The sequence below is a fragment of the Panthera tigris genome, chromosome X (assembly GCF_018350195.1).
Source record: "Panthera tigris isolate Pti1 chromosome X, P.tigris_Pti1_mat1.1, whole genome shotgun sequence".
Lineage (NCBI taxonomy): Eukaryota > Metazoa > Chordata > Mammalia > Carnivora > Felidae > Panthera > Panthera tigris.
Genome location: NC_056677.1, coordinates 97,601,952 through 97,710,072, shown reverse-complemented (window position 1 = coordinate 97,710,072; position 108,121 = coordinate 97,601,952). Strand labels below are relative to the sequence as shown.

Below are 108,121 nucleotides of genomic sequence, written 5' to 3'. Positions count from 1 at the left end.
GCTGAAATCAAGAGTTGGAGGCTCAACCGACTGAGCCACCCAGGTGCCCCGAACATCATTCCTTTTTAAGGCAGAATAATATTCCATTGTATGGACGTACCACATGTCATTTCTCCAACCATTCATTGATGGACATTTGGATTGTTTCCACGTGTTGGTTATTACGATTCGTGCTGCTGTGTGCTTTCGCATACAAGTTTCTGGGTAGACCTATGTTTTCATTTCTTTTGCAATATCTAAGAATGGAATTGCTGGGTCATAGGGTGATTCCATGCTTAACATTTTAGGAACTGCCAGCTTGCTTTCCAAAGCGGCTGCACCCTTTATACGTTACAGCCAGCCGTGAAGGAGGGTTCCAACTTCTCCCCTTTCTTGCTAACACTTGTTACTGTATGTCTTTTTTATTGTAGGTCTCCTCATGGGTGTGGGAGTAGGTGTTTCTTGTGGTTTTGACCGACATTTCTCTGAAGCCTAGTGATCTTGAGCATCTTTTCACAAACTTATTGGCCACCTGTCTTTCTTCTTTGGAGAAGTGCCTATTCAGACCATTTGCCCTTTTTTTAACTTTTATTTTTTTTGTATTGAGATACAATTGACATATGACCTCCCTATATGCCAGTACTGTCCTAAGCATTTTGCAAATTTCAACATATTTAATCTTCATAGTGGTTCCACAAAATACTCTTATTATCATTATCTGAATTTTATAGGGAAAGAAGAAACCAAGGCAGAAGGAGGTGAGGCATTTTGCCTAAGATCACATAGCTAGTAAGAAGCATACCCAGATTTAAACCTAAGGGGGTCTGGCTCCAGAGGCCATGCATTTTTATACCAACCCACATGAACTGGAACGTTCTAACCAGCTCAAAGTAAGGGCCTTAAAAAGTTTTAAAGGGGCACCAGGCTCACTCAGTCTAGAACATGCAACTCTTTTATAAATTTTTTTTAAGTTTATTTATTTATTTTGAGAGCGACAGAGACAGTGTGAGTGGGGGAGGGGCAGAGAGAGAGAGAGAGAGAGAGAGAGAACCCCAAGCAGATTCTACACTGCCAGCACAGAGCCTCATACGGGGCTCGAACTCAGTTAACTGTGAGATCATGACCTGCCCGGAAATGACGAAGAGTCCGACGCTTAACCAACTGAGCCACCCCAGGCGCCCCCAGCATGCTACTCTCAATCTCAGGGTCATGACTTCAAGCCCCACATTAGGCATGAAACTTACTTAAAAATTGAAAAAAAAAGTAAAGTTTTAAACATAGAAAAAAGTTCACTTGCTATACATGGAGCATCTGCTTTGAAAGGCAAACAAGATTTAAACAATGTATTCATTGCCCTCATGTCATAAATTTGGCACCTCCGGTTTACCACATGATGTGCTGGAGGAAGCAATAAAGATTGGGAATTTTATCTGTGCTCACGCCTTTAATCATGAGCAGTTCATGAGCTATTTAGAAGGGATTGATCTCATCAAGGGCGTTTGGACTAAGAGTTCCCAAATCCAATTTGTGAGACCTCCAGCGATTCGCAAGATTATATTTTCTTTTGGATGTGACAAGACGTCTAAACACGTTGGACTTGAGACTGCGGGGGACAAAAGCTCTGTTGATTTGCCCAAGGAAACGAAGACTCCAACTGGAAGCCACGCATTTTCCATTTACCGAGCTATCTTGAGTTCAATGCATTCATGGGTTTTGAAGAATGCTACCGTCTATTTGGTGGGAAGTCGGTCAGTTTGTGCGAGGATTTTCTTCCCTGGATGCAGGAGGAGGGGTGCAGAGGAGAGTTTAGACCATAAGATCCTGAGAGCCAAGGACAGGAGAGGGGAGCCGGGAAGAGGGAGGCGGGAGGAGGGAGGCGGGAGGAGGGAGTCTCTTACCTTAGGTTAGACGCGTGCACGCGTGTGCACAGAGCTAGGAATCTGCAAGCCAAAAAGCCCAGAGCAATAACAGCGAGATCGAAGCCAACTTCCAGGCCTGGGCCATGCTTGGCAGGCACCACACATGCTTGATTGCCCCGCATTTTGTGTAGCAGCCTTGATATGATGCAGAGGACCCAGCTGAATTTAAGACACAGAGGCGGGATAGTCAGAGGAGGTTGAAAGGTTTCGTTTTCTCTAGTTATTACGGTTTTAGTAGATATAACCCGCGGATCACACAATTGATCGAGTTTATACGTTTTGACAAGTACCCAACAGTCCTCAATTTTCATAAACAAACAAAATATCATTTAAAAGACATGTTTTATCATTGCCTTGAGAGGACGTTAGGTTGTCCTTTATTTATTCATCCCCTGCCCGTCGCTAAATTATCAAAGCCGCTACTAGGGTGTGTGAACATTCAGCTCAGTGAACTTGGTCCACCAGGAATTTGCAAGTAAACCTTATCCCAGCTTCTCCAGTTGGAGAGCCAGTCTCTAGACGAGGTCTCCCTGATGCAGCTGAAAGCGTGTTCTCTTTCTTGAAACTGCTAAATTGAAGCCCCCGAGAGTCTGTCTTTGGAGTCAGCATGAGACGCGCCCGGACTGAATAGCTCCTGCTCTTCGGGTTCATTTTGTTAAATATCAGTGTTCTACTCTTATCGAACCAAATGAAATTGACCAGTGACCAACAATAGGCCTATAAACGTGCACCTTTTTTTAATGTTTATTTATTTTTGAGACAGAGAGAGAGAGAGAGAGAGAGGGAGGCAGAGTGTCAGTGGGGGAGGGGCAGAGAGAGAGAAAGAGACACAGAATCCGACGCAGGCTCCGGATCCTGAGCTGTCAGCACAGAGCCTGACTCGGGGCTCAACTCACCAACCGTGAGATCATGACCTGAGCTGAAGTCGGATGTTTAACCGACTGAGCCCCCCCGGGCGCCCCATAAATATGCACTTTTGAATAAACACAGTTGATCCAACTTTTTCTGGATGCTTTTTTTAATTTTTTTTTTTTTTTGAGAGAGAGAGAGAGAGACAGAGAGCATGGGAGGGGCAGAGAGAGGGAGACAGAGGATCCAAAGTGGGCTCCAAACTGTCAGCAGAGAGCCTGATGCAGGGCTGGAGCTCACAAACTGTGAGATCATGACCTGAGCGGAAGTCAGACGGTTAACCGTCTGAGCCGCTCAGGCACCTCCCGGATGCTTTTGTAATACTGTCTTTACAGTCTATATCAATGGCCAACAAGCCATATTTCACTATTACTACCCATTTATGTGGCATGCACGTCTCTGTATCTTTTACTATGTGACCTACGACAGAAAAGATGTGGATGCCCCCGCCGTAAGCAAACTTTACTGAAATTTCAGTTTTCTTGTCTAGATTTGTGATCAGAACTACGTGGGAAATCATTTAAACCTGTAACATCTGATAAGGGGCTTAGAGCGCTAGTATTTTCTCTGTCTTGTTTATTGAGGGCTAATCCATTTATTTTGGAAAGCAATGGAGGAAGGTGGTTGGTAGATATTCTGTTATGAAAACTGAGAAGCTTAACCTCTGGGCTCACCTAAATGGAAGGTCGTAGGACCTCTGGAGGTGGGCCATGAAACTACTTACAGTGAAGCCTAGATCTTCCGTAGGAGGCAACTTTGGGTATTTGCCAGCATGTCAAAAAAGTGCTTTATTGAGTCCCTGAGTTTCACAATATGAAGCATGGAATTAACCAAGAACCTCAATACTATTCCAGCTCTGGAAAGACCACATAGGCGCCCTTTGAGGAGTGGGGGCGGGGCACACCATATGAAAATGAGCTTCTCCAAAGCGTGTTTGTTTCTTCTGACCAGATCTCACCTGCCCTTGAGGCGTGATTATTTCAGCCTTACTTTAGAGATCTCTCCCAAGTTCCCATATCCCATGTCTCCGCAGGGACAACCAAAGGTTCTTAATTCCAGAAACTATGCCCTCCCCCTCCCAGATACACACCCATGATCACCTACAGTTTTTAAAATGTTGTTATTTATTTTTGAGACAGAGAGAGCATGAGCAGGAGAGAGAGAGGGAGACACAGAATCCGAAGCAGGCTCCAGGAGCCGAGCTGTCAGCGCAGAGCCCGACGCTGGGTTTGAACTTACAGACTGTGAGATCATGACCTGAGCTGAAGTCGGTTGCTTAACCGACTTAGCCACCCAGGCGCCCCCTAATCACCTACAGTTTTTGATTCCAGCTCAAGACAATGGACTCCCACCACTGGAATCCACTCCTGAGCCTTTGTTGACCACTTTGTTGTCATTTCTCAGCCCATCTCTGGTTACTGGTCTTTGAATCTTAGACCTCATCCTGATAAGATGAGAATTTCTTTTGCGAGAATGTAAGTTCTGTAATAGTACTTGGTCATGCTGTATCCCTGGTGTTATGCTTCATAGACCTTTATTGAATACACATATAAGTGAATTCGTTCCACTGGCTTGACCACTCCTTCAAACCCTGGCTGCGTCCTTGACTTGAAGCCTTAGCTGGAGATTGGCGCTATGAGATGTCTGATTTTTTTTTAACGTTTATTCATTTTTGAGACAGAGAGAGACAGAGCATGAATGGGGGAGGGGCAGAGAGAGAGGGAGACACAGAATCGGAAGCAGGCTCCAGGCTCCGAGCCATCAGCCCAGAGCCCGACGCGGGGCTCGAACTCACGGACCGCGAGATCGTGACCTGAGTTGAAGTCGGACGCTTAACCGACTGAGCCACCCAGGCGCCCCTACAATTTTATCTTAATTGCCTCTAATAGGAGTAAAATACCACGACTGATTACTTTTTGTGATATCTCTTGACAAGTGATGATAGAATCATGGCACTGGCTTACTAAAGGTTCCCAGGTCTATTCACCGTGGTGGGGAGAATATCTGTCCAGGCGATTGAGATGCAGATTCAAATTATTGGAGCAGAAATTTAAAAAGGAGAGGGCAGACTCTTCGCAAGAACTTTCTGTCCTACTATGATATTTGAAATAATTACTAGAAAAGATGAGGTCAGAGGGGTTCCCGGGCCACCAAGAGAACTCACAGGATGGTAGTACCCTGGTGAATTTCCTAAGACCCGCGGTTTGTTCTTCACCTTTGCAACTCAGAACACGTCAGCCTCTGGATAAACACAATGTGCTACATACATGCCAAGAATGGAATATTATTCAGTCTTGAAAAGGAAGGAAATTCTGACACATGCTACAACATGGATAAACCTTCAGGACATTATGCTGAGTGAAATAAGTCAGTTACCAAAGGACCATAGCTGTATGATTCCACTTACGTGAGGTCCTAGAGTAGACACATTCATAGAGACGGAAAGTGTAATGGTCGTTGTCAAAGGCTGGGGGCAAAAGGCATGGGGAGTTATTATTTAAAAGGTATGGAGTATCAGTTTTGGAAAACGAGAGACGTTCTTGAGGTGGAGGGTGGTGATGGTTGCACAACAGTGTGGACATACTGCTAGTGAACTGTACACTTAAAAATTGGTTAAAATGGTAAATTTTATGTTAGGTATTTTTTCTATGACTAAGTAATAATAATAATAATTCAAAAAAATTTTTAAATGTTTTTTAAATTTATTTTTGAAGGAGAGAGAGAGACAGAGCATGAGTGGGGGAGGAGCAGAGAGAGAGGGAGACACAGAATCCGAAGCAGGCTCCGGGCTCCAAGCTGTCGGCACAGAGTCCGACGCGGGGCTCGAACTCACGAACCGTGAGATCATGACCTGAGCCGAAGTCGGACGCTTAACCGACTGAGCCACCCACGCGCCCCTAATAATAATAGTTTTAAAACAAACAAAAATAAAACACTTCAATCTAGGAAAACAAGTTCATGATAGCCAAGTTCACATTAATTAAAGCAGAGTGCCAAATTTACCAATTTACAAAGAAATGCAGAACACTGAGGGAAAAATCATAAAGGGAAATACTGATAGATTTTGACCGTATACATATTTTTTAAGTTCTTTACACAAAAATCCGTCATAAAATTGACAAAGGATTAGTATCCATACTATATAAAGAGCTCGTATGAATTAATAGGAAAATAAGTGTTTCAATATAAAAGTGACAAGGTGCCTGAACAGGAAATTCATAAAAGAAAAAATACACTTGGGTGGTAACTGAACATTTTAATCCTTCTTTCTCTTGTTAGTGGAATGTTGGAGCCTAAGTGAGAGCTTGAGAGCTCATCCCGATCGCTTGAAATCAGGCATGGTGAGAGTATTTCCACTCTGGAAATCTGCAATATTAGAGTTTGTTTTCCCTTGGAGAACAGGTTGTTAAACATTTACCAGCCACCACTGTGCATATTCAATTATTCTCTCTCACCTGGTTCCTTTCCAATTATGTTTAAACATTCTTGAGTCTTCTCTGCCATCTTTAAAGAAACCTCAACCCGGGGCGCCCGGGTGGCTCAGTTGGTTAAGCATCCGACTCTTGGTTTTGGCTCAGGTCATGATCTCACGGTTCGTGAGTTGGAGCCCCTCATCGGGCTCTGTGCTGCCAGTGAGGAGCCTGCTTGGGACTCTCTCTCTCCTTCTCTCTCTCTCCCCCTCTTTCTCTCTCTCTGTCTCTCTCTCTCTCTCAAAATAAACTTAAAAAAGAAACCCAACAACCCATTCTTCATCCTTCTCTAACTACCATGCCATCTCTGTGTTCTTTCACAGACGAACTTCTCCAAAGAGTTAACTAGACTCTCTGAATCCATTTACTCATTTCCTAATCATTCTTCAACACACATAAGCCATTTTTTGCCATCACCACTCCTCTGAAACAGCTCTTGCCCAGCTCAATGACCTCCGTGAATCCTACATGCTATGAAGAGTTTTCCCTTACCTTCCTTGACCTCTTGGCAGTATTCAATTCTCTTGACCGTTACCTTCTTGAGACCTTGTCCTTGGGCCTCAGTGATACAGGATCCTGGTTCTCCTCCAACCTCTCTAGCTCCTCCTTTCCAGTTTCCTTCTCAGGTTCTTCTTCCCATTCCCCACCTCTACATGTTGGTGTTTTCCAGAGATTACTCTTGAGTCCTCTTCTCTTCTCTATTTTCTCCTTAGGTAATGTTATCCATTCCCATAACTTTAAACATGACCTATATGCAAATGACTTCGAGATTTATATCTCCAGGCCTGGCCTCTCTTCTATGAGTTCCAATCGCCTACTTGACAATGACTCCCCTTCAGTGTCTCAAAAGCACCTCAGACTCAACGTCTCCCAACCTGGAGCCAAAGGCTTTCTCTCCTTTCCTCAAACCAGAGGTTCTCCAGTGTGCCCCTTCTCAATAAAACGTACCACGATATAAGCCAGAAACTTAGGAGCCAACTTTTGCATCTCTGTCTTTCTCCTCTCCCACGACATTAAGACTGGCTTGTCTGTACCTTCTAGGTATTTCGCAGGTACGTTCTCTTCTCTCCGGGTCCACTTCCACCACCCTAGTACACGCCTCCATGATCCTTCAGCGGGACTACTGCGATCGCCTCCTAACTGGTCTTCCTGCCGCCATTTTCTTCCCCTCAATGTGCTCTCCGTGATGAAGCCAAGGGAACTTCTCAAAATGCCAAGTCTGATCATGCCACACTCCTGCCTTAAACCTCTCAGTGGCTTCCCATTGCTTAGAACTAAAAAATAAATAAATAAACAACTTGCAACAGCCTAGGGCCTTGAAATATCTGGCTCTTCTGCCCGACTCCGGCTTCATTCCATACCATTCCAGTCCCTCTGTACTCGAGGCACACCAGCTTTCTTTCTGTTTTTTTTTTAAATTTTTTTTAATGTTTATTTATTTTTGAGACACAGAGAGACAGAGCATGAATGGGGGAGGGGCAGAGAGAGAGGGAGACACAGAATCGGAAGCAGGCTCCAGGCTCTGAGCCGTCAGCCCAGAGCCCGATGCGGGGCTCGAACTCACGGACCGTGAGATCGTGACCTGAGCTGAAGTCGGACGCTTAACCGACTGAGCCACCCAGGCGCCCCTTTCTTTCCATTTCTTGAATAGAACCATCACACACGCTCCTTCCTTTGCCTGGAATGCTCTTATCCCTCCTGTCCTCCCTGCACCTTGCTGACTCCTATCTATCTAATCTTTAATCTCCATTCAAATGTCACTTCTTCCAGGAAGCCCCCTTCCTATACTGACATGCTAGACTAAGTCCCGTCTGTATCCCCCCCCAACCCCACCTCACCATTATAGTTTCTCAGGGTACAAAGATTGCTCTTATTACAGTTTTATTTTTGCATTCGCGTGTGTGATTATTTGATTCTTGTCTGTTTTCCCCACTAGACCATAAACTCCGTGAAGGCAAGGACCCAGTCTGGTTTTGCTCGCCATTGGTCTCCAGTATCTAGTCTAAGACTTGGCACACAGTAGGTACACAATTAGTATTTGTGGCATTAATGAATCACTTAGTGACCCTTGTGTAGGGAATTCATAAAAGTAGGCCAGTGAGTATTTCTCCTTTTATTAAGGCTTCCAGGAAGTTAAGAATCACATTTAAGGCTTAATCACAGCAATCATCTCAACCCACTATAAATAGCATATTTGAATTATCTCTTTTAATCCTGATGTGCTATTCCTAGTTTATTGACCCATAAAATCTGTTTTGGAATAAGATGCTGTGTGTGTGTGTGTGTGTGTGTGTGTGTGCGTGTTCACACATACATGTGCACATGTATATGGATACAAAGATAAATCAGTACCTAAATTCAAAGTATTGAGAGCTTGAAACAAATGAAGACCTCACCTTTTTTTTTTTTAAGACATCATCCTTTTTAAACATTTTTTACAAACATTTTTATTTATTTTTGAGAGAGAAAGAGCAGGAGAGGGGCAGAGAGAGGAGGAGAGACAATGCCAAGCAGGCTCTGCACTGTGAGCGCAGAGCCCTGTGCGGGGCTCAAACTCACGAACCGCGAGATCATGACCTGAACCGAAATCAAGAGTCGGCCACTTAACCGACTGAGCCACCCAGGCGCCCTATTTCTTTCTTCTTCTTCTTCTTCTTCTTCTTCTTCTTCTTCTTCTTCTTCTTCTTCTTCTTCCTCTTCTTCTTCTTCTTCTTCTTCTTCTTCTTCTTCTTCCTCTTCTTCTTCTTCTTCTTCTTCTTCTTCTTCTTCTTCTTCTTTCAAACTCTACACCCAACGTGGGGCTCAAACTCACGACCCTGAGGTTAAGAGTTGCACGTTCTACTGATTGAGCCAGGCAGGGATCCTTCTGTCTCATATTTCAATCCTTTCAGAGTGCCTGTGGTTCATCTTTGGACTGTAAGGACACTGGTAGAGACCTTATTTCCCTAGATTTGGTACCATGTCTAGGGGCTGTTAATATCATTCAACTCCTAGAGCTTACTGTATTTTTACTTTTTAAAGTTTTTCTTTAAGATTTTATTTTTAAGTAATCTGTATACCCAACGTGCGGCTTGAACTCACAACCCCAAGACCAAGAGTCCACTGACTGAGCTGGCCAGGCGCTCCTTGTCTTTTTAAACTGTTTTTTATCTTGCCAAATGTAGCACACATCCAGAAGACTTCCTAAAGAGTATACAGCAAAAATCAATATTTATAAAGCAAACAAGCACTTGTGTGACCATCACAGGCTAAGAAATAAAACATTGGTATTTATCGTCTATGGTGCATGTCGGATCCTGCCTTAAGACACATTTGGTACTTACTCCTTGGCTTTTAAGTGCGTATATAGCTAATCTCCCCAGTTAGTTCCCTGAGAACAGAAATCACACCTTATATTTCTTTTTTTATTAAAAAATTTTTTTAATGTTTTTATTTATTTTTGAGACAGAGCATGAGTGGGGGGGGGGGCCGAGAGCGAGGGAGACACAGAATCGGAAGCAGGCTCCAGGCTCCCAGCGGTCAGCCCAGAGCCCGACGCGGGGCTCGAGCTCATGAACCCGTGAGATCATGACTCAAGGCGAAATCAAGAGAGAGTCAGACACCCAACCGACTGAGCCACGCAGGCCTCCCTATTTATTTATTTTTTTATGTGATCTCTACACCCAATGTGGGGCTCAAACTCATGACCCTGAGATCAAGAGTCACATGCTCTTCTGACTGAGCCAGCTGGGCGCCCCCCTTACATTTCTTTATACCTCCCGCAGTGCCTAGTGCAGTGAGGGCCACAGGTACAGTAGGTGTGCCATGCACTTTCTATGGTTATGCATCTTAGATTAACCCCGTGACTCTGGGAAGACCGCTGAAGACTCATTTCGACAAAGAAGAATTGTCCGAGGAAATACGAAATCGTTTCATTTGTCTAAGTCCGTGTGTGCAGATCAGGCTATAAGGAGAAGTAGCAGATCATGATGTGGGCGGGAAGCCTTCTCCGGAATTCTGGCTCTTGCCTAACGTGGGGAGCCGGCTTGGAACTATTCGAGTGGCCTCGTAACTGGCCTGCCTGCCTCTAGTCCTGCCCTCATTCAACCAGTTCTTCGTGTGGTGTGGACGCAGATCTCGCTGCGTCAGGCCGCTGCTCAACAGCCGCCCCCTCAAGTGGTTCTCTAGCTGGGGATGTACCTCCCAGCCACCTGGGAAGCTCACGAGAAACCTGTTCTTCTCCCGAACAGAGTCCCATTCGGCAGGTCCGGGGTGAAGCCCGGGCCTCTGTATCCACCTGAAGCCGTGTGGCTGATTCTGACACAGGAGGACGTTCAGGTACCATCCACGAAGAAACACGGTCTCAAAGGCTAATCTTTTAGTCCTTACAGGTTGGAACTTCAGCACCCTCAGCGTGGCACACAGAGCCCTTAATGGGTGGCTCCTTTTATTTGAAACCATTTTTTAAATTTTTTAAGGTTTTATTTTATTTTTTGAGAGACAGAGTGCAAGCGGGGGGGGGTGGGCAGAGAGAGAGGGAGACACAGAGTCCCAGGCAAGCTCCAGGCTCTGAGCTGTCAGCGCAGAGCCCAACGCGGGGCTTGAGCCCATGACCTGAGCCGGTCGGACGCTCAGCCGACCGAGAATGGGTGGCCCCGAATGCTGACTCTGTTCCCTCCGTGCAAACTCCACTCTCATGTCACTGACGCCATCGTTTCTTGCTGTTAACGGTGTTCTGATTTCCAAGTCCTTAACTGCATTCGTCACTCCCTGCTCCAATGTTTCCCCCAAGCTGGCACCAGAGTGACCTTCCAAAATCCACAGACCCATTCATATCATTCCCTTGCTCAAAACCATTCAGTGGCTCTTCATTCTCTGAGGGACAGTTTCTTTAACTGGCTCAGATGGCACAGCATTTGGACGCCCTGGTGTCCTTTCCAGAATGCCACGAAATAATTGATATATTAAATCGCGCCATATGAAACGAAACACTTTTCAGAAGAATACTTCTGCTAGCAGAAAATACGTCTACCTTATGTGTGCGCAATATGAAATCATAGCGGCAAGCACAGATGTCCGTGAAAAAAATAAACTGTTGAATTAAGCATGATCAATACTGAGATCGTCTGTTTAATATTCATTTGCTTCTCGTTCATTCATTTCGCCGCCTGCTAGCGGATAAGCAAGAGCATCTGTCAAAGATTTAGGAAAAAATTATGGTTAAAAAAAAAAAGGTAAAATAGAGCAATTTCTAGCCATTATCTGATTTTATTTTTTCCCCACTGTGAGCATCTGATCCATTTGCGATGGGCATGTTTCCAAACTGAGCAGGCATTGTCCTTTCAGGTGCTTCTCTTCACCTCTCTGGGTCTCTATCTCCCCAAGGTCTGGCTCCTGGCTGATGATACCATTTTTCACCTCCCTGGTTGTCAGGGTATCTGGCAACTGGCCTGGGAGCTCCCTCGGGTCGTCACGGTGGGGATTCTCGCCACCCATTTTTTTTCTCTGGCACTTAGCACAGTGGCTGATGTGCAACGGGGGCTTGTGCGGATTTGTGGAACGAGTGAGTAAAATTGCAAAGGAAGCAAAGTTTATTTTTAGAACCTTCCAGCTCCCTGCACGTTTCTTGGCACCCGTTCCCCAACCCAATGCACTCGGTACCCTTATGCTGTCCATGTAGACCCGTCCCTCCGGTTCTCACACTTTCGCATTGAGTTCAAACACAGATTGCTGGGGCCCAGCCCTCTCTAGGTTCAGATTCAGTGGGTCTTGGGTGGGGACTGAGAATTTGCATTTCTACTAACTTCCCAGGTGACGCTGCTAGACAAAGAGCACATTTTGAGAACCGCTGGCATAAATGAATGTACAACCCGGGGCAGCAGGTAATAAGGCACAAAGGACTCCTTAGTTCATCCTGGCTGAACCCCTTAACTGAGTCTCTGATTCTATCAGCACTATCTGGATTTGTTTACTCCCAGATCACTTTCCCTCTGCTTTGCCTTGTCCTCCCCCTCCAACTTTCCGATCTTTTCGGATTGTCCTCGAGCTTCTTCGCTCTCGCCCGACGTGGCTATCCTTCTCTTTCTGCTTCCATAAAGCCACCATTTCAGGACGAAGGCTTTCCTGAGCTCTCAGCTCCATTTCATTGCCCTCTTTCCCCTCCCCCATTCAGTCTTAGCACCCCCGCCCCCACCCCAGCAGTCTGAGTGATCTTTCTAAAGCTTGGCTCCAATTAGGGTCCACTCCTAGCTAGCAGGGGTAGCCACTTCCCCTCCCCGGGAGTCTGGTTCCACAAACAACTTTAGCATGCTAATGACAGTCACCTGCTGGCCCTGGGAAGTCGCTGCGCGCTCCAGCTTCCTCGCGGACAGTGGAAACACTGAAAACACCACATTTAAATGCTTCCGTTCATTCATTCACTCAACAAACATTGATTGAGCACCTGCCAGACGCTGTGCTGGGCCCAAGGATCCTGCCAGGGCACAGGGACCACGAGCAAGTGTTCACGGAGGTGCCCGAGAGTCCACAACGCCCCTTCACGAAGGGGATCTTTTGCTCTGCTCACCCATGGGGACAGACATTCCAGGCCCTCTTGCCTCAGCCTTCCTGCCCGCCCTGTGCCTGGGCAGGTGACCCAGGGCCAAAGATTGGGTGACGCCAACCCAGTGAGCTCCCAAACCTCTTGGCTGAAATGAGCATTATGAGCCACACCTCTCAGTTATCCGCCCGCTGTACCGGGTGAGGCAAGGTACGTACAACTGAGAACATTGTGAGTGGAGGCCTCTCTGCACACACACACACACACACACACACACACACACACGGACACATACTGAAACACAGACACATAGCTGACCCACGCGCTGACACGGACACAGGCACACCTGCTCCCACGTAGACACCAACCCACATCCCACGGAAACGGGGATGCCCCGGCCCCAGCGAGGGCTTGCAGCCGCGGGTGGCCGATCTTAGAGGGAACAAAGGGCCGCAGGACACTCGAATGACACACTTGGTTCCAATTTGCGAGGTCCAGCGTTTTGGAGGAGGAGGCCTCCGAGGTTCTGAGGGTCCCTAGGGACCGACGGGCCGAGTGGGTCACGTGGGCAGGGCGCCAAGGATTTTGAGCTAAGGTAGCCCCCGGAGGGGCTGAAATGGACCGAGCTGTGGCCAGCGGGGAGCGCTGGGGCGGGAGGGCAGTGGGCCGGGGAGCAGGAAGGATTCCTGGGGAGCCCCGCTCCACCCGGCCCTCCTCCCGGCCCGCGACGCTCTGGGTATCAGCTCTCACCCTGGCTTCCAGACGCGCGCCTCTCGTCCCGCCACCACCCAAGACCCATGTCCAGATCCTTTAGTGACCTCGGGCCCTTCTCCCTCCCAGACGCCCAGCCGGGAAGCGGCGGGTCACCTCGGACTCCCCGCCCCCATCCGGTCTGGGCCCTGCCTTGCGGCGGTTCCTCATGTACAGCGCTGGTCCCTCGTGTTGCTGCCACCCCAACCCAGGGCCTGGCGCCACCCCCAGGCCCTGCCCCAGCCCTCCCCCCGCCCCCCCTCCCCAACGGCGGGACTGGGAGACAAAAGCCGCCCCTCTTCCTAGCCATCACCATTCGCCCTGAGGCCTCGCGCTGTCTGCCTAAGTCCCCCCTACTGGTCCCCGATTGTGCCCGGCTCTTCTCCTTTGGCCTCTCCTGGGTCTCTGGCGCAATGATGGGCGCACAGTGGGCGCCCCCAATACTTGGCTCGTCGCGACTGTCCCGACTGCTACCCTCTCATTGTGTGTCTTTCTTCTGTACCCGCCCCTCCCCCATCCAAAATCCCCTGCCCTCCTGTTCAGGAAACGTTTAATTGGGCACTTCCTGGATGCCCTACCCAGAACTAGGCACTGGGGATGCATTTTGCCGAGTCCCGGTTCACACTGCGCATGGAGAGAGCTCCCCGAGTCAGAGTGAGAAGCACTGTCCCGGCAGGTGGAAGCAAGTGCCAGGGAGACACTTCATGTGGCCACCCCATTTCTCTGCCTTCCCTCCTTCTCCCCAGGCCTGGGCTTCTGTATCGGGTCCCCTCTCCTTCTCTCTCCCTGGTTCCTGTTTTTCTTCTTTCCTCCCTCCTGCCTCCCCCTCCGCCGCTCCCGCCTTTGGGCCGCTCTCGGGCCATCTCCTCCGCCCCATCCGGGGCCACCTCGCTGTCCCGGCCTTTGCCCATGGCCCGGCCTACCCCTGCGGTCCCGGGTTCCACTCGAGGGTCTGGGTGCCTCTCCGAGACCAGGGCACCAGCCCTATTGAGGAGCGGAGCAGGGTGTCCGGCCGCTGGAGCCTCGGGCACGCCAAGTGGGCCAGGGTTCGCTAGTCCCAGGGAGCTAGGAAGGAGCCGCTCCCGGGAGAGGGGCGGGGGGCTTCAGGGCCGGAGAGGTGGAGGGGTGCCGCGGGCAAGGGAGAGGACCCGCGGCGGCGGTTGGCCGGGAGGAAGAGGAAAGCAGGCTGGCACAGCCTCCGCCTTCGGAGGTTCTCACTGCGCACAGCCGGCCGCCTTCTCCCGGGCTGAGCGAAGGTGAAGGGGAAATCCGGGCGGGACAGAGCCACCGGAGGCCGCCCCGCGTCACTCCCACTCTCCCGTTCGACCGAGCTGGGGGGTCTTCGCTCCCAAGCTCCTCCTCTGAGACTCCCCGGCGGCCCCGACACTAGAAGGGGGTGGTGGTCTGAGCCCCCGCTCACTCGCTGAGCGCCTAGGGCTTGGTAGGGAGAGGAGGCGTGGGGTCCGTCTGTATTAAGTACCCCACAGTGGTGAGCTTGCCTCCACGAAATTATAGTCCACAGCATCCGAGGCTCGGAAACCCCAGGGCAGAAGGGGACCTCGAGTCCGCTGGTCCCAGACTCCGCACGTCACAGCTCAGTTGCGGGGCCGCAGTGCGGCTTCCCCCAACTGCCCCCTTTCTAAGCTCCACGGTGGAGCGGCAGGTGCCGCAGCTGCCCCCCCCCCCCCGACTCCGGCCCCAGCCGCACTCCCGGGCCACTGGGGGTGGGGTGGGCGGGGGGAGGAGGTGTGCTGGAGCCTCGAGTCCCCAGCCGCAGGCGCTCCCTCCGGAGCACCCGGAGATCTCGGAGGACAAGAAGAGGGGGTACGGGGGACGGGGAGGAGTGGAGGGGGGCGACTGCAGAGCTCAGCCGCCGAGCTGTGCGCGGGAGGGGGAGGGGCGGGGGTTCCCTCCCAGCCTCTGGGGTCTGGGGACTCGGGGATGTAAGGCGAGAGCAGGGGGGTGTGACAATTCAGCAGAGGTCGGGACGTACCACGGAGCCCAGTGGCGGGGGGGGGGGCAGAGGACGTGGTCACCGAGGGGAGCCCCCGCCCCCCTTCGCAAAGGCCTACAGCCGAGGTTACAGGGAGAATTGGAACGGGGCTCGCCGCAGGGGGAAGCGGCACGTGAAATCCGCCCCCTCCCCGTACCCCACTTCCGAAGGGGTGGGCCAGCGAGGGGAGGCTGGGGTTGGAGCAGCGGCGCGGGGGCCCCTCCCTTGCACCTCCCCCCACCGGACTTGGTCGCGCCCGAAGTGTAACACTTTCTCTTTGTCGGTAGAGCTCCGCTGTTTCTTGTGCTGTAGCTCCGGTGGCGGCGGCACCCGTGGCAGCCCTGGCGGACGCAGGAGCGATGGCAGCGACCGATATAGCTCGCCAGGTGGTGAGTGCGGGGCTGGGGTGCCGGGAGCCTGGGAAGGGCGGAGGAGACCCGGCCGCCGCCGCCGCCGCTGCGGCGCGGAGGGCAGCGGGCAGCATCCAGGAGCCGAGGCGCGGCGGGACTTCTGCTCCCGGGGTCAGCGGCTCACTCTCCCGGCCGCTCCCCGGGAACGGTGGCGGCGGGCGGGTGGGGGCCCCGGCGGAGGCTGCGGGCCGGCGGCCGAACTTGCATTGCCCGAGAGCCGCAGCGAGCGCCGCCGCCTCCCTCGCTGCAGCTGCCGCCGCGCCGCTGGGCGTTGCCGAATGAATGGCCGCGCCAGCCGCCGAGCCCCCGGGGTCCCCGGCCCCCCCGCCCCCCCTCCCCTCCCCCCGGGCCTTGCTTCCTCCTGGCGCCGGGCCGCGCCCCGGAGCCCAGACGCCGGCCGGGACCCGGGCCTCCCCTGCAAGAGGGGCGCGGGGCTGGGGTGAGCCTGGGGCAGGAGGCGGTGAGCGGTGAGGGGGGCGGGGAGGTGACTGGCGGGGGGTAGGGTTTCTCCATGTGCATTACATATGTGACTGCGGCTGTGTGTGTGTATCACCGTGTGCGTGTGAGTGCACGCGCGCGCACTCGTGCCTCCCCAGCGGGCGGCGGCGCCCGGGTTGTCTGTGACCCTAGATGAGTCCGCCTGTTTCTCTGCGTGCGCTCACCCCCGTGGTGTGTGTGCGTGTGTCCCGACTCCTCTGTGCTGTTTGCCTCTGGGTCCCATTTGTGTGTGTCGGGGGTGGGGGCGGGGGTGCAGTTCGCTGGCCTGTAGGTGGCTGGCTGCGTATTTTGGCATGTTTCTGGCTACCTGACCCGGGTTTTGCGGGCCACTGGGTGTCTGTCTGGATTCCGTGTTCGGTGTATTTGGGCTGGTATGCCAAAACCTGTGGAGCCGGCTTCTTTCTGCGGGGACTCGGGAAAATAAGTGTGAGGCTTGTAAAAGCGATGCCGTCTCTCTTTTTGTTGGCAGCAGACTCTGGAAAAAAAAAAAATGTTCTTTTAAAGAACTGAAGTTTTCCAGCCTGGGATGTTCAGAGAAATCATACTGAAGTGACCTGAGGCTCCATGATTGTTTGTTTGGTTTTTATTTATTTATTTTATTTTGTGTTTTCAGACCACAGGCGTGGTTGTACAGGGAGGGGATGATTCCATTTGGGGCAACAATCTAGCCTTTCTTTTCATCCATGGGTGTCTGAGATTTTAAGAAGCCCACAGTTACCTACACTCTTTGGTGAGGAAGGAGAGTGAAGGAGAGGTAGGTGAAATTCCAGAACATCAAATGCTCCTTGATGGAAATCTCCGAACCACACACACACACACACACACACACACACACGCACGCAAGTTTTTAAACCCTGTGGCTTACTTCTTCAGGGAAATAATCCATGCACTGCAATTCCAGTGCAAAAAGAAGGGAAAAAAAAGCCTCTAGGTATCTGGTGCCATTGAAATTGATTTGTTTTCAAAATCTGTTTCCAGAATCTGATAGCATTTTCTCTACAGGATATATATGAATTCATGACACCCTCTGGTCCCTGTTTGGAAGGGCAGGGTGATTTCATTTGGACCTCCCCAACCCCTGTAGACCTCAACCCAGCTCTTTGTTGATGTGCAAGGACCAATAGATAGGAGACAGTGCTCTGTGATCATGGAATTTGAGAGAATTCTCTTCGCTCTAAGATTAGCACTGTAATATTTATTGCTGTGGCATCTTGAGGGTTCTCAGAGAGCTTTTCTGCTCCCTGTTACCTGCATTTTAGAGATGGCATGGCCGAAGTCGAGGGATTATTCTCCTGGATTACACTTTGCTCCATTTTTAGTGACCAAAGAGGACGCTAATGAGTTTTCTTGTCAGCTAATTAATTTGCATCGACCTGTCCATACTCTGCCGCCAGTCCCCCTTGCCTGGATTAGGATTGCAGGGCAGATGTTGTAAAGGGGAACAACAGTCCAGAAGGTTGTGCTTCACCTCAGGCACAATTTGGGCCACCCGGAGGTCCCCTTTGTTCTGCGGAGGGGAGTTGGGGGTGGTTTAGGGCCATTTGGTTTGCTTCGCATGGTCCCCGTTTGCTCTGGCTGGCCTTGCCCATACTGCCTGGTGAAGAACTTAATTGTACGCCAGATTCTGAAGCTGAAAAAGCAGCCCAAGCACTTGAAACCTTGTTATCGGGATAAACGGGTTTCTGGGAAAACTGACGTCACTCTCCCTGCCCCCCTCCCCCAGGCTGTAAAGCTCTTGTTTATGTGTCATTTGTCTCTCTGCTCTTTGTGTCTGCAAGAAGTTGTAATACGCCTGGGGAAGATGGAATTAACTCAGGAGACCTTGGACGGCTGATGGCTGTTTGTTTCTTCCAAGGAATATGCATGCAGGGTTTGGAAAGAGAAGTCTGGAGAATAAACCTAGCTCAGGAGTTCTTTTGAATGAGCTCCGGGACATGGTGCCACACATGCATTGCTCTGGGGCGTGTGTGTGTGTGTGTGTGTGTGTGGTTGAGGGTCACCATGGCTAGTAAGGCAACATCATTAGTGACTTAAAACAGGCCACAGAATTGTTGGGTAGGACCCTTCTTTGGGCATGCACAGAGCTTGGAAGTTCAGCTCTGGTGTACACAACACAACCCGATCCCATCTGAATGAACACCACAAAGATTCTGTGTGACAAAACTCTCTCTCCATTGCATCCACAGACGTTTATTTTTGACTGCTCAGTGTCCAGCACTATGGCTAGCCCTGGTCAACTATACGAAAAAAAAAAAAAAGTAGTAGACATAGTCTCTGGCTTGTAAGCTTATGGTCTAGTTGGAGAGACCAGTTGTGGCTGCTGTGAAATAGAGAACTGTAGAAGATTCTTGGGATATCCCCACTCCCAACCCCTGCCCGTGAGGTGGCTTGGGCTGCTATTAATACATACTTTTTTTGTTTAAGTTTATTTATTTACTTTGAGAGAGAGAGAGAGAGAGCGTAGGAAGGACAGAGAGAGAGAGAGAGAGAGAATCCCAAGCAGGCCCCGGACCATCAGTGCAGAGCCCGATGCAGGGCTCGAACTCACGAACTGTGAGACCGTGACCTGAGTCGAAACCAAGAGTTGGGCACTTAACCAACTGAGCCACCTGGGTGCCCCAGGATGTACTCTTTGAGGTCATATGACTTCTCCATGGTAACCAAGCAAGGCACAGCCCAGGCCTCAGGGGCGGTATCTTCTGGCTCTTTCATCGAGCTGTTTCTTTCAATGTTGTGTTTTGGGGTCCAGACTGTAAGTGCTGTCCCATAGAAAGAACGGCTCATTGATTCTGGCTTGAACCAATCCCACAATGTGGGCAATGATGCTCTCCTCCACTGGCAGCCCGGTAATGGTCTTTCTCCCTAATGAAGGATCTTGCAGGGGCTAACTTTGCCTTACCTGGGGTCGGTCTGGGGCAGCTGTCTCAGGGCAACCGCCTCCAGGCGGGGAGAAGCTGGTCTCTGCATTCTGATCTTTGCTATCAAATGGCACCTAACCCTTGATTTCCCTTGAAGCTCCAGCCTCAGCCATATCTACCACCTCACACTAAAAGTAATATTATACCCCGACCCCGGGAGAGCAAAGCCCCAGTATGTACCCATACCTCCCCTGAGGATACAGCACAGACGAAAATTTACATGGCCTCAAATAGAACAAGTTATTGAATCTAAGTCAAGGGTATATGGGTGATCATTGTACCATTTTTCTAACTCTTCTATGTGTTTGAGACTTTTCAAAAGAAAAAGGGGAGGGGACGACAATGTCTTCCCCTCCCCCCACCAAAGGCATACAGCCCTTCCCTCAGGGAGTTTACAATCTAATAATGGAGGCAGATTTAAATAGCCATGTGATTATTATTGTGGTCCATGCCGCACAAGGAGCTGCCGCCTACTGTGAGAATTCACTACAAGTGGACCTAATCCAGCCGTGAACGGGGGGCGGTGGGTGACTGGAAAGGCTTCCTGAGGGCTTCAGCTAAGAAAGGGGTAGGTGTGAAGATGCTTGAGCTCTCACCCTGCTCCCGGCCCGGGGACATTTCATTTGTTAATTCACACGCTTCTGTTCTCATTCATTCATTCCTCCAACAGAGTTGGTTGGGCACCAACTCTGCCAGGCCCTGTGCCAGGTGCTGGGGATATGGTGGTGCCGAGGCACACAGGACCGTGCCCTCCGAAAGCTTCCAGATGACAGGCAGGAATCAGTCCCATTTCTTTTCATTTCCTAAATCCCGGAAATGTTGAGTGGTAGCGGTGTTCTTATTACAAAACTGCATTACAGCTGAGCGATTTGTCTGTATAGCATAATGAGATTTTGATCTGCAGTCATGTGCATAGCATTTACCTTGTGGAGTCTCTGCTGTAAATTTTCTGTTAATTGCTGGCTTTGTTACCCAGCATGGCCCCTCCCTTTGTGTGCCGTAAGGGAACAAACCCTTAGCATTAGTCTGAGCAAAACTAATTAGGAAGATAAGCCCCCTGGAAAAAGGTATTCCAAAACTAAATAGGACTGATTTCTGGACTTGCCTGGGTTTCTGGATTATCAGAGCCGCGGTTTCGTATTAGCATGAACAATTGAGAAGGGCTTTTAAGTTGCATGTACTTTAAGACCCCATTGAAGAAAGAGAAAGAGAAGAGGAAGACAGAGAATACCATAGATAAGTATAACATGTTTCTTTCAAAGATCTCCAAATGCTTCCATCTGTATTTCATTTTTCCCAACAGCTTCCTGAACAAGTATTCCTGTTTTCTTCATTTATGGGTACGGAGAGACCAAGTGACTTAGTCCAAAGCGATATCGCTGGTCAGTGGACGAAACAATGAAACACATAACAGATGACACAGATTCATTAAAAAATAAATAAATAAATAAATAAATAAATAAGCCAAACCTGCCCTTTTCGTGATGTTTCTAAGCAATAAAAATCTTGCCATTACCCCAACTTCCCCCTCTTTTCACCGCCTCTCCCCCACCCCCGCCAGCACACTCAGGGGTCGGAGAAGAGTATACTTGGGTTCTTTGAAGACTCGGTGATGTTAAAAAGATCCTCAGCTTAAATCCCAGATAGCACAGCCACGGGTTACGTGTGGGTTTTCTTTCTTTTTCTTTCTTTCCATATTGCTTTAAATAAAAATCTTGGAGCCACCAGCCGTGTAATGATGGATTATTTTAAGTAACAACTTGGGGGGGGGGGTGCAGAATAAATTAGAAACACAGACCCTTCCTCCTCGGTTTGGCAGGAGAAGGCTTTTGCTGCTGGGATTTGAAACCGTGGGTTTCTCCGCTGCTTGCACAGAGGAAGGAGGCCACATGCTCAGGAGGGTGAGAAATAATGTTATCCTCTTGTCCTGTGTCTCCGCATTAAAGGCAGCCATCTGCTGAATTGTGCCACGTGCTCTCAGCTCGCCCTGGGCTTGGGTCATCCGTTCCACTCACTTACAGGGGACTGGGGAAGAGATTTGCAGGCCTCCGAGGGGACAGGACTCAGGGCTCCGGTTTCTCTGGCCAGGGCCCCCTCTGACCCTTCCCCCCCATTGAAGACCCTGGGGTGGGTGAGAGCGGGAGCAGAACCCCGCTTTGGCGACCCTGATGAGGTGTGAGGTAGTGTTGGGTTTCCTTTCCCAGCAGAGGCCCCCAGCTCTGAACACCGGCGCTGAGGCAGGAACTGGGTTTTTTCAGATCCACTTTAAATGAGACCAGATGGAGGCAGAGGCAAATTCAGGCTCCCTAGAGGACAGTTGGGCATTCATCCAGAGGCCTGTGAGTAAACCTTTTTTCTTTTTCTTTTTCTTTTTTTTTCTTTTCTTTTTTTTTTTTTTTTTTTAGCAGATTGGACATAACAGTGACCAGAACACCTAGAAAACTCTGTTTAAAGAGCCTGGCTTGAAGTCTGGCTCTTGGGGGAGAGGCTGACCCACCCTGAGCAGGGGTCACCCCTGGCCTGAGGTAGAGCTATTGTACTTAGAATCTGGCCAGTTGGGTTGAGTGGCCCCGGGCCGGAGGCTTAGGCCCAGTCCGAAGGGAGAGAAAGGGCAGAGGGAACCCAGAAGAGGAGGACCAGCCCCTCCATGGCTTCTGCTGCCTCAGTTGCCTTCCGTGGGTGGGAGCCGCCTTGCGGAGCCCATAGGGTTCCAGGTCGTGTTCCGTGACCCTCCTCCCTCTGGACTGTCATCAGGCCCCAGGCCCCATGCCCTCACATTTCAGCTGCGTAAAGAAGTCTGTCACTGCAGTCAGCTTTTCCATTTGAGAGTAGCAGTCCTCTCGACAGGGCCCTGGAGCCCAGCACCACTTCTCGGCCACTAAATCACTCTGTGACTCTGGACAGGTCATTTCCTCTCTCTGAGTCTCTGTTTCCCCTTTTGTAACACGAGCGGGTCGGAGGGGGTCGGAGCCCGAAGGGCGTTACCAGCTCCAACCTTGTGTGGTTCTGAGCGTTTCCTGGTCCCGCAGCTGAATTTCTTTGAGGCTCTTGCCTGCTTCTGCTTCCGACCGAGGTGGCACACTTTAACTCCGTCTCTTCCCTGCTTTGACTCCTTGAGCTGGGTGGCGAGACAGAGTTGTGGAAAAGGCAAGGCTGTGCTTTTAGCTCAGCAGGGTCTCTCTAAGTGGAATAGAAACAGCCCTTCAGACAGTCTGTCCAGGTGGGTGTGTGTTGCCATTGTTTTCTTATAGAGGTACGCGACAGCTGAATTTCTGTCTATTGAATCCCATCTTAAATGCGCTAGGAGAGCTGGCCATTTAGTGGAATCCTGCTGCGAGTCCTTTTATAGAATGAAAAGCCACTCAGGAATTGATCTGGTGTATTAAAATCCAGAGTTTCATCTACTGGATTTGCCCCAAACGGGCTGAATACTTAACCGAATTTTCTAGTTATCTGTATGTTAAAGCACCTTTTTTGGTACTTGTAGCTGAAGATTTTGCCACAAAAGCTGAGGCTGCTTTCCTGCCTAGGAAAGTATCATCATAGAATCTTTTTTAGAAAGGAATCTTTTTATTCTGGTTATAAAAGTAAACTATGCCCCCCCGCCAAAAGTAAAATATGCCTATTGTAGAAAATTTGGGAAACACAGAAAAGCAACAACCTGCATTCCCTCCACCCAAACGTAACCATTGTCACCATTCTGGTGTAAAGTTGACCTTTGAACACTGCAGGGGTTAAGGGCACTGACCCCCACACAGTCAAAACTCCACGTATAACTTTTGACTCCCCCAAAACTTAATAACTAACAGCCTATTGCTGGCTGGAAGTCTTACTACTGATAACATAAATAGTAACATTAACACCTACTTTGTATGTTGTATGTATTATATACTTATATTCTTACAATAAAGTAAACTAGAGAAAAGAAAATGTTATTAAGAAAAACATAAGGGAGGGAAAATACATTTATAGGACTACCTTGTATTTATTGAAAAAAAAAATCCACGTATAAGTGGACCCAGGCCCTTCAAACCCGTGTTGTTCAAGGGTCACCTGAATATTCTTCCAAGCTTTCAAAAATACATATACACTCCCCGCCCCCCATGATTGGAATGATTGGGGTTTTGTTTTGTTACTTGCTTGATCATATCTGGTGGTCATTTTTCCTTTTCCTTAAATATTCTTTTTAATTTTTTTTATTAAACATTTTTTTATGTTTATTTTTAAGAGACAGACAGGCAGAGAGCGGGGGAGGGGCAGAGAAAGAGGGAGACACAGAATTTGAAGCAGGTTCCAGGCTCTGGGCTGTCAGCACAGAGCCCAACATGGGGCTCAAACCCATGAACTGTGAGATCATGACCTGAGCCAAAGTCAGCTTAACTGCCTGAGCCATCCAGGCGCCCCTCTTTTTAATTTTTTTAATGTTTCTTTATTTTTGAGAGGGAGAGAGAGAGACAGAGAGACAGAATCCGAAGTGGGCTCCAGGCTCTGAGCTGTCAGCGTAGAGCCTGACGCCGGGGCTCAAACCCACGAACTGGGAGAACATGAGCTGAGCCGAAATCGGACACTTAACCGACTGAGCCACCCAGGTGCTCCCTTGTCATTAAATATTCTTAGAAGATATTTGTATCAGCTGTTTAATATTCCGTTGTGCATCACTGAACTATTCACTGATTTTGATCATCCTGAAGGTTTGCAGGGTCTATGATGGAGAAAAGGGAAGGTGTGAGAGATCAGGCCCACGAGAGAATCCTATTTCAGTGTGTCTACGACGAGGTGCAGAGAGGCCAGAGGAGCAAGTTTAGGGAAAGGCCAGTGGTCGGCAATGAGTTCCAACCTTTTGGTTTTGGTCTCATCCTTCAGAACGTCAGCTACTGACTTAGCCACGGGGCTTGAAACAGGAGGCCAGAAACTCCATTGATACTGACGCACCCTCAGTTCCCAAGGGCCTCATATACTGTTTGCTTCCTATGCCACCAAGGTTGGAAGAGGGGCGGGGCGAGGGGGGGGGGTAGAAGGGGCCAGGGGTTGCCCCCTTGGGTGCTTATGGGACTCTTTATTTTCAGAATAACAGCAGTGAGAGAAAGATGCACAGCTGGAACCGCCATAACTCGTTCTTCGTAACGCGAACCTTTGAATATTCAATTAAAAAATGAGATTGGTGTGTCCTCAGGGGAGGAGGCGGAAGAGAAAGAGAGCAGAGCTTCTGCCTGTGATATGAAATGTGGTATAACGTATTTCAAACCGCAGGTGACTGCAGATGGGGAGAAAACAGGAAATGGAATTGGGGAGGGGAGGGGAGGGGGGGCTCTCTCGATTCGAGGGAGCCCTCTTTCATTTTGCCTTTCTTTTAGCTCTTCTCAGACTCTGCATCCTAATTACCCCTGCTGCAAAGCTGAGTGAGAACTCTTTTCTTGTACTAAACATGTTTTTAAATGACACAGGTAATGTGTGAATACATTCATGCTGTAAAAGGATCAAACAATACAGAAGTACGTTGAATGCCCCCCTGAGGAAGCCCCCCCCCCGCCCCGCATTTCCACCTTGCTCCCCTGAGGTAGCCACCGTTCCTGGTTTAGTGGGTTCCTTTCTGTCCCCTTTCTATGCACTCACATACATTTATGTGCAAATACACATATATTGGGCTTTTTTTTTTTTTGCATATATGGGCTCTTACTGTGCTTATTGTACTACGAGCTTCTTTTTGCTACAATATAAATATGTCTTGGAGATGTTTGCATCAGAATATACAGACCTACCACATTCTTCTCAATGGCTGCAGAATATTCCAGACTATGCATGTATCACAATTTAGTTCAATATTTTTCTATTATCAGACATCTGTGGGTTTTCCCCCTTGTTTTTCAGTATCGTAACCGAGGCTGTGATGAATTTCCCTATACGTGGATCTTTGCACAGACACGTGAGTTTCTGTAGAATAGATTCCCAGGGGAGGTTGCAGGGGGACAGGAGACGGGCCCTTTAACATTTTGTTGACTGTGATCCTTCTAGCCTCTCAGTTCAAGCCTTGAACGTGACACCACCTGCTACTCAGGTGATAACTTGAGATATTAGCGTTGGGTTGTCATTTCCATCTTCTCTGGTGCACATTGTAATCAAGACCTCAATTCATCAGGCCACCTTAAGGAGAAAGAGGAGAGAGATGAGATAGCAGAACTTTAGTGAGGGAGGGGGAAGAAACTTCCAGAGCTGTCCTGGGGTCAGTGTACATTCAGTCCGATGTCCTTTTTTCCCTCCACATATTTAGCTCTGAACAATGAGAACTGATACTCAAGATGACCTTGACATCTTATAAGATTCATCAAAACAAGAGTGAATAGTGCTCACTAGACAGGATTTCCTAAAGCAGGAAATATATATACAAATACATTTTTGAAGGTTTCTCGACTCTAAGCCTTGAGACAAAAAGTTTGCTGCTTAGGGGTGCCCGAATGGCTCAGTCGGTTGAGCGTCTGACTCTTGGTTTCGGCTCAGGTCGTGATCTCACGGTTCATGGGATCGAGCCCCGCATCTGGCTCTGAGCTGGCGGTGCGGAGCCTGCTTGGGATACTTTCTTTCTCTCTTTCTCTGGCCCTCCCCCACTTGTGCACGTGCTCTCTTTCTCTCTCAAAATAAATAAATATTTTTAAACAGTTTGCTGCTTAAATCTTTAGCAGGAAGAACACAGTAACCAGCTCCCATGCTTCCAAGTCTCCATAACCTTCCAGTTAATTTTGGGGTATTGGATGGACACTGGGTAAAAAGATACAGAGAAAAATAGGGATTCTAAAGCCACCAGTGACCTTCATCAAATCCAGACTAATGGTTAGCTCTCTGTAATTCTTCCTCATTTCAACCTTGGTCTCTGGTGCTAGAAGACTGTTGGGTCACCTCCAACTTCTCCGATCATTTCCCCCCTCTTGGAAGAATCCTTTTCATCTTCCATTCCTTACTTATGGACATTTCCTGCATTCAGTGCCTAGCTCTTTTCTCCCTGTACTGTCTCTTAAAGAACACATCCAATTTCCTCCCACTTCTAAATTCATCCCCCAGTGCTGAATTCTCCTTGAGCCTACAATCCCATATTGCTAAGTACTTGTTAGATTTCTTCTCTTGCATATCTCACCAGAAAATCAAAACGGCCTTATTGTCCTTACCGTATAAAATGTTTTTACAAATCCAGAAGACAGAGACAGACACCTATGTTCTAAAAAATGGGCGAGGACTTGAATAGGCAACTCACATACATGTGTGCATATGCACAATGCGTGTATAGATACACAATACAGAATACACAATAAAAGGAATGTTCCCCTTCACGTGCAAACTAAATGTTGTGATACCAGTTTTCAATGATTCCATTCCCAGTGGTTAAAAAGCCTCAGAAACTTGGTGTTGGTCTAAGTGTGGGCAAACAGACACTATTGCATATTGGTGGCCGAAGTAGACCTTTGTACTATTTATTCTCTGTTGAGTGATTCCTCAGCGTGTACTGAAGTCTTTCTTTTTCAAAAAATGTTTGTAATGATTATTTACTTTTGAGGGAGAGAAAGACAGAGCCTGAGGGGAGGAGGGTAGAGAGAGAGAGGGGGACACAGAATCGGAAGCAGGCTCCAGGCTCTGAGCCGTCAGCACAGAGCTCAACTCGGGGCTCCAACCCACGACCTGTGAGATCATGACCTGAGCCGAAGTCGGACGCTTAACGGACTGAGCCACCCAGGTGCCCCTGTACTGAAGTCTTTGAAATGCGTGTGTCCTTGGACCCAGCAGGCTTCAATTCTAGGGGTTTAACTTAAGGAAATAATCAAAGATCTATGCACACCTGTAAGAATGAGAATTATTGTTCATACTGTTTAAAACTTGGAAACACACTAAACGTCTAGCAGCGGAAGATTACTTAAGAAAATATGGTGAATTCCTACAATGGAATGCTATATGGCCAACACAAATAGTGTTTTAGAAGTCTGCTTCATTTCTCAAGAAAAGGTCCATACTATATTACGCACCAGGTTTTGTAAAGGAGCATACAGAATTATCCCTATTTTGTAAGAAACAAAAGGTATACAGACCGGAGGGAAACATATGTAAATATTACCAGTGGTTATCTCTGGAGGGTGCTGTTACGGGTGACTGCTGTTTTCTCCTTTACAATTTTCCCTATGTTCTACAATTTCTACAGTGCACCTTGCGTACTTTTTAGAAAATAAAAAGCCCGGTAACACGTAATTTTTTCGTAATAGCTTATCTAAAACCAGAATCCTCAACTTCCCCACTAAGCGAGCACCCTTTCCTGGCTTCTCTCTTTTCTGTCCGTGGTGCCATCACCAATCCAAGCTCCCAGGCTTAGAACCTTGCAGCCTTAGAGCTCTGATTGTCCCTTCACCCTCTCTTCACCAATCGCTGATTGAGCGATCGCCCTTCTTTAGGACATCTCTCAAGTTTGTTCCTCCCTCCTGAGTCCCAAGTCAGATCGGCTCAGTTCAACCAGCACGTATTGGCACGGTGCCTGGATGCCTCTCTGCCAGGTCCGTGTTAGTGGAGTCCTCTGTGTTCTTGCCTCTGCTCGCTCTCTCCTCCAATCAGTCAGTCAAACACCCCCGCAGCTGGAATGATCTTTCGAAAACCTGTATCATGGCTCTCCCCGCTCAAGACACTCAAAGGGCCCCCACACCCCGTTGCCTAGGGAATAAAGCCCATACGCGCTTCCTTCTACTCTACGGCACTGTGCTAGGTGGGAGGTAACGGGGAAGGGGAGGTTCTTGTGAGTTTTTGTTGACAATGACGTAAGTCTTTAAGCATCAGGTGTGGGGCTCGCCCCATCTCTCCACTGCGTTCAGTTTGAAAAGTCCCTTTCCTCTCCTTTTGGCCCTTGGACCAGAGGCCAGAGTTGCACGGTGCTGAATTTGGACACAGGAAGAGGCAGCCAGGGGCGATAAAATACGGCTCAGGAAACCTCAGCTCTGAGTCTGTCCCAATTTCCGATACCCGCTACGGAGGAGGATCCATCGAGAAAGCATATTGGCCCTTAAGTCTCTCTCCCCTGCAGTGGCGAGGACCGAGAGCAAACGGTGGGAAACTTCCACCTTCGTTCGTCTGCTTTAAGAAAAAGGAGAAAAGGGGTGGAGGGTGAGGGGAAGCAGAAAGGGGTGTGTGTAGAACAAGCCCCGAGTGGTGTGGGCCACGCATGAAACCCAGCTGTTTACAGGCGCCCCTCTGGGGTCCAGAATACGCCAACTCAGACTGTGGCATATGGCTGTGTCAGGAATACTCCACCGGGAGTGTGGGGGGAGGGGTGAGACGCGTGAGGGTAATGAACTTGCCAGATGGCGCTCCCGGCCCTGATCCTGTCTCTCGCTCTTGGAAGACGTGCTGAGGGGGCCCAGCCCATCCCTCTCCGTGGGACCTAGGCTCAAAGCAGGTGCAGTCGACCACGAAGACGGCCTGCTAGAACAAACAGCCCGGGATGCCGGTGCGGGCCTCCTGGCACTAACCATGCCCTTCTTGGACTGCCCTTGGCGCCTTTCCGGTTTACCAAAATCTTGGTGTAAAACCATTAACGATAGGAAGCTCTGGGACTAGCAGGTGAAGGAAGCAAAGGCCCTCTGCTTTGCGGGGCTGCGACTGGCCTGGCCGACCCCTGTGGAGACCAGGGGTCCCGCGGAAGCCTGGAGGCCGCTCTCTCTGGCTGGGGGGAGACACAGGCGTTCCATGGCATCGCGTGTTATTTGGGGCAGTCCGAGTACGTGGGTGATCTCACAGTGCAAGAGAAACAGGTGCTGCTGTTGACGGAGTGCCCACCACAGGCCAGGCACCGTGTTCCGTGCTTGAGGAACATTATCCTGTGTCCTCCTCGCCCCTGTCCTATGAGCTAGGAACTACTCGTCCCCGATCTTACAGGTGGGGAGGCTCTGAGAAGTTAAGTAACTTGTCCGAGGTCAGAAGGTGAAGGAGGCAGGATTCTCACACGGAGACCTGTCAGAGGTCAAAGCCTAGTCTCTTAACCTCTACACCGAGCCACCTTTGTGGTTGCCCAAAATGCCCTCGAGACAGGACTAACTGCTTTTTTGAAGTCCTGTTGTAATGTTCGCTGAGCACAGAGGCATGGAGCAGGCGGTGTGCTTAAAGCTCGTTGGACGTTGTGGCACATTCGAGACCCCCTGTCTCCTAGGACAGACGTGGGAGGAAACGGGGTCTCCGAGAGGTGACCCAGCTTGTAAGTGGTGGAGGCAAGAGTTAACCCAAGTCCGTGAACCCCTGAACCCGCCCTCCCACCTGTCGTGAGCCCCCTCTGCAGTTTGCCGTGTCTGGAACTAGGGTGACATTCATCGCGGAGCCTGGAGGTGCCCGTACCTAAGAATCTGTGATTTCTTTCTTTTTTTTTTTTTTTTTTAATATTTATTTCTTTTTGAGAGCTCAAGCGGGGGAGGGGCAGAGAGAGGGGGGGCAGAGGATCTGAAGCGGGCTCTGCGCTGACAGAGGCCCGAACTCACAATCCGCGAGATCATGACCTGAGCTGAAGTCGGGCGCCCAACCGACTGAGCCACCCAGGTGCCCCAAGAATCTGTGATTTCTAAGCTGGTGGTGATTTCTAAGCCATTCTGCTTTGGAGCCGGGAGTAGCTATGGGAAGATAAGACACACGGGGCCTGGGCGAGCGTTACTTCCTCGCTCGGAGATCGTTTGGATGAGAAGTGAGACCCAGGTTGCTTTTAAGCACATTTTCCTTTTCTCCCCTCCCTCCCCTTCCAAATTAGGGTGAAGGCTGCCGAACTGTCCCCCTGGCTGGACATGTGGGGTTTGACAGCTTGCCCGACCAGCTGGTGAATAAGTCAGTCAGCCAGGGTTTCTGCTTCAACATCCTGTGCGTGGGTGAGTATTTCCATAGCAGGAAATTCTATTACAGAATATGGATCCTTAATGGCTGGATGTGGCTTTGCAGGTAATTAGGTTAAATACTGAGCCATTCTGATCTATTTGCAAAAGTGCTTTTCCCACTTCTTCCTCTTTTATCCCTCTGTTTGCTTTTGTAAGCAGCCGGCTTGTGATTATATTTTCCCCTGGCCAGACCAGAAGGCGTGGCCGTACCCTGGGGGAAACTGAGCGCTGTGACACCCTGTGGAAATGTGGTCAGGGTGCTGGCTGGCTCAGCTACGGCTGTCAAGTTCCTTTGGACTGAGAAAACCGGAGCCGGACAGAATTTGGGTGGCGGGGGAGGTAGTGGCTGTGGAAGGGTGCCTGCCCACCAGCTGTGGGCAGTGGGTTGGGGCTGTCTGTTCCTCTGCAGCCCTGTTGTGCTTGCCACAGTTGGACCTCAAGTTCAGGGACCATACAGCCGAGCGCCAAGTTCTTTTATTCTCTTATAGCCTGTCTCCACCTGGACCTTTAGTCTCCAGTGTGGGGACCGTGTCTTCTTAGTCACTTCGAATGTGCCAATCACAGCACAAAGAGAGCTCAGGAATGTTTCTGAAATGAATGAATGAGTTAAGCCCACAGGAACCACTCGTTATCCTTGTCAAACACTTCAGCATGGTAGCAATTTGAGTCCTTACCAGGACTCTGCGAAGTGAGCAGAGGGAGCGAGTGGCATTTGTATCTTCACGGGGCAGGTGGAGACCCAGACATTTGGGGAGGAGTAGAGAGTCAGGGGAGGCAGCCCGGAATAAGTGGTGGAGCCAGGACAAAGCCCCAGGTCTGGCCCACCCCCCTGGCCCCTCCCACTGTTGAACTACGAACTGCGGGGGGCGACATCCTTTGAGAATACAAAGGCACTTTGGAGCCGAGGAGCAACAGCTCCTTGACAGTCTCTCAGAATCTCTCCTTAAGACCTTAAAAAAATCCCAAATTTGCAAACACAATCACAGCATATAATTTTCACTCCACAGTGCAGTAAAGTGTACCTGCGTATTTTCAGCGACCTACTTCTAAACCTTAACGATTGTATAAATACCATAATAGAGTCCGTTTTCCCGCTGGTTGGAACACTCACACACTTTGGCTAATTGCTCTTTCTTATTTTTGTAGAGAGTGTATGGGGAACTCATTCTCACCGAGGCTCTGAACCACTGCTGAATTGGATATTTTACTCTTTTAATGTAGTCTAAAGTTCTGTTTTCTTTCTTGTTTTTTATTATTTATTTTGAGAGAGAGCGAGAGAGCACATGAGCACGAGTGGGGTGGGAGCAGAGAGAGAGAGAGAGAGAGAGAGAGAGAGAATATTCCAAGCAGGCTCCGTGCTGTCAGTGCAAAGCCCGACGCGGGGCTCGATCTCATGAACCGTGAGACCATGACCTGAACCGACATCAGAGTCAGACGCTAAACCCACTGAGCCACCCAGGCGCCCCTAAAGTCCTGTTTTCTGTCTAAGCTCACTCATTTTCTAGGACTTGTTATTTTTCTTTTCCTCTGCCCTTAGCACCCTTTGTCAGATCGTTTTCTGTAGGTGAGTAACTGCCCACTGGAAGATGAAGAGAGAAGAAGGCCACTTCTCAGTATGGACGACAGGCAGTCAGCTAGGCTCACTCACTAGCCGAATGACTCACTCCCACACATCAGCTTGGGAGCCCGTGAGATGGAAATGTGTGCTTTACAGAATGACGCGTCATGGGCCTTTAGAGTCCGCAGCGAGGCCATTAATTCTTCAAATGCCAGAAGCCTGCTCGTGGTTATGATGAGATGCTGTTAGGAGAAGGACACAAAATCAACAGAAGCCACGGTGATCAGCCGCGAGGTGCCATCACATCCAATATTAGCACTGCCAAACCTCTCCAGTCTTTGGCTATTGGCCAACTTATTTCGCATAATGTTTGATTACTGAAAGATTTCCGCACAGACATATTGGATTCCCTTGGCATTCCTCCCAGAGCTCCGTATGACCTGTACTGAAGTTGAGGAGATGAAAGGTGAAATGACAGGCCCGCCCTCAGCAGCCTTTCAACCGAGTGCAGTTGGGTGGGTGAGTAAAGCTTCAGGAGGGAGGCCATGTAAATCAGAACGGCTCTTCGAGGGCGAGAGGTGAAGGGCAATGGGATCTGGGGACCACGGGCTCCCCTAGGGCCCAGAGGAGGAGGCAGCCGAGCTCCAGGCAGTGGGTGGGAGAAATAGTAAACCCCTGTCCTCCAGTTCCCACCCAGGTGCTGGACGGCTGCAGCTGCTTCCGCGTGCACCTGCTGGGGAACCGCCCCAGACCCTTCAGGAGGGGAGGAGTCGGAAAGAGACCCTCGCCCCCGAAGACCCACCCCCTCTCTTTCTTTCCCTCCTTGCCAGGTCTCGGAAATAGCCCTCCGAGCCCCTCTCTTGGCGCCGCAGGCGCCTGCATTGAATGCCCCCAACCTGGCCTGGGTTAAGTTCATTCCCCGTCCCTGATCCCAAACAGCCTGTGATTCATGCATCCTGCTCTCTGTCTGTGTTCACAACCCCGTCATTGCTCGGAGAACCCACAATTTGGGCCAAGGTCACGTGTGGTTTAGAATGGCTCTAAGGCTGCAATCTCAGCTCAGCCGTGGGGCCGGGTACTGTCGCTGACTTGGTGAAGGGTCCGCAGCTTGACTGCCGAAGGTGACCTTTTCTCTCGCGGGACTTTCCGTGGCCATTCTGTCATGCTTACCGCCTGTGCATAACTATTGGGTTTACTCCCTTAATGACTGTTATAAAATGATTCTGTTGAGGCATAGACTATATGGCCCCAAAGGATTTTCTCTTCTTTTTTCATAGGGCATTTTTAAAAACGTTTATCTATTGGGGCGCCTGGGTGGCTCAGTCGGTTAAGCGTCCGACTTTGGCTCAGGTCATGATCTCGACGGTTCGTGGGTCTGAGCCCTGCTCAGGCTCTGTGCTGACAGGGCAGAGCTTGCTTCGGATCCTCTATTTCTCTCTCTGCCCCTCCCCTGCTTACGCTCTCTTCTTTCTCTCTCAAAAAATAAGTAAACATTTTTTGAAAAGTTTACTTACTTATTTTTGAGGGGTGGAGGGGCAGAGAGAGGCAGACAGAGAATCCCAAGCAGGCTCTGTGCTGTCAGTACAGAGCCCGACGCGGGACTGGAACCCACAAACCGTGAGATCATGACCTGAGCTGAAGTGGGATGCTTAACCGACTGAGCCACCCAGGCGCCCCATTTTTTTTTTTAGATACTTATTTTTATTTTGGGTTGGGGAGAGTACGAGCAGGGGAGGGGCAGAGAGACGGCGACAGAGGATCCGAAGCGGGCTCCGCACTGACAGGCTGACAGCGGCGAGCCGGATGTGGGGCTCGAACCCACGAACCACAGGATCATGACCTGAGTCCAAGTCAGACGCTCAACTGCCTGAGCCACCCAGGTGCTGCACAGTTATTATTTTCAGAGGGCGAGGCACATGCGTGTGGGCATATCATGACTCCCCTCGAGCAGATTTTCTATGGTTGACGATAATTACTGAATGGGATGAGGTTCCCCTCGCCCTCCCACTCCCCTGACCAAAAAAAAAACCCCGCATACTAGTCGCTTGGCTTTGGAAATTGCAAAGGTCCCATGATCCTAGCTAGATACGGTACAGGAGGGCATCCGAGGAGCCGCCGGAACCAGCAGTACCCATGTTCTGGGGCCCGTTGCTTTGCACTGCTGGGAAAGAGCTCCGAAGAGACACAGCCTTCCGAATGTGCCAGCAGCAGGAATGCCTGTGAGGAGTGCAAAGAGTCATAATGATAATATTTACTTTGAAGCTGCTCGGGATTCCAGGCTCAACTTGGCTGTGTTGAACTTGGAATGGAAACGCGCGAGAGAAGCAGGGTTGAGGCTCACTGGAGAGGCGGGGAGGGACAGCTAGCCTTCTGTCAAGGTCAGGGGCCGATGGCGTCACGCGTTCATCTCTGGGAAGGGCAGCCGCTCACCTGTCGAAGGCGGGCTGCGAGCCGTGGTGCGAGAGCGTGCAGCAACCCTCTCTCGGGGGAAACGCCGCTTTGGTTTGCAGCCTTTGCCCACTTCAGCTGATTTGAAGGTGCCAACGCGACGTGGTTGCACGAGGGGTTGGGACCGTCTGCAGGAAGCTGGGGGAGCAGCGCGCCCCTGTCGGCCAGGCCTCGGCAAGATCAGGAAGGAGAGAAGATCGGGAAGCTCACAGAGCCAGGCATGACCATGACCTTGTCCTTGTGCGTAGGCTCCCTAGAGTTCCTGGAGGGTGTCCTTTTGAACATCACCTCCTTGTTGAACTCCCGGACCGCTCTCTTGGTTTATTCCAGTATTTGGAGCTGGCAGGCACTTTAGCTTCATGTGACCCTGAGCTCCGTGTGAACAGGGACTGTGGCTGTCCTGTTCATCGCTGTCTCTTTGGCCCCTTAAAATTGCGCGTGGCTCCTATTAGAGGCTCCGTGAACATTGGTCCAGTGACCAAATGAACCCCACCATAGCATGCCTGCGGGACGCACGGAAGGCATGTGGGTCAGAGGTATGGGCTCCAGTGTCAGACTGACTGGATTCAGTACCGGCTCGGTTACTTACTACGTCGTGACCCTAGACCAGCTCTTTCCTCCACATTTTACAGATGAAGAAGGTGAGGTGCGGAGAGACCGAGGAGTGGGGCGAATTCACGCGGCTGGGAAGTGGCTTGGCTGACTCTTATTAAGGGCAAACGGTAGTAGCTCTCATAGGTTTATTGTGGGGAATGGATAAGAAAATAGAAGTATCCCAGCAGGTGCCTGGCACATAGTAAGTGCTCCAGAAACCATAGCTATGATCATTACTCCAACCTGCTCATTTTATAGAAAAAGAGACTGGGGCCCAGAGAGGGGAACGCCCTTGGCTGGGCATCCATCGACGACCCAGCTGGGACTCTGCATTTCATCGCTTGCAAGGACTTAATTACACAAGGTGCCAGAGGATGCAGATATTAGCGGCGGATGAGGAGAAGGGCTAAGTAGAGAGGTCGACATCGGACGATCCCAGGGGGTATAGTTTGCGACGGCGTATTTCACACTACGTGTTGTAAACTGCAACTCTTTTCTAAAAAACCTGGTGTTTCCAGAATACCGTCTACATTAAGCCAAGTGAGATGGAATCCTCCTGGCCGGTGGTGATGGCTTAAAAAGGGCTCAGAAACCCTGCCGTCTGTGCAAGGAGGGAGGAGGAGAGAGAAATGGACCCCTCGGGGCTCCCGAGGTTTCCTGCTGGAATCTGCCAAGTCCCCACCTTCCTGCAGGGGTGTGGAGGCGGCTGACCTGATCTTCCTCAATGCTGGGCCCAGGGCAGCGTGGGAGGAGACAGCATCCTAGGCTCAGGCTGGGTCTGCGCCAACCATTAAGAGAGACCCCCCCTCCCCCTGCGCCCTCCAGGCTTCACAGTGATGGGAAATGGGAACGGGGGCACTCGATAGCCGCGGCTCCGGCTCGCTTGATTTTCTGCCCTCTTCTCGTGTTGCATTTATCACGATTCCCTGGACACCCGCGGGTTCTTTTCTTCCACTCATCATTGGGCATCTAATTTCCACAGCCCTTTCGTGCTGGCAGGCATTCGGGTGGTCATTTGTCCTGCTGCTCCTCCCTGCTGCCCTGCCCTGCCCTGCCTGGCCGGCCTCCATCCGTCCAGCTGTGCAAACAGAGCAGCCGGCAGGCAGTCTGTACCTTGCTGCTGACGCCTCTGTGTGCGCCCTGGTCGGGCGCGCCCAGGAGTGCGGGAACATGCCCCATCCCCTGGTCTCTTCGAATCCTTAGGATGGGGGGTGGGGGGCCAAGGAGCCAGCTCTGGGTGCGGGGGAGTCAAGGCCCACCACTCTAGGAGCTGCGGGGCATTCAGCAAAGAGCTCACGGAAGAGAAGGGGGTGGAGGCGCGGACGCACATGGAAAATTCATCAGGCACGCACAAAGATGGGCTCAAGGGGCGCCTGGGTGGCTCAGTCGGTTGAGCGTCTGACTTTGGCTCAGGTCATGATCTCATGGTTCGGGGCTTCGAGCCCCGCTTCGGATCCTTTGTCCCCCTCTCTCTGCCCCTCCCCCGGTGGTTCTCCCTCTCCCCGGCTCCCTCCCTCCCTCTCTCTCTCAAAAATAAATACATAAACTTAAAAAAGAAAAGATGGGCTCAAATGTAGCTTGAACGGCAGCGCCCGGAGGGAAGGTGATTTAAGGGTGAGCTGTGTTCCCTCCTCAGAGGTGCCACACCCCCACCTTGGGCAGGGATGGGGGGGGGGTGATACATTCCGGTGCTTGGCCAACTCTGTCACTTCCCATTGCAAAGGCCCCACCTCACCAAATTTTTCTTGAGCCCCAAATACTTCCTGTTCCTTTAGGGAGGAAGAAAAAGGGGCCTCTTCTGGGAGAATCTTTGCGGCTAATAGGTATAGCAGACCTTGGCTGGAAACATGATCTGTGTGAGGAACCAGTTCCCTGCACCCTGGCATTCAACCACGTTAGTCAGACCTGGCTGTGGAATTGGGCTGGGGGGCTGGGGAGCCGGGCTGAGCTGAATGTTCTTCTTGTTCTCTCTCTCTCACCCAATCTCTGCACACACAGAAAGCTCTCTCATCGTTGACAGATATTTGAAAAAGCACGTCCTGCATTCAGAGCTCATTATTCACGATAGAAGGCATGTAAGATGGCCTCCTCCCAGAGGGTGGGGAGCAGACGGGCCGTTGTGCATTTATACACACTGTAGCTCCAAGCCTGGCCATGGACCGCCCCCCTTGCAGATTTGGACTGTCGGTCACAAAAGGGCGGGGGCGATTTGCCAGGCCAGGACTTGCCCAGTGCTGACCCACTGCCCCCTGGGGAGACATCGCAGGGGTGGGCGGGGGGGAAGGGGAGCAAAGGGTGAGGATACCAGAATAGCAGGGTGGTCTAGGTATTCCAGAGGCAATCCAGGGTAATTAGCTACTGACTCTTCTATTCCTGGCATTCCTGAATCGCCGGGCGTGGGGGCAGAGGCCCAAATACAGTCTGGATCCATGGAGATGATAAGGGCCTGTAGTACCCGGCCCAGCTTGTGGCCTCATGGGACATTCTTGCCCAACTGCCATGCCGCCAAGTTTCCCCCAATGTCTTCTTTCCCTGAAAACCCCTCAGCTCCTGGCAGTGGCTTGACATCCCCACCAATCCCCCAGGAATGACCTCCCGAATGCTTCGCCGGTCCCCACGGCCTTTCCCCGACTCGTCTCCCTGGTGTGAAAGTCAAGACTTGAGATTCTTGTGGTTTAATTTATTAGTATTCTGCAGCCTGTTAGTTAAACAAACACATGACGGGTTTGTTTGAAATTGAAGGAGGAGAATTTGTGGCCTGCTAAATTCCCTCCCCATTAGCTAAAAATGCACCCCCCCCTTCCTGGGGTACACGTCTGGGCATCCTCAGAAGATAATTTATTTGACAAGGGACCGCTGTCCCTTTCTTTTAAAATCGAAAATAGCCCTTTAATTTTTCTTACAAAAGCTATCCGTGTTCCACATAGACCACCCGGAAAATACACAAAAGCATTAAAAGGGAGAGATGAAAACCGAGCATGAGCCCAGCACCCAGTGGTAGCCCTTGGTAAGAGTATATTGTATTTCCTTCCGGACTTTTCCCAGGTGTAACCCTACCTCTCCGTCACTGCCTGTACGTAGTTTCTTTTTCCGACTATAAAAGCAATGCGTATTAACCTTCAAGTAACACAAAAGTAGGAAGACTAAAAGGAGAATTACCCCGATGCCACTACCCTGAGATGCCAGTACTTCCTTTACTGTCTCATCGCGTACATGTTTCCATGTCGATGAAAAGACATCCAAAACCTGATTCGGAATGCGTGCGGGGTCCCTGCGTGAACAGACCGTAATTTATCCTTTTGCTTTTCAGGAGAGACAGGGTTGGGCAAGTCGACCCTCATGGACACCCTGTTCAACACCAAGTTTGAGGGGGAGCCAGCCACCCACACGCAGCCGGGTGTCCAGCTCCGGTCCAACACCTATGACCTCCAAGAGAGCAACGTGGGGCTCAAGCTCACAATTGTGAGCACAGTGGGCTTTGGGGACCAGATCAACAAGGAAGACAGGTAAGGAAAGCCATGGGGTGTGGAGGCTGGTGGGAAGCCACGGGGAGGACCTCCCCACGGGGTCCTTCCTGGACGTCCTCCCCAAATGGCGCGCGCAGGCTGCCGATGCAAGCGTCGCCTCCCCCCGGGGTCCCTGTTTACATCAACCGTTCTACTCGGCCCGCTTTGCCAAAAGAAGGGTGTCTTTCCAGTATACGTGGGTGACGTCTCCATTCCATTGGGTAGACATGCCGGGGCACTGCCATGCCCTGACAACCTAAAACGGAATGACTTTGTCTCTGCCCTTGAGGCAGTCACAGGGAAGGCCGGTTTTGAGCAAATAAGTTCCATCGAGTGCGATATGCTTTGTAAAGGACAGGGGACAAAGAGCTGAAGGTCAAGTTACCATGCGCACATGAAGGAGAGAAGAGTCAGTTCCAGGTGGGGACGTCAGGGAGGCCTTCACGGAGGAAGTGCCCCCTGAGCTGGCCCTTGAAGGATGAACTCTTGCCAGACAGACAAGGGAAGGGAGGGAAGGGCAGTCCAGGCGGGGGGACTGTTTGTACAGAGACAAAGAAGTGTGGAAGAGGGGCGCCTGGGTGGCGCAGTCAGTTAAGCGTCCGACTTCGTGTCAGGTCATGATCTCACGGTTTGTGAGTTCGAGCCCCACATTGGGCTCTGTGCTGACCGCTCAGAGCCTGGAGCCTGCTTCCCGTTCTGTGTCTCCCTCTCTCTCTGCCCCTCCCCTGCTCATGCTCTCTGTGTCTCAAAAATAAATAAAACATTAAAAAAAAAAGTGTGGAAGAACATTCTAAGGAACTGTCACTTGCTCTGTTTGGCTAGCTCAGAGGCAGGTTTACTGTGAAGCTAATGAAACTTAAGCCTCGGGGCCCCCTCTTACACAGGCCCTTCCAAGGCCCTGTGACTGATTTTTAGTCATAATGTTGTTTTGTCTTTCTTGGAGGGCCTTTCCCAATCGTGTAAGCTTTAGGTCCCACAGTACTTGGGTCTGCTCCTGGGCTAGTGCTTGGCTTGAGCTCGAGGAAAGTAGGGGGAGATGAGCCTGAAGAGGTCAACAGGAGTCAGATCATGGAGGAATTTCTAGAATGTGCAGACGTGGAGCCATTGAGTTTTATGAAGTAGAAGGAGATAGTCCGACCTTTGAAGAGGATTCTTCGGAAGGGTATGGAGAGTAGGAAGACCAATCAGGAGACTGTTGGACCAATGAGATCAAGGCCAGAGGTGACACAGATGCCGAGATGGAAAAAAAAAAGAGGCAGATTTGGTAAATACTGAGTAGGTAGAATCACCAGGACTCGGCAGAGACCTGGCGTGGGGTTGTGAAGGCAAAAGAAGAATCTAGAATGAGGCCCAGATTTCTGGATTTGGAGAGTCTACAAGTGGTGGCAGTGTTCAGTGAAAGAATTAATATGAGACCAAGGTTCTAAAACAATCAGCTGTGTTTTAGACATGTCGAGTTTGAGCTGTCTGGGGACCGAGAGACCTGATGACCTCGAGGCGGAGGCAAGGGAACATACAGGGTTAGAGGTGAGCAGAGGGTCTGCACTGGAAATAAAGATTCGGGTTATCAAGGTATAGGGAGCTGTGTTCCAGCCACAGAGCCGCGTAAGACCATCCAGGGATCAGAATGCTGGGCTAAAGACGAACACCTTAGGATGTTGACTGAGCAAAGGGAGCAAAAGACATTCTGCAGAGAGACTGAGCGGGGGTTGTTACCAAATTTGACTATGATGTTCATATCAGCTTTATTCAGAATGGTGCGCGAGTGAGGGGTGGGGTGCCTCAGAGCTGGGGGTGTGTGGAGGGCTGGGGGTCGGGCACCATCTGGATTTAACTAGATGTCACATGGTTATCACACGTACCTGTCTTGGAAAAGGCCGTTCATCACTTTGAGAAGGGTCTGCTCGTCCTTTGAGGATTCTCTTGCTTCTTGGATGAACTGGATCCCCAGTTCTCCTATTTCTCCCTTGTTTTTAAATTTGTTTTTTCACGTTTATTCATTTTTGAGAGACAGAGACAGAGCACGAGGGGGAAGGGGCAGAGAGAGAGGGAGACACGGAATCCGAAACAGGCTCCAGGCTCTGAGCTTGTCAGCACAGAGCCCGACGCGGGGCTCGAACTCACAAACTGCGAGATTCTGACCTGAGCTGAAGTCAGACACTCAACCGACTGAGCCACCCAGGCGCCCCACTCCTATTTCTCCCTTGAAGCTCCAACAGCCATACTCGTTTCCGTCTAACGAACAAATAGATTTAGCTTCTTAGTGATTGAACCGAATTTTGGTTTCCATTTGAAATTCTAGGGGCGCCTGGGTGGCTCAGTCGGTTAAGTGTCTGACTTCGGCTCAGGTCACGATCTCACGGTCCGTGAGTTCGAGCCCCACGTCGGGCTCTGGGCTGATGGCTCAGAGCCTGGAGCCTGTTTCAGATTCTGTGTCTCCCTCTCTCTCTGCCCCTCCCCCGTTCATGCTCTGTGTCTTTCTCTGTCTCAAAAAAAAAATAAACGTTAAAAAAAAAATTTGAAATTCTAGACGGACACACCTCTGCTTTTTATAGGTTTGCTTATTGTGCTACTCTTGTTTGGTTGAGAATAAATTGGACCCTGGGGAAAAGGGGATATTTTGGGTCATCTCAGCTGCAGACTGCTCAGGATCTTTTCTATTAAATTTCTGGCAAGTCTCAGTAACACACATTCAACATATCTTTTTTTTTTTTTTAAGTTTAGTCATTATTTTGACGGAGAGAAAGAGTGCAAGTGGGGGAGGGGCAGAGAGAGTAAGCCGGGCAGAGATTCCTGAGTGGGCTCCATACCACCTACCGCCAGCACCGAGCTCGACGCGGGGCTCAAAACCACAAACTGCGAGATCATGACCTGAGTCAAAGTCAGACGCTTAACGGACTGAGCCGCCCAGGTGCCCCCATTCAGCATGTCTGACATTGGAAACAGCCTTGGTAATGATGGTTTGGGAGGACCGAACCGACTATGGCACTTTAGAGGCTAATCTATTTCCGTTACACTTGTAATATCCTCATTGTTTTTCCTGATTATAAACATGATACGTACTAATAGAAAATCAAATAATACAAACTCGAAGAAGTAGAAATGAAAAGCCTGCCAGAAAGTGGGCTGGGGCGGAGTAAGATCCGCCCAGGGATGGAGTAAGGGTGGATCCAGATCCAGGGATTTGTAATAAAAAGCGGTGTTTTCTCCATACTGACGGGGCCATTTGGGCACAGATATGTCCGTGCTTTAATAAGCAGAACACCAGGATGCCATACTCAGGGTGCATGGTCAACTACGAAGAGCAGTGATTCAGGCCACATCCTGGGGAAAGCCACTATTTAAAAGATGTAGGAGCAGGGCACCTGGGTGGCTCAGACCGTTGAGCATTTGGCTCACGTCATGATCTCATGGTTCGTGAGCTCGAGCCCCACATGGGGCCCACTGCTGTCATCGCAGAGCCCGCTTCGGATCCCCTGCCCCCCCCCCCTCCACCACTCATGCTCTCTCTCAAAAATAAATAGATTAAAAAAAAAAAAGATGTAGGAGCAAGAGGGAGATTGAGCCAGGCTAGAAAGAGGCGTGCTTAGGAACTTACGCTTTGCTCTCAGACCTGAGTTCAGATCCCAACTTGCGCTTACTAGCCCAGAGATCTTGGACAAACATTTTGTGCTGCTCTCAGCCTAATGTTGTGGCTGGTCTGGCCCCTGTGGTTCTTACGCTAACGAGATGCCTTCAGCAATAACCATCAGGAAATTTGAGGACCAAAAAGGTTTATTATTCACAGGTCCTGGTTCTGCTTTTATCTAGATGGGGGGTTTAGGCCCAGGCTTTGGTGGGCTGGCTCTAGATCGGTGAATTTAAAGCGCTGGAAGAGAAAAGCGAATGGCCCAAATGGTCACATATGGAAATCAACCAAGATTTCTGAAACAAAGGAGCCCGGTGGGGGGTGGAGGGCGGGCGCGGAGGGGTGGCTGGCTCTTTACCTTTAGGTGGCTGGCAACCCGTGTTTTTTCGAGATAATCATTCATCTCTGAAGTGGATGTCTCCAGCACTTGCATTGCAAAAAAGAAACACCAACTCTCTGGAGCTTACACTGCAAGACACTTCCATTCTTTTTTTTTTTTTTCTTTTAGTTTTTTTTTTTTTAATGTTTTTATTTATTTTTGAGACAGAGAGAGACAGCATGAGCAGGGGAGGGGCAGACACAGAAGCCGAAGCAGGCTCCAGACTCCGAGCTGTTAGCACAGAGCCCGACGCGGGGCTCGAACTCACGGAGTGTGAGATCATGACCTGAGCCGAAGTCGGGTGCTTAACCGACTCAGCCACCCAGGCGCCCCAAGACACTTCCATTCTTTAGGGCTCAGTTTTCTCACCTGTAAAGTGGGGATGACGATAATACCAGTGCCTACCCTAGAGGGTTGTGGGGAGGCACAGTTGACAGGTCTGGTGTGCAAAATGCTTAAACAGTGCCTGGCACAGTAACTCAAGAACAGAAAATATTGTTATGATCATGACTTTTATTGGTAGAAGAATCGAGGGAGAGTTGTACCATGTAGCATCTGGGGAGGGAATAATAAATGGAACTGAAAAATATCTACTGGGTTTGGCAACATGAAGGTCACTAGTACATTAAGGAATAACAATTCCAGGGAGGTTGTAGGTAGAAGTTCAATTGCCATGAGTGAATGGAAGGTAAGCAAATAAAGGCATCAGAATAGCAGAAAGAGGGACGCCTGGGTGGCTCAGTCGGTTAAGTGTCCAACTCTTGATTTCGGCTCGAGTCATGGTCTCGCGGTTCCTGAGTTGGAGGCCCGCGTTGGATCCCCTGCTTGGGATTCTCTCTCTCCGCCACCCCTGCACCTCTCTTGTGCGCTCTCTCTCTCTTTCTCAAAATAAATAAATAAAACTTTAAAAAAAGTAGCAAAACAATAGTACTGGGGCGCCTGGGTGGCTCAGTCAGTTAAGCATCCGACTTCGGCTCAGGTCGTGATCTCATGGTCCGTGAGTTCGAGCCCCGCATCGGGCTCTGTGCTGACAGCTGAGATCCAGGATCCTGTTTCAGATTCTGTGTCTCCCCCTCTCTCTGACCCTACCCTGTTCATGCTCTGTCTCTCTCTGTTTCAAAAATAAATAAACGTTAAAAAAAATAAAAAAAAAAAAAGCAATAGAACAGAAAAGTGAGACCAAAATCAAGTTCTGGTTTACATGGGAGTTTGCACATGTAAGTCAGCAGGGAATGGATGGACTATTCAGGAAATTGTGCTGGGAAAATAGGCCATCCGGGCTTCTGGGTGGCTCAGTCAGTTAAGCTTCCGACTCTTGATCTCTGCACAGGTCATGATCTCACTGTTCGTGAGTTCGAGCCCCTTGACGGGCTCTGTACTGAAGGTGCAGAACCTGCTAGGGCTCGGTCTCTTTCCCCCTCCCCCCTCAAAATAAATAATCTTTAAAAAAAAAAAAGAAAATAGGTCACCCTTTAGGAAAAAATAAAACGAGACCCTCCCACACAAACACTGGCCACAAAAATAGATTCCAGTTGGATTAAAAACAAATTCTAAAAATATAAGAGAAAATATAGGAGAATATTTTTATAGCTTTAGGGGTAGAAAATGCTTTTCTAATTGTGACACAATCCAAAAACCATATAAGAGAAGACCGACAGATTTAAACTTATTAAAATTAAAAAACCACCCTTTGTATTGAAAGATACTATAAACAAAAGTAAGAACAGACTACACACGGGGAGGAGATAATTGCAACCTATGCCACAGACAAAGGATCTTTCTTAATTGTAAAAAGTGCTTCTACAATTCAGTGAGACGCAGGTAATTGACAGAAGGGGCAACGTAAATGGCCAATTAACATATGAAATGATGCTCACCCAAGGTCACGGTGATTAGGGAAGGCAAAAGGAAACCATGAAATAGATCTTTCATCCATCAGATTTGCAAAAAATAAAAGATAAAAATGCAATGGCTGCTAACACCAGCTGATTTCATTTATGTTGCCGGGAATGTAAATTGATACAGATTTTTTTAGAGGGCACATATGGTGAGATCTGTCAAAATTTTCAATGCGAAAACCTTATGCTCCAGCAATTCCACTTTTAGGTATACAGCCTAGAGAAACGACTGCACACTTCATGACAAGTGTATTCACTGCAGCGCTGGATAGGGGAATAAAAAACTCTTTTAAACACTTTAAATTTCCACCAACAGAGCCACGAAGTGAGCCGTGGTACCGCCGCCCCAGGGCATTGTATTTGGCAGTTGAAAAGAATGTGGTAGGTCTGCGTAGACTCACAGGGACATGGCATTAAGTGAAAAGAGAAGTTACAGAATGAGACACAGATCGTGATGCCATTGGTATAAATCCACCTTTCACAATAAGACAGCAAACACATCCCCCCCCCCCCCCGCCCCGTATGAATGCACAGAAAAAAAGATCGGCAAGGAGAATCAACAAACTAGGAGAGGAGAGTGAGTACATGTATCGGTCACATAGTTAAAAATACATTTAGAACAGAGTGAAGTTTAAAAAAGGGAAGCAGATAAAGTGGGCGTACACCGCTCGTTTAAAAAGCTTTCCTGGACTGGGAGAAAGAGATAAGGCACTGTCTAGGGGGAGGCAAAGAGGTCAGGGGCGACTTCTTTTTTGTTTTTTAAAGTTTATTTTTTGCAGTCCTCTCTGCGCCCAACATGGGGCTCGAACTCACGACCCCGAGATCGAGAGTCGCATGCTCCTCCAACTGAGCCGGCTGGGCGCCCCATGGGTGATGTTTTTGAGGCAGAGAGAGAGATGATGATGATGATGATGGTGATGATGATGATGTTGAGGGCTTGAACAGGAGCAGAAGCTTTGAGGATGTGAGAGAAAGAATCCACAACACGGAGCAACTAAATCGTTCTGGGGGATCTAGCACGAGTTAGCCAACTGGCACACAGTGGGGATTCGGTACCTATTTGTCGAGTGAACGAAATCTATATTGATGGGAAACATAAAACAAAGAAAACCCTTCTGAGTGTTTACCTTTCAAGACCAAACGTATCCATCGAACGTGTCAGCTAGGATGCCGACGACGAGGGTAGACAATAGCCTACGACGTGCTGAGTGCAACGGAGATGAAGGTGTTGCTAAAAGAGTGGTTCACGGGGGCGCCTCGGTGGCTCAGTCGGTTAAGCGTCCGACTTCAGCTCAGGTCATGATCTCGCGGTCCATGAGTTCGAGCCCCGCGTCAGGCTCTGTGCTGGCTGCTAAGAGCCTGGAGCCTGTTTCGGATTCTGTGTCTCCCTCTCTCTCTGCCCCTCCCCCGTTCATGCTCTGTCTCTCTCTGTCTCAAAAATAAATAATCGTTTAAAAAAAAATTAAAAAAAAAAAAAAAGAGTGGTTCACGTCGTGAGTTATGGGGTTCGGCCCGGGCTGAAGGGCATGAGGCCAACAGGGGGCTGACAGCCAGTGAGATAACAGTGGTCAAGACCCCAGAGGACTCCATGAGGTGAAAGACCGGGTTTAGGAGGATCGGAGGGGCAAGGGGGTTGGAAAGATGTGAGCCTGTGGTCAGAGAGCGGGGTGTTAGAGGCAGGATGTCTTGGGTGAAGCTGGTCTGGCTAATGGTAAGGCATGGAGTTGGCTGCAGCAGGGGGAGGTGACAGTTGTGAAGTTCAGACAATCAAGGAATAAAGAGGCTAGAGGTTGATGGGTTGTCCGCAAGCACATTGCAGTCACCCAGAATGGGGACAAGGACTCTGGGTCAGGTGACACCAGAAGAGGGTGTCTGGGGGGCGGGGGCTGGTCGGTTAAGCGTCCGGCTCTCAGTTTCAGCTCCGGTCACGGTCTCACGGTTCGTGGGTCCGAGCCCTGCGTCGGGCTCTGTGCTGACAGCTCAGAGCCTGCTTAGGATTTTCTCTCTCTCCCTCTTTCTCTGCCCCTCCCCTGCGCGTGCTCTCTCTCTCTCTCTCTCTTAAAATAGACTTTTTTTTTTCTTTTTTAAGAGGAGGGTGGTGTGCGTGTCAAAAGGAGAAAGGGTTTTACACCGAGGTAGAGAGGAGTCCCAGTCCAGGAGTGGCACTGAGGGGCGGCACGAATGCCCACCCCGCTGACCCCAAAGCACACAGGCTGTGGGAGAACAAGCTGCCTGTGCTAGAGACGGCCACCAGGTACAGATGCCCTCAGGGTTGCGGCATCCTGGGGTGGGGGGGGGGCGCGGAATTAGGTTTCCATTAGGGCAAAGAGGTAGGCAAGTTCTCTGAAAAGGAAGATGACCTAGGCCAACACTGCTTACACTTTAATGTCACACACAAGGCCTTGAGGCTCTTGAGAAAATGCAGATTCTGGTCCTGTAGGTCTGGGTTGGGGACTGACTCTGCATTTCCAGCAAGCCTTCAGCTGATGCCCGTGCCTGCGGTCCAAGGACCTCATGCCCGAGTGGCAAAGCCGTAGGCAACTGTGTTTATCATGGCTCAGTGGTGGTGGTGGGGGGGGTAGGGTTCAAAGGGCATAGTGGGAGCGTGTTTACAGGACGAGAGCCGGGGTGGGGGTGGGGGTGGGGATGAGTCCAAGGAGGACAGAGCAGACTAGGGAGGGGGGTAGAGGGAAGAAGAGGTGCCTGCAGGGATGATGATAGACTGAATTAGCTGTTATCACTTTGGGCATTGTTCCAGTAGGCTTGACCTTGTGCCACCTTGGTTTTGCTGTCCGAGACGGTTGTGCTCAAGCACGGTGTCTGTGACCAGGCCTCGTGAGTCTCTGGCAGGGGAGGCTCGGTTGGCTGCGTCTGCACGGAGGACCGGCACACAGAGAATGCGTGTGCAATGCAGAGCAGGACACCAAAAGATGGCGCAGGATGGAATCTTCCAGACGGGCCAAGGTTTAAGGCAAGTGAGAAGAGTTATAGAGGCGGGAGATTCTGGTAGCAGTGAAGCTAGAGGGCAGTGTTTTTAACAAGGGACTGGTCGGGGTGCCTGGGTGGCTCAGTCGGTTGAGCGTCCGACTTCGGCTCAGGTCATGATCTCGCGGTCCGTGAGTTCATGCCCCGCGTCGGGCTCTGGGCTGACAGCTCAGAGCCTGGAGCCTGTTTCAGATTCTGTGTCTCCCTCTCTCTCTGAGCCTCCCCCGTTCATGCTCTGTCTCTCTCTGTCTCAAAAATAAATAAACGTTAAAAAAAATTTAAAAAAAAAAAGAAGGGACTGGTCAACAGTGTCAAGGAGGACGACCACTGAAAAGTGCTCGTTGAGAGGTAAAATCATTAGTTTTCTACACTATGTTTAAGAAACCCAAGGTCATCTGAAAAACAATTTTTTTAAGTTTATTTATTTATTTTGAGAGAGAGAGAGAGAGAGAGCGCGAGCGTGCACACAAATGGGGGAAGGGCAGAGAGAAAGAGAAACAGAATCCCAAGCAGGCTCTGAGCCATCAGCGCAGAGCCCGATGCGGGGCTCAAACTCACAAACTGTGAGTTCATGACCTGACCTGAGCTGAAGTCAGAGGCTCGACCGACTGAGCCGCCCAGTCGTCCCTCATAATCATAACTGTTTGAAAGTGAACCATTCAGTGCCATTTAATACATCCCCAGTGTCGCGCAGCCATCAGGTCTGCCTCGTTCCAAAACATTCTTATCCCCCCAGAATAACTCCCTTTCCCCTCTCCTCTTATTCCCTGGCAACTGCTATTCTGTTTTCTCTCCCTGTGACTTTGACTATTCTAGGCACGACATCTAAGTGGAATCGACAATGTTTGTCCTTTTGTGTCTGGTTTCTTTCACTTGAAGGGTGTTTTCAAGATTTGTCCCTACGGCAGCGCATATCAGTCTGTTCTTCCTTTTAGGGACTCAGTAACATCCCATTGTTTGGAGATCCAACATTTTATTCAGCCAGCCAGCGTTGATGGCCATTGGGTTGCTTTCACCTTTGGGCAGTTGTGAATAGCTCATTGTTCTTTTTCCACTCCCAGCTAGCTCCCTTGCCTTCTACCTACTGGAAATCTCCCCTGGACCATTACCTTTGTTATTCCTCTCTGGAATGCTCTTCTCCCAGATCCTTCATGGCTCTCTTATTTCCATTGGTGCTGCTCAAAGGTCACATTGCCAGGGAAGCCTTCCCGGTCACTTTTGTTTGTTTATTTATTTATTTATTTATTTATTAGCATTTATTCATTTTTGAGAGACAGAAACAGAGCACGAGAAGGGGAGAGGCAGAGAGAGAGGGAGACACAGAATCCAAAGCAGGCTCCAGGCTCCGAGCTGTCAGCACAGAGCCCGACGCGGGGCTCGAACCCACAAACTGTTAAGATCATGACCTGAGCCGAAGTCTGAAGCTTAACTGACTGAGCCAGCCAGGCGCCCCTCTCCTGGTCACTTTTTATCGCCATTATCTTATTGTCTTCACAGAACATATCACTATCTGAAAGGAGTAAGTAATAATGTCCAGGCAAGGAATTGTTTTGTGCTTTTGGCCTCCTTAGCTAGCCAGTGAGGCCTGGGGACTCATTCTCAGAATAACGGTCTTAAATGCCTAAAACACGACTCTTATACTAAAAATACAGTTCCCGAAATGTTTTCGAATTGTGACTTAGTAATCCACGTCCTTCTTTATTAGTTCCTAGAATATCTATACACAGGTCCACAACTCTCATCATTTAGAAGGTGTGTAAGTATAAAGGCTATTTTGAGATATTTGCAACAACTGCAATAGGAAATCAACATATCGGTGATTTCCATTGACTGTGAAATCACACGTGCTGCTCAAATTCCTGTAGCTCGTTACGTACCCTTGTGCCTGAAGAAATTGCTAAGCTTTCGGGAGAGCTTAGTGGCAACGAGGTGGTTCTTTTCCTACCCCAAGTTCGTGGATCCTATGAATTCTATCCATAGGCCCCTTGGAGGTCCGTGGACCCCAGATGAAGAGCCTGTGCCCTAAAACATGAGTGACGATGAGGGGTGGGTTATGTTGGCGATGGGTTTTGGAGGAGATGGAAGAGATTGTAGGGAGGCGGGGAATGACGAGCAAGAAGAAAGGTGCCCTCTCCGCCCCTCCACAGAGCTCGGGTGTGAGAGATGTAGAACTGTCCAGCTGAGGTTTATGAGGGAAGCCGCGTCTTTGAAGGGGAGTCGGGTGTCACCCAGGAGAAGGGAACGTTTGTGCAGAGACTGTCTCCGGGAGTAAGGGGTTTTGTTTATCATGGACTGGAGACCAGTGAGCACAGCAGAGTGGGGTGGAACACTTACTCTGTTCCAGATCAGCATGCTGGACACCGAGGACACACAGGTGAGTAAGACAAAGGTAGATCACCCCTTCAGGATTAGTCTAAGCCGAACGCTGTGGGTTCATTGCCTGGTTTGGCTGGTCTGATCCAGGCACCGCTTCGGGGACCCCTAAGAGCCTGACGCAGGAGCTGAAAGAGAGGCCCAGGGTATTACCAGGGACCGGGGTGGGGGGTAGAAAAAGCTCAAAATGCACTCTTTCCGCTCCTTTCATAGAACCAAAAAAATCAAGTAAAAAAAAAAAAGAAAAAGAAAAGAGTTATATAATGGAGACAAATGAGCCCATCACCCAAAAGTTAATTAGATAAGTCTAAGGGATGCACCAGCCCCCCCCACTCCTAATTCTTCAAGAACCTTCTAAGGATGTCTGCAACCAAGAGATTCTTGGATGCTGTTACCCTTCAGAATGATGTTTGGCTCAGAAGGATCAAAGGAAGAAAAAAAAGGATCTTATTTTTAGATTGTTCTCTGGAGCTCCAGAGATACCTTGCATGGATCTCTCCTCTGTATGTGGCTCTCAGAATCTAGGATTTGGTGATTCTTTTTTTTTTTTTTTAAAGCTATTTTCCCTTCTCTACCGGGGGATCTTTCAAAAAGGCTCAAGTTGGGGGCCTCCTGCAGGTGGGAAGCGTTGGCCGGTCCCCACACCCACTTTGATCACGTTTCCATCAAGCAGTGGGATCTGCAAACTCAGTTCCCTGGGGCTGGATGACAAACTTCTTCTAGCTTGAAGGGAGGAAGCCCCGGACACCGCAGACAGACCGGGAGATCAGAGAGACAGATCAGAGAGACGGGGAGATAGCAGAGGCAAAGCCGAAGCAAAGCTGACCTAGTTAGAGCAGAAAGAGGCTGCAGGGGCGGCAGGAGTGGCCTGGGAGAAAAGAGACGAGCTTCCCAGGACAGGGAGGAGCAGAGGGCTGGCTCTTGTTTAAGACGCCCTGGCAGGACTTGGGGTCATAAAGGGGATTCTGCGTGGAGACTCAGTGAGCTCTGTGTGTGTGTGTGTGTGTGTGTGTGTGTGTACGTACATGTGTGGAGGGTGTGGAGGGGAGTGTCTTTACCAAATTTTGTCCAAATGCTTAGGTTTTAAAGTCACGCTCTTGAAGGAAATGAGAACCAGAAAACTATCTGGCCCTCGGGGGAGCCTCGTAGGCAGTGCCATGAACCCAGCAAGACTGAGCAGAGCCCAGAGCCTTCTGCCAACATTCCCCGTCCTGGCCACCCCCTGGGACCCAGCTCCCATACTAGGCGCTGGGGGGAGACGGAGGAAGCAAAGACAGGGGACCCAGTCTGGAGTGCGATCAGCACCTCCCTGACCCCCAGAGATGCCCGTGAGCGCCACACTGCATCGGGGCCCCATGGGGGACAGAGACGTGCCCGTCGTGGTCTCTGCCCCTCAGAGGGACGCAGTCTATTTGAGGGAACGGTGATCCTCGTGAAGCAAGAGTAAGCGATCTGAGGTCGCAGAAGGGGTTTCTGGCAGAGGCGGGGAAGGCCGTGTGGGAGAGAAGGTGGACATTCCATGGCTCCTGAGGTCTGGGAGGGCAGGATTGGGACGAGAAGAGAGAAGTGGGGCATTCCAGAGTGAAGGTACACGGATAGGCCTAAGTTTGGCTCCTGCTCGGACCAAGGAGGTGGCCGGCCTGACGGGATCGGGGGCCCATTGAAGGGAGATGGAGAAACCTAGCAGGATGTGCAGAGTCAGATTACCGAGGGCATTTTCAACTTCTAAAAGGGACTGGATCAGGGCGCCTGGGGGGCTCAGCCGGTTGAGCGTCCGACTTCGGCTCGGGTCACGATCTCACGGTTCGTGAGTTCGAGCCCCGCGTCGGGCGCGCCGCTGTCAGCCTGGCAGCGTAGAGCCCGCTTCGGATCCTCTGTCCCCCTCCCCCGCCCCTCCCCCGCTGTGTTCTCCCCCGAATAAATAAATATTAAAAACTAAACTAAGATAAAAGGGGCTGGATCGAAAGCCCAGCTTTGGCAGCCGTCAGGCCATTTCCCTGCTCCCCCCCTTTAGCTACAAGCCTATCGTGGAATTCATCGACGCCCAGTTCGAGGCCTACCTGCAGGAAGAGCTGAAGATCCGCAGGGTCCTGCACGCCTACCATGACTCCCGAATCCACGCCTGCTTGTACTTCATTGCCCCCACGGGTCATTCCCTGAAGTCTCTGGACCTCGTGACGATGAAGAAGCTGGACAGTAAGGTGCGGGGGCAGGGGCGGGGGCAGGTGGGAAATCTAGCTTACCGGTCTCTTGTGCAACGCGGATGCCAGATTCCGGGAGAGGATTTGTGGCCTCCTTCCCCTCTCCTTCATTCCCTGTCCCTCAGACGGTGTCCCAGAAAGATGGTGTCATGGACCCAGGGCCCGTGTTGTGCGCTTCGCGATCTGTTTTGCCAGCGCTGGGCGTGGGTTTATCCTGAGCCGTCTTTCGGCCCTGATCCCTCTTGGTTAGGAGAAGGCTGGATACAGGCAAGGCGGCCGGCTGGGTCTAGGGGGCTCAGCCCTTGGCAACGGAAAGGTGTTTTTCCTTTGCTCTAGTATTCACCGGCCTGTCCTAGGGTCAAACGTGCAAAACTTGACTTTGAGAGTTACTGTTCTCTATGATCCGTCATTATTTCAACAGTGACCGCTGTTGCTTGTCAAATCCTCGTCCTATGCCACTCCCGTGCGGGGACCTCATGGAACATCTCCTTGGATTCCCACAACTCTGTAGGCAAATGCTATCATCCCCCATTTACAGAAGGGAAAACTGAGGCTCTAAGAGACTAATGACTTGCCTGTTGTCATATAGCCAGCTCCCGGCAGCATCTAGATTCGAACTCGGATCTGTGACACCAAGTTATATGATCTCCATTCCGGAGAAAGGTGGGGGGGGGGGGTCAGGCACGTCCCGCTTTAAGAGAAACTGGAAAATGTAAGTCCCACACCAGATTGGACAAGAATTCTTCATGTGAAAGGATTATTTCCTTTCCGAAAGAATCGATGCAGGATTCTTTTTTTTTTTTTTTTTTTTTTAACGTTTATTTACTTTTGAGACAGAGAGAGACAGAGCATGAACAGGGGAGGGGCAGAGAGAGAGGGAGACACAGAATCCGAAACAGGCTCCAGGCTCTGAGCTGTCAGCACAGAGCCCGACGCGGGGCTCGAACTCACGGACTGTGAGATCATGACCTGAGCCGAAGTCGGAGGCTTAACCGACCAAGCCACCCAGGCGCCCCGGTGCAGGATTCCTTAAAAAAAAAAAAAAATACATTTCCTCCCTGACATTTCATATGTGCCTGGCACTGGGACCAGTACGTGAGATGCAATATTTTATTTTCCTCCTTCCAGTAATCCAGGGTGGCAGATACTATTATTCCCATTCACTCATGAGAAAACTGAGGCACAGAGAGCCTAGTAGGTTGCTCCGGGTCAGACAGCTTGTGATAGGTCTACGATTTGGACCTAGCTCTCTCTGACTCCAAGAAATTTTCACTTTACAAAAGTCTAATTTATATGCGCTATTTACTAGCACCTCGGCGCTGAAAACCGACATTCAGCTATGATCAAAACAGGAGTAATTTTTTTCATTTTTTTGCAGCACCGAGCTCGCCAACCCGTGACTAACTGCCTGCTCTGGAAATGTCATCATGCCCTGCATGTCCTGTACAGGGCAGCAGAGAGCCACGCGCTGGTGGCCTGGTGGCTGGGTTGGGTTTAAGTAGGCAGCCTTTGGCAGGTGTGTCTATGGGGACCAGGTGAAAAGCGACAAGGGGGATCTGCTCTGTCTGCTGTCCCACCTTGGCTTTGACCTCCCCTCAACCAGCCTCCTGAATAGACTTCAAGAAAGGTGCCTGCAGGGTCCAGTCCTTTCACCTAGCACCGGAAACTGGCGGCAATCTCCAGAGGTTCTCCTAAGGCAAAGTGCCGAGCGGGCAGAGTTCATCTTCCAAGTGTAGGGCTCCTTTCGGGGCCCAAGCACCACCCACGCTGCCGCACCGGAGCCTGCTGGCAGGAACGCCTGTGGTCTCCGTGCGAGCCTGAGCTTGGGTGTGCCCTGTCTCGCGAAGGCATGTGCATTTCACGATTCTTTACTTTCCAGCAGCAGAAGCCTTGTGCCTTCTTGGAGTAATTTCAAGGAGCAGGGTTCAGGTGGATTGAACTTCGGGGTGGCCCTGGGCCCTCCCCCTGCTGTCTGAAATCAGACATGTCTACTTGCTTGCTTTATGCGGAAACTAACCGTGGAACTCGGGCAGTATAACCCTTTTTGCATGAAGACTCGATCAGACTGTAACTGAGAGGGTCTCCTTCATCCAGCCGGGTTGGTCCATAAGTTTGCTGCCAGAAGGGGGCTGGGGGTGCATCTTTACCGAGCTCTGCCCTGCCTGCCCTCCCTGCCGTCACCCGAGTGGGTGGGTCACCGTCACAGTGACTGGGGCTAGCCTGCACTGGATAGGTTGGGACAATTCACTGTTAACAAGGAGTGGCCACCTCCCCCGTCATCAACCACAGATTCTCAGCTGTCATCCTTCTGCTTTGAATCACCCGAGCAGTGGGGTCCCTCAGTGGCTCAGTCGGTTAAGTGTCCCACCTTGGCTCAGGTCATGATCTCATGGTTCATGGGTTCAAGCCCCGTGCCGGGCTCTGTGCTGACAGCTCAGAGCCGGGAGCCTGCTTCGGATTCTGTGCCTCCCTCTCTCTCTGCCCCTCCCCTGCTCGTGCTCTGTCTCTCTCTGTCTCTCAAAAATAAACGTTAAAAAAAAAAAAAGGAATCACCCAAGCAGTGCTATTGATATTAAGATATCACACAGCTCATGAGCTTGGGTCTGAGCTGGTTAAGACTATGGGTTTAGGAATAAGGTTAAACTTGGATCTGGATCCCAGTTCTGCTACTTACCTGCTCTGTTGCCTTGGACAAGTTACTTAGCCTGTCTGTGCCTCAACTTCTCATTGTAAAACGAGAGGGTTGTTGTCAGGATGAGTTGGCTTAATCCATGTAAAGCACTTAGTTCAGTACTCAGCACTTAGCAAACAGCACCCATTGTCATTTATTCTATTGTAACCTGGCTACAGAGGTGGCCAGTCCTAGACCATTGGTTTGAGCTGTTCCTTCTGACAGCTGGTGGAGGTCCTCTGTCACGCTATCAGCCACAGATCACCAGCAGTGATCCCACTTTGCTCCTTCCTTCCCTAGGTGAACATCATCCCCATCATTGCCAAATCAGATGCCATTTCTAAGAGTGAGCTAACGAAGTTCAAAATCAAAATCACCAGTGAACTTGTCAGCAACGGGGTTCAGATCTACCAGTTCCCGACAGATGACGAGTCCGTGGCAGAGATCAATGGAACCATGAACGTGAGTTCAACAGGGGTTCAACTTTCTGACCATTTGCTGTTTATTTGTATTATTATTATTTTTACAAACTAGCCATTAGACATCCCTGTCCGTTTTAGTGTCGTCAACTCTCGATCATCTGAGTCTCAGGGGTTTGTGAGGAAGGATCCAGAACCAAAACAGCTCCTCTCCCCTAGTGGTGGCTGCTTGAAAGCCTCAGAGATGTAGAGATTAATTGCCAGAGACCGAGGGAGGGAAAGGGCAACTTCAGGAAGAGTCTGGAGCCGGGAATTTGAACCTCTCCGGCCACCCTCCTCTTTGATGCCGCCTTGGTCTAAGCCAGCCCCCACGGGACCGCCAGAAAGGCAAACGGTCTTCATCTCTGACCCAAACAATGCCATGGCAACCACGGCCAAAAAGTTGGCTTGCTCCCGAGACTGCAGGATAATCCGTACTCGGAGAACGGAGCCCTCTGCCCCCAGGAGGAAAAATGACATATAGCCTCCGATTTGTCTGGTGACTAGAGAAATGTTCTTTTTAAGTTTCGGGGTTATGCTTTGCTTTATTAAGTGTGAATGAATCAAAAAAACCACCCCGACTTGCCATCTTTCCTCTCCTTTCTCATTTCCGCCCCCCGCCCCCAACTGGAGGAATGAGTAACGAGGGACGGCGGGGAGTCCTCGTGCTTCTTTACAACGTGTTGATGCTGTTGCTGTGAAATCTTCAATGTTGTGATTTCAAGGAGACAGCTAATGGCTTTCAGAAAGCCTCTGCTTTGGGAACAGATTTTTTTTTCCTCCCTGTTGAGAGGCATCAGTTTTTCCTGATGACATAATGCCTGGGTATAGCCAAACTCAGGAAAGCCTGGTAATAAAAGCCGTTTTTAGAAAACTTTCCTGCCGCCGCTGCCCCCAAGTTATCATTATGGCATCAGCTGCCCACCTCCTATGAACTGGCCAACAAATGAGCGTAGCGGGGCGGTAAATCATTGTCTCCGCCTGACTTCCTGCCCATCCGTACACCTGAGATATGTTCGTGACGAGGAGTCCCTCATCATCTCTGACAAATCTGGCCCTGAGAGCGAGGCTCTGTGGCTTGTGATGGGCGGGGTTCTATCCTCTGACCGATCTGAGCAGGAGAAAGAAGGGGGGGCGGTGAACAGACAGATGGGTGCTTATTCTCTCAAGCAGTCAGGGCGTGTTGATGGAAGCCAGGCTCTGTCATGAGAAAACCTGAAAGGGTGCCTGGCCTGCAGAACGAGGGGAGCCTAGAGAGAAGGGTCATGTGGTGTCACTGGCCCTGATGTCCGGAAACATTCAGTCACCTCAGAGCATCAGGCCCCGTAGATAATGTTCAAACTTGGGTTCCCTGCTGGGGCGCCTGGGCGGCTCAGTCGGTTAAGCGTCCGACTCGTGGTTTCGGCTCAGGTCGTGATCTATCGGTTTGAGAGCCTGCTTGGGATTCTCTCTGTCTCCCTCTTTCTCTCTGCCCCTGCTGTGTGTTCCCTCTCTCTCTCGCTCTCTCTTTTTCAAAATAAATAAAATGAACTTTAAAAATTATTATTATTTAAAAGAATTTTTTTTTTTTAATTTTTTTTTTCAACGTTTATTTATTTTTGGGACAGAGAGAGACAGGGCATGAACGGGGGAGGGGCAGAGAGAGAGGGAGACACAGAATCGGAAACAGGCTCCAGGCTCCGAGCCGTCAGCCCAGAGCCCGACGCGGGGCTCGAACTCACGGACCGCGAGATCGTGACCTGGCTGAAGTCGGACGCTTAACCGACTGCGCCACCCAGGCGCCCCTAAAAGAATTTTTTTAATGTTCATTTATTTTTGAGGGAGCGAGAGAGGGGCGGAGAGGGAGGGAGACACAGAATCCGAAGCAGGCTCCAGGCTCTGAGCTGACAGCACAGAGCCCGACGTGGGGCCCGAACTCACGAACCGGGAGATCATGACCTGAGCTGAAGTGGGATGCTCCACCCACTGAGCCACCCAGGTGCCCCTAAACTTAAAAAAATTATTTAAAAAAACCCTTGGGTTCCCTACAGCTACCTACAGGTAGCTTTCAGGCTTGCGGTTTGCTTTGCTAAGAACAAACAAGGTAAAGAGTTCCCCGCAATCTCGACGCATCCCCCAAAACGACCTCTCACTCCTTTGCGGGTCAGGAGTGACAGTCATTTGGGGCTCAGCTTCAAGGTTGGAAACTTCTCACGCTCTGAAGCCGCGGTTCTCAGCCACGCTGCTGTGGCTTCGAAGAGGTTCTGGGTCATTCCTTATAAGCGTACCAGTGTTTCACTTTGAAAAACTAAATTTGAGCGGCTTTAGGGTTATCCCTATAATAACACCACTCAGCACCCATTCCCCGACATCCCGCTATGCTTTTTTGAGCGGGAAAGCACAGGCCTGGACTTGGGCAATGCCCACGGGAGGGGGGCATGCATGTGAATGCCCCTTGTGAGGGGCAGAAAGGGTGGGGAGTGGCTGCTCTGAAATACATACACGGGATTGCTCAGCCTGTCGGCCACCGGAACAGCCATGTCGAAAGCCCCCAAGGTCTTCAGACAAGCTGTGGTGTACGGGGCCGTGTCATCAGAAACCCGGGCGTGGGTGGCAGGAGGGATGGGTGCTGGCCTTTCAATCCTGGATTTGACTCCAGCCCCATAGCCTCAGCCACCCCAGCCAGTTGTCACGGGGACTGGTTTGGAGGAAGTAGAAGAAGCCTCTTGCCTAAGTGGAGAAGAGTGTGCGGCCATCCCGCCGCTCCCCGCTAGGGATTTTCACGGCAGGAAATAAGAGTAATGAGGTCACATCCTCCGCCTTGGCTTATGGGTGGGTCTGAGAAACCACTTCAGATTGGGGGTCGGCGAGAGAAGGGCGTTGAGAGGTCTGGCTGCCCGCCGCTTTCAACCCTTGCTCTGCTAACTCTCAGGGTTGTGGACGTGAATACTAAAAATTGCGGGGCGCCTGGGCGGCTCAGTCGGTTAAGCGTCCGACTTCGGCTCCAGTCGTGATCTCGCGGTTCGTGAGTTCGAGCCCCCTGTCAGGCTCTGTGCTGACAGCTCAGAGCCTGGAGCCCGCTTTGGATTCTGTGTCTCCCCCCTCTCTCTGCCCCTTCCCCAGTCATGCTCTGTCTCTCTCTCAAAAATAAAATGAACATTAAAGAAATTGTGGTTTACGTACACAATGGAATACTACGTGGCAATGAGAAAGAATGAAATCTGGCCTTTGGTAGGAACGTGGATGGAACTGGAGGGTGTGATGCTAAGTGAAATAAGTCATACAGAGGAAGACAGATACCATATGTTTCCACTCTTATGTGGATCCTGAGAAACTTAACAGAAGACCATGGGGGAGGGGAAGGAAAAAAAAAGCTAGGGAGGGAGGGAGCCAGACCATTAGAGACTCTCAAAAACTGGGAATAAACTGAGGGTTGATGGGGGGTGGGACGGAGGGGAAAGTGGGTGATGGGCATGGAGGAGGGCACCTGTTGGGATGAGCACCGGGTGTTGTATGGAAACCAAGTCGACAATAAATTTCATATTAAAAAAAAAGAATTTTTTAAAAAAAATACTAAAAATTGCTACGTTGTTCACATTGACAGTTGTTCTCTGAATGGCTCAAACCACAGCCAGGGGCCAGGAAATAAGCCCAGCTACTTGACTCGGCTCAGTTGGCTGGCCATCTGTGAGGTCTTGGGTTTGGCTCCCCCAAAGGCACACGACCCCGGTGAGGGCACGTGGGTGACGTCACCAGTAGGGTCGCAGGGAGACCCACAGCCGGCAGCCTCTCCCTTCTCCTGAGGCGGCAGTGCCATTTCCAACGTTGGCGCGTCCTTTGGCGAGCATCACCAGTCAGAGCCTGAAATGGGAAATCTTGTCCACCCTGGGAGGGAGCCACTCCTGATCGGGTTATTATCAGACAAGGAATAAACGGTCCTGACAGTCTCCATTTCACCAGGCTGAGGCGAACGGTCATCCAGCCTCCCGAGCGTAATGGTTGTACTGGAGCAGGAATAGAACAATTCGTGCCAATTGGATCATCAAACACTTTATTTTTTTAAGTTCGGTTAGGATCCTACTTTTTTTTTTTAATTTTTAAAGTTTATTTATTTTGAGAGAGAGAGAGAGGGCACAAGCTGGGGAGGGGCAGAGAGAAGGAAAGACAGAACCTCAAGCCGGCTCTGCACCCTGAGCGCAGAGCCCGGGGTGGGCCTCGAACTCACAAACCGTGAGATCGTGACCTGAGCCGAGATCAAGAGTCGGATGCTTACCTGACTGGGCCACCCAGATGCCCCACACCAAGTACTGTAAAACATACGGAGAGGAATTTAGGGTAGACACGAGGTGAATCTGAGAACAGACTCCCAAGAGGAGGCTTGAGAGTATCTCTTGCGTTTCCTGGGACTAGGGCTTCTGACACCTGGGGGGCAAATCTGCCCGTGGTTCAGCCACCGCACCATCTTGTGGCCTTCAGAGTCTCCTCCCTGGGCCCCCACATACAAAGTGCCACCCCCGGGAGTGTGGTTGGTTGGTTTAGCGTCTCCCTGCTCTGCTAGACTTCCTCCTGGTTGTCAAAGCCACCGGGCTCTCAAGAGTGGCAGAAGGAGAGCCAGACAGAGCCCGGCCCGTGATTCCCTGCCCTTCATGGTTAACTGGCTTCCAGCGGATGCCATCTAAGCCAGGAGGCAGGGCGCAGGCTCCTGTGGGTGGCTGGGAGAGGCTGGCAGCTAAAGCGCCGTGTCCTTCCTGCCCCCCAGGAAGATTTGGGCCTGGGACTTAGGGACCTAGACAGGTCGCTTCCCCCAAATCACGAATGGGGTGTATGATAACCGCCCAGTAGTGCTGTTGAGACAAGCCAGTGAAATCTGCCTGGGGGCCCTCGGAAGTGATACCCTTGCATATACTTATCTGGACAGACTTGGATGCCAGTTGCAAAGTGTGCTGTGGGAAGTCTCAGGAGCCCTCTGAAGCTGCCTTGGCGGGGGCTGTGTCTTGGAGCCGGGACAGATAAAATGACAGCGCTGTAAGGCAGAGGGGAAGCAAGTGACCCCATCATTCTAACTAACAGTGTCTTGTGGAGATAAAAATAACAGGCCCAAGGGAATAAAAACCTGACGTTTTTTATGCCTTTATTCTCTTCTTGGTGTTTTTTTTTTTTTTTCTCCTTTCCTCTAGAACCCAGAGAAGTCCCTCCCACTTGACATGCCCTTCTCCATCACTTTCAGCTGAGAGCCGGGGGTGCGTGAGAAAGATACGAGGCGGTTCTCTTTCTCACCTCCTCCCTCGGTCTAGCCCTCAGGCATCGCCGCCCTCTGGCACTTTTGTGTCACGTGGCTGAAGCTTTGGAACCTCTTCTGTGCAAGAGAGACAGCATTTCCCCAGAAAGTGTTGGAGGGTGGATTTGAGGTTCCCAACATGTCTTGGGGCCCTGAGTGGGAATGAATTGTGCCCCGATGTCCCTCCTACAAAGCCGGGTGGCAGAAGTCAGGGAGGCTCTGGCCCTTGGGCAGGGTTTTCAGGACTTCATTGCCCCCTGAATTTTTCCAGAATTGAACTGCTTCTTATAATCTGGCCTTGCCCGGCCAAGTTCACCCCAGGGTTTAGAGTGCTCAGCCCATCTGCTGCTCGAACCCCCTACATGGGAGTGGCAGACCAGTGGTGGGCTTTGAAGCCAGATAGACCCTGGGTTCCGTCCCTGGCTCTGGTCCTTACTACGGTGTCTCTGCTGGGAACTGGGCCTCAGTTTCCTTCTCTATAAAATGGGGATAATAATACCTAACTTCACAGTGCTGTTGGAAAGATTCAATTGTTACTACCTCCTCTGTGAAGCCCGCTTAGATTTCACGAAGTCAGCTGCTCCCTCCTCTGTTCCTGAAGCTCTTGAATCTCTGTTTATAATCTAGACTTTACTGTAGTATTATTGCTGGCATGTCTTTCTCCCCTACCAGACTGTGCGCTCTCCAGGGGCAGGCTCTGAGCCTTCTCAACGTGGTACTGCTAATGCCTAGCACATAGCAGGGGCTCAGTAAATATTTGTAGAATGCATGAGGAAGCAAATGAGTCCAAATATCTGAGACTGAGGCCTATTTCTCCAAGCAGGCCAAGGAAGCTTCCCCCAGCGGACTTTTACTTGTCTGTGTAAAGCCCTTTGGGGTAAAGCCCCACCCAGGATCACCTGGTTTGTAAACACTATTTTAGTCAGTGGCTCCACTTGGCCAGTGGTCCCGGCACTTGTAACCTGGCCAGCTCCCTAGGAGACAGGGCGCTGTGTTCCCCAAGCTCCACGCTACCAGTTGGGGTCAGCTGCCTTTTCTCTGACCTACAAAACCTTCAGCAAGCGGACCTAGGTCCTCATTACCCCTGCAAGCACCACGCTCATACCCCTGGGTGTACTTTGTCTTTCTTTCCTCCCTACTATTTTCATGGCCCTGCTACTGCCATTCATGGAGTGTTTATTAAGCACCTACTATGTGCGGGCACGGGACCATACATTTGAACCTTTGGTCATATTCTGTCTTAGACGAGTCTGGGTATGAAAGTCAGGTGCCCCCAACAAGATTGTAAGCTCCTAGAGGGTGAGGGAGTGTGTCTTCTACTTCTTTTGCCTCCCTTACAGCACCTAAAACAGAACCCAGCACAGTCATGGGCATGTGGGAAAATACCTGTGGACTTGACTTCTAGGCTCAAGAGTTCAGTGTGAGCTCTTGCTCCGGGGAAGGATGAGAACAAGGAGTATACAGCTCAGTCACCGGTATGTACCGGTTTCCAGGGGCTCTCACCCTCTGGGAGGGGGCGGTGATCCTAGCCCCCTCGGTCCCCTTGAGCCTCTCTATCCACACGTAGGTGCCTCATCCCACTCCCCCATCTTCCAAAGGCTTTCCCCATCAGCACCTGTGAATTCTGAATAACAAGCTAATCGTTGTATCTGCTCATTATTCTCCTTATTTTCCACCTTCGCGTGTTCTGTAATGCATTCAGCCATGTCAATATCACCTGCTGTGAATTTCTGAACAGGAGAAGCCTGGGTGAGGCCTCTTATGCCCACACAGCTCAGAGCTTAAGAAATGCCTCTTGGGGCACCTGGGTGACTCAGTCTGTTAAGCATCCAACTTCAGCTCAGGCCATGATCTCACGTGTTCGTGAGTTCAAGCCCTGCGTCAGGCTCTGTGCTGACAGCTCAGAGCCTGGAGCCTGCTTCGGATTCCGTGTCTCCCTCTCTCTCTGCCCCTCCTCTGCTTGCACTCTGTCTCTCACTCAAAAATAAATAAATGTTTCTTAAAAATTAACAAAAAAGAAATGCCTCTTGATGACGACAGGAAGGGACACCACGGTATGAGGGCCCGAGGCCCCAGAGCCAGGCAGCAGTCGTATGGAGGGACGCTCGGTGCCTTTCCCCTGGAGCTCTGAGCTTTGGTTTGCCTTCTTTTGCAGGCGCACCTGCCGTTTGCTGTCATCGGCAGCACAGAAGAACTCAAGATAGGCAACAAGATGATGAAGGCACGGCAGTATCCTTGGGGCACGGTGCAAGGTGAGTGAGTCTCCAGGAGACGGGGACAAGGGAGCCCCTACCGTCTGCATCTTTGCTTGTCTCCAGCCTCTGTGTGACCAGTGTCTAACTCGTCCCGGGTCTCTACCCATTCGGCTTGGGCTTCAAACAGCCACAGGCAAGCTCTGGCCCCATACCTCGATTCTCTGCCATGAGCCAGCTCTCTTTGTCTCTAATGGAGAAAGCGTTCCCAAAACAAAAACAAATGTACAAGGTGAAGCAAGGTAAGGAGCGTGCCAAGGAAGCGTGTGTGTTGGCCCGAGTGTACCAGGAGATGTACCAGAATATAGCAAATGATTAACAAACAACCCAGATACCCGTCCAAAACAGATTGGATGAGCTGCAAAGCGTTCCTATCATGGGATATTAGACAGTGGTGACAACGCATGGGTTACAGTTACTTCTACATAAATGAATCTCAGAAACATAACGTGGGATTAAATAAATCATAGAAGAATACATGATGCCATTTATATGAATTCCGGAAGTAGACAAAACTAAACAAGGTAAATATATTTTTAGGAATTCATACGTAAGTGCCAAAACTATAAGGAAAAATGAAGGATGATAAAGCGCAAAGTCGGGATAGTGCTTAAGTCCCGTTTCAAGACCAGGAAGGGACACGAGGTGTGGGTACTATTTCACCTGGGGTGTACATACATTGGGATTCATTTTTACTTCTTTATTTCGGTATATATAGGATTATTTTACAATTTAAAAACTGATGTATTAGGGTGCCTGGGGTGGCTCAGTTAAGCGTCCGACTTTGGCTCAGATCATGATCTCACGGTCCGTGGGTTTGAGCCCCACGTCAGGCTCTGTGCTGATAGCCCAGAGCCTGGACCCTGCTTCAGATTCTGTGTCTCCCTCCCTCTCTCTCTCTCTGCCCTCCCCCACTTGTGCTCTGTCTCTCTCTGTCTCAAAAATAAATAAACATTTAAAAAAAAAACAAACCCAGACGTATTGTGGGGCACCTGGTTGGCTCGGCCGCTTGAGCATCCGACTCTTGATTTTGGCTCAGGTCATGATTCCAGGGTCGCGGCATCGAGCCCCGCTGAGCGTGGAGCCTGCTTAGGCTTCTGTCTCTCTCCTCCTCTGCCCCTCTCCCCCACTGGTGCTCTCTCTGTCTCTAAAAAAAGAGCCCAGATGTATGTACACTCAGGAAACTTCCTTTTGTGGTCTGCCTGACACGTTGTATGTAAGTCGTCCCTGGGGCTAGTCAGTTCTGTGGATAAAGCAAGGCCTAGGCCACTGCCATGGGTGGAAGGGGTGTCTGGTCCTCCAAGTCTTCAGCTGTAAGCTGGGTCTCTGAGCACGGGGGCACCGTGTGCCAGAGGGACGCTGATTCACAGTACACTTGTCCCTGCCACTGAGCAAACAACAGAAAGAGGGTGGGAAGTTGTCCACCCCCATACAAGGCTGGCATGCTTTAGGGCGCACCAAAGACCCTCCAGTGATAGCTGGATTTTCCGTAGATAGGACAAGACTGGTTATCAGAGCTGTGCTAGGTTGTGGTCCTTCTCTGCCATTTGGGGCTGAGATCCTCTGCTAGGAACATTTGTGAATGGTTCCTGGACTCACGGTCCTAACTGGGAATGAGTTTGTGGCCCGAGAGACGGGAACCTGAAATAAAATGAGGAGAAAGCAGCAGGCGTGGTTCCAGTGACTTCGTCCGATTTAGATCACACACACGTAACCAACAAAGGGATTTTCGAAAGTTTTTGTTAGAAGTTGGAGTTCGCTGTCGTGTTCGAGTGACCTGAGAGGTTGCCTGACTGATGTGATTTCTTTTCAGTGTTTATTTGTTTTTGAGAGAGAGAGGCAGAGAGGCAGACAGAGAGACAGAGAATCCCTAGCAGGCTCCCCGTGCTGTCAGCACAGAGCCCAATGCAGGGCTCGAGCTCACGAACTGCGAGATCATGACCTGGGCCAAAATCAAGAGTCAAATGCTTAACTGACTGGGCCACCCAGGAGCCCCTGATGTGATTTTGAATGTTAGCCTAGGTTCTATGGCAGCGAGGGGCTTTAGCCCCGAGGCAATGGGTCTTTTTTGATTTTTTTTTTAATTTTTTTTTAACATTTATTTATTTTTGAGACAGAGAGAGACAGAGCATGAACAGGGGAGGGGCAGAGAGAGAGGGAGACACAGAATCTGAAACAGGCTCCAGGCTCTGAGCTGTCAGCACAGAGCCCGACGCAGGGCTCGAACTCACGGACCATGAGATCATGACCTGAGCCGAAGTCGGATGCTTAACCAACCGAGCCACCCAGGCACCCCTTTTTTGATTTTTAAAAAAAGTTTTATTCAATCTCTGCCCCCAACATGGGGCTCAAACTCAAGACTCCGAGATCAAGAGTCACATGCTCTTTGGACTGAGCCAGCCAGGCGCCCCAAAGCAGTGGGTCGTAAGCAGAGGGGTTATGTGAGCCCATCTGAGCTCTGACAAGGTTGCTCTGATGGCCACGAGGCAGTCTGCTGCAACTGTGCCCCACCCTGTCGTCCCAGACCCCCTCCCCACGCCCACTACCCTCTCCCAGGCCCAGTAAGACAGAACCTAGGGTGAGTGTGCCTGTTGGTTGTCTCAGACACCACCGTCCCCACATGGTCAGGCCAGACACTGCCACAGCAGCCCAGCGGAGCCATGCCTGGAGGAGACACGGGTCAGAGGCTGCTCACAGCCTGGCGTTCCAACCAGAAGTCCACTTTGCTTTGCTTTGGTCTGTGTCTCCATCCTTCTTGGCCGCTGCCCCGCATGCAGACCCTTTGCCATATGCCATACTCTTTTGAGGAGGGGGCTCGTTCGTTCAGGCCGGAAAGTGGGGTCCACTTTGTCCTGGCCACGTTGCTGCTGTCAGGCCATTATCTACCCCCTAAAAAACACCTCCTTTGAAGCTACTACCTACCATCCAGATGGGCCACACCTGCGGTCCACACCCCTCCTTGTCACTGCCATCTATAGATGTCCTTCTTTAGACGTGGCACCTGCTCAGAGCCTTTGCCTGGCCTTTAGATTGCGTGCGTCTGAATCCTAACTGCAATTTACCAGCCACATAACCTTGCCTATTTCCTTGGGCTATTTCCTTATCTGCCTGATCAATTCTGATTCTTCCGTCGAGAGTTAACTTAAGAATCGCCTCTTTGGTGAAGGCTTCACTCTGCTAGGAGTTCTTAGCGCACCCCCCCCCCCGCCGCCGCCCCCTTCTTCTGGGCTTTCACTGTGCCTTGGCCATACACCTCCATGTTGGTAATTTTTTACATTGTATTATATTCGTCTCTTTGCATCTACTTTTCCACTAAACTGTAAGCTCCTTAGGGCAAGACTCCATGACTTCGTTTCTGAATTCCCAGCGCCTCATACAATACTGGGAACAGAGATGCCGCAAATATGTATTGGGACAGATGGCTGAATGTGCATTCGCCATTATCCCCAAAGTGGTGCAGAGCAAACAGTCCTGTGAGTGTCTGCTCCAAGAATTTGGGTCGGGGTGCTACGGAATGTCTTCCCAGGTATTTTTTGGCCGTCTTGCAATCTTCCCTTACTGTCATCCTTGCAACTCTTCATGGGCGTTTGCAGCGGGAAAGTGAATCAGGAGGCACATTCGCGGGCTCTGCATACGCGAGGTGGAAAGGCGATGTCGCTGTTAGGCGCCTGGCCTGTCGTTTTGTCCGTTTCCGCTGCTCCTAGCCTGCCTTTCAGTGTGCTTTCAATGCCCCCGCCCCTGCCGTGCAGTTGAGAACGAGGCCCACTGCGACTTTGTGAAGCTGCGGGAGATGCTGATTCGGGTGAACATGGAGGACCTCCGGGAGCAGACCCACAGCCGGCACTACGAGCTGTACCGCCGCTGCAAGCTGGAGGAGATGGGCTTCCAGGACACCGACCCCGACAGCAAGCCCTTCAGGTACCTCTCTGGCCAGCCCAGCCCACCCAGGGGCTGCGGAAGGCTTGCCCGGGAGAATTCACACGGGAGGCGAGACGCGGGTGCCGAGACCTTAGAGCAGCAGGGCTGTCACCTGCCCGGTCCACTCTGTCGCCCCCGCGGCTGTGGCAGAGCGGGCTTGGCGAGCGCCCGGGCCCCGGAGGCCCAGAGGACCCGGGGTGCGGCGGGCGGCGGGCAGGGGGCGGGGCGCCCAAGCTCCCTGCTGCGCGCGCACATAGGCACATGCGCACTAGCCGCGGGCAGCTCTAGCAGAGGGGACCCCTGAGCCGAGGCTCTTTTCCGCAATGTGGCAGTTTGTGCCTGTCCTCCGACCCACGTCCTTCAGCAGACTCTGACTGCCCCGCCGGGTGTCCAATCCGCTCCTTCCCCTCCTTCCCATTATCAAACCAGATGGGACCAGGTGGCCGTCATTGCACGCGTATCAGTGAACTTCAGGCCCTTCAGGCGCTGTCCCTAGTGTCTGGCGTCCAGGCGCAAGTTTGGTTTTGACCACCGGGTGTTAATAACCATTGACGTCCGTCTCAAATCAGAACTTGAGGTGCTTTCGGAGAAGAGGACCGTTTTCGAAAGCGGTTTGCTATGCCGACAGGAACCACACGCCAAGTATCATCGTCTGATCTGTATGCATGCGGCGTGACATAAGTCCCACATTTAAAAAAATTTTTTTCTTTTAATCTTCATTTATTTTGAGAGAGAGACAGCGTGTGAGCAGGGGAGGGGCAGAGAGGGAGGGAGACAAAAATGTGAAGCAGGCTCCAGGCTGTCAGCACAGAGCCTGATGCAGGGCTCGAACTCACAAACTGTGAGATCGTGACCTGAGCTGCAGTCGGACGCTCAACCGACTGAGCCACCCAGGTGCCCCAAGCCCCACGTTTTAAATTATCATGTGGTGCCCTTTATTACAGCTCAGTCCCCCTCTCAGGAAATGTCAGGCTGCAATTAGGAAGTCAGGGAGATACTTGCGGGCTAAGAAAGCTTTCAGATGGGCTCTGAGTCCCATCTTTGATTTTAACTCAACGTTAGATATTCCTACCCCACTGCCTCCTTTCCGGAAATTCTCTCTGCCCTGGCTTTTCTAGCAGCGACCTGTCTGGTTTGAGTCCTTCTCTCGCTACTCCTTCTTGGCCTCATGGCACGCTCATTTTCTTCAGCTTACTCCTTTTTTTAAAAAAAGTGTATTCATTTATTTGAGAGGGACAGAGACAGCGCAAGCTGGGGAGGGGCAGAGAGAGGAGAGAGGATCCCAAGCAGGCTCTGTGCTGTCAGTGGGACTCGAAGTCCTGGAGATGTGAGATCGTGACCTGAGCTAAAACCAAGAGCAGATGTTTAACCGACTGAGCCACCCAGGCACCCCCCGAATTATTTTAAAGTGCTTCCAAGCTCCAGGAGTTCTGCTTCCCTTACTGTTCCCTAACTTCCCCCAAATCCTCTGTCCCTACCAGCCCTTCACATTCAGATCCCATCATTTCTTTTTCTTTTTTCTCCTGTTTCCTCCATACCCCACCCACCTCCTCTCTGGCAACCACCAGTCTGTTCTCTGTATTGAAGAGTCTGGTTTTTTTGTTTGTTTGTTTGTCTTTTTTTTCTTTGTTCTATTGTTTTGTTTCTTAAATCCCACATGTGAATGAAATCTCATGGTATTTGTCTTTCTCCGACAGATTTATTTCACTTAGCGTTAACACCCTCTGGCTCCATCCATATTGCGGCAAATGGCAAGATCTCATTCTTTTTTTGTGTGTGTGGGGGGCTTTTTTTTGTGTGTGGGAGTCAGAGATCCCATCATTTATTTGGATTGTTGGGAAGTCTGTCCATCATGCAGCAGCCAGAGTGGTCTTTCTCATTTTCAAATTGCCTGAAAAAAAAACCAGTCCTCCTGCTTAAAACCCTGCAGCGGATACATGACCAAGCCTGTAACACAGCGTCCAACACCTACTCTCTCCTGTCAGACAGACTCAGGAATCTCAACGCCCTCTACTTCACAGCTTGCTTGATCCCCTCCCGCCACGTTGAACTACGCCTGGTTCCCCAAGTACATCATCCTTTCTCCACACGTGCCTTTCCACATGCCGCCCTCTTCGGAGCATGATTCCTCCTCTTCTTCACTAGGCTGACTCCTATTTCTATAAAACTGAGTCCAGGCTGGGGTCAGGGAGACTTGGCCTAGGCATCTCCCAGTAGACCATGAGTTCCTTGATGGTGGGCATAGTGGCTGTCAGCTCTAGATGTTGAGTGCCTAGTATAGTGTCACTTAGTTCTGTGTCTAGCACATGATGGAGTCTCACCAAGTGTTTGAAGTAGTTCATTAAAGGGCACCTGGTTGGCTCAGTCAGTTGACCGTCTAACTCTTGATCTAGGCTCAGGTCATGATTTCATGGTCATAGGATCAAGCCCATGTTGGGCTCGGCACTTATAGCATGGAGCATGCTTGGGATTCTCTCTCCCTCTCTCTCTGACCCTCCCCCCATCAAAAATAAATAAATAAATAAACTTGAAAAAAGAAAGAAATAGCTCATTAACTATTATAGCTAGTTAATAGCTCATTAACTATTAACTCTGAAACTGCAGTCAGTTTCAGAGCCAGGACCTGGGAGCACAATGCAGAGGAAGGATCCAGATTAAGAGATGAGAGACCCAGCTTCCAGTCCCTGCCCTTCGCCTGACTAGCCGTGTGGTCTTGAGCAAATCACCTCACCTCTCTGGTCCGGTTTCCTTGCCTGTATAACCAGGGCACAGAAGCAGATGTTCTAAGTCTGCTTCTAAATATTGTGTCCGTTCACCAGGGCTGCCCTGTCCCCCTCAAGCAGCCCTGTGATCCTGCAGTCACATGCTAGGCAAGCTGCCTGCAGCTCTGCGGTTCTGTTTTTGCACCCGTCCCGGAATTGGGGGAGGCTGGGGGGAACCCGAGGAGGATCGCTGGCGCCAGTTTTCATTGAATGGGAACTGTTCCAGAGGCAGGGGGATTAACCTGACCGTGTCTACAGCTTACAGGAGACGTATGAGGCCAAAAGGAACGAGTTCCTAGGGGAGCTCCAGAAGAAAGAGGAAGAGATGAGACAGATGTTCGTCCAGAGAGTCAAAGAGAAGGAAGCTGAACTTAAAGAGGCAGAGAAAGAGGTAAATGCGACCCTGAGTGCCCAGGAGGCAGGAAAGAGGGGGCTGAGCTTGGGCACAGCAGGGGCTTCTGCCCCGGGGGCACAGCCAGCTAGAGCCTTGCAGCTTCCAGGCAGGAAGGGGTACGGTATCTGCAGCCCCGCCTTGGCTGGCACCGAGGGCACTGAGAGATCTATGTCTTCTTTTCTTCTTAATGTTTCTTTATTTTTGAGAGAGAAAGAGGGTGCACCCAAGTGGGGGAGAGGCGGAGAGAGGAGAACAGAGGACCCGAAGCTGGCTGTGCGCTGATAGCAGTGAACCCAACGTGGGGCTCCAACTCAAATGCGAGGTCATGACCTGAGCCAAAGTTGGGACGTTCAACCGATGGAGCCACCCAGGCAGCCCCAGATACATGTCTTTTTGATCCCTCATTCCCCAAGGCCAGGGTGTGTTCTCATTCTCTGCACTATGCTACGTAATTCTCTAGAGCTGCACGCTCCCATATGGTAGTCACTAGCCACATGGGGCTATTTAAATTTAAATGAATTAAAATTAAGTAAAATTGAAAACTCGGTTCCTCCGCATTTCAAATGCTCAGTCCTCATGTGACTAGTGGCGATCGGATTGGACAGCCCAGGTACAGAATATTTCCATCACTGCAGAAAGTTCTAGTGGGCAACGCTGCTCAAGAATCAAGACCTCACCTACCCCCTCAGAGTCAGGTGCCGACTCATTCTTTTCCCTCTTCCTGGCAGGTCAGAGCTTGGTAGGGACAGGTGATCACTTTCTTGGCTGTCCCACCCCACGCTACCTGCTTTGACGGCCACAGGGTAAGGTGTTCCCAGGCGGTCCTAAGTACCTTGCTGAAACCTACATCAGTGACAGCTGGGGCATTTCCCCGGTCACTTGGATATTCGGTCCCCATTTCACATTAGCGGTAAGGGAACATCTGTGCAGCCCTGGCAAGTTTTTAAACTCCTGTTGGTCTATCTGGGGTTTTCATCAGGTAAGTCATGGCTGACAGAGTGAAGTTCGTCCTCCAACCATTGCCTTGTCCCCAAGATCCACTACCGGTTTGCCCGCTGCTGCCCAAGTCAGTGGCCTCAGCTACGGTTTTAGCCGTCAGTGACTGCTTCATCTCTCTGGGCCTTGAGACCCATACAGAAGGGAAGGACCGGGGCGCCTGGGGGGCTCAGTTGGTTGAGTGTCTGATTCTTGATCTTGGCTCAGGTCATGATCTCACGGTTCGTGAGACTGAGCCCTGCGTTGGGCTCTGCGCTGAGTGGGAGCCTGCTTAAGATTCTCTTTCTCCTTCTCCCTCTGCCCCTGCCCCATTCGTGCTCACTTTCTCTCTCTCTCTCTAAAAAAAAGTGGGGGGGTGGCACCTGGGTGGCTCAGTTAGTTGAGCGACCAACTTGGGCTCAGGTCATGATCTCACGGTTTGTGAGTTCGAGCCCCTCGTCGGGCTCCGTGCTGACAGCTCAGAGCCTGGAGCCTGCTTCGGATTCTCTCTCTCTGCCCCTCCCCCACTCATGCTCTGTCTCTCTCGGTCTCAGAAATAAACAAACATTTTTTAAAATTTAAAAAAAATAAAAGGGAAGCACTTACTTACTTCCCAAGTCTCTTCCCCCTGTCATCTGCTGTGGCTCTCTAGGGTCATCACCAAAGTCCATGGCATGGATATTGATTTTATTTCAGTGTCACTTTCCAAAAAGAAAAATGTCACCCAGTAGTTTTGGAGGGAGTTGTGAGGAGATCTCAAAGATGGATGAATGAAAGGCCAAGGAACAAAAGCCAGGTTAGAGCAGCTGATGGGCAGGGCTTCCACCACCCTACCCCAAGTGGCTACTGAAAGCTGGTTTACACGGCAAGCCTGGCACCCACCGGCTCTCACTACGTGTCAGTCCCAAATACCTGTAGGACCCGGAGACCTGGCCCCCTCCGTCCTGTGCTTCGAGTGCTACAGAATCCTAAGTTCTCTCCAAAAGCGAGTGAGGTTATGCTTGGTCCATTCTTAGTATTCAGGGTAATCGATCACATTCTAGTTTGCCGCCACAACGGCCTGCCAGAATATTCTTCCCATTCTCCTTTGGGTGTCTGATTCATTTTTTTTTTAATTTACTTAATTTTGAGAGAGAGCACAAGCCGGGAAGGGGCAGAGAGTGGGGGGGGGGGGGGCATAGAAGATCCGAAGTGGGCTCTGCACGGACAGCAGTGAGCTCGATGCAGGGCTCGAACTCCCGAACCGTGAGGTCATGACCTATGCCCAAGTCAGACGCTCGACCGACTGAGCCACACAGGTGTCCCCTGGGTGTCTGGTTCTATTCAGAGCTAGCTGGGTCTCCCCTTGGTCAAAGCTGAGGTCTCTGCACTCATTCTATTTTATAAAATTCTTTTATCTCTTTCCATGTCTGAGGACAAGTATTTTCTCTGAGCAGCTTTGGCATTGCGGAAGTCTTCTCTGCAATCCTTGATGATCCTCCTTGATTAAAGGCGCATAAGAAAAGGCAGGGGCCCCTTTCATATCGGGAGATCTCACAATATCATCCTCTAAAGAATGGTTTCACCTTGGACAAATTCTTTAACTTCTTCAACCTTCTGTTTCCTCATGACGTACAGATGATAACAGAAAGGTTATTGTTACTCACAATTAATATGGCCAGTCATAGTTCCCTGCCCATAGTCAAGAGCAGAAAGGTGGAGGTAAAGTGGCAGGAGAAGGGAACTCTCCAGAACACGGTGCCCTTTGGGGCCCTCATATCAGTTCCTGGCAGAGAGTCTCCTAAGGTCCCAGGGCCCTGAAGGACGTCCCCCCTGCCAGTACCTACCCGCCCCGGGCCGGCTCAGCTGGGAACTCCCTGTAAGCAAGGACTGTCCTCAGACTCCCTGTGCCCCCCGCCAGCTGCATGAGAAGTTTGACCGCCTGAAGAAGCTACACCAGGACGAGAAGAAGAAACTGGAGGATAAGAAGAAATCTCTGGACGATGAAGTGAATGCCTTCAAACAGAGAAAGACAGCGGCTGAGCTGCTCCAGTCGCAGGGCTCCCAGGCCGGAGGCTCCCAGACTCTGAAAAGGGACAAAGAGAAGAAAAAGTAAGTGCTAGGCTGCTCTGGGCTCCTGGCTTCTTTCTCCTCCTGCTCCTCCCCCCTCAGTGCAGGGCCTGGAGACAGATGGGCCTGAGGGCTGGTGGCCCGAGGTGAGCCGTGGGCTGACAGATGCACTTGGGGACCCAGAACTGGTCTCAGTGTCCCCTGAGTTTGGGTGACTTGAGAGTAGGGGACGGCTGACGTCCCAGAGGCCCGGCACCTGTGCTCGGCCGCTTAGGAAAGCCCTGCAAAGCTCTAGGTAGGGGGAGAGGGAGGGACAAGAGAGGAGAGGCCACCGGAATGTGGGAGGGGACAAAGAAGAAAGAAGGAAATCAAAAGAGCTCTAGAGTTGTAAGAAAGAGATGGATGAAAGGAAGGGTAGATAGAGGGTCGGGGGGAGAGAGAGTGCCTTGGCGGAGCCTCTGGGCACCCCCTTTCTCCCCAGAGGTTGGCGCCGATCTGGCTCACGGGCCGGCCTGCTCATCCTGTGTCCGAGGTGTTCACCTCCCCATGCCTGTAGCCACCCCCCCCCCCAACCCCATTCTCACTTAGCTGCAGCCAGCAGTTGAATTGCTGCTACTGAAGGCTGCTGCCCAGTCCTGGTCTCCCACCCTGTGCTATCCATCCCTCTTGGCTGCTTAGCTCTTTCAGGCCTGGGCTGCTGAGAACTTGGTGGGGAGACCTCAGATGCTAGTAGATTCCGTGTGGCCCACCCTCAAGGTGGAGAGTGATTGCACAGGGTGTCTAGGTCTCCTGGGATCTGGTAAGGCAGGCTAGCGTGGATTCCCGCCTACGTGTGGGTCCATAACCCTGACCCAATGCCAGGCTTTGCTTGCCGAAGTCACCCACTTGTCATCCCGGAGCCAGAGGACAGGGAAGCATTTCCAGAGGGATGTACACAACACCAGGAACTGTCCGGTCGTCCCTTTTGCTCTAGTTTCTGCAGCGGGACTCGGGGAGCCCTTGGAGGCACTGTTGGGCGATGTCCTTACTAAAGGGGCCTGAGGGTCTGAAAGGTGTCCAGGGTCATTGCCTTCTGTTCTTAGCTACTTGTTCCTGACTCAACTGTTGGACATTTGCCGGAAGGAGGAAACATCTAACTTGCCTCTGTGCCTGGCCAATCGCTTAGGAGTGAAACAGTGGCTTCCGTACAACAGTAAAAGATCTAATATTTGTAGGCACTCAACTTGGCAATCCAATGACTCAAAAGTGTAATTTGAACACTTTCACCAATCAGTCCAGAGATGTTTGTTACGGAGTTAAACCACTAGGTGTCAGATCACTGACTAATGAACTTTTTTTGGTGTTACCTGATGGATAAGCTTTAACTAGCCCGTAAAGAAGTGTCACTGGACACACTGATCTCGCACTGTGTGTTAGTTGCACCAGCAGGAATGGGTTCCTATTTTTAAGATCAGAAAAACCTAAATGTGTCTTCCGGCTCCAACCGGCTGCCTTCATAGCCTGTGGTATTTGTCAACGCAATCCCTGGGGCAGCTTCATGGCCCGCTTGCCGGAACTAGGAGATTCCTTTGTTTGGACCCCACTGACACTAAACTATAAATACTCCCAATTCAGTTATTCAGTGGAAGTTTCTCTCAGACCAGGTTCTCTCCTAGTTGTCTCACGTGAACTGATCCCCCTCTCTCACTCCAGGCAGAGGGCCCTATATAGGGAGGCGTGTCTCTCCAGTCTCCAGGAATATTTGTAATTGGTGATGGCGCCTTTGTCCAATTCCGAGACGTATGAAAACCTTGCTGGCGTGTGGGACTTCATATTAGCAATCAGGGCAAAATAGACTGTCGTCTCCCATCTTTCCAGACACAGAAATGGCCCAGGCCTGGGCTTCTTTTTTTGTTTTAATAATTTTTTTTGATATCTACTTACCTTTGAGAGAAAGAGACAGAGTGTGAGCAGGGGAGGGGGCAGAGAGAGAGAGGGAGACACAGAATCCGAAGCGGGCTCCGGGCTCTGTGCCGTCAGCACAGAGCCCCATGCAGGGCTTGAACTCACGACCCATGAGATCATGACCTGAGCCGAAGTTGGACGCTAAACTGACTGAGCCACCCAGGTGCTCCTTGGGCTTCTTCTGTAATGCCAAGAACAGTTGGCTAAATTCTGGAAAACCCTTCTTTAGATCTGGGCCACTCTGCTCCCATAGTGCTGCTGGGGGGGGGGGGGCTGGAGGGTAGAGGCGGTGGCAGGAGGCACTTCTTAAGAGTTGGTGGTTGGATGTAATAGAGTCACGTACTCAGAATTTCCATTGGCTGCCCTGAAAGAGGTTACGAAAGAATATTGGTGTTCCCGGGGTCCCTCCCAGCCCGCCCTTCCTCCCCGCCCCCACTCTTCCTCATTTCCTTTGATCTCTAACCCGTCATTGTTTGTGTCAGCTCATAATATTGGATTTCTCCTCAAGCTCACTCCCTCTTCATCAGCTCTTACTGTTTTACAGTTAACTCTGCTGTTTGCTGCATGCTGCATGAGACCCAGGGTCCTGGTAAGCTTTATTAACTCTAAATAGAACCGGCAGAGGCTTCTAGAACACATGTCCCCACATCCCACTCCCCACCCAACATCTAATCACGCAAGAAGCCGCTCCACTGTCCTAGCTCTTGGGACTTTACAGTATGGGGACATAGTTTGCTGTGGTCTCAGGTGTACGTGTGGAATGTTTGCCTGCGTGGTTCAAAGCGGAGCGTTTTCAGACTCGCTGCTAGAAGAGTTGAGTAGCGCAGGAGGATCCCGTGGGTCCTCAATATTTGAGGTTTCAATTGTGGCCGTTCTTTTTTTCTTACAAGTGCCTTAGTCATTGCTTTCAAAATTAACTAACGTGTAAGTGACGAGGGAAGCTTTTGGGTTTGCGAGGCTGTCCTGCAATGTCACACTTGGCATTGACCCCAGGTTTGGGTATGTTCCAAGTCAATGGAAACTTGCTTCTCTATTTCCCTGTGGTGGCTGTTTCTTATTCAAGGGGTTCAAGTTCTCAAATTCCCTTTGGCTATGTGCACCCCTCCCCTCCCCAAAAAAAAACCCTATAGTAAAAGTGGAAGAAAAGAGATTTCAAATATTATAGAGACTTCCTCACATTTCATTTTATGAATACCAGCTTTCATGTACACCTTTGACAAGAAGGTAAGCAGGTAACCTTTGGCAACATGGATTCCTGAGGGCTAGGCATTAACGTCTACAGACTGAATAAAAGCCGTCCCTGACATCATGTGGTTTATAGGTTGGTTGTAGCAATGATTAAGCACCTTCTGTCTATTCTTCTAGGCTCAGTGAGCAGGGAGGAAACATAAATATGTTTCATTTAACATAATTAGGCCTAATACTGTTTTTTACACTTTATCATAGAAACTTCCAAACAGGAACAAAAGAAGAGAGAAGATAGTATAACGCAGCCCCGTGTGCCCAAACCCTGCCCCCAAACAACTGTCAACATCTGGCCAATCCCATTTCCTCTATTATCCCAAACATGCTGGAGCACTAGAAAGCAAAACCCACATCGTTTCATCTGGAAATACTTTAGCATGTAGCTCTAAGAGCCAGTGATGCTTAAAAAAACAAACAAACAAACAAACAAACATAACCACTACGCTACCATTATCACACCTACAAAATTAACAATTTGTTAACATAAAATTTCTAGTCAGTGTTCAGAATACTCTAGTTGTCTCATAAATGCCTGTTCCGCGTGGTTTGTTTGGGTCAGGGAATATAAAATACTGAGAAGACTTCTCCCCACTCACCAGTGTAGTTTATGATTTAAATGGCAAGCCCGCTGTGAAGTTGCCAAACCGATGGCCACAGCTACTACTCTGGGGACTTTGGACAGCTGGCAAAACATCCTACTTTCAAGCAAATCTCGAAGAGGAAGTCCAGGCAGGCTTCTGAAACATAAAGCCCCTGAAACAGCCAAAGGGAACAACCCTCAAAGAACAACGAGATGATGTATTGTCTGGCTGACAGGCGAGTCTCGGAGCCCCTGTTGGTTGACAGGAATGAAAGGGCCGACTTCCATTTAGGAAGGCCACGAGCTCCTACAGCGTGTGTCCGCTGCTGTCGTTCTGGTGCCCAGCCAAGTGGCTGACGCCCAGAGGAGCTCCGTTCTTTGCTCCCCCATTTTCAGTGAGGACAGCAGGAAAGCTGTATCGCGGTAGCTTAGGTCTCAGTTGATTCGGGTTTCGGTGCACGTGGCTTGTCACAGCTCGGGTCAGGTTTCCCTGAGTAGATCGCTGTCGGTAGCCATTATGAAAATGAATTCTGGCGAAACGATCATTAAAGCCGCGCCGTACCAGTGAGAAGCAATTGGCACACGGTGGGAACAGCCAACCCCAACCCCGAGTGTCGGCTTCTCCTGGCAGGCTTCTCCCCAGTAGACCGCGAAAGTGGTTCCAATCCAAATAGGGGAGGGAGGCCTTGGCCCCACGGGATCTGAAAGCCACAAAGGAAGCCTGTCCCCTCCCCAAAGCCCTCGGTCCAGGGGCGGATCACAAAGGCCACCCCTCATTAACTGGAGTGCCAGCAGAGGGAGGCTCTCTGTTTCCTCACTGCTTTCGAAATTGCTTGAGGTGCTGCGGCCTGCTGTCTGCAATTGTAAGAGAAATTCCTCTGTGACCCGTACGCAGTCGCAGATACCGTATGTCGGTGGCTACTGGCCCCTTGACCCGCGTGTGTGGGGGGCGTGCAGCACGTGGACAGTACACACACGCCGAAATATATCCACCTTCCCGTGCAGCCCAGAGCATAGGCCATCACAGTGTTGAGGCCTCTCTTCCCCTCGGGAGTAGAGAGACTAAAACAAGAGGTGAGCATTTTGTACAGTGTTTTAACACTTTCCAGAGCGTGTCTCCGGACGATATATTCTTTTCACCTTGCAACAATCACGTGAGGTAGAGAAGGAAGGAATAATCTTCAGTTTGCAAGATGAGCAAATGGAGGAGTGGGCGATTTCGGAGCCTTACCAAGGGTCACACAGTGAGTTAGTGGCAGAACTGGAACAAGAATGCAGAACGCCTAATTTCTGGTATAAATGGCTATTCACATGAGAGGGAGAGAATGTGTGGGTGTGTGGATATGTTCACTCTGAGGAAGTGACTACAAATATACTCACATCTCACATCTGCACATGCTTTTAACTATCCCTCGCAAATATCTAATAGCCTTTATTTAATGAGATAAACGTATTCTTTGCGGGTGATAAAACGGAGGCTAGAAACCCAGGCAAGGAGTTGTCAGGAACACGTCAGTGTGATGGAAAGAGTCTTGATCAAAGAGCCAAAGGATTCAGGTTCTGATCCTGTGACTCTTTCTTTGTGACCACGGTAACGTCCGTCGGTATCTCTGTTCCCCAGTCTCCTCGTAAGTTTCAAAAGGGGATTGATACTACTTGCTCTGCTAATGTCACCGGCATGAAAGTTTAAATGACAGCAAGGTGAAAGTGCTGGGCGAGCACAAACCCATAATGGCTTTGCCGTAGCTCAGGTTTGTCAGGTAACTGTGGTCCGGACCCTATTGCAGAACCCCTCAACCATCCCCGGATACTTCTCCAACGGTCTTGCCCCGGGGCACCAGTCAGTTGACTGGAGCTGCTCCCAAGTAAGCTCCACCCCCTCTGCTTCCCCTAAGGGACAGCGCAGTCGGTGGTGGCCGAGAGCCTGGCGCTCTATCCAGTGGCCTGAGGCCACCTGGAGATTTGCTGACAGGATTCCTGTAGTGTCTGCGTGGGGGGGGGGGGGGGCATTAGGACCTGGTAATTCAGAAGAAAGTATTCTTGTGGCTGTTGATAATGATTTTGCCAGCTTAATGCCACTGTCCTGCCATTCAGAGGTGTGTGGGGGTGTGTGAGAGAGAAAGCATGTTCCCAGGAGCCAATGCAGTAAGACCCTATTCTAACATAGCTGTATTCTAATTATCCATTAGTCGTCATGACAATTTTCTTCTAACCTTTTATTTTATTTTTTTTTTTGGTACATTAATCCATCCGTTCATTAACCCAACTTCTCTTTTCATTTTCAGTTTGGGCTTCCTGTAGACGCCCTTTTCCTGCGCAACAGAGCTGGGCCTCCCTTTCTCTAACTCCCCCTTAACACGTCCGGGGGAGCACGCCACCTGTGCCCTCCCCTCTCTTCCTGCCAAAGTTTATAGAAGCCCGGGAGTCTGAGGATGGTGTCTGGCCTCTGGTCGAGAAGCCAGCGGTCGCCGTGGTTCGGAGATGCCTGGCGCATCCCAGCCCCCCTCCTGGCGCCTCCCCCGCCGGCCTCTCCCCGGCCATCTTTGCCACACTGTGACACGTCCCATGGTCCCATCTGCCCTTCCCCACCACCAGCTTCCCTGCTCGTGACTGCTGCTTGTTCCCCTGAAGTATTTGCGTCCACCGTGGCCGGGTCAGAGCCAGTCAGCTCTTCCCCTTGGTCCCCAGGCACCGGGCCACGGCCCCTTCTGAGAGGGCTCCAGTAGGAGGTCCTCTGGTGCCTCTTCCCTCTGGCCTCCGAGCCCGGCCCTTTCCAGTTTTGAGTTGCTCCGCGAGTAAGTGCACTCAAGTTGTGTTAAAAATCCAGAACGCGTTTAGTTACGCTGAGCCCTTTCCAGAAAACTCGACCGCTGAAGAACATAGCATAGATTTCTCCTCTCTATAATGCCGGGTACCCCACAAATGCAGAAGGGAGAATAAACCTGAATATTCTCACCAGCCTAGTGTCTTCAATGATAGACTTCTGGAATTCTTCTGAGGTGTCTCAGTATCTTTGTAATCTCCCTTAGGGCTCCACACCACCCCAATCAGGCAGAGCCGGTAGCAGCCCCACGTTGGAAACTGCCAAACCGAGCGGTCAAAGAAGCAATGTCTTCAGTTTTGCACTGATGGGTCTTCCCGTCTATTTAGCGCATGTCAGGAGTTTTAATCTGTATTTTGCATGTGTCCCCCCCTCCCCCCGCCCCCATAAGAAGAGGTGAGACAATCGGTTGGGGAGGCAAACACCAGGTGTTGTGCTTTGGAAGGTCCCAAACCTTATCTCCAGTCTAAAACTGTTCCAGCCCCAATTTTTATCACGGGCCCACCTGATAGTGACTTTGAGAACCCGTGTGAGGTAAAGAGCCCTCCAAGGTCAGGGCCACGAGGTACAGTGTGGCCTTTGGTGTTTGGCCAGCGAGAGCGAGCGAGCGAGCGAGCGAGCTGAAGGTCACCTGGCAATGATGTGTGGCTAACACACCGTTTCTCTGCCCTTCCTTTGCAGTAATCCATGGCTGTGTACTGAATAGTATCCCCTGCTACAGCTGGACTGGACTCCATTTAGCCTTTTAAAGCCAAGGCTCCTATTTTAACTGACAGCTTTCCTTTGGGGTGCCAGGCAGCATCCCCCACCCCTGCCGTGTACTTCACTTTGAGCCCCATTTCTTCTTTTGAGTTCTGCCTCCGAGTCCACTGGCACTGATCATGACCTTCTTTTGTATTTCTGGTTTTTTTGAGGTCTTTTTTTTTTTCCTTATCGCCTTTTTTTTCCTTCTTCTTCAAAAACACACAGTTAAACCAGGCTATGCCAAATTTTCCAGGCTTTTTGCAGTGTTGAGAATGGGGAGGGGGTTTCCTCTCTTCCATGGTAGGAAGCGAAAAGTAGAAAAAACAAAAACACACACACACTTTACATTTTCTTGCTGGCAGAACAAGCGCGCAGTTTTGCTGTGTATTGTTTGGTGAGTCACTGATTGGTTAGTGACCAGAGGCGAGTATGAAATATAAGCTAGTTTCTTGAGAAACTAGAAAGGGCCTTTAGAAAGTCTCATCGTGGAGCATGTTTGGAGACCCCGTGCTTGGAGGTTCAAAACAGTATAAAACACACAAAAACGTGGATACTCAGCCAGTAGCTCAGAGAGATGCTACGTTAAAGCTGTCAAGTCTCCTTGGGAAAGGCATCTTATTTGCAGCTTTGATGTCTCCGTGTCCGGTTTTACAGCTATTTCCCGAGAACCTCAAACTTAAATAACCAGTGGACCTCCATTATTCTGGGTTATTATTTGCATTACAAGTAGGAGGCCCCCTCATTTACATTTGTTTACGGATTAACTACTAGAGACCTGAGGAGTTCTGAAAACTTCAAAAGTAGTAGCCCACCCAGCCTTTGGGAGGACTTCAGGGACGAGGCAGAAATTTCGCCTCGAGGGAGAAATTTCGGTCCATTAAACAGATAATGACCCGCTTCGCCCGCCCCTCCCCGGTAAGGGCAATTGAGGCCCAGAGAGGTCCAGGGACTTGCCAGATGTCCCAGTTCTGTTTCACAGCAGAAGCCAGGCGACATTCAGTGTGTCCTGACTCCCGATCCGTTTCACAAATGGATTCAACCCGTTCCTATATGTTCCTGGAGACCCAGGTCTTTTGATGTTCGGAGAAAATGAATAGTTAGCATTACAGGGCCTTTGAAGGGTCCCTCCCACCCAGAGAAAAATATCTGAGGATGGAGTGGGCAGGGGCGGGCAAAGCAGCGGACCAGGCCAGCTCCTGAACTGAGTGTTTCTGCTGACGGTGCCTGTTGGCTGGTCGGCTTTCCTGGAAGTCTGGAGTGGGGCCCAGGCCTGCGAATGTTTACCAGGTGCCCTAGATGATCCTCGTAATCAAGGAAGTTTGGTAAACAAAAAATCTAACCTGGGAGTGAACACGAGGCCTTTAGAAAGCCGATTAAAAGGGTTAAAATAGTTATTTTATTGGGTAGCTTTTCTCACTGTAGACAGAAAGGGTTTCTTTTTTCCTTCTGCAGTGAAAAGGCTATTTAATTAGTACAATGGTTATTGTTTTTCTTAAGTACCCTAAATACTCTGTTAACTTCAGGTGAAACAAAACCAGTCATTAGAAATGGTCCGAGCTTTCCTGGAAAATCCCCACATGTGATCACGATCACGATCACGCACACACACGCACACACACACACACACACCCTCATTTCTCTTAAGCCGAGAAGTTTGCTTTTCCTACCTGAGGTGCAGATCACTTTTGGTTTTGGTTTTGGTTTTAATCATTTGGCATTCACATGTGGCTGTTTTTAATTAAAACAAGAAGCTTTAAACTGGTGTGTGGTGTTCTTAAAAACCTTCTCGGCAGATTTCCCAGTGTCCCCATCTCTAACCTGTCTTCTCCAAGTATAATCTCTGCTACCTCGCACTGCCCACTCCCCTTGCCTTGTCTTACTTTGGATGTCCTTTTTCTTCGGCTAATTTCGTGTTTTCTTTCTCTTTTCTCTCTCCCTCTCTAGCTTTTTTTAATCTTGTCTCCAGCAGCTGCACTAAGTCTAAAGGAGAAGACTGCCATTATAGAAGAGTTAGGGTTCCATATTGTCTCAAACCAGAAACGAACCAACCCCCTCTCCCCTCAAACTGCGCGCGCACACACACACTGCACACTCCACAAGTGTTCATGTGTCCCTGTGTCCAGGCAAGAAGCTCTCTCCTGACTTACTTGGTATTTTAAGTGGAAAGGTCCTAACCTAACAAGGCAGGAAAAGAACCTTCAGAGCTGGAGAATGGACCAAATGTGACCTCAGAGAGACAACTGCAGACGACTCACCCAAGTGTAAGTGACTGGGGCCGGAGACCTCAGCTGTGGGTGTGGATGTGCTGTTCACAAGTTTTCTGTTTTTCCTCTTTAAATGCCAATTCTCCGGTTCGATGGGTTGACTGTCTAAGGCCACTATTAAACATCTTTGAATACGGAAGAGAAAGCCACGCGACAGTCCTATCTTCAGCATTCACAGACCTTCTGCAGACCTCCCCTCCCAGCAAGGGGGGAAGTGGATCCACTAACACTCAGGTGGGGAAGGCAGAGACAGGAGGCGGGTTTAAACTTAGAGCAAAATGACTTCATTCAACCCTCCAAGGCCAGTTGGGGTTTTGAGAGAGGGTTCCGTCCAACCCGGGTTCTGCAAGGAGAGCTTTGATGTTGAGAAATCTGCCTTGAATTCATTGGTTTAACTTGCATCAAAATACCATGTATGTGAGTGTGCTTATTCCCGTATAGCCCTACCACCATCGCCATTCCGCTGTCCAGGGTCTCCTGAGAGAGCCTCTTTGCATGTTTTCCAGAATCTGTGTTTGTTTTTCCTTTCTTCTCCTTCATTCCCTTTTTTTTTTTTTTTTTTTTTTTCTCAAGAGTGTGACCAGTCACTGCCCCTCTGGGGCTTTCATTCGCCAGGAGAAACCTCCCGAAACCAGCACTGTTTAGCTTGGTACCTTTCTAATGTCCATGTCTGTCAATTTTCAATAAAATTCAAAGAAATGCTCGATGGCTGTGTGATCTGATCTTAAATCCTTAAGGGATGCGTTCCACCACGGCTTGCTCTGGGCGGAGTGGGTGGCTGCCTTCCAAGTGAATGACTTAAGGGGCTCAGGGAGGTGAGCCGGTAGGCAATCTTAGGAGGTGGGCCCTGCTGTGCCCCTCCTCCCCATTTAGGCCTGAAATTCCCACGGGGCGGGGTGGGGGTGGGGCAGGAAGTCCTCTACTTTTCCTTCATTAGCGTGGATTTAACTGCTGCATTGAGCTGATTATCCTCCGGGATAAAAGGTGTCTTGGAAATGAAGTGCCAGATCCTCCCAAGATTCTGGGATGAGTTTTGATTCCTGAAGCAAATTCAGAACTCTGCGCCGCATGTTTTCTTTCATGTAACCCTGTGATGTGAGCATCCCGAAAATTCATGAACATGACTGTTCTTTATGACTGGAAAAGCATTCTATAGATAGCAAGTAGGACTTTATGTCCTGGGTCTACCAGGGAGGGAAGCCTTCTGTTGTCCCCAGCATTAAAGTAGACAAGAGGGGAGGACGGTCAGTTTTCGACAATTCCGGTTGCAGTCGAGGTAGGGTTTTCTTTTCCTCGGCTTCATTTTCCTATTGGTCAGATGCGGGAGACCCTAGCGTGGTCCCTATCCTCTCTGTACCGGAGGAAACGACACTGGCCTGCGTCTGCGCAGCTCGCACACTAGGGGGCAGTCGAGAGAGACAGACAGAGAGAGAGACAGAGAGAGAGAGAGAGAGAGAGAGAGAGAGAGAGAGAGAGAGAAACACTCGCTTATGACGTCACTGAGCAGGGGCGGGCACTTAGGTGTGGAAAAATACAGGCTCTGGAGCCAAGCACCCTTGCTATCCGTGTGTGCTCCGGGGCAAGTTGGGTTAAAAACTTCTCTGTAAAAGGAGAATATAAGTAATTCCCTTGCAGAGTGATTGTGAAAGCTACGTGAGCTAATGTAACTTAACGACCTGGTTGTTCCATAAGCCACAGCCCTTATTAAGGATGGAGTTTTCCCTTTACTTGGAGTACTTTAGGTTCCTCTAATCTAGGGTTTCTCAACCTCAGCACCATTGACTTTTGAGGCCAGAGACTTCGGTGTCTAGGGGCTGCCCTGTGCATTGTAGCCTGTTCAGCAGCGTCCCTACCTACTAGAAGTCAGTAGCACCCACCTCTCCCCCCAAGTTGTGATAACCAAAAATGCCTCCTGACGTTGCCAAATGCCTCCTGGGGGGCCAAATCGTCCCATATTGAGAACCATTGTTGTAAGCCAGGGGTCAGCAAACTTTTTCTACAAAGGACCAGCTGGTAAGTTATTTTAGGCTTTGCAGGCAATGTGGCCTCTGCAACCTGTTCAACTGTTACTATAGCACAAACACAAAAGCAGCCATAGATAACTATGTAAAAGGACTGAGCATAGGCTGGGTGCCAATAAAACTTTACTTATAGATACTGAAATTTAAAATTCAAGCGTGAGGGGCGCCTGGGTGGCACAGTTGGTTGAGCGTCTGACTTTGGCTCAGGTCATGATTTTGCGGTCTGTGAGTTCGAGCCCTGCATCAGGCTCTGTGCTGAGCCTGGAGCCTGCTTCAGATTCTGTGTCTCCCTCTCTCTCTCTGCCCCTTCCCAGCTCGTACTCTGTCTCTGTCTCTCTCTCAAAAATAAAGAAACATTTAAAAAAATAAAAATAAAATTCACACGCGAATTTCATTTTCCCATGTCCTGAATTATTGCTGTTGATTTTGTCCAACCATCCAAAAATGTAAAAACCATTCTTAGCATGAGGGCCTTTCAAATGCAGGCGGTGGGACCGGTTTGGGCCTGTGAGCTGTAGTTTGCCGACCCCACCTCTAATGCATTTTAGTGCTTAGTGATGCATCAACGAACCCAAGGGTATTAGAAGTAACTGGCCAGTCGAAAGAAATCAGAAATAAAGACAAACGGCTGAACACTTAATGCAAGGTAGTGGGGGGGGGCGTGGGGGATGGGTTTAACTAAAATGTGCATACAGTTTTGCTGGAGCATCGGTGGGGCCAGGGGCCTGCTGTGGCCATGAGGGCGTGCTCCTGGGGCACTGCTGAGCAGGTGACAAAGCCAACTGCTTCTAGGGAGAGAGCTGGGCCCCTAGAACCCTCAACAAAGACCTAGCAACCAGGGCTCCAGTTGTAAGCCCTGAGATTAAGCAGTACCCTCTGCTATCTGAAATGCCCCCACTTAGGGAGACTCCTCTCTTTGCTACAAGCACAGCTTTCTTGCAAAGCCACTCTTTTCAAATATGGGTACCCCTTGAAAGAGTTCTGTATCAGAACAGTGGTACCTCACGGTGGTTTTGCTGCCTGGTCCTACCTTACACTGGTGTCTCTCCAGATCCTGCCCCACCTCCTAGCTTGTTTGGCTTGGGCTTTAGAAAGTCCCTGCCCTGGGCTCAACACCTGTAAAAAAGTATATGTCTATCTGTTATGTATAGACTTGGGGCCAAACTCCTTATTTTGGGTTTGGGCTTAACCTACTTGTGCTCAATCTAACAATAAGGATATACTGAACACCTTCTGTGGGTGCGGCCCAGTGCCCTATGCTATGGGGGATACTTTTGCATGAGGTCCAGTTAGATTCTGCTTTTGAGGAACTTACAGGCTAGCCGCATCTCATCTACTCAACCAGATGCTTCGATCCTTCCTGATACCCAGTCTTCGTTCTAGTCCCTCAGTCTGCACAGGCCTCTCCTGGAGTTACAGAAACTATTTGGCGACTTTGTCTAAAATATCCTCTACTGATTTAGATCCTGCTTTCGAGGCTCAGGCCCTACCTTCTCCTCGACGTCCTTCTTGACCCCATCCACGTATCCTGATCTCTTCTCCATTTTCAAACTTGCTAGTTGAACTCTTATCTTTGCTGCCTCCTGCTTCAGAGACATCCCTCCCCAAGAGATGTTAAGCTTCCTAAGGGTAGAAACATCATTTATAGCGCTTCAGAGAGCCCAGTAAAGTTGGACACACAATAAAAAGTAATTAAGAGGTAGCTAGATTGAGATTTTTTCAGCAAGGTAGGGAGTTATTTCACTTTTCAAACATTTAATTTTGGAATTAAATTATGAGAATACTATAAAGTATATCCACATACTTGAGGCACCTGGGTGGCTCAGTCAGTTAAGTGTCTGACTCTTGGTTTCGGCTCATGTCGTGATCTGATGGTTTGTGAATTCAAGCCCCGCAATCAGGCTGTTAGCACAGAGCCTGCTTGGGATTCTGTCTCTCCCTTTCTCTGCCCCTTTCCTGCTTGCTCACTCTCTCTCTCTCTCTCTCTCTCTCAAAATAAACTTTAAATGAGACAAAATCTTAAAAAAATAGATTATTTTCATTTTAGGTCAAGGTGTTGCCCACTTTCTCCACTATATAATTACTGGGGCTTTTCCCCCCTTCTTTGCTACTAATAATCGGTGGGGGGAAACCCTAAGTTCATGCACATATCCTACTGCTCCTCAAAAATTCCCCCCCTAGATTTAGCATCTATTGATAATTCTTGCCTGAACCAATCTGCAAAATGACGATTTTCCAACTCGAGCGCTCCCTTCATCTTTACTGGTCAGCACATAGTAAGTGAGGGCATTCCCTTCTCCCACGTTACTTCTTTATCTACTTCGTATCGCTGTGGACTTAAGGCTTCCTATTTTTTCAATAGTTCGTTGCTGTCCTTAATAATTTTGATGCTCAAATTACCAAGAGTTGATCAGTGGGAGCACTCAGCTATTGCTTTTGATCCACTAGGAAACATTCCGCAAGAGGATATTGTAGTGCAGACTACTGTGGTCAAGAATTTTCGGTGATCTAATTTCTGGGGTCGTTTATGGGGGTGGGGTAGGGCCAGGCTCCAGGTTTCCCTCTTTTCATCCCTCACTGACTCCCCCACAGGAAAGGGCAGGGAAAGGACAGCTCAGAGCTGTCAGAGTGTGTGTGTGTGTGTGTGTGTGTGTGTGTGTGTGTAGTGTAAAGACAGTGGCAAGGGCCTGTGTTAGAGCAGAGAAAGATGATGGAGGAGAGGACGATGGATGATTACACCAAGTTTCTGGATCATTTTAGGATTGTGATGGCTGCCTTGGGGCACCTCGGTGGCTCAGTCGGTAAGCATCTGACTTCGGCTCAGGTCATGATCCAGTGGTTCATGGGTTCGAGCCCCGCGTCAGGCTCTGTGCTGCCAGCCCAGAGCCCGGAGCCTGCTTCGGATTCTGTGTCTCCCTCTCTCTCTGCCCCTCCCCTGCTCATACTCTGTCTCTGTGTCTCTCTCTCAAAAATAAATAAAACATTAAAAAAATTGTTTTAAAAGATTGTGACGGCTGACTTTCTCATTGCTCCCTCCCACACCTCCCTTCAACCATTGTTCAGATAATTCTGCTTAGAGGTTTCAGCTCTTACTCACTGCGCTGAAGACAGGTTGGCTGAAGGATTTTTTGATCAGAAGGATTACCAGGGAAAGAAGGTCATGGAATATCATGCAAGTTTTTGTTTCGTTTTCTAGAGGATGGAAGTGTTTTTTTCCATAGTGGGAAATACAAATGGAATCCAGTTATGGTGGTCCCAGGGGAAATGGCCCCTAACATCAGTTTCATTGCCTTTCATTTTTTTTGTAAGTTTATTTATTTTGAGACAGAGAGAGCGGGGGAAGGACAGAGAGAGAGGGAGAGAGAATCCCAAGCAGGCTCTGCAGTGCAGAGCCCGATGCAGGGCTCAAACTCACGAAAGGCAAGATTGTGACCTGAGCTGAAGTCCAACACTTAGCCAACTGAGCCACCCAGGTGCCCCAGCCTTTCATTTTATAACCCAAGTTCAAAACTCAGACTGCAATTATTTGTTGCTATATGGTGGGAAAGCTTTAATCCAAGCTGAGAGGAAGGAGTTTTTATTTTTTTCAAATCTCTTTCTAGGAGAGATGTGTATTGAATACAATGCTGATTGTGATAAAAGTTGGCAGTTTAGGCTGAAATTAACCCAGCTGTGAAATAATAAATCGGCTTAAAATGTAAGCTCCAAGAAAATGAATTTCACGAGATTGGGACAATGGGAAGAGCCTTCATTCATTCAGCAATTCATTTAATTCAACAAGTACCTATGGAGCGTCTACAGGAGCCAGGTGTTGGTGGTGCTAAACCGAAATGGATGAGTTCCTTGTTTTCATGGAGCTGCCATTGTTGGGGCAGGGCGGGAATAGCCAACCTGTACAAAATGAATTTCAAAAGGTGATACATTCTGTGAGGAAGAAGAAAAAAACAAAGCAAAACAAACTCAGGGCAGTGCAAATGACTGGGGGAGCACTGGCTAAGGAGTCAGGTGACCGAGATTCTGATCTCAGCTTGGCCGGGAACAGTCTACACCCTTCAGCAAGTCACTTTACCTCTCGGGCCTTATTTTTGTGACTCATACAAGGGTGACTTGAATGTATGAGCTCTGAGCTTCCTTCCTAGTATCCTGTTCTCTGACTTGAAGACCACCATGACGTCGATAAATCTGAATGCTTACCATTAAGAAACCAAGTGCACTCTGTGTAATGGGACAGACGTGGAAATAAATCATTATGAAACTGTAAAAAGTGCTATATCTTCTTAGTCCATACACCCCTACACATAAGATGTGTCACGCAATGAGAAATATGTCATCTAAAAATATATACAATTTAGGGGCGCCTGGGTGGCTCAGTCGGTTAAGTGCCCACTTTTGATTCGGCTCAGGTCGTGATTTCACGGTTGGTGGGTTCCAGCCCCGCATCAGGATCTACACTATTTGGCATTCTCTCTCCGGATCTCTCTTTGCTTGGGATCCTCTTTCTCTCTTCTCTCTGACCTGCCTGCTCATGCTCTCTCGCTCTCTGTCTCGCTCAAAGATAAATAATATTTTGAGCGCGCGAGAGAGCACCAGTGGGGAAGGGGCAGAGAGAGAGAGAGAGACATAGAATCCGATGCAGGCTTCAGGCTCTGAACTGTCAGCACAGAGCCCCACGCGGGGCTCGAACTCACAAACCACAAGATCATGACTTGAGTCGAAGTCAGATGCTTACCCCACTGAGCCAACCAGACGCCCCTAGATAAACATATTTTTTAAGTATGTCATTTAAAGACTTAAAGAGGGCAATGGGTCAAAGTCACCTCATCCAATGGTCCTGCCAGCGGGACGTTGAGTTTTCCGCAGGACTATTTCCCCCCCACCAAGACTGTAATCAGTTCTAGGATAACAGAAACACCCCTGTTCCTTTTTCCTTTGTATTTCCATTATATTGAGCATACATTAGGTGCTGTGTAAATTCCCGCTGAGAGACACTCCTTGATTACTTGAATAGCGCCGGTTGGCGGCAGACACTGAGGGAAGAAGCTCCACAGGTAGAGTGACACATTTCACTCCAGAGTGATTCAGCCATTTGCTACTGTGCAGCTTCCCCCCCCTCTTCTTTCGGCCCCTTTTGGAATGCACTATGTTGCGCGTTTTAAATCGGTACATGGTATACGGAGTTGCTTGCAACTGCGGTCAGCACCGTGTCAACATGGTGTCTCCATTTGTCCGCAATTGGAATGGCGTACGGACGACACAAGTGGCCGGCTTGAGACGCGGCGCTGTGGATGATTTTCTTTGCAAGCGTGACCTTTCCCCTACGTTTTCACAATAAAATACAAAGCTAATGACGCACGGGGCAGAGGTTTTCAAGCTAGCCTCTGAAGAAAAGGCGCCTGGGCGAGCTGACTTTTTTTTTTTTTTTTTAAGTGTGAAATCCAAACCTAAGTCCCTCCCCAAAGGGCACGGTCCCACTGTCGTACCCGCTCGGAAACCCAGGCCAAAGCGTCGGCCGAGCCGTCGTGCCAGCAATCGTCAGCCGGCGCCTTCCAGGGATTTCACGGACTCAAGCTCCCGAACGTCGGAGAACCTTCCAAAATTCCCTTCCCGAAATCCCCGCCCCCGCTCGTCTCCGTAGTGCGTCAAAGGCCCGTAGTCGTCATAGGAGGAAAAAAAAAAATGTACGTCGCGCGAGATTCGGCGACGGGATTTCGAAGTTAGGGAACAGCCGCGGCGCACGCGTACTGGCCTCACAACCTCGGGGCGGCACGCGGGTAGGTAGGCTAGAACCCAGAGGAGGGGGAGTAGAGCGTGCTGGTGTCTCCCCCGGTCGCCGCGCAGTGTGTGGGTCTGCGGGTCGCTGGAGGTGCGGAGCACCGGGCCTGGCCTGGTCTCCCCGGTGCGCGTGTGACTGCGGCGGGCGCCGTCCTGCGCCTCCGAGAGTTGGAGGAGTGCCGCGGGCGTGCGCCACGGCGTCGGAACGTGAGCGCGTGCTCGCCGTTTCCTTTTTAACGGTCGCCCCCCACGCACACACTCCAGTCCCCTGAGAGTTGGTCTTCGCGCCTCGGCGCACCCCCTCCTCACCCGGCCCCTCCCACCGACCCCCCCACCCCACCCCGTTCCCGCTCGCTCCTGGTGGGTAGCCGGCTTCATCCCCGGGGTCCCTGCTTGGGGGCGGAGAAGATGGCTGGCGGACGTCTGCTGTTGGGGGGCGACTTCCTGTCGCCGCCGCCGCTGCCCCCCCTCCCGCCGCCGCCGCTGCCGCCCCTCCCGCCGCCCCCGCCCGAGCCAGTGCTGGAGCAGTGGCGCTATAGCCACGAAAGTGACTGGCAGTGGGCTCTGCGGCGCAGCTTCATCTGTCGGCACCTGCACAGCTATCCCGGGGCTGCCCTGGACCAGCTCCTCGCGCTCTCCGCCGCCTGGACCAACCACGTTTTCTTGGGCTGCAGGTGAGGAAGGTGTGAGGGTCGGGTTACGGACCGGGGCAGGGGGCTCGGTGATGGGGATCGGGATAGAGACGGGGGCAGGATACGGATGAGGACTTCGAGGCTGGATGGAGATTGGGAGGTGCTGGAGGACTCCAGAGGGTTCGGTATTGGTCTGGGGGGTTGGCCGCGCGAGGTGGTAGAAGGTGCGGGAATCGCGGGAGCAGCTCCTCCAGGACCAGGGATGGAAATAAAGCAGCACCTGGAAGACGACTGATGAGAGGTGGTCATTGTGGTGGTGGTTTGGGAGGGCGTGGGAAATGACGAATAGCAGAATCTCGGACCTGCGTAGGACCTTCCAAGGATGCGGTAGCCGCAGAGATATTCGACAGTCGGGGCTTCGAGGGTCTGCTGGGCGGGGGGGGGGGGGGGGGGGGGGGGAGGGGAGGGATCCCTGCTAGTCTCCTCCTGACCACTCCCTCTTTCCAGCCCCATTAAATAAAACAACACCAGCCCCCCGGCGGGGTTTTACTGTGTTCTGCTGGGGAGGCGGTTTGTATGAGGTCTCTTAGCTGCAGGGTCCGCCTTGCGTGTAGATTTGCGCATAATGTGCCTGGACGCAAACAAAGAGATGGGTAGATCTATTCTAAAAATGGATTGCTCTCCTTTCACCTTACATGTGATCAGAAGGATTAACATTTGGCCTGTGGGTGAGGTTTTAGGGGTGTGGGTGTGTGTGTGTGTGTGCGCGTGTGTGTCTGTGTCCGTGTCCCTTTCCTAGAACCTGGTGCATGTTCTGAACAGGCCTCTTTGAAAGCTCTTTGCATTCAATGGAGACTGCAGTATGGTTCCAACGCATTAAAACAAAACAAAACAAAACAAGACTTCTTGGACCTGTGTCCTTCGGAACCCCCCAAACTAATCATTCCTTTGGTAGACTTGAGAGGCTTTTTTTTTTTTTTTTTTTTTTTGACACTTAGGGCTTACGGTGAATTTTTTATTAGGATGAGAAATTGTGGAAAATGATCAGATCAAATTCAGCCAATTCAGTTCTAGGAATGACCATAACAGATACAGAAAAATAGGATTGTCCACATCTACCCTTAATTGTTGAACGTAGTATCCAATATATACTTTGTTTTGCTCACTATTTTTTTCCTATCTTCTCTAGGTTAGTATAATTTCTGCCTCCAGAGACAATGATTTCACTGGAGGAACTGGTTACAACTGGGGAAGCCTCAGTTATTAATTTAGATAAATCTAATTGACCTTCACTTAACAATATTACTGTTTGCAGTTGAAAATGTACTTTTATCCTGTAATTATAGATCTCCTTGATATCATAGAAAGTCCCAGGAAATCTGAATCCTGAAGAAAAAATGTACATGGGGGAGAACAGCTATCCTTTGTGTTAATAATAAATCTTACCTTCTCTCTAGAATGTGAGCTCCTTTGGGGAAGAGGTCTTTCCTTTCTTGTTCACACCTTTATTCTCAGTGCCCAGAAGAGTGTCTTCTGCGTAATAGCCACTCAGTGTATGTGTGGAGTGAACAGATGAATATAGCTTTATACTGTACAAAATGTATTCATTATTTATGTCTCTCATTTACTACAACAGCCTTGGGAATTAGGTGGTGTCTCATTTTTACAGCTAAATCAATGGAGGCCAAGAAGTTAAGAGACTTTTCCAAGGTCCCGCAGTTGGGGCCAGTACCCAGGTCTTCTGATGCTCTTTCCACTGAGACACAGCTGCCATATTTGGGAAGGATGGACCAGGAGTGAGAGCAAGTAACTGACACAAGTCACATCATTATTATATCTCAGGATTTCGTTCCAAGAACAACAGCCCTTTATGTAACTAGGGCATTAAACAACACAAAACAGGCCAATGGTAGTTGGTGTTAAAAGCTCAAGCATTCAGGACATTTTGTGTGTGTGACATCATTCTTCATCGTGTCACATTTTAGTTAAGTCAGTTCCATCCATACAAGAATTGCCATAACATTATCAAATAGCTTAACTGAAGAATAATGTTCGCATTATATCTGACCACATAGATACAGGAGAAAGGGCAAAGGCAAGAAAGAATCTTGGAAGCTAGGGACCAAGTGCCGTTTTCCACTTGAGTCAGGCTTTATGTTAGCTGTGATCTTCAGGTGGGTAAAATCTATATTCCAGTACTTGTTAAGGTTGATGTTGGCAGAGCTCATTTTCTGGTCTCTTCCATGAGAGAAGACTGCTTTGTCGAAGGAACTGCAGAATACATGGTGAAACAGCCCGTTCTAAATTTAAATTGTTAATTTGTTGTTCAAAGTTCGTCCTTTGACTTTTAGAACAGGTTGCAAATAATAGCACTTTTATTCCCCCACTGGAGGACTTTCTGTGTTCTGTTTTAGTTGGGGCTGAAATAACTCCTCCTAGGTCAAGGATAGCTTTGAAAACTTCTTGATCATAAGACCCAGCCAGGAGGAGCTCCCACATGATCAGGGAGGCAAACCATGTTTCATTCCTTTTGGTAATAGTAGTGATTTTCCCCACAACAAGCTTGAGTATCTTGTAACAGTGGTTCTCAAACTTAAGCCTCAGAATCACCTGTCAGGCTTGTTAAAACACAGATTGCTGGGCCCCACCCCCAGAGTTTCTGATTCAGGAGGTATGGGGCAGGACCCCCAAATTAGCATTTCTAACAACTGCTTTATAGGTGACACCAGTCCACACTATGAGAACCACTGCTTTATAGGATAAGCAATGTTTTCCAGTCAGCTTTTTCATCATTTTCCGGGCAGCCAGGAAGCTCAAATAGCTGAAATTATTTCTCTTCACTCTTATTTGTCTGTTTCATAAAAGTAAACAACCTCTCAAGATTTGTTTCTGCAAGCAATTTCTAAGATATGTCCTGTGGCTAAAGAAAAGTTAGCACAGTCTTCTAATCAACTGCACGTACAGCACTTATATAATTGTTTGTATGAATGCCTAGGGAACCGTGCAGTGTTTTACTTAAAAACTGTAGATAATGCAACAACCATATTTAATAAAGCAGAATGTTTGGTTAAGTGGAGCATTCTCTTTTCCAATCGTTCTTCATCGATAGGATCAGAAGAAGAATCCTGGCCTATTGATCTTTGATGAGATGTTAATAGGAAAAAATATATCTTAAGATGAAACCAGGTGTGCCACCTTGATTATTTGTCTCTTCCTTGTTGATAAGAGACTGATTTCTGGAAGGTAGGTGGCCAGTTGCGTTCACGTTGTGAAAATAACTTTGCACGTCGGTAGCATGCATCAGCCACCAGCTAAAGAAGTGGGAGTGGGAGCTTTCAAAAGATTGATCAATAATCTGGTTGTGTGTTATTCACTTACAATGTTAGGAGTCTTATTAATAGTTTTGAATAAATAATTTTATACTTGGGAATTCTGATCTTTGCTTAGTTTTGAAACCTCAGCTTTTTTTAATTTTTGAACCTAGTAGAGCAATTTAATAATTTTTTTTCAATTTTGGAAGCATTGAGGCACCTGGATGGCCCAGTCAGTTAAGTGCCAGACTCTTGATTTCGGCTCAGGTCATGATCTCATGGTTCGTGCGTTCAAGCCCTGTGTTGGGTGCTGTGCTGACAGTGTGGAGCCTGCTTGGGATTCTCTGTCTCCCTCCCTCTCTGCCCCTCCCCCACTCACTCTCAAAAATAAACATTAAAATATAAATAAATAAAACCTTGGAAGCATTGCTGAATGTTTGTTAAATTTCAAGTGCCACTGTAGATCTTAAGTATGCACCTATCTTTTTTTCACAAATGTAAAATTCATGGGGCACCTGCCTAGGTGTCTCAGTTGGGTAAGTGTCCAACTGTTGATTTTGGCTCAGGTCATGATCTCATGGTTTGTGAGTTCAAGCCCCGTATCAGGCTTTGTGCTGACAGCATGGAGCCTGCTTGGGATTCTCTGTCTCCCTCTCTCTCTGCCCCACCCCTGCTTGCTTGTATGCTCGCTCTCTCTCTCTCTCTCTCTCAAAATAAATAAATAAAAAGAATGTAAGATTCATAAGGTGAAATGTTTTTGTCTGTTATAAATCCTCTTTATGTATGCCAGGCATGAGGGGACTTGAATAATGTCCTGATTTCCAAAAGCTTCGTACATAATAAGCTGTCTTTGAAAACTCTAAAAACCTGCTGAGGTTGTTTGGTTTTGTTTTTTTTTTTAATTTTTTTTTCAACGTTTTTTATTTATTTTTGGGACAGAGAGAGACAGAGCATGAACGGGGGAGGGGCAGAGAGAGAGGGAGACACAGAATCGGAAACAGGCTCCAGGCTCCGAGCCATCAGCCCAGAGCCTGACGCGGGGCTCGAACTCACGGACCGCGAGATCGTGACCTGGCTGAAGTCGGACGCTTAACCGACTGCGCCACCCAGGCGCCCCTGTTTGGTTTTGTTTTTTAAGCATTTATGATCAAGTGGGTAAATTAATAGACATAAATACGCATGCATCTTAAAAATCACTTGATTAGATTTGCCTTAATGACCTTTATTTACATCATGGTCTCTCCGTAAGAGAATATTGTATAGCCATTAAAACTCATGTGGTAATGACGTAGGAAAAAACTTATTGTAAGTTAAGAACAACGCCGTCACCCCACCAGATTGCATATAGATGATCTGATAGGAATTTTTGGGGGGGGTGGTATGGAAAGCATAAAAAAAGGAATGAAAAGTAAACTCCAAAATGTTAATGAAGTTATCAGTGGTTGAATTTGCAGGTGCTTTGCTTGGTAGGTTCTCTAAAATTTCTGGAGTAAAGGTGTTACTTAAATCTACAGAGGTGCCTGGGTGGCTCAGTCGGTTAAACATCCAACTTCAGCTCAGGTCAGAATCTCACAGTTGGTGAGTTTGAGCGCCTGCATTGGGCTCTCTGCTATCAGTGCAGAGCCTGCTTCAGATCCTCTGTCCACCCCCTACCCCTCTTCTGCTTTCTCTCTCTCTCTTATAAGTAAAATATTAAAAAAAAAAAAAAAAAAAAAAAAAATATATATATATATATATATATATATATACACACACACATACCTACAGAAAAAATATAATGGAAAACAGTAATGAAAGCTTTACTGGCTTGGCTTATTTACAATTTGTGGAACCAGGGGCACCTGAACGGCTTCGTCGGTTGAGCGTCCGACTTCTGCTCAGATCATGATCTCTCGGTCCGTGAGTTCGAGCCCCATGTCAGGCTCTGTGCTGACAGCTCAGAGCCTGGAGCCTGCTCCGGATTCTGTGTCTCCGTCTTGTTCTGCCCCTCCCCCACTCACACACTGTCTCTCCCCTTCAAAAATTAAATAAACATTAAAAAAAAAAATTCAGGGGGCGCCTGGGTGGCTCAGTCGGTTAAGCGGCCGACTTCAGCTCAGGTCACGATCTCGCGGTCCGTGAGTTCGAGCCCCGCATCGGGCTCTGTGCTGACGGCTCGGAGCCTGGAGCCTGCTTCCGATTCTGTGTCTCCCTCTCTCTCTGCCCCTCCCCCGTTCATGCTCTGTCTCTCTCTGTCTCAAAAATAAATAAAACGTTAAAAAAAAATTATAAAAAAAAAATTCAGTTTGTGGAACCAGGGGTGCCTAGGTGGTTCAGTTGATTGAGAGTCCAACTCTTGATATCGGCTTAGGTCATGATCCCGGGGTCATGGGATCAAGCCTTGCATTCGTCTCCATGCTGAGCATGGAGCCTGCTTAAGATTCTCTCTCTCTCTGGGGCACCTGGATGGCTCAATCAGTTAAGCATCTGACTTCAGCTCAGGTCATGATCTCATGATTCATGGGTTCGAGCCGTGTGTCAGGCTCTGCTGACAGCTTGGAGCCTGGAGCTTGCTTTTGGATTCTGTGTCTCCCTCTCCCTCTCTTAAAAAAACAAAAACAAAAACAAAGATATCCCCTCTCTCCTTTCCTGTCTCTGTGCCTGGGTGGCTCAGTCAGTTAAGCATCCAACTGCAGCTCAGGTCATGATCTCATGGTTCCTGAATTTGAGCCCCACGTTGGGCTCTCTGCCCCTCCCCTGCTTGCATGCATGCTCTCTCTTTTTCTCAAAAATAAATATTAAAAAAAAATTTTTTTTAAGATTCTTGGGGTGCCTGGGTGGCTCAGTTCAGCGTCTGATTTCGGTTCAGGTCATGATCTCACAGTTTGTGAGTTTGAGCCCCACATCAGGCTCTGCGCTGACAGCCTGCTTGGGATTCTCTCTCCTTGTCTCTCTGTCTCTCCCCCACTCATGCTTGCTAGGTCTCTCCCTCAAAAATAACGTTAAAAAAAAAGGTTCACCCCTGCTCACGCACTCGTGCTCGCTTTCTCTCTCTCTCAAATAAAAACAATAGGGGCTCCTGGGTGGCTCAGTTGGTTAAGCATCAGACTTTTGATTTCAGCTCAGGTCTTGATCTCACGGTTTGTGGGATTGAGCCCTCCGTCAGGCTGTGCACTGACAGGGCAGAGCCTGCTTGGGATTCTCTCTCTCCCTTTCCCTCTACCCCTCCCCTACTCGTTCTTGTTCTCTCTCTCAAATAAGATAAACTTAAACAAAGTAAGAAGTATTTTATGGGAATGCAATCCTAAGGGTCTTGTTAAAGACTCTAGGTTAATATTTGCATCGTTCTCTGAAATGTTGAGAGTTAGGGACTATACAGTCTTTCCCATTATTATTTGAGCTGGTTGGGTTTCTTCAGTGTTATAACTAATACTAAGCTGTCTGTGTTCACAACCTATGCAAAGGTTTATTTTTATAGCCCATGGGTGATGTTGAATTTTGTGGCAGATGTAATGAACAGGGAACAGCAAGTAGGTATAATTATTACTACTGTTGGAAGAAACCCGAGACAAAAGTGAATGGAATGAGCATCGGATGCATGCCATTTACAGCTGTACAGCATATTTGGAATCAGGCTGGAATTGAAGGTCTGGAGGGTATGCCTGGAACTCAAGGTGAGTGGCTTGAGTATAGTACCAATTCAGGTAGCAAAAGTGACATTTCAGGTTTAAGATTTATAGACTTTCATTTTCACAGTCATTTGTGTTCATCCTCTACCTTGGAAATTGAACTCCCAAATATGGATGGAAGTGATACATAGAAAGTACAGCGTTTGAGGCTCTACTTTCTGCTGTTTCGATAAGAGTAAGTGAACACAAGGTTGCTCTTGGCATTTCAATACCGGTAGCAGCAGCAGTAGCAATTATCGGTGGAGAGTGCAGGTTACGACTGAGCTGGCTTGTGGTAATCTGTCTGTGAAGGCCGCCGCATCTCGATGCTCCGCTTTGCGAGGAAAGCTGTCCGATGGGTGTGGAACCAGCTGTGCCAAAAGTGGGAAACGTTACCCTCCTTCAAGTTCAGAACCTATTCATGTAAAGGGGTGATAGTTACTCGTATTCAGAACTTTCTTCCCAAATGGCACCCAGAGTCTCTCTTTTGGTCATTGGCCAGGAAAGGCTCTCAAGGTAGGAAGGGTGAGTAGGTCCCCATGGTAACAAAAACTTCACTTGAGCCCGTATGTTTGTTTCTCTGCAGTTATATGATAGTCTGTCAAGCAGCCAATCTACTTTATAAGGAGCCCTTTTAAAAATCGTTTTGGGGTGCCTGGGTGGCTCAGTCGGTTAAGCGTCCATCTTCAGCTCAGGTCATGATCTCACGGTTCCTGAGTTCAAGCCCCGCATCGGGCTCTGTGCTGACAGCTCAGAGCCTGGAGCCTGCTTCGGATTCTGTGTCTCCCTCTCTCTCTCTGCCCCTCCCTGACTCCTCGTGCTGTCTCTCTCTCTCTCTCTCTCTCTCTCGCTCGCAAAAATACACATTAAAAAAATTAAAGTAACACACAAAAGTAAAAGACCTTAATGGACCTCCACGTGCCCATCACCTGACTTCGGAAATATCAACTGTCTGTCATGCTGTCCTTCTCCTTTCATCTATTATGCCCCCCGTTCCTTGTGGGAGATAGTCTGGAGTATATTAAAATCTTGGGGTACCTGGATGGCTCAGTCAGTTGAGCATCAGACTCTCAATTCTCTCTCTCCCTCTCTGCCCCCACCTTGCACTCTCTCTTCTCTCTCTCTCTCTAACTAAATAAACTTTCCAAATACTTCAGTATGTATCTGTACCAGATAATTTTTTTAATTTATGTTTTTTAAGTTTATATGTTTGAGTGAGTGACAGAGAGAGAGCAGGGAAGGGGCAGAGAGAGAGGGAGAGAGAGAATCCCAAGCAGGCTCCACACTGTCAGCACAGAGCCCGATGCAGGGCTTGAACGCATGAACTGTGAGATCATGATCTGAACCGAAATTGAGTGAGATACTTAACCAACTGAGCCACCCAGGCACCCCAAGAATTTTTAAAAATAGAGTTATAACGCCATTATTTACACTCAACAAAATGAGCAATAATTTCTTAGAATCATCCAATGTCCATGTTCAGTCTTCTCCATTTGTCTCAAAATGTATTTCTTTTAGGATTTTAAGTAATCTCTACACCCAACGTGAGGCTCGAACTCACAACCCGGTGATCAAGAGTTGCATGCTGTACCGACTGAGCCAGCCAGGTGTCCCTCAAAATGTGTTTTACAGTTGGTTTGTTTGATTCATGGTCCAGACCAGGTCCATACGTTGTATTTGGTTGATCTGTCTGCTTTAACCTGTAAACCCATTCCCCTGTCCTTTTTATTTTCACGCTATTTGATGAAGAAATTGGATTGTCACATAGTGTTTCCTTCGTTCTGGATTTGGCTGGCTATGTTCTTGTGGTGATGTTTAACATATTCCTGGGAATTAGGGGCTTGATTAGGTTTGAGTTTGATTATTTAGAGGGCCAGAATACTTTATAGATAGTGCTTTGAAATTCCTGTCATCACGTAAGGGGACACGTGTCTACTTGTCTCATTTTTCGTGATACTAAGATTATAAAGTTCCCATCAACTTTTTTGAATTGAAATTTTCATTGAGATCATTGTAGATTCACATGCAGTTGTAAGAAATACTACAGAGATGCCCTGCGTTCTTTAATCAGTTTCCCCAATGATAACATTTTGCAAAATTATTGTGTAATATCACAATCAGGATAATGCCTTTGTTCACAATCCACTGATTTTATTCAGATCCCCCCAGTTTTACTCGTACTCGTGTGTGTACTCAACTTACTTAGTTGAGTACAGTTTATTACATGTGTAGGTTTGTGTAGCCACTACCATAGTCAAGATACTGAACAGTTCGGGTGCCACAAGGATCCCTCTCCTGACCCTTTTATAAGCACATCCCTTTCCTTGCCCCTCATGTGCAATATTGTGTGTATCTGTTCCTTTTTATTGCTGAGTAGCGTTCCGAGGTGCGTATGTACCAGAGCTTAACCACTCACCTGTTGAAGGACTTTTGGGCTGACTGCAGGTTTTGGCTGTTACAAATAAAGCTGCTGTAAACATTCACGTACACGTTTTTGTGTGAACATGAGATTTGATTTCTCTGAGATAAACGGCCCGAAAAAAGTGCAGTTGCTAGGTCCTGTGGTAATTGTGTGTTTAATTTTGTAAGAAACTTCCAAGTTGTTTTCTAGAATGGCCATTCCAGTTTACACTCCTAGCGGCAGCGTATGAATGATCCACATTCTCTGTGTCCTTGTCAGCGTTTGATGTTGTCGCTGTTTTTCACTTAGCCATTCTGAGGGTGTGTTGTGATACCCCGTTGTGGTTTTCAATTACATGTTCTCTGATGATTAATGGTGTTGACCGTCTTTTTGTGTGCTTATTTGCAGTGCGCCTGTCCTCTTGGTTAAATGCTGTTCACGTCTTTTTGTTCATTTGTAAATACATATTTTTTACGGTTGCGTTTTGAGAGATGTTTGTACTAGATACTCGTTTTTTGTCAAGTGTGTGGTTTGCAAATAGCTCTCCCAGTCTGTAGCTTGTCTTTTCATCCTCTTCGCAGGGGCTTTAATTTTGATGAAGTCCTTCTTACCAATTTTCCCTTTTATGGGTCATACCTTTGGTGTCCAGTATGAGAACTGTTTGCCCAGCCCTAGATGCTGAAGATTTCTCCTGTATTTTTAAATCAGTGTTGTAGTTTTACATTTTACATTTAAGTACATGGTACATTCCAAATGAATTTTTGGATGAGAAGTAAGGTTTAGGTTAAGGGTTTGTTTTAAACATGTACTCATTTTTGGGGCGGGCGCAAGGGGGGAGGGGCGGAGAGAGGGCAACAGAGGATCTGAAGCGGACTCTGTGCCGACAGGCTGACAGCCCGATGTGAGGCTCGAACTCACGAACCGTGAGGTCATGACCTAAGCCAGAGTCGGATGCTTAACCGACTGAGCCAGCCAGGGGCCTGTAGGTTGAGGTTCTGTTTGTCGCCTAGAGATGCCCACTTACTCCAGCACCCTTGGTTGAAAATGCTGTCCTTCCGCTGTTGAGTTGCTTTTGCAGCTTTGGCAACAATTAGTTGAGCGTGTTTCTGGGAGTTGTTTTTTGGATTCTTCCCCGTCAACTTTTTACCTAATAGATTTAGCAGCCGTTGCTGATTATTTCTTAGTTGCTCAGAGGTACGATTTATACAGGAAAATTCCAGATAAATGCTTGCTTTCTTCCTTTAATACTACCTGTTTTGGAATAATGACTTGATTGGAATAATGACCCTTACTGATGCTCAAGTTGTCTCACTTTGCCGGTAGTAGTGTATTCAGATTGGCTTCTGAGTCCATTTGACACAACCCATGAGGTCTTTCATACCTTTCTTGTTTCCAAGCACAGTAATCTCTCCCACGTTCATCTTGTACATTTCCTGCTCCAGACTTGGAATCAGCCATTCCTCTAAGGACCCCGGTTCCTTTTTGTGGGAAATGGCAGAGACCACAGTCTGGATGTTAACAACCCAGCCACTCTTAACACTCTTAGTACTTCTGTAAATATAGAAAGTGGTTATTTACATATAGTATACATATATGATAGAAAAAAATGAATCATGAGTCTATATGAGTACTTGCAAATCAAAGATAAGATCTTCCCCTAAATATTTTAAAGTTTATTTATTTATTTTGAGAGTGAGAGAGAGTGCAAGTGGGTGGAGGGGAACAGAGAGAGGAGAGAAAGAATCCCAAGTAGGCTCTGCGCTGGTAGTGTGGGCCTGAATTTGACGAAGTGAGATCGTGACCTGAGCCGAAATCAAGAGTCAGACGTTTAACCCACTGAGCCACCCAGGCGCCCCCACTTAAACTTCTTGATTTTATGTTTTGTGTCTTCTAATGAAATAACATAATTACTCCTTTGATAGGTAAATGTTTTAGAGTAGATTCTTCAGTTTTATAGCCAAGATGCTCCGTTGATAAGGTCCTCTGGGAGCAATTACAAGATTGGCTCATTTAGAAGCTTTTTTCAAAATGACATTCTTGTCTGTTTTAACTATAGATTATATTAATTTAAATAGGTACAGCCCACGCCTGATGGAAAAAATTCTGCAAATGGCTGAAGGTATTGATATTGGGGAGATGCCTTCGTATGATCTGATGCTGTCCAAACCTTCCAAAGGTCAAAAACGTCACCTCTCAACATGTGATGGTGAGTATGCTTGTTTCTGGAAGGTGGGATTTGAAGAAACGACATGGCTTTTTCAGAATGATATGAGCGTGGTATGTGATTTTAAATAACATGGGTAACATTGGACTTACGTAAAAGAGTTTTAACTTTTAGTTATGTACAGTATTTTGTTGTTGTTGTTTTTCCCGAGGATGCTAAATAGAACTGAAAACTAAGAATATACTGAGGTCACACTATAATGCTATCCCTGAAGTCCATGCCATGGAACCTCCCTCCAAATAGAAGAGCCTTATTACTCTGATCATTAGAACATCTAAGTAACTAAATCCTCCTGGATGGGTCCAAGATGGACCAGCTTTCTACTGAACGGTGTTACAGGGAGGAAGCTCTAGTGTCTGCTATAGCCTCGACAGAGAGTTCTTCCGTAGCTTTAAATTCGATGTCCCCCATAAATCATTAGTTCCCAGCTCCTGTTTGTTCTAGAAATGAAACATAGCAAACCGCCCTTTTGTGCTGAATAGGTCGGAACTAAGATTTTGACTTGAAAACCTTTGGGGTCTTTTGATAATTCTTATTCTTTGAGTTTTAGTCACAGCTCTGTAGAGAACGATCACAGAGTCACTCACCCCTGGTACCAAAGAGAGAGGCTGTGTAAACGCCACTGGCCGTCATCTCTTTTGCATCAGAGCCATCTGTTCCATTTGCAGGTTTTCAGAAGGGCGCTTGTCAGCACAGGTGGTGTGAGAGTATACTGGAACTACCTCTTCCCCAGTGCACTTCACCTGTGCCTGAGCTCATTGGCTACAAAAGTTTCCACTAGTCACGTGTGGTGGTGCCCTGCGTACTTGATGCGGTGGCATATTTTCTATCAAGGTTCTTCCCTTACACTTAGGACAGGGAACATCCGTCCTTATGCTGGAATCCTACGTTGATCCTTGAGTCCCTTTGCCTAGATGACCTGAAGTTTTTGTGATGGGAAGTATCTTGTACCGACAGTGCCACTTGCAAATAATACAGTTGGTACTCTTTTCCTGTTTGCTTCTTTTGAAATATTCCCTCCTTAATGAATTGTAAATTTCACTCATTCTGTAGGTCAAAATCCTCCTAAAAAGCAAGCCGGTTCCAAATTCCATGCGAGACCTCGTTTTGAGCCTGTACATTTTGTAGCTAGTAGTTCAAAAGACGAAAGACAGGAAGATCCTTATGGCCCTCAAACAAAAGAGGTAAATGAACAAACACATTTTGCCAGCATGCCGAGAGACATCTACCAAGATTATACTCAAGACTCTTTCAGTATACAAGATGGGAATTCTCAGTATTGTGATTCATCGGGATTTATTTTCACAAAAGACCAGCCCGTAACAGCCAACATGTATTTTGACGGTGGGAACCCTGCCCCGAGCAGCACATCACAGCAGGCAAACTCTCAGTCAGCTCCTGAGCCTTCACCGTCACAGACATTTCCTGAGTCAGTGGTAGCTGAGAAGCAGTATTTTATTGAAAAATTAACAGCGACTATCTGGAAGAACCTTTCTAATCCAGAGATGACTTCTGGATCTGATAAAATTAATTACACATATATGTTAACTCGGTGTATTCAGGCATGTAAGACAAATCCTGAGTATATATACGCTCCTTTAAAAGAAATCCCTCCTGCTGACATCCCCAAAAATAAAAAACTTCTAACAGATGGTTATGCTTGTGAAGTTAGATGCCAAAATATCTACTTAACCACAGGTTATGCCGGCAGCAAGAATGGGTCCAGGGATCGCGCCACTGAGCTAGCTGTAAAACTCTTGCAGAAACGTATTGAAGTTAGAGTTGTCCGACGGAAATTCAAGCACACGATCGGGGAGGACCTTGTGGTGTGTCAGATTGGCATGCCTTCCTATGAATTTCCTCCAGCTCTGAAACCACCAGAAGAGCTGGTGGTGCTGGCCAAAGATGCTTCTGGGCAGCCGATTTTTAATGCTTCCGCCAAACACTGGACCAATTTTGTCCTTACGGAAAATGCAAACGATGCCATTGGCATCCTTAACAATTCTGCCTCATACAACAAAATGTCAGTTGAATACAAATACGAGATGATGCCAAATCGCACGTGGCGTTGTCGAGTGTTCTTGCAAGATCACTGTTTAGCTGAAGGTTACGGAACCAAAAAAACAAGTAAGCACGCAGCTGCCGATGAGGCTTTGAAAATCCTTCAGAAAACACAGCCCACTTACCCATCTGTCAAAAGTTCACAATGCCAAACAGGTTCTTCACCCAGGGGATCTGGAAAGAAGAAGGATATAAAGGATCTCGTAGTTTATGAGAATTCTTCGAACCCGGTGTGCACGCTGAACGACACCGCTCAGTTTAACCGGATGACGGTCGAGTACGTGTACGAAAGGATGACGGGCCTCCGATGGAAGTGCAAGGTGATCCTGGAGAGCGAAGTAATCGCAGAAGCAGTTGGGGTGAAGAAAACCGTCAAATACGAAGCTGCCGGAGAAGCTGTAAAGACCCTCAAAAAGACCCAGCCGACCGTCATTAACAACTTGAAGAAAGGAGCTATTGAAGACGTGATTTCAAGAAATGAAATCCAGGGCCGCTCGGCAGAGGAGGCTTACAAACAACAAATCAAGGAAGATAACATAGGAAATCAGCTGCTGAGAAAGATGGGCTGGACGGGTGGCGGGTTAGGTAAATCTGGCGAGGGCATTCGGGAGCCCATCTCCGTCAAAGAGCAGCATAAGCGAGAAGGGCTTGGTCTCGATGTAGAGAGGGTGAACAAAATCGCCAAGAGAGATATCGAACAGATCATCAGAAACTATGCCCGCTCGGAGAGCCACACGGATTTGACTTTCTCTACGGAGCTGACTAACGATGAGCGGAAGCAAATACATCAGATTGCCCAGAAGTACGGTCTTAAGAGTAAGTCGCATGGGGTAGGCCACGACAGGTACCTGGTGGTAGGTAGAAAGAGACGGAAGGAAGACCTCCTAGATCAGCTCAAACAGGAAGGCCAGGTGGGGCATTACGAGCTTGTGATGCCTCAAGCAAATTGAGATGTTGCTAATTTATTTTGGAAATGCCCGACGAGGCAGATTTGTGAATTAAAGAAATGCTACACGTCCTGACTGCAGAGTATATTCATTCTTAAGATGTTTCACCTTGTTCATTTCATATAGTGCTTTATTAGGTATTGGAACCCGAAGAATTCGGTCCGCTTGTATTAGCTTCATTCAGCAGAGGATACTGTGCGGTTATCGTTTGTGTCTCTGATATCGCTGTGTCCCTCAGATTTTACTAGTTTGTACAAAGCAAGAACACACGTCCAAATGGAATTTCACCCCGAGAAAGAAATTCTCATTTGAAAGGGCATAGCACAGCAATCTGCAACAATACGTAAAGTTGATATCGACGACGATAAAACTACCGTCTTAATTCCAGACTTACTGAAAACGTCAGATCGTTTTGTATTACTATTTTCATCTTTGTGTGAAGCCAGTTACAGAATGTTTAACAGTAAATTGTGCTGTACGTGTAAATGTCCTTACCGACTAAATGATGTAAAACTTTCTTAAAGTAATTTTAGTGTTCCTTTATTTATAACTTCTACCATGTGGTTTCCAGAATATTGAAAGTGATTTACTGTATCTTGTGATATAGGAGTTTTAACCAATTCTAGTTTTCATGCTGAGAGAGCACTACTTGAGAGAGCAGTTGAAAAGTTTCAAAAACTTTGATTCAGTCTGAAGAAAGGAAGCTGGAGCTGTTTGTTCTTGGTGCCTTGCAGAGAGACTCGCAGCAACTCTCCGTTATAGCTTTTTCACACGGTTTGGACGTACCGCACGTCCAAGGCGGCCACAACCGTGGTAGAACTTGGTAAAAGACTGCAGATACATTGGTGCTTTGATGAAAAGGTCAGTTGGCCGGTCCCGCTCTCAAAAAGCTTACCAAGCCCCAAAAGCCAACTTTGTAACATATTTAAAACTGCTATTTTCGCTTATTTCTGGAATGTAAAAAAAAAAAAAAATATAAAAAGAATTAGCATATGCTTCCTGAATAAAAAGGAGCCAAAGTTGATCAAAATGGTGGCGTGCTTATTTCCGGGCAGCAGCCTAGTGGCGACACTTTGGATCTTTGGAGGGGGGAAGTGGTGTTTGCACAAAATATTTCCACCCCAGAGCGCATGTGGATGAACATAAAAGGACTTGGCAGATACGAACAGCTAGCCAGTCACCCGTCACGTTTTCCTATGGCCCAGCCTGCTGGCTGCAAGCAGATCTCAGGCTGTTTGTTTACTTTTACGTGATTTGGGTTTTGTATCTCAGAGCAAGTATTAATATTTACAGTATTACTATTCAGAGAGGACTATTCATATCGATAATTAAACACTCCAACGAAATGACAGGGCAGCTAGGTGGCTCACAGTGTCTTAAAACGTTTAGCACCGTATCTGACATGCAGTCGGCCCACCATAAACAGTAATTTCCTTTCCCCTCTATTTTGCATGAAGAAGCTGTCCATGGTAGTTAAACCGATATTTTAAACATATAAAGGGATTCACTTTTACACCTGGATCTCCATCTTTTAGTCACCCGCGGTGATTAACTGTGTGTGATGTTTGCTTCTCACTGACTCCCTTTCTTCCTACAGTGGGTGGCCTTTCCTGACGTTGGTAGAAAGAGCAATGAGGTGTGCGTTCTGTTTTGGCCCTTCACATTTTAACAATAGCAAAGGGAACAGAAGCCGGCATGTTTATGGATTTTACAGGATTTTTTCTTTTTTTTTCACCCCACAAGGCTCATGCCAGACTTGAGAAGCTGCGGTTCAGCTAGTGAGTTGGAAAAGCCAGCCTTCGTTCCCTTGAGTAGGAGTTGGCTTTGGGGAATCAAGGGGTGTGAGAGAACTCCTTTCTCTCTTTACATTGCTTTCCTCTTCCCAGCATGATTTTGGGGGCGGGGCTGGGTGGGTGGGGTGGGAAGTAGGGAAATGCTATCTATGAATCTGGTTTACTTAGATGAAGTTCAACGGAACAGAATATTAATGTGGTCACAGTTAAGGCTCCCAAATAATTGGGCCAAATGTGTGCGTGTGTGTGTGTGTGTGTACATATATATGCATACGTAGACAATTTGTGTGTGGAGGGTGGGGGACAAGTATATATTTGGTTCTGGATTTGAGGGTCCAGATTTCCTAACTTCTTAGGTTAGCTTTGCTATTGATGTGGAATTAGGGTGAAGTCACTTACCTCTGTTTGAAAATAAAATCTGTTGAGAAATGGGTTTAATGAGAATGAGCTGTTGGACAACCTTGCTGCTCTATTTTGTCCCCATTCTGTTGGCTCCTGTATTTTCCCTTTCTTCAAAATTGCAGTCCTTTTTAACTCCGTACCTTTGCTATAAAACCAGCACGCATACATGAGCCGCTTCAAGTTTTATTTGAATTACTTAAATACGTTATACTGAGGAAGTAACTCTGTCAGTCATATATAGCCTTGAGTCTCACAGATTCACTTTCTAGATTTTTCTCCTCCCCTTTGATTGCGAAATGAATGGGAATTTCATGCATTCTGTTGGGATTCTATTTTTAGTAGAATACAATGCATTCGCTTTGCTGTGAGTAACCCCTGAAGCTAGAGATGGGTCCTAAATAAATAAAGGACTCTTGATTACAACTTTGGTTCTTCCTCATACCCCCACCCCGGAATCAGCAGGTGCAGAATTGAAGACTCAAGTTCAAATCACACTGTCATTTTATAAAGAGATCTCCAAATCTGTTTTAACTTGTTGGTTATAATTATATGCAAGCAGCCTGTGGCATTTGTAAAAAAAAAAAAAAAAAAAAAAAAAAAAAAAATTGTAAAGAAAAAAAGGCAAATTAGCATTAAATGTTTGAATGAATGGTTTTTGTAGTGCCTTTGACCTCGAGAAATGATGCTTTTCAGAGATCAGCTTGATCAGCTTGTTGACTCGGGTGCAAGGTTTTCAAAGGATTATCCCATGAAACAAACTGGGAATAGG

The 108,121-nt window shown here is 49.1% G+C and overlaps 2 protein-coding genes across 8 annotated transcripts; both read left to right on the top strand.

Moving 5' to 3' along the window:
* The first annotated feature begins 15,824 nt into the window (after positions 1–15,824).
* On the top strand, positions 15,825–83,414 carry SEPTIN6 (septin 6). 7 transcript variants are annotated; one of them, XM_042973729.1, is made up of 11 exons: positions 15,825–15,926; positions 30,117–30,231; positions 38,148–38,343; positions 51,621–51,807; positions 54,779–54,940; positions 62,349–62,445; positions 66,195–66,363; positions 69,384–69,516; positions 72,395–72,585; positions 75,015–75,076; positions 78,598–79,270. In XM_042973729.1, the coding sequence occupies exons 1-11, from the start codon at positions 15,897–15,899 to the stop codon at positions 78,666–78,668; spliced, it is 1,413 nt and encodes a 470-aa protein (XP_042829663.1). In that variant the 5' UTR covers positions 15,825–15,896; the 3' UTR covers positions 78,669–79,270. The 7 variants fall into 7 exon arrangements, with proteins under 7 accessions (XP_042829663.1, XP_042829661.1, XP_042829664.1 ...); XM_042973727.1 differs by lacking the exon at positions 15,825–15,926 and adding an exon at positions 21,166–21,702; XM_042973733.1 differs by lacking the exon at positions 15,825–15,926 and adding an exon at positions 21,169–21,702 and having other exon boundaries at positions 75,032–75,076; positions 78,598–78,631.
* A 6,869-nt stretch (positions 83,415–90,283) lies between these two features.
* Positions 90,284–106,161, top strand: NKRF (NFKB repressing factor). Its single transcript, XM_042974936.1, has 3 exons — positions 90,284–90,608; positions 102,001–102,131; positions 103,203–106,161. Exons 1-3 carry the CDS (start codon positions 90,343–90,345, stop codon positions 105,158–105,160), a joined length of 2,355 nt encoding a protein of 784 aa, XP_042830870.1. The 5' UTR covers positions 90,284–90,342; the 3' UTR covers positions 105,161–106,161.
* The last annotated feature ends 1,960 nt before the right edge of the window (positions 106,162–108,121 follow it).

Bases quoted from the DNA above. Each gene is read 5' to 3' on its own strand.
- SEPTIN6 (XM_042973727.1), top strand. From the start codon at position 21,643: ATGGAGGCAGAGGCAAATTCAGGCTCCCTAGAGGACAGTTGGGCATTC. The intron at 51,808-54,778 runs GTGCGGGGGCAG...TTCCTTCCCTAG, and splicing joins TGAAGAAGCTGGACAGTAAG to GTGAACATCATCCCCATCAT. The intron at 72,586-75,014 runs GTAAGTGCTAGG...CCTCTTCATCAG, and splicing joins AGGGACAAAGAGAAGAAAAA to CTCTTACTGTTTTACAGTTA.
- NKRF (XM_042974936.1), top strand. From the start codon at position 90,343: ATGGCTGGCGGACGTCTGCTGTTGGGGGGCGACTTCCTGTCGCCGCCG. The intron at 90,609-102,000 runs GTGAGGAAGGTG...TAATTTAAATAG, and splicing joins CACGTTTTCTTGGGCTGCAG to GTACAGCCCACGCCTGATGG. The intron at 102,132-103,202 runs GTGAGTATGCTT...CTCATTCTGTAG, and splicing joins TCACCTCTCAACATGTGATG to GTCAAAATCCTCCTAAAAAG.